General features: G+C 34.4%; 14 protein-coding genes, 1 non-coding gene and 2 pseudogenes across 20 annotated transcripts; 10 read left to right on the top strand and 7 right to left on the bottom strand.

Annotated features, from left to right (window-relative positions):
- Positions 1–24,793: 24,793 nt before the first annotated feature.
- Positions 24,794–26,837, top strand: LHCA2 (photosystem I light harvesting complex protein). Its single transcript, XM_089609058.1, has 5 exons — positions 24,794–24,955; positions 25,222–25,407; positions 25,518–25,555; positions 25,663–26,177; positions 26,553–26,837. The coding sequence occupies exons 1-5, from the start codon at positions 24,900–24,902 to the stop codon at positions 26,568–26,570; spliced, it is 813 nt and encodes a 270-aa protein (XP_089465184.1). The 5' UTR covers positions 24,794–24,899; the 3' UTR covers positions 26,571–26,837.
- A 1,644-nt stretch (positions 26,838–28,481) lies between these two features.
- Positions 28,482–32,349, bottom strand: LOC149403532 (proteasome subunit beta type-5-like). Its single transcript, XM_089609642.1, has 8 exons — positions 32,181–32,349; positions 31,697–31,821; positions 31,450–31,579; positions 30,425–30,531; positions 29,862–29,996; positions 29,659–29,762; positions 29,241–29,341; positions 28,482–29,092 (listed from the first exon to the last, which is right to left on the bottom strand). The coding sequence occupies exons 2-8, from the start codon at positions 31,808–31,810 to the stop codon at positions 28,959–28,961; spliced, it is 825 nt and encodes a 274-aa protein (XP_089465768.1). The 5' UTR covers positions 31,811–31,821; positions 32,181–32,349; the 3' UTR covers positions 28,482–28,958.
- Positions 32,350–42,698: 10,349 nt separating this feature from the next.
- Positions 42,699–47,485, top strand: LOC149403531 (U-box domain-containing protein 6-like). The gene is made up of 6 exons (XM_089609281.1): positions 42,699–42,956; positions 43,695–43,795; positions 44,019–44,204; positions 44,299–44,406; positions 44,693–45,840; positions 46,387–47,485. Exons 2-6 carry the CDS (start codon positions 43,745–43,747, stop codon positions 47,216–47,218), a joined length of 2,325 nt encoding a protein of 774 aa, XP_089465407.1. The 5' UTR covers positions 42,699–42,956; positions 43,695–43,744; the 3' UTR covers positions 47,219–47,485.
- A 471-nt stretch (positions 47,486–47,956) lies between these two features.
- On the bottom strand, positions 47,957–49,822 carry LOC149403530 (uncharacterized). Its single transcript, XM_089608713.1, has 2 exons — positions 49,673–49,822; positions 47,957–48,319 (listed from the first exon to the last, which is right to left on the bottom strand). The coding sequence occupies exons 1-2, from the start codon at positions 49,820–49,822 to the stop codon at positions 47,957–47,959; spliced, it is 513 nt and encodes a 170-aa protein (XP_089464839.1).
- A 6,400-nt stretch (positions 49,823–56,222) lies between these two features.
- On the top strand, positions 56,223–56,295 carry TRNAK-CUU (transfer RNA lysine (anticodon CUU)). The gene has a single exon. It is a non-coding gene; the product is annotated as a tRNA-Lys (tRNA).
- Positions 56,296–59,944: 3,649 nt separating this feature from the next.
- On the bottom strand, positions 59,945–60,974 carry LOC149403528 (uncharacterized). Its single transcript, XM_089608712.1, has 2 exons — positions 60,383–60,974; positions 59,945–60,291 (listed from the first exon to the last, which is right to left on the bottom strand). The coding sequence occupies exons 1-2, from the start codon at positions 60,972–60,974 to the stop codon at positions 59,945–59,947; spliced, it is 939 nt and encodes a 312-aa protein (XP_089464838.1).
- Positions 60,975–64,277: 3,303 nt separating this feature from the next.
- On the top strand, positions 64,278–67,735 carry LOC149403527 (geraniol 8-hydroxylase-like). The gene is made up of 3 exons (XM_089609249.1): positions 64,278–64,897; positions 64,975–65,365; positions 66,898–67,735. The coding sequence occupies exons 1-3, from the start codon at positions 64,359–64,361 to the stop codon at positions 67,507–67,509; spliced, it is 1,542 nt and encodes a 513-aa protein (XP_089465375.1). The 5' UTR covers positions 64,278–64,358; the 3' UTR covers positions 67,510–67,735.
- Positions 67,736–71,618: 3,883 nt separating this feature from the next.
- Positions 71,619–74,030, top strand: LOC149403526 (tyrosine--tRNA ligase 1, cytoplasmic-like; annotated as a pseudogene). Its single transcript, XR_016296013.1, has 9 exons — positions 71,619–71,666; positions 71,759–71,762; positions 71,845–71,915; positions 72,087–72,192; positions 72,263–72,378; positions 72,939–73,083; positions 73,428–73,533; positions 73,639–73,698; positions 73,786–74,030. The product of XR_016296013.1 is annotated as a tyrosine--tRNA ligase 1, cytoplasmic-like (transcript).
- Positions 74,031–75,273: 1,243 nt separating this feature from the next.
- Positions 75,274–77,403, top strand: LOC149403525 (OVARIAN TUMOR DOMAIN-containing deubiquitinating enzyme 4-like). 3 transcript variants are annotated; one of them, XM_089608991.1, is made up of 6 exons: positions 75,274–75,399; positions 75,835–75,956; positions 76,165–76,205; positions 76,351–76,449; positions 77,053–77,220; positions 77,314–77,403. In XM_089608991.1, exons 1-6 carry the CDS (start codon positions 75,363–75,365, stop codon positions 77,327–77,329), a joined length of 483 nt encoding a protein of 160 aa, XP_089465117.1. In that variant the 5' UTR covers positions 75,274–75,362; the 3' UTR covers positions 77,330–77,403. The 3 variants fall into 3 exon arrangements, with proteins under 3 accessions (XP_089465117.1, XP_089465118.1, XP_089465116.1); XM_089608992.1 differs by lacking the exon at positions 75,274–75,399 and adding an exon at positions 75,650–75,686; XM_089608990.1 differs by lacking the exon at positions 75,274–75,399 and having other exon boundaries at positions 75,750–75,956.
- LOC149403524 (uncharacterized) lies at positions 77,351–83,886 on the bottom strand. 2 transcript variants are annotated; one of them, XM_089608988.1, is made up of 9 exons: positions 83,692–83,886; positions 82,165–82,886; positions 80,370–81,472; positions 80,070–80,292; positions 79,689–79,895; positions 78,961–79,134; positions 78,684–78,878; positions 78,477–78,590; positions 77,351–77,918 (listed from the first exon to the last, which is right to left on the bottom strand). In XM_089608988.1, the coding sequence occupies exons 2-9, from the start codon at positions 82,810–82,812 to the stop codon at positions 77,616–77,618; spliced, it is 2,967 nt and encodes a 988-aa protein (XP_089465114.1). In that variant the 5' UTR covers positions 82,813–82,886; positions 83,692–83,886; the 3' UTR covers positions 77,351–77,615. The 2 variants fall into 2 exon arrangements, with proteins under 2 accessions (XP_089465114.1, XP_089465115.1); XM_089608989.1 differs by lacking the exon at positions 83,692–83,886 and having other exon boundaries at positions 82,165–83,392.
- Positions 83,887–88,741: 4,855 nt separating this feature from the next.
- On the top strand, positions 88,742–94,016 carry LOC149403523 (RNA helicase family protein). The gene is made up of 16 exons (XM_089610011.1): positions 88,742–89,041; positions 89,142–89,234; positions 89,325–89,429; positions 89,528–89,745; positions 89,867–89,919; positions 90,012–90,128; positions 90,233–90,324; positions 90,442–90,528; positions 90,982–91,196; positions 91,306–91,398; positions 92,122–92,245; positions 92,386–92,548; positions 92,717–92,786; positions 92,996–93,156; positions 93,273–93,448; positions 93,543–94,016. Exons 1-16 carry the CDS (start codon positions 88,839–88,841, stop codon positions 93,685–93,687), a joined length of 2,115 nt encoding a protein of 704 aa, XP_089466137.1. The 5' UTR covers positions 88,742–88,838; the 3' UTR covers positions 93,688–94,016.
- Positions 94,017–96,704: 2,688 nt separating this feature from the next.
- LOC149403522 (lipoxygenase 6, chloroplastic-like) lies at positions 96,705–103,493 on the top strand. Its single transcript, XM_089608999.1, has 9 exons — positions 96,705–97,257; positions 97,964–98,244; positions 98,606–98,840; positions 99,378–99,713; positions 99,795–99,880; positions 99,967–100,074; positions 100,496–100,803; positions 101,580–101,846; positions 102,506–103,493. The coding sequence occupies exons 1-9, from the start codon at positions 96,846–96,848 to the stop codon at positions 103,263–103,265; spliced, it is 2,793 nt and encodes a 930-aa protein (XP_089465125.1). The 5' UTR covers positions 96,705–96,845; the 3' UTR covers positions 103,266–103,493.
- Positions 103,494–105,242: 1,749 nt separating this feature from the next.
- Positions 105,243–106,515, bottom strand: LOC149403521 (4-coumarate--CoA ligase-like 5; annotated as a pseudogene). Its single transcript, XR_016296200.1, has 5 exons — positions 106,327–106,515; positions 106,087–106,231; positions 105,843–105,910; positions 105,658–105,760; positions 105,243–105,566 (listed from the first exon to the last, which is right to left on the bottom strand). The product of XR_016296200.1 is annotated as a 4-coumarate--CoA ligase-like 5 (transcript).
- LOC149403520 (lipoxygenase 6, chloroplastic-like) lies at positions 106,332–113,518 on the top strand. Its single transcript, XM_089608711.1, has 11 exons — positions 106,332–106,341; positions 106,447–106,513; positions 106,630–107,189; positions 108,159–108,439; positions 108,824–109,058; positions 109,584–109,919; positions 110,004–110,089; positions 110,176–110,283; positions 110,701–111,008; positions 111,600–111,866; positions 112,526–113,518. Exons 1-11 carry the CDS (start codon positions 106,332–106,334, stop codon positions 113,283–113,285), a joined length of 3,018 nt encoding a protein of 1,005 aa, XP_089464837.1. The 3' UTR covers positions 113,286–113,518.
- A 459-nt stretch (positions 113,519–113,977) lies between these two features.
- Positions 113,978–118,621, bottom strand: LOC149403519 (4-coumarate--CoA ligase-like 9). Its single transcript, XM_089610044.1, has 7 exons — positions 118,108–118,621; positions 117,071–117,420; positions 115,060–115,252; positions 114,819–114,964; positions 114,565–114,632; positions 114,374–114,476; positions 113,978–114,282 (listed from the first exon to the last, which is right to left on the bottom strand). The coding sequence occupies exons 1-7, from the start codon at positions 118,277–118,279 to the stop codon at positions 114,157–114,159; spliced, it is 1,158 nt and encodes a 385-aa protein (XP_089466170.1). The 5' UTR covers positions 118,280–118,621; the 3' UTR covers positions 113,978–114,156.
- LOC149403518 (4-coumarate--CoA ligase-like 6) lies at positions 118,309–118,837 on the bottom strand. The gene is made up of 2 exons (XM_089608710.1): positions 118,455–118,837; positions 118,309–118,411 (listed from the first exon to the last, which is right to left on the bottom strand). Exons 1-2 carry the CDS (start codon positions 118,835–118,837, stop codon positions 118,309–118,311), a joined length of 486 nt encoding a protein of 161 aa, XP_089464836.1.
- Positions 118,838–133,909: 15,072 nt separating this feature from the next.
- Positions 133,910–136,878, top strand: LOC149403517 (zinc finger CONSTANS-like protein (DUF3537)). Its single transcript, XM_089609951.1, has 4 exons — positions 133,910–134,450; positions 135,153–135,584; positions 135,987–136,290; positions 136,381–136,878. Exons 1-4 carry the CDS (start codon positions 133,959–133,961, stop codon positions 136,521–136,523), a joined length of 1,371 nt encoding a protein of 456 aa, XP_089466077.1. The 5' UTR covers positions 133,910–133,958; the 3' UTR covers positions 136,524–136,878.
- The last annotated feature ends 377 nt before the right edge of the window (positions 136,879–137,255 follow it).

Raw genomic sequence — 137,255 nt, 5'->3', positions numbered from 1 at the left:
GCGTATAGGTTGAGTAAATCTACAGTGTATATACTATACATTAGATCGCGATACAGATGTGAATAAAGGGAAATCTTTTATGTAACACGAAAGCAAAAAACTGCATAACTTTATACGAAATTCTACAGTGTTCACCAGGGAATAAAACAAGAATAACAAAACTTGGATCGATGATATTCTTACGAATTATAGGGCTCACCGTCGGTACAAGTTACAACACTTTTTCCGAGATTTTTAAGTGTACAATGGATAAATCGCTGTATTTGTATTACAGTCAATAATACTTATCTCTAATTAATATATATAATTTCTAATCACCGACGCTGGTAAGTAACCAATTAATGATATAGTTTGTCGGAAACAAACAAATAATTTCTGAATTCTCTCTCAACTCTCAAGTAGTCTCAATTATTTTGCAGCAACAAAAAAAAAAAGAAACAAATATATTGATGTTACGAATATGATATACGACCCCTTAAAAAAAATGATAATCCCGTGATTCGCACGTGACTTATATATACTAGGAAATTAAAATGTAGTAATACGTAGTACTCAGGTACTAGCTAGACTGACAGATCACACAGACCCTTTGACTCGTTCAACGCAAAGACTCTTATGCAGATATTATTATTGAGTGTATGCTATGCATATATATTTGATTTTTTATTATTATTATAATAATAAAGATATATAAAAATTGTATTCCAAGTTGATGTTCAGTTCAGGATCAAGTGGATAGACACGCCAACGTATCTCAGTCACGCTTCTCTGAGGTGGAACTCCTTTTACGTTGTCTTTTACCATTCTTGAGTGACAATTCATCACCAATATTATATTCATATATATTTGTGTATATGTGTAGTGTGTATCTTATTTTGACGTGTGACTTCATTTCGATCTCTTCTTCTTAAACCTATACGGAACATGCAAATAGCACGTGCATCTCATCTTAATAACACTTTTCATTAAAAAGCTAGAAATATAACTAACCTACGCTTTTTTTTTTAATGACCTAACATACGATTTTAAATTGTTATATCTATAATGGACATAATATGAATTGAAGAACCATGGTGTAATTACATGACTTTGCTTTTTTATAGACCGGTGCGTACAAATAGGTACCAAAAGTGTCACATAATTTATACTCAAATTTCTACGTAAAAAGTTATTGAATTTGAAAAAGCATGTTTTTATAGTTTTATTTTTTTGTACCATAATTTGAGATGAATAATCTTCGGTGGAACAAAATTATCATGGAATCACTATATCATCACGATAATTCAATTAAGTATTCATGATGATCACAAATTTTACTTTGAATTAAGTGGGGTTTAAAACGAGTTTTGAAAATGTTATATTTTTCCTTGTTCCAATAAACTATGGCAACACTTTCAGGGTTTTTTTTTTTTTTTTTCAAAGTGATTACATTAATTGAAAGATGATACTTGTACGTTATTATTTATTTTAATTTTCAGCGATTTTTTTTCCCTTCAAACTTCCTTGTTTTGACAAATTGACCGTAGGGTAAACCCATTTATTGAATAAAGTAAATATATATATCAAAGTAATATATATATATATATATATATATATATATATATATATATAAATATACGTATGTATGTATTTGTCGTAGGTCTAAGTAAAAATGGTTCGCCGTGCAAGCAAGAAGAGTTTGGGTTGCTTTATGCTTCCTAGTCATGGGACAAGCACAAGATATTACCTTTACGTGCATGGTAAGTGAACTTCTATATCACAAAAAAAAAAAAAAATTAATTAGAGAAGTACTCTAATAATAACCAAAACTCTAAGCATATATGCTGTAATAATGTTTCCCACCCAAGTTTTCTTAAGTAGCAAATAACTTCTGTCAAAAAATAAGTGAGTCAATCGGATGAGTCCACGTGTATGGGACTTTTCTAGTGAGATTTCACTCTTGTAGTTTTGTTACGGAAAGTGATAAGGTTATATTTCAAGATTTGGAGTGGTTGGAACACGGATGTTTTTATCATTTTCCTCAACCTAGCTATACCTATTAAATGGATATGATAGTATGGCTAGCTAAAAGTTGTCATCGCTGAAAATTAGACAACATCGAAGACTTCGGACAGTTCGACCCAAAGTCAGATCAAGTGATCGCATCCGAGCCGGATTTGTATAAATTCAAAAATCATGAGTTCCCTCTCCTAATATAAGAACGTTCTTAGTTCATCGAGGAGATCTGAGAGTAAGAATAAGAAGAAAACAAACTAGAAGAGCGCAGAGACAGTGACCCTGGCGTGCGCTCCAATACTCAACACTAATCTTATTGCTTTTAGTGAGGTGAGGCACCATTATTATTTGAGAATATTGAGAGAATCGAGATTGATCAGAGTGAAATCAAGTGCAGAGGGTCATCGGCAACGTTTCAAGACTCTGGAATCGAGTGATTTTGTTGAGAGAGAATTGTGTACATTTTTTCCCCTCTTAAGAGGGGTCTTTAAATGGTGTGTCGAATGCCAAGTTTGCAGTTGTGTTCGCCTCTCTTCGTGGGCTCGTATCATGTGGACTTTTCAGCTTTTGTGGGCTCAAATTGAGCCTCTTTGTGTGCTCAAATTGGGCATCTTTGTGGGACTCAGTTGAGCTTTGGCATGGAATTCCTTGTAAGTCACAATGAATTTTAATATTTCCGATAATGACCGACAACAATAGTTAAATGATTTAATTTTAAATATTTGTTAAAGTCATTTGGTGAAGTTGATTTTTTTTTATTACAATAAATTGAAATATTGAAGGAAATCAGGGAGATGAGAACAAAATCCCAAGACACCATGTATAGGGAAAATCACCATGCATGAAAGATATACAAAAAAAAAAAACAAAAGGAGTTCAACGTACAAATAAGTAAACATTTCTTTTCCTTAATCGATTTAGATTGATGGGAACTGAAATTCATGTAAAAAAATATTATATATATATATATACTATTATCTAATGAAATTAGAGGGCACATGAGTGAAGATTGTGCAGAAAGAAAGGCAATATTATTGTAATAACCAATAAATACGTACGGATGGAACAACGGCGAAGTAAGGTTAAAATATATTCATTCGCCTGATTTAATTTAAATATATATACATATGTGGTTTTTATATAGACACAAACTAGTAGTCTAGTAGCAGTAGTACTTATGTGATAGTTACTCTATGGTATATATTCTTGAGCTTTCACATTAAGAAATTGGGAACTACTTCAACAAAAAGTGAAAAATACTTGTAAACAGCAAAGACTATTATTCTCCAAGCCAACAAAAAAAAAAACCCTACTACTTTTGATGGCAAAGAATTAATCAAAATGTAGCATACTTGTTGCTTAATATTTCAAATATATAATTTTACAAATTAAACACCAAAAAAAAAAAAAAAAATCCTCACATCTAGATCTTCACACGGACAGACACATGTTATTTATATAGTTTTTAAATCAGTAAGTATCTATAGGATAGGATAATATATATGCTTCATGTGAATAATATATGGTTGCCTAACCCTAATAATTATGTGAAATAACCTAGTTGAATATATATATATATATATATATATATATATATATATATTGTGATAATAATGGCAAGGTCGGTGACTAACCCTAACTAAACATATACGATTAGAGAATAGTAAGCCTTAAATTAAGGCAAATGATATGACAACGTCCTAACTACTGCTGTCCGATTGTTCACGTTTTTATTCTCTTCACTCCCAAATACGTACATTTATAATTAAGAAACTATATCATTCATATATATGCATAGTCAAAGCGCTAAGATATATTGATCCATATATACTCCAAAAGCTTTAGTGTTATACAAAATACGTGCAAAAACTACTCAACCATATCACATGCTTCATTTAATATACATATTCTATAACTGTATTAATATTAAATTCCCGTAATTTTTCTTTTTTTCATTCGGGAATTAATTAATTGAATAGTAGTACCCAAGTCTTGAGTAGTGAAATAAGAAGGCAACGGATTTATGTTAGCAATATAATAGGGGCTATATGAATAGAGCCAAAGCTTTCAAGGGAATAATATGAAATAAGAAAGCCATAAAAAATTAATTGCTAGAAATGTCCTCAGTTTTTTATTAGTAGTCATAACGTCCTGAATTTTTGTTTTTGTGGAGATCATCTCTATTATTTTTACATGTTCTCAATCTCGTCCCTTAAGTTGGGACTTATAGGATACAAACAAAAGTTGATGATTTGGGACCTTTCTAACTATAAATAAGGATTAAAGACTGAATTGTTATTTGTCAAAAAAAAAAAAAAAAGGCTGAATTGCTACTCAACATATAGATTAATACTATTTCCGCCACAAACCTAAGATTATGGTCTGATTTTTATAAAAATTAAGGATTTTTCAAACAATTAAGTGGTTAAAAAAAGAAGGAAAAAGTTGAAGCATTGATTGTGCACATGGTCTAATTGATTTTATTTATGAAAAAAGTATATCTAACAAAATGGCAGCTGAAGGTAGCGTATCATCTATAATTCTTTGAGTTTCAGTCCTAAATGCTCTAAAAATATTACTTTATGTAATTGGGATTTGTGAGAATTTAGCGTAACGAACTATAAATGTGAATGGTAGTATTAGAGAGAATGAAGTAACCACGTTGCTTAACGCATTTGACATCTGTTTTTTTTTTTTTTTTTTGCTTCTTGACAGTCTCTGTGATAAGTTATATATATATATACCAAAATGTGTTGAGTTATTTTGAAGCAATTTAAACATTCCCTGTTCAATATATATATATAAAATATATGCAAACAAATTTTTTTTCTTCCTTCCGAGCAATCTCTTCATAGGTAATGTTTTAAAATATTCATTGATTCAATGACGTCCAAAGATTCCAACTCTATTACTTATAATTTTAATTGGAAATGAAAAATAAAAAAACATTAAACAGGTATCGCTTTACAATTTGCGCACATACTATTTTAATTGAAGCAGTTTAACACAATTGGATTCAATAAGTGGGTATTTGATCAACGGTCAAGCAGACAAAGCTATTTTGTGGGGTCTTTTTGGCACTAGCAAAAAAAAAAAAAATCAATAATGCTTATCCTTTTATAACCCCTTTTTTCCTTTAATTTTATTGCACGTTTAATACCTCGTATATATATATATATATATATATATATATATATATATATATATATATATATATATATATATCAAAATGGTCGTTATACTTCGAGGCCTTTAATTTTTATTGACTACGAGTCCCTAACTTCCTAGAATTGATGAGACATTTAGAATTTGGGAAAAGACAAAGTAAAATGCTTATTTGAATTTGGACTCTCTCACTCTCGCTTCTATATTTTAATGAAAAATTAGACCAATTATCCATGTCCAAATGTTTAGATTGCAAAATAGCCAACCTTTGAGAAACTTTTGTAGAATAGCCAATATGGGTGAGCTGGCAAATCAGACGTGTTTTTTCTACAAAAAATGCCCTTATTTTTTTTTAACGTTGGTTTTATATAAACGTAAAGAATCAAAATGAAAAAGTCAACCAATGATCCACTTTAAATGCTTGTTTAACAGAATTTCCACGTTTAAATATACACGTTCAGATTTGAAGAGACTTTTCCCTCACGCCCAGCCAAACGCTCGGTCTCGCGCGCCCCGTCTCGTGCGCATCACCGGCCTCGCTCGCCAACGCCCTGGGCAGGCTCGGTTGCCTGCAGAGCCTGGTCGGCCGCGCCGCCGGCCACGCCGGGTGAGGCCCAGTCGCCCGGAGGAGCATCGCCCGAGCCCACCACCTCGATGAGAAGGGAAGACTTATCTTGATCTCCGGAGATCGCATTCCCCCTGCCCCCGCCGTGGCCGTCGGCGCCACCGGTGCCACGCCGTCGTCCACCCATGTGTTTGAATCAGGTATTGAACGATTTATAGGTTTTTGTTATCTGTTTTTATGTTTGATATTTGTACAGGAATTAAAGATCTTGTTTTCAATCATGTTAATTTCTGTTAATTCTTGTTAATTGTTGTTGACAATCTGGTGTTAACGATTTCAATCCTGTTAATTGATGTTATTTAGAGTTTTGATTGAAGATTTTTCACTCATTGATTCATGTATGGAACGATTTCAATCATGTTAATTTCTGTTAATTTCAATCGCCGGTCTCGCTTCAAATTTTTTTGTTTGACTTTGTTTTTGAATTTTTTCTCGTGCGTTCTAGGTGTGGTTGCGTGTTGGTTGGCATTTTTCGCGGTAGATTTCTTAGATACGCAGCATTTATCACGGCGAATTTTTTTAGTTGACATTCATTGCTTCCAATTTTATTTGTTTCTTTTTTTGGACGCGGGAATTTGATTTGATATTACTTAAATGAAGGGCAAATTTGTATTTTTTAACTGTTCATGTGGTATATTGGCTACACATTAAAAATAAATCAAAACTTGGCTATTTTGACAATTACAACGTTTGACTTTGTTATTTAGCTCGGGCTCCCTATTTTAATTTTCTTTTCGTATAGTAAGTTGTATATTTGTATTCGCACGAAGCCGGTAGGTGTCCAAAGTGAGCTATAATTTCCCTTAAAAAAATTATTTGCATTTTTTTTTATCAATTTTCATTTTTTGTTAAATTTTTTACCCAAAAAATTCATAAATCAGCACTCGTTGAACTTTTTTTTTGCATTTAAGCCCCCTAGTTTAGATTTATAAAGTACGACAACAACTCATAAAAGCAAGTAACTATAAGATAAATATTACAAGTTAGGAGTGTAATTTATCCTCTTTATAGTTAAATTTAGAATCTGAAATTTTTCATAGTATGGGCTGTTTTTTTTTTTTTTTTTTTTTTTTACTTAATATATAGTTGTATTCTATTTTTATGCTTTATTTTTAAATTTTTATGTGATATATGATGCAAAAATAACTCATTATCAACATATTGTTTTAAGCGTGGACAAGACCACATGAATTTTAATTAAGTGCTCTCACGTATGACGGAATATAATCGTGGTCACATCTTTATTAAAAATAAATAGCAAACAAAAATAGCATGAGGTTTAGATTACACAAAAAAAAAACTTTATAATATCTAAATCCCTTGCTATCTTTTAAAATAAAATGGTTCAACTTGAAAATCTTTTATTTGTCTACCTCGTGATCAACATTAGGATTCTTAAACTAGTCTAGTTTCGAACGTATAAATGACATTTTTTCCCACTAATTTTATAATATATTTAATAAATTCATATTTGATTACATTACAATATATAGACTTATATATTTCAAATAATTAGCTACACACCTGTAATAAATTTTCAACAAAACAGTGGGACATATTTCAAGGGATAATTAATGGGATTATTCTTAAATTATGACCTCCGCACTAGTTTAGACCAAAATTCAATAGGTTTAAATTAATCCAAAAATATGACTTGTCATATTTTACAATTACGTTTTTATCATTTTATTATATTGTTCCCTTAAATCACCTTTTTTGTTTAGCTTTTCTCGTTCTTTAATATTTCATCACTATTCGTCCACAAGAGGAGTCACCAGATCTCAGATTAAGGATTCTTCAATGGCCCCAACAACATTCCAACATCAAATTTTGAAAAGGGATTGTCGAACTCGAGGACAACCGCGAGGAATAAGGGAAACAACAATAGAGCCAAAACAACAAAACCGGTTTGGAAAGATTCTCCGATCGTCGGATTGAAGATGGAGAGTGTCGTGACTCTGTTGTCTTCGGCGGTCGAAAAGATCGGTGTCGCTGCGAAGAGGCCGCCCGTCTCCGAAGACGCACAAGACGAGAGGAGATGACATCATTTGTTTACGTATTTGTGGGTTCATCGATTTATGAATCATTTATGTATTCTGATTTTATTGGAGTGTTTAATGGTTGTGATTTATGTTTGGAAAACAAGAAGACCGTCACTATTCACGACAAAGAAGCAAAAAAAAGCCTGCTTTCAAGACAACCATTTTTTTTATTGTTTTTTTTTTTTTTTTTTTTTTTTATTAAAATTCTGGAAACTTGATTGTGTTATAATCTTTGCAAAAGAATTCGTATAAGTAGTGGAAAAAGTCTGATCGTTACTTGATAGAGAGAATTGTGTGAAGTTACGGCGGTATTTGAGAGACATAAAATCATTTGATTAATTAAATTGATATTTTTTTCTTTCAATTTTTGGGCATTAATCTGTCTTGTTTATTGATATTATCTTAAATAATTTGTCTAATTTATTGATATTGTTTTCAATAAACTGTTTAGTTTATTTATATGGTCGTCAATAATCTATATGATCTTTTGACATTGCCGGTATTACGATTTTTTTAGAAATTTGAAAAGAAAAATAAAAAAATCTAGGAATTCGATTGAAGAATTATTGACATCTTTGCCTTTTGTTGACATTGATGTCAATATATCTTCAAAATATTTTTCCAGAATCGTTTGAAGATTATTGACATCTATGTCAATAAAAAGATAATGATGTCAATAAATCTTCAACTATTTTTCAGATTTTTCAAAATAAAATTACGAATCGTTCTTGAGCATGAAGCTACTGAAAAACGTAAAATCCTTCTTAGTTAAGCGCGCGAGAGAGAGAGAGAGGAAAATTAGGCTTAAGCAAATAATATGAATAATACAAAGTAGTCATAGATTTGGATTAAATTAGACTTATTGAATTTTGGTGCTAAACTAGTGTGGAGGTCATAGTTTATGAATAATCTCATATTTAATTGTTTAGACCTTACTAATACTTTGTTGGATTTAGTAATCGTAAAATTATAAAATTGGATTTTTGACACGTTTTTGGACGACAACACTCTAATATTTATATTGAAAGATATGATTTTTTTTTTTAATTTTATCGAAAATCCTCAAAATCCATCTTAACTTATCGGATCCAAACTTTTTAAAATATAATTTAAAGGCGCAACATCGACTCTTACAAGAAATATATTCTAAATATTTAAATAATTAAGTTATAACTGTAATTAAGAGTAGTAACTTTTTATAACTACATATATTTAATTTCCGAATTCAATTTAGAAAAACTACTAAAACGTGTGGGTGTGAGTATAATAGGTGCAAGGAATCTGTTTTAGCGTATATAAGAATAATTTGATCATATTATGTGTATGCGGCGTGACCTGAGGTTTATTTATTTATATATATATATTTTTTTATTGGAGCTAAATTTGAGGGTTTAATGTCAACCAAACCAATCTTTCTAGCTTTATAATTTATGTCCAAAGTTTGAAATTATGAGTACAATTCAAAAAAATTTAGAAAACAAAAGTTCGGCACTGAGATTGCTTATTGCTAGCCAGTCCAGAGACACCCTTTACTTACATGGTAAGTATGTATGTTAGTGACATTGACTTCTCTAAACTATAACTAATTTGTGTGTAATCTACCTATATATTGACATTTAAAGTCATCTATGCCTATAGATTGACATTTAATCATTCTACACCTTTTAGGTTAGAATCCACATGAATACTTGTTGTGTGTATATATATATATATTTGTGTGTGTATAGTAAATATTTATTACTTCTTTTGTAAATTTGTTTCCATTTTCACATTCTTTATTTTTTTAACAAATAATTAGCGGTTTAGCCATCTAAAATACTAGCAATTTGGTTTTAGCCAACCTTTCGTTAATTTTCCGTAAATAGTCATCTTGCTTACGTGACAACTTATTAATTGAATTAGTTTTACCTTTTTATCCTTACGCTATTTTAATTAGGCATTTTTTTTAAAAAATTTCGAATTAAATATTGAAACCGAATAGGGAAGTTTTCAAATTTGAAATTTGAATTTTGAGCAGATTTTGAAAGTTCTCAGCCATTAACTGTTATGTATTTGGAAATTTTCAGCGTTGACTTTAGGTAATTAGTTTCTATTTTCGTTGCAATTCATTAGGTAATTAATTTCGAATTAATTCTTCATTCATTGATATTATTTTGTCTTCCATATATTCATAATTTCTAGAATTTTCGTGCTCAAAATATTTCCAGAATTTTTTCAGTTTATTTACACGAGTATACTGAAATAGGCTTTGTATTTACAGTGAATATACTGTATATAAGCTTTGTATTTACACGAATATACTGTAAATATGATTTCTATTTACACGAACATACTGTAAATATGATATCTATTTACACGAACATACTGTATTAAAAAAAAACCCTAAGCTTCTCTCAGCAAGAAACCATAAACAAACCACGACATAATAAATAAAAATTAAAAAACATAAAAAAACGCTGAAATTCCTGAAATTCTCCGGTGTCTCTTCGTCGGCGGCGCGCTCGGCGGCTCGCGGCGGTCGCGCGCGGCGGCGCTCGGTCTCAGCGGGATGGCGCGCGCGTGGAAGAGAAGCTTGGGCTCGGGCTGGTGCTGGTGGCCGCGCGCAGAAGAGAAGAAGGAGAAGAAGACGGCGGCGCTCGGTCTCAGCGGGATGGCGCGCGCGAGGAAGAGAAGCTCGGGCTCGGGCTGGTGCTGGTGGCCTCGTGCAGAATAGAAGAAGGAGAAGAAGACGCCGGCGCTCGGTCTCAGCTTCTCGTTACAGATTTCTGGGTTTTCAAATTTGGGTTACGTGTTCTCCATTTTCTTATTCTGAGAGAAAGATTGTGTGTATCGGTGGTATTAATTACCAAGCTTAATGATGCTCCTTGATTAACGCGACAGTTATTATCTAATATTGTGTTTTAAATGCATTTTATTTTCAGTATTATAGTGGGCGGGAACAGGTAAGGTCTTTTTGGTATTTTGACAGTGTGTAAATAAATGAGGCTTACTATTAACACGAAATTAACTAAAAGGTGGCCAAATCCAAATCGGTCAAAATTGAGAGGCCATTTAGCTATATAACCCTTTTTTTAAGGGTAAAGCTGGTCTCGTTAAAGCCTCTCTGAATCGTTCTTTTTCTGGGAAGTTCAGTAGAGGAAAGAGTGCTCAAACATTGTATTAATCGGCATCTGCCACAATAAGGTTACAAAGGGTGTAACATTCCTTTCACTACAAAAACACAATTAGAATCATGAATTGCTCGTTTACATAAATCATGAGCAACACAATTCAACTATTTTGGAATCCAATAAAACGACACACTAAAAAAAACCTTGACTTACCTCAAGAATAGATTCAGAAAGGGATAATAGATGCAAAAACGGACAATAAGAAGCTTATTCTATTGTTCATTATGCTCTTATTGTCCCCTTCGAATAACACCTTATGAGCATTATTGAATTTTGCAACTAAGGCCGCAACACAAACATCTTGGAACTTGGCTTCAATGGCCGAACAAGCATAGACTCGCCTTCTCCAGAGCCAAACCGGTTTACCCTCCCTATTTCTTGCTATTATACACATCGCATGCGCAACTTAATTTTTCTTATAATATATCCTATTTGAAGGCATCGATCCCGATTGAAGGTTGAGCGCGAGGATATGCTCAGCGATCCTTTTTTGCATGCTCATCAAGAGCGAAAAAATATATGTATTTTTCCCTCGAAGCAACGTTGTACGGGTCTTCCAAATTGACTAAATAACATGTCAAGTCCTAATCAAGAAAACATTTTTTCCTAATTGAACCTCCTACTCTTCGTTGATGTCCATGAAAGACTTGGCAGCCCAATCCCATGTGCGACCCAGCCCCTCGATAAGCCAAAGCCGCCTAGCCAAATCGAACTGAAAAAATAGATAGGCACTCGACTCGATTTGTACCTAGCACAAGCGACACATCGAATGCATGGAAATTAGCTTGCTTACTAAACTTATGAGCGCATTTCCGAAATAAAAACTTTGGCTCTATACGTATATACCTTCACTTATTTGCATGGTGGTCAAAAAAATTTAATGAATTTTAAATGTTTGGCATCCCACAACTTGATCGAACCTTTTGACATCTTTAATGGTAGAATATATCATTTTTTACCATCCACAACCCATTGACTTATGTATAGTTGAAGTACAATTCTTATCGGGCGGCAGGTAAAATCCTTTGCAGACGACTTAAATATGCGACGGGATAATGTAAGTGGAGTGGCCTTGCTGCCATGATCTATTGAGAGATTCGTCCCAAAAAAATTACATACCCTAATAAATTATATATAAAATTACATAAATATATTATATTACCCTAAAAATAACCTTGCATGCACACTTGAGATTTGGTCTAACTATTGTTAGAAGCTATCTAGACCAAAGGGTCATTGGTGTCAAAATTTCAAAGTTCTGGGAGTCGCTGAAAAACACAAAAAGGACTAATCTGACATACTAAAACATTCTATGACCATAAGCGTAAGTTTGTTAATCATACAGAAAAATGAACGTTAACCTAAATCAAAATGGCATATTTATCTTAGGATATTGAAAATCATAAATTCTTTGGATGGTCGTGGTGGGGTCCTACTTAATTAGTGATTTACAAATCTAATTATTTTACTTTCCACTTTATCTTTTAGTTATTCCTTGATTTAGTGCCTTTTTTTTTCTTTAGATTTCAACCAACTACATAGTTACTATACATATGGTTCTTTGCTCTTTTCTAGAACATGTACGTATACATGTTAATATCTTTTCGTACTTCTTTAAACTTGGCTGAGTTCAGCAAAACTTCTCTGTTTGGAACTTATTAAAACAACACGTTATAAATTATTATATATAGCACTTTAAATTCTAAGATCTTATATATATATATATATATATATATATATAAAGTATCTAAATATGATAGTCTGAAAATTACTTGTCGGCTTATTCAGGAAGCAGAACAGATTATTTACACCGCTCTTTATTTGTCCCATTTGTAAAAGTTGGAGTTGTGTCATTTGAGTACACTTCAAAGAGAGTTTGCAATGTAATCTCTTCAATATTAGACAAAGAGATAAACAGCATGAGATAAGTAAGACCAAAATATATTTTATACATACATCTATTTATATTTGGCTCCTTGCATAATTTAAAAATAAATAAAACAAAATCTACGGCACGGTAGATAGCTAGAGATAATTATGAATATGGCTAGGACGTAATACATGCATGTATATGTACTAATCACGAAAACATTGTTTTTTTTAATATGTATTACTTTTGTAATGTAGTCGGAATTTTAAATTTCATATTGCTATACGGCTTCTAGAAATGAATGCGTTATTTCTTACCAACAGTCAACTAGTATATACTCTTACAATAACATATTAACGCAAGTAGGTTAAGAGATATTGTAATTAATTTTGAATATATAGAGCATATGTACAAAGTACAAACTCTTCGTCCTTTTCACGTTAAAAGAAATGCACTTTTCCACCCTAACTCAAAGTAACATTTTAAAAATATTTACAAATTACGTATGAGATTAGATATTATGTTATATTGACTATCACTTGGAAAATTTGTATATCTAGCTATTGTCGTGATGTGTAAATTATAATAGCAACCCTTCGGAAATACAAGGGCTTGTTTATACTCATCCATTTTACTAGGGGTTTTTTTTTCCCCGTATCAATATTAGTTTGTTTGTTTGAATAAATGTTACGATTAACGAGCTGGGCGTCATGATTGAGAGCTATATTTTATCTAACTTTAGCTCTCATTTTGACTTATTCGCAAATTAAAGTTTATTGCCATTAATGTTGTTATATGGATTGGCATATAGAAGCCTTAAAATAAGGCCCTTCATTTATCAGAACAATTATAATAATAACGAAATTTTTAGATATAATCATATAAGGTTGACTAAAATGAAATCACATACACAACCTGATCATTGTATATTTGGCCGTCCAAAAGACCGACAACTACGTAATTATATATATATTTTTTGTGTAGAGGTTGATTAATTTGTAGAGGAAGATTAGGTTTAAGTGGTATGAGATTACTATCAATAAGGTTCTATCAAATTATTTCACATCATAATACGTACAAAATCATGATGCTAGGTCGGCATCTAATTTTTATTAAAGATGGAAAAATTAAGGGTTTGTAATTTTGTTATTCCTAACTGTAATTTGTGATCATAATAACCATATGAAGTTTTATCTATTTCGTTGGTGTTTTCTGAGTCGTCACACTTGAGAATCTTGGGATGCAATGGATTGGTTGGTTTAATAATTAAACCACTTGGTAGGGAAAAAATAAATTAGGATTTTATGATAAAATTGAAAATTAAAAAAATAAAGTATTTTTCAAACGAGTACGTGTGTAGTACAAAAGAACAAAAATTGACCTTTTTTATATGCCAAGAAAAAGAAAACAAATTATGGAAAACTTGACGTGGGACATAAGAAAAAAATGAAAGCTCATTCCATCCATAAACTGCTAATTAGTCGACGAGATTCCCGTTGTTTGAGACAGACAGATTTGCCTTTCACAATAAAATTTCATATATATATTAGAGCAACGTTTGAAAAGTATATTATTCATGACCAAAATATTAAATTGTGGTAACTACACCGGAACTAATATGAATGCGAGGAATCTTAAAACTTGATGAACATGTATTGTATTTCCATGATATAAGGAAAACATTTTAAATCTTTATAAGGAAACCCTCTTTCTTTCTTTTTTTTCCTTCCTTTTTATATATGTGGGGCTTGAATCAAGTTGTTTTTTAGTTGCATGATTCTAACATAATTCATTGTCAGATAAGCAATCATGTTGTATTGATCAAATGTGTGACCGGCATGATCATACATATATATATACAATATACATGTAGAGAATATATATATATATATATATATATATATATATATATATATATATTTGAAAACTAGGCATGATAAATATCCAAATAGTTAAAATATTGGATTTATTAGTATCTATAAAGCCGTGAGTGACTACGAACTAGTATTCTATATAAAAACATTATTAACAGTCTTGCACGGATTATAAAGAACACTTTTCATTGACATTTTCCGAACCAAGCAAATATTATTGTTTCTCAAAGCATGCATGAATGTAGCCTGTTAATTAAGCATATTATATATATATATATATATATATATATATATATATATATATATATATGTATGTATATATGTTTCAGACATATCCTTATAGTATGAAAATCTGTGATTCTCTATATAATGATTTCTGTTTATCTAACCGATTGTCTAAAAGTTTGGACAAGACAAAATGAAAAAAAAAATAGGATGAAATTTAATACACTCGTATCTAAACATTCGGTTTGACATATTCAATTATATTAAAACATTCGAATAATTTTTAGGAGATTTACACAAATATTTCACTTGAAGATAGTAATTCAAAGACTATTTTTTTTTCTTCAAGAAATTATATCAACTAGACAAATAGTTACCCTTCATTAAAATTATTTAAATAATTAAAAAACGTACGTCTATGTTTTAATTATATGATGCATGCGTCATGTATTTGTTTTCATTTTAGTTACTTTTTTTTTTTAATTTTTTAAATAATTTAGCTATAATTTTAATGTAGAGAGTTTGAATTTGTTATCCGTCTAACTTCCTCTTTTTTTTTTACAGAAATGTTTTTTGTCCAGACTCACGACTTTTAACGACTCCAATGGTACATTATTTAATAATTTATTGTTTTGTTTTATATCCAAATGTCAATTGATGAATGAATCGTCAGTTTTTCACACACTTAAAAAGTCGTCATGAATAGCAAGGCTCTTTTTTTTTATCACACCTTCTACAAATGCCTAAATATTTCATTTTTAGACAATTTTAACCTCATTATAAATGAAAATTTAAATAGTAGGAAAAAAAAGAAGTTAAACGAAATTGTTAACAATGAAAATACCGTAAAATAGATAGGTAAAGAAATAAAAATAGTTAATTAGGTAATTGGAGAATTAAGTTTGATAAAAAAAAAGGGAGGTAATTGTTGTCGCAATTTATTTTTCATGTTTGTATATCAATGCTCTGTTGGGAGATATATATATATATATATATATATATATATATATATATATATATATATTAATTTTTAGACGTTTACATAAATCGCCATTATTTCAGTGAGTCTTAAGTAAGGAATGTCTTGTAATGCACTCACTAAGGGAGAAGAAAAACACAGACATTATGGGAGTTATTTTTGCCCCAACAAACAAACCACACTTTGAAGCTTAATTTTACGACCAAAATTATTGTTGTGAAAAAAAAGAAATTAAACCCTACAGGCATGTGAGGTTCATCATGGAAGGTGTGAACACAAACTGAGAAAACAAAATGATGACCCTTTTGTAGGCCCAAATTACCTGATGGTAAATCCGACACAATAATCCTTTTTTTTTTTTCCTTTCGAATTTGTATTTATTTATTTATTATATAATCCAAATGCAGCCTAAAAATTTAGTACTTTCAGAACTCGAGCTCTAATAGCTCAGATTCATTATTAAAAGGGAACTAAAAAATCTATTTTTTTTTTCAATTTCTCAAGGTCAATCATTAAATTTTCATGTCTGCGTCTTAGCTTATTGACTCCGCAACTTAGGAGTATATGTGTAAAATAGTAATAATTAGTAAAAAGAGCAATTAAGTTCATTTAAGGTAATCTATATTGACCCCACTGTTAATTATTATGATGAGACATGTATAATTAAGCGATCTGTTTGGTCACAGAGGCTGTAATAATTTTTTTTTCTTACATAATTGCGATCCTAATAGCTATCACATGCTTGCATGAAGAAAACCCATATAATAAGGAATCCAAAGCAAAAATAATTTAAAGTGAAACGCAATTATGTAAAACACGAATCATCTTAATCTGTTTCGCATTAAGGGATATATATATATATATATATATATATATATATATATATATATATATGTATGTGTATATATATGGTAATTCCTAACAAACAAGGTGTGATATTGTTGGTAGACCTCAAACAACATGGCTTATGAATATATGATTACATATACTTAGACACATCCATATATCTTAAGCCCTACTTATTTGATTCCTTAAACCCCTATTTTATCCAATCTAATTAAGATGTCTTGGTTGGTGTGTTACCTTTTACCATACCAATATAATTAAGTGAAGTTTTTTTTATTAGACATACAGAAAAATCATATGCTTGTTAATGATATCATATATAGCCTCAATTCATGTCCATGAAAATTGTAGCAATCTTGGACCCCATAAATTGGTGGCACATTATTATGCCATGTCCATTAACTACAAGTATTGAACTCACCATATCCCACATTAACTAAATAAATAGCTCATAAGTGTGAATTAAAAGTGGTCAGCCAGTAAGTCACAAGTTGGATCATATATACATATATATGAAGGTTATGTTCTACTTTCTGATTTCTTAAAATACAATGATACAATAGTTGTACGCAAGCATATATACAATGTGCGTTGTGCGTTGCTTGTTTTTGTTTTGGTGTGTTTTTTTCGTTTTTGTTTTTGTTTTTTGTTTTTTGTTTTTGTTTTTGTTTTTTTGTTTTTGTTTTTTTTTTTTAACTTCCCAATTAAGTATAGTAAAATGGTTTTGGTGAAATATGGAAATTGAGAAAAATGACACAGATTGGTATAATATTATATTTGTAGTCAAAACATTAGTTTTTGTGGGGTTGAAATATAATAAGGTTTTTGTGGGACTTGGATTGGTATAAAGAGTAACAAATTTGTTTGAAGTAACATAAGAGCCATGATTTTGTCCTTGTCAAGTGGGAAATTGGTGAGAAGATAAGAATGAAGTTGTGTATATGTGGTATGGCATGCCAATTAAGTCATATATTGATCTCATTTAAATCCTTTATAAACAAAAATTTAAAAAAAAAAAAAAAAAAAAAAAAAAAAAACACAACCATCTCTTTTGTGGGGTTTCTACTTTCTATACAAATGGGGTTTCTTATTTCCCTTCATGTGTACGTTTTTGGTCAATTGATCATTAACAACTATTTTATTATTATGATTTGTTTAATTTTTACTTTTCAGGTACCCCCTTTGAATCCATGATTCTATAGATAATGGCTAGCTTTTTTGAGGAGCACATATTTGAAGAAAACATGATTTTGATTTTATCAGCATTTTGACTTCCTTTTTTTTTCTTTCTTTCATTTATGTGATATGCTTCAGCAGCAAAATATGTAGAAGAATAATTTGAAAATGACGGGAATTTCTTTTTTATAGATAGGAATCCTAAGTATATTGGATGACTCTTGAAATTCTAAAAATACAGACTAAAATATTCAAAAAAATTCGCATTTAATAGTTTTCCAACTTAGAAACTATTTGACGCAAGTGATCGAGCTTTGGAGCAACTATTTCATCATAGGTGTTAACCGCGTTTTTGGGTTTACACTAAGAACCGTCCGTGGTTCGATCTAGGGCCGGACCCTATGACCGCACGTAGGTTGGGTTTGGTGAAGTTCTCATCTTCTTGTCGTATTCATGTTATTCGGACCTTCGGGTCTTCGAGTGTCCGGGTTTTCGGGTCTTCAAGTCTCCGGGTCTTCGAATCTTCTACGTTCTTCGAGTGTCCGGGTCTTCGGATCTTCAAGCGTTCTTCGCCGGGTCTTCGTATCCTTGCACCTTCACCTAACCACAAATGAAACGTGAATCTAGAGGGACGCGGAGGGTTTTCCCTCGGTGCGTTCTCCGACGCTCAACATTAGTCGTGTTGTATTGTGTTTTTTGTAAACGATTTATACTTGTCTCTATGTTTTCTAGAGAGAGAAAGTGGTGGTGTGATTTTTGTAGAGTTTTGGCAAGTTGAGAAAAACTTACATTGTGTTGTGAATGAATGAGGTATTTATAGGGACCAAGGATTTTGGTGAAAAGTACTTGATTAGGTGGTGGAGATGGCCGGGTGGTTTTGGCCGAGTGAAGACGGTCGGGTGGTCTTGGCCGAGTGAAGATGACCGGGTGATCTTGACCGGGTGAAGACAACCGGGTGATTTTGGTCGGGTGAAGATGACCGGGTGATTTTGGCCGAGTGAAGATGGTCGGGTGGTCTTGGCCGGGTGAAGACAACCGGGTGGTCTTGGCCGGGTGAAGACAACCGGGTGATTTTGGCCGGGTGAAGACAACCGGGTGATTTTGGCCGAGTGAAGATGACCGGGTGGTCTTGGCCGGGTGAAGATGACCGGGTGGTCTTGACCGGGTGAAGATGGCCGGATGGTCTTCTTTTTTGGCCGACCGGGTGGTCTTGGCCGGGTGAAAAATGACCGGGTGGTCTTCTTTTTTGCTCTCGGGGTGTTATTTACACCATGTGAAAATAATGGCTTAACATTAACCCCCCAGTTTCTTGAGCGACTTGTCGTGCGAGAAATTTAATTTGAATTCCCCAAGAGCTTCGTCGTTGATATTTTTGGACTGTTTGGTCTTATGAATTAGATACGTATCTTGTAGCGGTACGTCTCATGGGACGTGACTTTGCAAAATTTAAGTCCCGTGAGACATGGACGATAAGACTAATCCTGTAGGATTGAGTCTCGTGGGACGTGGACTCATAAGGCTAACCCCGTGGGATTGATCTCGTAGGATTAAGTCTCGTGGGACGTGGCCTCTAAGGCTAATCCCATGGGATTGGGTCTCGTGGGACGTGGCCTCGTAAGGCTTGATCCCGTAGGATTGAGTCTCGTGGGACGTGGACTCATAAGGCTAACCCCGTGGGATTGATCCGTAGGATTAAGTCTCGTGGGACGTGGCCTCTAAGGCTAATCTCATGGGATTGGGTCTCGTGGGACGTGGCCTCGTAAGGCTTGATCCCGTAGGATTGAGTCTCGTGGGACGTGGCCTCGTAAGGCTTGATCCCGTAGGATTGAGTCCCGTGGGACGTGGCCTCGTAAGGCTTGATCCCGTAGGATTGGGTCCCGTGGGACGTGGCCTCGTAAGGCTTGATCCCGTAGGATTGGGTCCCGTGGGACGTGGCCTCGTAAGGCCTTGATCCCGTAGGATTGGGTCCCGTGGGACGTGGCCTCGTAAGGCTTGATCCCGTAGGATTGGGTCTCGTGGGACGTGGCCTCGTAAGGCTTGATCTCGTAGGATTGGGTCCCGTGGGACGTGGCCTCGTAAGGCTTGATCCCGTAGGATTGGGTCCCGTGGGACGTGGCCTCGTAAGGCCTTGATCCCGTAGGATTGGGTCCCGTGGGACGTGGCCTCGTAAGGCCTTGATCCCGTAGGATTGGGTCCCGTGGGACGTGGCCTCGTAAGGCTTGATCCCGTAGGATTGGGTCCCGTGGGACGTGGCCTCGTAAGGCTTGATCCCGTAGGATTGGGTCCCGTGGGACGTGACCTCGTAAGGATGACCCCGTGGGGCTGTGTCTCGTAAGACGCGACCTCGTAAGGCTGATTATTTCTTAACTCTTTTATTTCTCTGAATGCGTAAGTTTTGAAAATTATTCAAATGCAACAATGTGAGGGGAAAAATATTATTCCATTGCAAAAGAGGCGTTCGCGATGCGAATTACAAAAGTCGGGCCCTCTTAAGGGTTTACAAAAGTAAAGACATAAAGAAAAATAAAAACATTTCCCAGTGGGGGTTGCGAATTCAAATTTCAAAATAGGTGATCTAGGCCATGGGATCCATATATGGCACGGATCTCTAATTTGATAGACGGCTCTTCAGTTGACTATGTTGAGAGGAGTCGGCGCTCGGTTGTTACGGCCATGTGTTTCTTCATTGGTGGTCGCAATTTGTTGGCTTGTAGAGGCTCTGGCGTTGTTGATCATGTCAAGGACGAACTCTTTCAGTTCTCCTTGCTGGATGAGGGCCTCAATTTGCCTCTTCAGATGGAAGCACTCGGAGGTTAAGTGTCCGTGATCCTTGTGGAACTCGCAATACTTTGACCTGTCTCTCTTACTCGACTCCATCCTCAAAGGTTCGGGGGATCTGAATTTCTCACGAGCTAGTACTAAGATTCTTTCAGGCCTCGTGTTTAGCGGAGTGAAATTGGCCTGATCTTGGAATTTGTGTACTAGGCCACGCCTTGGGTCAGTCGGGTGGCGACCATTGGCATCAGTTCTCGCCTTCTTCCTTCGTTGGTCCTCAGATTCATCTTCTTCCCTCCTACGGCTTCCGTGGTCGTTAACTCTCCGGCCATGAACGAACTCCTCAAGAGTAATGTACTTTCCGGCTCGGGCAGTGAGTTCAGTCATTGTTTTCGGCTCCTTCTTGATCATAGAGTCGAGGAAGCCTCCAAGTTGGAGTCCATCTACGATCGCCGAAATAGCGTCGTTGTCTTCAAACCTATCGACCTTGTTTGATTCCTCAGTAAATCGCGAGAGGTATTCGCGCAGAGGCTCATTCCTTCTCTGCTTGATGGTGCGGAGATGGTTCTTTCCAAGCTTTCGTTCTCTAGAGCCGCTGAAACGAGCAAGGAAGCTTTTTTGTAGCTCTTCAAAAGATTGGATGGCCCCAGGCCTCAGTTTGAGAAACCATTGATAGGCGGGGCCACTCAGGGTGAGGCAGAATGCCTGACACATGATTGCCGACGAGTGTCTCCCCACTTTCATCCACATCTGGTAATGCTGGATATGAGGAAGAGGATCGGTCTTCCCGTCATAGGTTGACATGATCGGGAGGCGAAAGTCACGCGCAAATTCCTCTGCCAGGATTTCCGCGGTGAAAGGTGAGGTGACGTCCTCCATCATTCCGCGGATGTCGGGTGTCAAGGTTTGAGCAGCTCGTAGAACTCGCACTTCGTCCCTCAACTCTTGGAAGAGGGTCATCATGTCCGTGTTGTCGAGGGGAGTCGTTGTGGGGTCAATTCTTGTCGTGCGTCCTCTCTCATTTGACGCTTGGTCGAGATGTGCAATGTGTAGTGAAGTCGGGTTGGCCGGGATTGGTGTCGTTCCCGCTCGAAGATTTGTTGGTTCGGGAGGGGGGAGATTTCGTGGAATCTCCCACCGAGCATTTAGTCGTTGTCTTAGGTCCTCGTCATGGCAGGGCACGGGCCTTGGGTCGTGGACACGTCTTGGTGGCGTGAATCTCCGAGCGTCGGTGCTATCTGCCATGTCTTCTCTGTGGCTTATGCGATCGAAAGCGGATTGACGCGAATGTCTTGTTCTTGACCCGGAGAAGGAGTGAAAGCTTCGCGAGGTGGCTTGGTGGTTTCGTGACCTTGGATCAACTGCCGTTCGGCGAGCCTCATGCATCTCGTGATTTTGGTGACGTTCACGATTCTCTCTCGTCTCCGTGAGGACGATGCGCCTAATGTCACGAATACTCGGGTCAGGGGCTTCGTCGCTAACCTCTTGGCGGGGCTCGAGGTCTTCTTCTTCAGGGTTGTGGTCGTTGTTGGGACCTTGGTCCGAGTCTTGCATCTCGGGTCCCAATGGGATATACTCCGGCGCATCTCGCTCGTCTTGATCGTTGAAGGTGTCTTCAACGACAGTGTCGCGGCCTCCAATCCTTCCAACAATGTCGGCAAGTTGGAAGAGACTTGTCTCAATTCGCTCCATTCGTGCGTCTCGGTCGTCACGAACGGGCACGGGGTGAGCCTCGTCTCGATTGGCGTTGTTCTCTTGAGCTTGGCGGGCTCGAGCCCGAGTGTTGAGTGCAACGCCTCCCATTGGAGGGGCACCGCCCTCGGAGATGGCTAAGTGGCTAGCCATTTGTTGTCAGTGAATTTCTTGGTTTCCGCGGAGGAAGTGAATTTGCTGGTGGAGAGCCCGTGGTTGTTCTCGGGAACCCCTCCTTCTAGCGCCAAAATGTTAACCGCGTTTTTGGGTTTACACTAAGAACCGTCCGTGGTTCGATCTAGGGCCGGACCCTATGACCGCACGTAGGTTGGGTTTGGTGAAGTTCTCATCTTCTTGTCGTATTCATGTTATTCGGACCTTCGGGTCTTCGAGTGTCCGGGTTTTCGGGTCTTCAAGTCTCCGGGTCTTCGAATCTTCTACGTTCTTCGAGTGTCCGGGTCTTCGGATCTTCAAGCGTTCTTCGCCGGGTCTTCGTATCCTTGCACCTTCACCTAACCACAAATGAAACGTGAATCTAGAGGGACGCGGAGGGTTTTCCCTCGGTGCGTTCTCCGACGCTCAACATTAGTCGTGTTGTATTGTGTTTTTTGTAAACGATTTATACTTGTCTCTATGTTTTCTAGAGAGAGAAAGTGGTGGTGTGATTTTTGTAGAGTTTTGGCAAGTTGAGAAAAACTTACATTGTGTTGTGAATGAATGAGGTATTTATAGGGACCAAGGATTTTGGTGAAAAGTACTTGATTAGGTGGTGGAGATGGCCGGGTGGTTTTGGCCGAGTGAAGACGGTCGGGTGGTCTTGGCCGAGTGAAGATGACCGGGTGATCTTGACCGGGTGAAGACAACCGGGTGATTTTGGTCGGGTGAAGATGACCGGGTGATTTTGGCCGAGTGAAGATGGTCGGGTGGTCTTGGCCGGGTGAAGACAACCGGGTGGTCTTGGCCGGGTGAAGACAACCGGGTGATTTTGGCCGGGTGAAGACAACCGGGTGATTTTGGCCGAGTGAAGATGACCGGGTGGTCTTGGCCGGGTGAAGATGACCGGGTGGTCTTGACCGGGTGAAGATGGCCGGATGGTCTTCTTTTTTGGCCGACCGGGTGGTCTTGGCCGGGTGAAAAATGACCGGGTGGTCTTCTTTTTTGCTCTCGGGGTGTTATTTACACCATGTGAAAATAATGGCTTAACAATAGGCAACTCTTAAGAACATACTTAACGAAGCTTGAAATTGAAGTTCTGATGAGAGTTTAGATTGAAGAAACACTTGTGCTAATAATATGGATGAAATGCTAAATAAATTATATGAAAGCCGCATTCTTTATTTCTAGAATTAATGTTCAAGATTCTAGTGTGCAACATAATTAGTTGAATTTCCTGAAGAAGAAAATAAACATAATTATTTGAATTGGACACAAATATATCCTTTTTGAAATTTTTTTATTTTTTTACACAACTATTAACTATTAACAAACTTATCACAAAATGTTAGATGAGATCCGACGAGAGTTTAGATTAATTGAAAAAAACTCGTGCTCATTGTATGAGTAAAATAGTAAGTGAATTATATGAAAGCCACATTCTTTATTTATAGAATTAATGTTCAAGATTATCGTGTGCAACATAATTTTTTGAATTTCAAACGAATATATCTATTTTAAATTTCTTCACCAAAATAAAGTAAATAATCTATTTTTTGACACAATTATTACCAAACTTGTCACAAAATGTTGGATTTTGTAACAAGTTTGTCGTTAAAAAAAAATTTTGTGACAACTCTACGATATGTTAAAAACATATTCGGTAATACATATGAAAATAAAAACAATTTTTGTAAAAAAGGAAGAAAAAAAATGTAAGTAATAATCATGTAAAAATTCCCTTTTCCGCCCATTTGATCAGATATTTCTGGGCCAAACAAAGAACATTTTGGGTTGGGCCTATATTACGGTCCAAACCAAGAGCATAGTAAAAAGCCCAATTCTGCTATTTATTTACTATACTGAGCTAAGCCAAAGCCGTGTGTTAGCAACGGGAATAAGAAGAAGAAAAGAAAAAAGAGATAAACCGATAAAGTGGACCACGTAAAGACAGCTTATGGGCCTAATTGCTGACATGTCCATATCTGATTGGAAAATGGATTCTTCAAATGGAAAGAAAAAAAATCTTCGAGTCACCACCAATACACTGGCCTCGAATGTGAACCACATGGTCCTGATTTATTAGTGGCAATAGCAAAGTATTCCTGGATTCTGGGTGCCACGTGGCGAGCCACGAGCCAATCCAACATCCACACTCCTATCCATTGGGATAAGCCTTCCCATACATTAACTGAGATCTACATGTGTTTCTATCGATCGAATGTCACAAAGACATACACAGACACACACAAAAATAATTTAACGAACATAAATTTTTTTTTTTGTGACTTCTAAAAAAAAAAAAAAAAAAAATGGCATCGGCTTGTGCTTCTTCTGCCATTGCCTCTGCGGCCATATCATCTCCAAGGCAAGTCATTTAAATACAAAATTTGTTATTATGTTACTAATATTCTCCAAAGATACTTAGGCTTAGCTTACTATGATCATGTAAATGTTACGGAAACACACACTAAATCTCATTTAGGAATGTGATGGTCTAGTTAGATAGTGAGAGATAACATTAAGTACTTTTATCGTAATAGACTATACTAGAGGAGGAAGAATATTTTTTTAATGAAACTATACTAGAGGAAGAATATTTTTTTAATGAAACGACGTGTCGTTTTAGCGCAGCTCGCAAAAGAGCGTTGCGAGTTTGGGAGCGGTCAAGGGTTCATTCCTCGGAGGCAAAAGATTGAGAGTGAGGAACCAATCCGCGTCGGTTAGAGCTTTGTCTTCACCGACTGTTTGTACTGTCGCCGATCCCGACCGACCCTTGTGGTTCCCCGGAAGCACCCCTCCCGAGTGGCTCGACGGAAGGTAATTTTCTTCGAATAAATACTCAAAATTATTTATATATGTAACATTTTTCTAAAATTTAAATTTAAATTTTAAATTTCAACTAATTGAGTTTTGTTTTCCAAATGTAGCCTTCCCGGAGATTTTGGTTTCGATCCTCTCGGCCTATGTGAGTCCCGAATTCATCGAATTAAAAAACCAATCAGAAATGAGAAGAGCAAATTCGTGATATTATAAAATTAACGTGGTAACGAAAAATTATTACTATTATTTCAGCGTCTGACCCAGAGAGCTTGAGATGGAACGTCCAGGCGGAGCTCGTGCACTGCAGATGGGCGATGCTGGGAGCAGCCGGGATCTTCATCCCGGAGCTCCTAACGAAGCTCGGGATCCTCAACACTCCGTCGTGGTACACTGCGGGAGAGCAAGAGTACTTCACGGACACAACGACCCTATTCGTGGTCGAGCTTTTCTTCATCGGGTGGGCCGAGGGAAGGCGTTGGGCCGATATCCTCAAGCCCGGCTCAGTTAACACTGACCCGATATTCCCCAACAACAAGCTCACCGGGACGGACGTGGGCTACCCGGGCGGGTTGTGGTTCGACCCGTTGGGTTGGGGATCCGGGTCGCCCCAGAAGCTCAAGGAGTTGAGGACTAAGGAGATCAAGAACGGGCGTTTGGCTATGTTGGCCGTTATGGGCGCTTGGTTCCAACACATCTACACCGGGACCGGCCCGATTGACAACCTTTTCGCTCACCTTGCCGATCCTGGACACGCCACCGTTTTCGCTGTGAGTGTAACGCTTTATTATAATAATGTCAATACATTTTTTTTTTCCAAAAAAATTAAGTAACTAGCTAACTAAAATGTTTTTGGATCGCTATATATCCAACGTTTCGTAAATTTTAGGTAAATAGTTATAAAGATGGCGTAACATTTATGTGAAATAAACGGACGGGGTATTTACGTCAATTTATACGTGTAAATACATTGACATGAATATTTATCTAAGATTTACGAAACGTTAACTATATAGCAATATGAATATGTAAATATGGCTATATACCTGAAGGACTATTTTTAATTTATATTTTAGACCTAAGGTCACATTTTCTTTTTTAACTCAAGATATTAATTTTTTTTTTGTTTGAATTTTTTTTTTCAGGCTTTCACACCCAAGTGAAACAAGGTTTAGGAGAAAAAGAATGCTAATTAAGGAATGTGTTGTGATTGTATTAAAGGGAATTTGTGGTGGGGAGATTTGTGTGTTGTTCAACTTGTTCTAAAGAGACTTGAACTTCTTCGTGTATTTTGTTCTATGTGGAATGTTATTACGACATGTACAAATGATTTTCTTTGGAAATTTTAAATTAAGATCCCGTGGACATAAAAGTGATCAGTTAGTGATGAAATTTGTTTGTGAATGGTAATTACTAAGTTGATCGTAACATTTTCATTCATTTATTTAATAGTTTGTCATCGATAGATCACGAATTGACGATTTTATATGATCTTCTTTTAATTATTTCATCTTAATTTTTATGAGAAGTTCATCCTCACATCATTGTAGACCAAGCTTGATCAACTTATAATTTGTTGCATGTTTGCGATGAAACATACTGTTTTTCTGTTTTCTTGGAGAGAATCATGATTAACATTTACTAGGCAACTGTATTCAATCGTTGTCTACGCAGATTTTTTTAAAAAAAAAAGACAGAAAAGAAAGAAGGATAATAAGACTCTAGTAGAAAAACGACAAGTTTAGTTCTTTAGAAATGACAGTAAACTACAAACGACAATAAACCAGATGAAATAATATCCCCAGATGAAATAATTAAATTATTTCATCTTTTTCGTAGTGTTGCGGGATTAGAGGTCCTGACAATGGTAGTAAAATGTGGTAATTCCTCTTTATTTATAGGAGGAATAAGAATTTTAATTCACCTCTACAAAGATTTTAGTGGAATATTTGCATGTTAATTTACCACCATGAGTATAGTAAAAGTTTTTTTTTTTTTTTTTTCGTACTATAGTCAATAGTGTATATTAGAGATTGAGATCCAAGCTGATTAAGAATTTTCTAAATCAATATACTAACATCTATATTTATTATAGTCATTTTGGTAAGTTAAGTAGTTAAATTCAGTACAAAAATGATGAATAACTTAATATATACTTTTATTATGCTAATTTCAATAAGTTAACATAAAAAAAAACTCAGTCGAAATACTGATTAAAAGATAATATGTAAGAATTATTAAAACATATAGTCAAATAATATATTGACAAAGTGATTATGATCGATTTGATTAAAACACATAGTATAAAGACAATATTGGACTAAAACTAAATGGTACCTTTCTTAAAAGTTGTAGCAATAGTTAGTTCCCCTAAATTGAATTCTCGGATTCGACTGGTATTTAAAATATGTGGTAGAGGCACAAGAAGACAATCTATTCAGCAAAACTTTGACTTGCAAGCATGAACTACTAATATTACTTGCAAAATACAAATTTTCTCGCTTAGCAAACAAAATTTATGTGATAGCAACTCCTAATAAAAACAAGTGTATGGACCAATGTATAAAATAAATTTAACATGTGTTTCAAATTCAATACACCATAAAAACTTTCAAACATGAGCGTAGTTGAAGTTACTATGAAACAAAATAAATAAAATAAAATAAAATCATTGTATTTATATTTCCTTGTTATTTTTTTATTTGTGTGCATTATTTATTACCAATTTATATTGTTTGAATTTTCTAATATATCAATCCACACCATGTGAAATTAGCACGAAAATTGCGATCGAAGTACCCCACCAATATATCTCCTAGTCACCGACCACAAATTGTAACCATGTATTTTCTTCTTCTTCGAGCGAGAGCTAAAGCGTGAAAAAATAAAAATAATAATAAAAAAAATGCATTTCAGCCATATCAGCCTCCGTACTTTTTCTCTCATTCTCAATGTTTTATGTATATTTTTTTTTAAGAAATCTCATTCTCATTTGCTTCGACCTACTTTTAAGGAAAAAAATGCGTGCATAGAAAATCAATAGAAAAAACTTAAAAAAGAGAATGTAAATGATATTGAATATTATACGATGATATGCAATTATATTTTCTCCGATTAAAAAAAATACAAAATGTAGTTTATTTGGAAGCCTACAATCTATCATATATAAATCGGCGTACTATATCACTAACTTCATCTAAAAAGTAATCAACCCGATGGTTCGGATACAGGTTTCGCATTCAGTCGCAACGTACAACGAGTCACATCGAGAAAAACTTCTAGCCTGTTAAAGTCTTCAATCTTTTTCACAAAACCATGCTCAACGGACACTATTATAAGCCAGATGAAATAATATTCCCGGGAAAATAAGACATAACAAACCAGGAAGAGATTCATCAACATCTTTTTCATAGTTGGTTACCAATTCATTGTAAATGGTAAGATCTTTACGGTGTAAAATAAAGAAAAAATAAATTCTGCCGTTCTACAAGAGCACAAACAAGGGTCGAGAAATAAGCACCGGCTTTGGAGATTCTTTGACTCGGATTTGATCAAGCGGTGGCGGTGACTTCGGCCATTTCTTGCTCTACAGTCCCTCCTCCGGTGACAGGGTAGTAATGGTAATGAAGCTCTCCCACATCATCTCCGGATAGCTTCTTCCATCCACTTGGCCCCACGTAATACACTATTCACCATAACCCAATAATAACCTCTCATCACTTCACCCATTTTCACACACACACACACTGATATATATATATATATATATACACACACACACACACATATATATATATATATATAGAGAGAGAGAGAAGAGAGTGAGATATTACCGCTAGCAACTCCACCACTAGCTCCGTCACGGAAAGTGGCGTGATAGATAGCTCTTCTAGCCAACTCAGAAGCTTCCGCGACTGACATGTCATAACGATATCTAAATGCAGTGTATATTATATATATATATATATATATATATATATATGTGAGAACTCTCGACAAAATTTTGAAATAACAATAAAAATAAATAAAAAATTGTGGAGGTGGTGTATTCCATTACATAGCATTGGTGCAGTATTGCAACATACTTAGCACGTTTCATTTTATCAGAAGAATGCCGGGCTATTGGTTGTTGGTTAGTATTTGATTATCATCTATCATAACACGTTGTTTCATAAGGCGAATTTAAAGTTAATACTAAAAAAAAAAGAAAATGACGACCAACAAACTTTTGTGAACAAAAACGACACATACCCATCGTCAAGCACACCATAAGCATAAGGTGATCCCGATCCAACCGAAAACCGTGACCCTTTTAGCCTTCCTCCCTCACTGTCCACATAGTACAGTCCCGGACCCTGCATTTCATCATAAAATATAAAAAAAATATATAAAAATTGCGTTTTTTTTAGTGACGATAGAACCATCAATGCCATAAAGGTTTCACGTTAGGCTACCGTCTCATCCCATCCAGCTATCATTGTTCCAACAGAGAGACCCATCCCGCGGTACGAGTACAGAATGTTTGCCAACAGCTTCGACGCCCCTGTCACTGAAATTCTGCGCTTGTTCGCCAATTCATGTAGACGGCACTATATACACAAACACAATTCTCTATCAGCAATTATAATCTAAAATAGAGAGAGAGAGCATGTTAACAAATGTTGTAGTGCGTCTCACTTGAGAAGAAGTTACCGGACATAGTTAGACAGAAAACATACTTAAGCTTCCCACACTAGAAAATGAAGTTGCTTGAATTCTGCTAATTGAGGAAATAACCTTCCGGATAAAGAACTTTAATTGTAAACGACCATTGTAGAGTTTCCTTTAGATTAATCATTCAAGACTCTTTTTTTTTTCCCCCGCTTATGCTTCCTTATGCCAAAAATCCATTACAACAGGATATAGAAAAAAAGCATAATATGTAAGCCAACGAGATGTCCCATTCATAGAACATAAACTATCGCCCACAAATTAGGGTACAACGAAAATCTATAAGCAAGCAAAATCTTAAAATTACCTTGCTCCCAAGATTTCTGTGCCAAAATTGGCAATCAGCAGCTCCTCCAGCCATTGTGCCAAGCATGTAAGGATTAATTTCAATGATTTTCTTCACAGATTGAGATGCTGAAAAAAATCAAGTTAGGAGGTTACATCTGATCTCATCTTTACATTAAATAAGATTGGTTTACGTTCGATACCAAGAAGAGCATACCCATAAAACCAAGCAATATCAGAACACGTGTAAAAACACACAACAGTTCCATCACCAATCAATTTCTATCGTCAAACTCCGAAAATGTAGAAAAAATATAATGAACTAGATGCATGGGTGATGCACATATAACACGAAACAGCTATCGTTGACCAGCATTATACGATTCAGTATAACACGCGGTCTTTTGTGTAATGTTTCATATCGAACATTACACTAACAAGGTACCGAACCACTTATAATAACTATCCGGAAAGGTTCTGATCAGAACCTGAATCTTTCATTCCTCACAAAATAGGAAAATACAAATTATTACAAGCTTTTGCAAGGCCTGTTCTCTCTCCCGGGAAACATCCCAATTTTTCACTCAATAATTCCCATTTATACTATGTAATTGCTTTAACTAACTATTAATTTCTAATTACGATACTACCCTTAAGGTCCTAACAGATTCATAGTACCTTAATTCAATGAATATTGTACCTATAATCTGATAGACAGCGAACACTAACTTAGGCAGTTCTCTAGGTAATAGCAAGACTAACATGCTAGATAGACAGCAAGACTAATTTCGGTAGCTCTCTCGGTAATAACCTATAATCAGATAGACAGCAAACACCAAGATAGATAATAAGCAACAAGTGCTTAGCTAACAAGCTATTCTAGGTAGTTATTACAAGACTAACTAATCGCCATTATATTAAGACTTTTTTCTATCAAGCCCTGAACCAAAACGTATACAAGAACAAAAAATAAAGACAAAAAAACTTGAAACAGACAACTAATAAGAACGCTACTAATTAACACCAATCCAATGCAAGAGAACTCACAAATATAGCCGCCCATGCTAGCCCTTGAATCGGCGGCGACCATAACACCCTCCTTGAAAATGAAGGCGAGAGTGGTCGTTCCCTTTGCCGGTTTCACCATCTGGACCGCGTCTTTCAGAAACACATCAAGCTGAAACAACCATAGTAAGAGAATTTTTAACACCCAATCAAAGCACAAACAAACAATCACATTGTCATCGAAAGACCCAGTTAGTGAATATCCGGCAGAGAGAATAAACAAACTCACGTTGACGTTACTCGGAAGATCGAACGACGGAGCGGCAGAGAGTTCGTCCTGGAACTCGTTGCTTGCTCCGAAGAACGAAGCAGGTGATTCGAGTCCACTAGTGTCAAACTTCATTACTTAAAAACCTGCGAACAAATCGTACAAAATATCTCAAATCAGCATAATTTTCACACTATAACTGTCTAAAATGACTCGCAGATTCACAGAAGTCCGAAATTTATGCAAATTAGTCGGACCTCGTTCAAAATCTCAGTTCGAAAGCGATTCAATCTTTTTTTCAAAAAATTCCAAAAATTAACGGTTTGCGATATTCACTAAATAATGAATTCGAGAAAACTACGTCGACCAAAAAAAAAAAATAAGATCAAACAGAAGTGTTGAATAGCTCGATTAAAATCTAAAGATGAGATTGGTACGAAACCCTAGAAATGGAAAAAAAATATATATATATGAATAACCATGAGATTCATTAGCATGAACATACCTTGTCGATGAGTGGAATCGATACGGAACAAGAGCGAAGATCAGCCCAGAGAGACAGAGATCGAACAAAGAAATTGAAAGATGAAACCGAGAAATCCGAAGCTTTTGCTTTCTGAGTATAAAGCAGATAAATGAAGTTTCTTGTTCTACAGGTCAGTGAGTAAATGGGCTCTGAACTTTTTTCAGTTTTTTATTGGGCCTTAAAAAATTGAAGGCCCAATACTGGGCTAGACTGTATGAGGGCTTAGTTAGGAATGAAATTCATGGATTAGGTCCAAAGCCCAGGGAATTTATTAATTTCAATGATTAGGGAAGAATTAAATGTTGACTTTTTACTTCTCCAAGTCTTTTTAGACATAATAGTACTAATACTCTTTATTCTCAAAGTGGTTTTTTCATGCAAAGAATGTGGACACTCTCAAATGTCACATGCTATCCATGACCCACCTGTACGACCTATTTATAAGTGTAGGTCCTAGTTATTTGAAAAATAAGTTAATTTAACCAAAAAACAATATATATATATATATATACAGTCCTTACTTCTTACTAAGCTAGAATCTTAACTAGGGAATCGTAAGTATTGCACAATAAATTTTTAAGATAAGGTCATTTACAGATTTGCTTTTAAAATATTATCTTGAGTGGATTATAGACTTCATTCTAATTTTTTATTTTTTTTTCAATTAAAACTTGATCAATTTTTAATTTTACCATGTTTTAAATATCACATTAAATATTTTTCAACAAAAAAATCGCATTAAAACGTATTTATGCATTAAAGGTCTAATGATTCTCCTAGTCCCCTACTACAATTCTTTTTTATTTTAAAATCTCATTTTTTTTAGCTAATTAGAATCACGTTACTCTTGTGGTCAATCATACCAACTTTATCAATTATGGACCAAGTGAATTATGAATTCCTAGCCATATTAATTCCTTTTGGCACAATTTAATCCTATATTAATTTATTGTCACTACCACATAAATGAAAAAAAAATGATTTATAATTTATATTTTTTTTTCTTTTGTCACTTGGCACTAGAGTCCATTTATACAGATAGAAGACAACCCATCGAAATTTAAATTTTTATCCTGTGGCTCTAAAGCAGTTATAAATTTAGTTGTCCGACAAAACTTGATTTTTTCACTGCTCATTTGGTGGCCATGCTTAGGTAAGATTTTTTATGTATTCTTTTGAAAACAAAGTGAATAATCATGACAGTCAACGCGAAGCTAAAATCTGTCTGTGTTTTTCATTATTTTTTATTAATAAATAAATAGAAACCACCGACGTCAACGTGTCAATTATAACGTTGTACTAAAAAAAATTAAGCGACGTAATTTTATATTTAAACCCTTTTTTTTTACATTGCCGTTTACTTTTCACCAATAAACATGGATTGCACATTTTGTTTCTATTCATTATTCATGGCCATCAATTTTTTTGTTTTGTTTTGTTGTTCTATTATTTTGAGTGAAGAGTTTTAGAATACCCACCTTGAGAAACACCCACCTATTGAAATGATTACGATAATGATGGTTTTTAATTCAAAAGATTAGATATTCGCAGGAATTTTTGTTGTTTTTAAAATAGTTAACCACGTTTTTATTTTAGTGACGTTTAATATAATTTGTGGCATAGGTTAAGAGAGACCCCTCCAATTTCTTTTCACCTAATTATTTGGTCCCTACTAAATAATTACCATCTCTCAACCAAAAAAAAAAACAGTGTGGTAAGATGACTTGTTTCAAAGACTGTTAAATGACATTAATTGTTTATATAAGGTTCAATAATTGAGCTAATAATTAGAGTTTTTAATTGGTTGGAGGATAAATTCTTTTGTTGCTGCAAAATCCAGCCGTATGTTGGATGCAAAATAAAAAATGAGATTTTGAAACCTAAAGATGTGACTCATTTTGTCGATATTGCTTTTTTTTTTTAAAACGAATTAATGTGTGATATTTCAAAATTTGATGTCTCGTTTCACACTTTAAATTAAGTAAGATATTTTAAATTTGATGTCTATATATCATAAAATATAATATAAAGATAAAAGGCTCACACCTATTTTACTAACGATTTATAAAATTGAGAACATGATTGTACAACACAATAAAAAGATAATTAAAAGTTTAATATACAATGATGTCCCAAATACAACGATCATTTACACGCGGTCATTATAAGTAAGACATCAATGCTCAAATAATAAACCACTTTACTCTTCACACACACACGCTGGCGAAAAAAAAAAAATTATATTCCGGATAATCATTTCATATATTACATGAACAATAAATCACATGTTTTCACGGATATTATATCACTGCATTTAAAATGGATGATGCTTAGTTTTAAGCCGTGAGCTGAAATTTTCATCATTTATATATATATATATATAACTTTGATCTAAAACTCGTTTGATTGTCCGATCAATCAGATTTTTATCGGTGAGACTTAACTACACTGTAAAATTTAATTTTCAAAAATAATTTTCACTCTCGAGGTAAAATCTACCTGTTAAATTTTGTTTAATCTCAGGCGATTATTTAAAAAACAAACTGTCACATAGTATGTCCAATTAAAATTATAGTTTAATTATACAAATATAAAAATTATAACCCAACATATAAAACTAAAAAAATTGGCATTCAATCACCTATGGCTTTCTTAAATAAATTCAATTAATCATTGTAGTAAATTAAAGTTCATCAAAATTAGTTTTGGTCTAACTTTTTTTATGAGTAATTTAAAAAGCTCATGATTGTAATGGATAGTCTTCTTGAGTAAATTAAGCAAATTGTCGTAGTGGGTTATAAACAAAATACTACAAAACATTACGTACATATAAGTTCCATCGACAATCATTTATTAACCTTTGTTAATTGGTTTTAATATGATAAGTAACTAAATTTACTTAAGAAATAGATTGATTGTTAATTGATTTGTGGGTGTATTTGTGCTCATTTATGCTATTCTTTAGTTTAACATATATATATATATATATATATATATATATATATATATATATATCTATCGGTAACCTTTATTTTAAGGATAAATTACATAAATGCCCCCTGAACTTTTGACCATTTAACAACGTGGTCCGTACTTTTATTTTTCTTACAGCGTCGCCCTTGAACTTTGACAATCTTACAAACTTAGTCATTCCGTCAAATTTTGGGAGTATATTCCGTCTATTTTAACTTGTGTAATAACTTGAATATTTAAAATTACCTATATATCCTTTATTTAATTATTTTATATTTAAAATTAATAAATTAAAATTAAAAAATTTCATTTTTCATTTTGTTTGTTGTCTTTTTTAATACTTTTTTTATACATTTTCATTATAATTTTTTTTCACGATAATAGAAAATTAATAATAAATAATAATTCATTTTTACAATTCATTTTTATTAAAAATTCATATTTTACATAATTATTTTATTTTTATTTATTTTTTTATATAATAAATAATAATTTTTAATAATATTAAATCATTTTTTTTAGGAATATAATATTAAATCATTATAAAATCAATATTTTTTGTTATTTTACAATTTTGTCCCTGTTTAAATAGTCACATGCCAATCACATGGGAAAAAATGGATGGATTGTTGAGAAAAATAGACGGAATGACTAAGTTTGTAAGATTGTCAAAGTTCAAGGACGATGCTGTAAGAAAAATAAAAGTAGGGACCACGCTGTTAAATGATCAAAAGTTCAGGGGCATTTATGTAATTTATCCTTATTTTAACTTGTATATATATACGCAAGTCATATTTTGTTTGGTTCATATGTAATTTTAGCTTTATTACGGAATGTGTTTTAAATGGTAATAACTACTTACTTTTTTTCTATAATTAAATGTAATAAATACTTCAGCAGTTTCCTCAAACGATCACTCAGTCCCCACCAAACGAAAATAGTGGAGGTTATTTTGCCAATAACTTCTCTAACGATTCAAAACCTAAATATTGTAATGGATAGAATACTTATTTATTGTGTTAGTTGGTTTAATGAGGAATGACATATTTGCTGAATCCAAAAAATAGTTGAGCTATAAATATTTTCAATAAGACAAATTACTAAAAGTTTTTTTTTTTGTTATGATCGTGCCATGATAAATAATCAAAAGTAATAAATAAATATAAAAAATCACGATAACATTTTCTCATTTTCCACCAAAAGAGTAATTTTTCCCAAAATGCCACCATCTATGTCAACAATATTGACATTTATTTTTGTCCTTCACTATGAGATGTCAACATTGTTGACATAGATATCAACAATGTTGACATCTCGGTGACATTTTGGGAAAAATTAGTCTTTTGGTGGAAAGTGGAAAAATGTTATGAAATTTGTTGTAAATGAACCAATTTCTCTTTATATTATACATATTTGTGATTGCTTTGTACAAAGTTTGGGTTAGTTAGGCTGTGGATATTGGCTTATACCGGCCATGGAGATTGAAATGTTCGGATTCATATTAGCAGAGAAATAAAATTATTGCATCTTAATTATTGTCATGCAATGAACGTAACTGAATTATTTTTTTATGTTTTTAAAATTCGGGCAATACACACATTAGTTATTCCCCGACAATTTATTCTAATGAAACAAGTGGAATGTCAAGCAAAAGAGCGTCCCACGTGCAATTCATAGACGTTGACGTGTACGGGTTTTATTATTATATTTTCGTTGTATATATTATTATCATAAACTAAGCATAAAAATGGATTTAACAAATTTGTTCAATAAGGGGAAAAAAATTATTATAAACTCTCAGTGCAATCGTTATTTTCAAAACGTTGAAGAACCAACCACCTTATGGGCTCATCGGTCAAACGGTGTTACATCATTTTCTTTTTTTGTTGAAATATCAAATTAGAGCGCCATAATTATTTTTATATATTATCATGAACGATAATACAATAGTTTCATATACAAGCGAACCTAGATCTTTTTATAATTGCTAAAAGTTGACTCGGATCTTTAAAAGTCTTGTGATGTGTTCCTCCGAACTTAGGAATGCTTATAAGTCAAGAATATCTACTTGTGTTCAATTATTCATTTTCATCCAATATGAAAGCGTGTATGGAAAATTCATTCAGTTGCTTTGATTTTTTTTTAGCAAATATTTGTTGTAACTTGTAACTAGTCAAAGTTTCTTTCTTTTTTTTAGATTTAGCCCAAATTTTATTTTATTAAAAAAATATCCCATCATATTTAAGTTAATGAATTAACTGTTCAATTATTTAATTAATTTAACCTTGATAAGCTATTTTCTTAATAAAATGAAACTTGGATTAATGAGATAATAGTCTAATTGCTCCGTTTTTTAAATCATATGTTTTTATTTTCAAAGTTACCTTGATTTTTTAAAACTATAATCCAACAATATTCCGAGTATATTCTCTTTTGCTATTTTATTTTTATTAGTTTTTTTAAAATATTTTTTTAACTCAATAACAAACATTTTTTTTTACATGTTTCTACAAATTTTCTTGAATGAAAAATATTTAATTTATTGTGCTAATTTGACGTTGTTGTACTTTTTAAAGAGGCATTTTGGCGGTTGCTTTCACTTGTGAAATTGAGTATATTCATTGAAAATGTATACATTTCATGAAACTGGTTACATTTAGTTTACATGTTACAACTTATTACTTTCAGTTATACAGATATTTACATTTTCTGTGATTTTTTTTTTTTTTTGCGATCTGACATAGTTTTCATTTTTTGAAATGTCTAAAAATGTAAAAAATAATAATAATAAATAATGTAAAGAAGTTCAGATAAATGAAAATTGGTAAAAGCGTAAAAATAGTAATTGAATACTTTTTTTTAATTTGCATTAGTTATCCTTTTATTTTCCATGCTTTGCTAATCGATAACTCTAATACAATAACGTTAACCATAAAAGTTAAGTAAATAATTCCGAAGTGAAAAATGAGCAAATTAAAAGTTAAAACAGTGAACGAGTTTTTTTTTTAAATAAGATCTTACATGGTTGAACGAGAGAAAACTCAGATCCATTCAAAACATGAAAATCACAATCATTAACATCAGTGAATAGATGTTGAACCTTTATAGTTTTAATAAATTAAAGCAAACGCACAATCACCAACCTTGCTTGAATCATAGTGGATAATCTGGATGGTGAATAAGATGCACAATAAATAAATACAATAAGGATAGAAAACGATATCATAAATGGACGACCAATTTAAACAAATGCATCAAATTAATTGATGATTAATTTCGAAAGTTATATTATTTAACAAGCCCATACATAGTTCACAAAATGAAAACAAAAAATAACCAATAAAATCGTTTGGTAGGTGTTATCTATCTCCTGTGACATAGTGATATGTTGTGCAAAATATTTGCGTTAGTCATAATACGAGTTTGCATTATAGATAAAACTATTGTGAACATTGTGCATTTTGGTAGTGTATTTCGTCGTAGTTTTATTATTTTTGTAGTGTATTTTGTCATACCTTTATACATTGTAACATTTTGTTTTTGCGCCGTAATTATCTAATCAATTTCAAATTTGATTTTTAAGAATTAGTTAACGTTTCGTTTATTTTGTAAATTGGCCATTTACCAAAATTCACCAAAATTAACATATAAAAATTGTGGGACAATCATATAAAATATTATATGATTAACGATGTCATGTCACTAAATATGACTAAATTTTAAAAATACTTAAAACATTGATCAGATTACAAATATAAAGTTTTAAGTGACTTAGTCCGTAAGATTTTTCTTTTTTAACGACTAAGATTCATTATAGAATACAACGAATTTGTAAGCGAAATTTCTCGATAGAAGAAAAAAAACCACATGTATTACAAAACATCGCCTCTAAAGACCGGCTAACCTATCTAGCAATAAAATGGCCAGGCCTCATTACCAAATCAAATGGATAAAATTAAAATTGAATACAATAATTTTTTACGTAACCCTAAACTATCAATGGTCGCTTTATTATCACCCTCAACACGACTTTCCGCGCAAACTTTTGTCATAAAGACACTGTAATAACTCCAATCACCTCAACTTCGATAGTCGCTTTTGTAGTAATCGTGCATCGCCAAATTTACAATATCGTTCCAGCTCTTTTACGCATCGCTATATCCATCGATGCTTCAAGGAAGAAAATGTAGCGTCAACATTGACTTAATTTTACCAATATTCATCCAATTGTTGCCACCAACGCTTAAGTACGTATCTTATAAGACCCTTCACAACCGTGATCGCGTTATTTGTGACAAAACAAACAACTTGGTGCCATACAAACACGTAGTTTATACTTTAAGGATTTTATAAACGTCACTATTATCAAATACAATTAAGTAGACAAAATTGTATTTACTTGGTAATCCACTGCATTATTAGTTATTGAATAGTATTTTAAAGTATTTTCAAATGATCATAATTAATAATAAAGCAGCTTTCTAATTCATCTTACAATGATTAAATTTAATGTCTTAATCAAGCTTTTACATTTAAAACTTACAAACATAACATTCAATATCAATTTAATTCTATATGCTTTAGAGAATAAGTAAGTGTTTGGATCTCATATGTTATGGACTCAATTGTATTTGAAAATTGAAATTTGAAGATTTAGCAAAACAATTTATTTTTTATTATATTTAGTTTTAAAATGTGAGGGAATTAGATTCAAAAGTACAACGCGCAAATTGACATACACTTTAAATAGAAAAATAGTTGTTTGTGATAATTTATTGTGGCGACCAGATAATAATATTTGTTGGTTCATTTTCATCTCCAATTGGGTAAAAACTACAGATAAATCCGGGAATTACGGATCCATTGTGGGCCCACGAGGTAATAGTAAATGAAGGGCCTGTCAAAATCAGTGATTAGAAACATTGCCACGTGGACGATTGATAAGCCCACGATCTCTTTCCCTATGGAGACAAAATTGCTGATTTCTGTTTCCGTACTCTTGCCTGGGGACATCAGCATCTGAAATAAAATCGATTTACAATATTAATTGACGAATTTGTCCTCGTCGATTAAATATCTCCACGTAACGCTCTTGTTTTGATGCCACGTGTCACGATCTGACTCTGACTGTATTCATAATGTTTTAAAACATATTTCATAAAAACGACGTGAATAGTAGTTCTCTAATTTAATCAACCAGAGAGAGAGAGAGAGAGAGAGAGAGAGGAAAGTGGAATCTGACTAAAGAGTCCACATTCACATACCTTATTATCATGCTTGAGGCACCAAACTTTATGATCTAAATAATTTATATATAAATGTTATCTTATTGTTTATGTTTTTCTACGTGTACTGCACAATCTATAAATATTTTAAAGTATGAACCTGAGATACTTTTTGTAAAATACTAATAATGCTTCTTGGAATTACAAAACTCAATCGAGGGAAATCAATAAAATATGTGTTTGTCTTGGTAAATGCATATTGAACTAATATACATTATTAGTCTTATCCTATTTGGTACTATATTTTTGTTTTTTTGTTTTCCTTAAAAAAAATTAAAAAAAAGTTTTTCTACATCTCATGGTTAACTATCTTGACGTCAATAACTTTTTGTATTATTCTACGTTTTATTTATTTTGTTTTTATGAGCTTTAACTATTCTTGAAAAACAGTGGCTCTTGATTGAGGAAATACATCGTCTCTTTATTTGACTTTTAAGTTTAAAAAACGATCCATCAGAATCAATTTGCGAAGTGAAAAGTCAATAACGACGTCAAACACGTAATAGGAATCTTTGGAAAATCAGTATAGAATAGATCATCATAGTGGGTTTCCAAACTAAGGAAAATATTAAAGGTAAAGTGAAATAAGAATGAAACGACAATTTAGGCAATTATAACTAAATTCCTAAGAGAGTGATGTGATAGTCTTTGGTGCTTATAGTCCACCTCATCTTTCATTACTTTTTGAAGATATTATATTAAGAAAGCAACTTTTGGAAGGTCAAAATGGGGATTATATTTTGTTAAATAACCCGGTATTGAGCGTGTAATTACAAGTTCAAGCTTTTGAGATTAATTAATACCGTAGGGATTTTTTAGAGACTAATTTATTTATTCATTTTAAATGTCTAATAATTGACGATGATCCTATACTAGTCCTTATAGTATTGCCAAAGATTATGTGTTGTCTCTCCCAAAATATAGGAAAACTTGCCATTTCTTTGATGTTTATTTCTTAAATATGGCAATTTTCTATAGGTGTCCAAGCATAATCATGGAACGTGTGTAATGAGACTAAAAATAACATTTTTATTTGGCAAACCATATCATGAAAAATCGTATTTGTCCATTTGCTATAATGTATAGTTAATGTCTATCATCATGTTCGTTTGGATGTAAACTAATTGCTTTTAAAAAGAGAGAAGGAAATTAGTAGAAGTGCTAATTTAACTTTTTAAAAACATATTGATAAATACAAATTCTTAGTGATTTTTTTTTAGTTTTCTAATATACGATTAAGGGATTAGACACCGATTTCTCTCTCGGTGATTTTTTTTTTTTTGAAAATCTCTCTCGATAATTTATGTATCTACAAATGTAACTTATTTTTCGCGAGGGTATAATTTTTCTCGCATGTCCATAATTTATTTTGTCTTAAATTTTTTACGTTAAATATGTTCGTTCTCGAATTCGTACTCATTTTTTTTCATTGTCATTTATTTATCATAATTCCCTAAAACAACTCAAAGTATTTATGTAAAGTCAAATTCAAAGAGTATTACAACATCATTTGAGTTTTGAAAACATACATAAACAATATGATAAATTGATACTCCTATCCAATACCCATCCAAAAAGATATTGAACTATTCAAATGTGAAAAATATTTGGATTTGTAATATTCAACTAAAAAGAGGACAAAAGATTGGGCAAATGCAAGCCAAGTCATGTACACAAATCAAGTGGAACAACTTTATTTTTTTTTCATAGTCGTTTGCACATCTTCTTATTGGTATGACATCATAAGATTATGCTCTAACCAAATCTTTGCTTTTACCTATAAAATGACTATGTTTCCAATACCTATATTTATTAATCTATGATACTAATTAGTGTAGAATAGCATAGACAATCACATAAACTCTCATGTGCAGCGGAATAGTGGAGAATTTCAAGTTGCCCATGAATTAAAAGTTTAAAAGTTAGAGCACACATTAAAAAAAAAAAAAATGCTCTAAAGGGTATTTTAGTAATTTTTGCTCATTTATGACAGATCTGCTAACCGACAAAGTTGGGGGTCGGCAAATGTCGGCCGGTGAACCGGGGAGACAATAGCGGCGAAATTATATATATATATATATATATATATTTTTTTTTTCTGACAAAAAATTATATTTTATTAATGTAAATCCAGTAATTAAATAGCTTTATTAACATTATAAATTTTTATTATTATTTAAAATTCTTTTGTCTCCTACAATAATAATAAACTCGATATTTTCACATATTCCTTGCCACATTTCACATTTTCACAGAAAAACATTTCACCAAAAGAAAATCCAATCTCACCTCTCTCTCTCTCTCTCTCTCTCTCTGCGGAATTCTCTCTTCGATTCGAATTCGAGCTCTGGAAATAAATCTTTTAGCTGTAATGAAACGAAGAGTCACAGATCAATGTAGAAACTTTTTCATTCCGTTCGTTTCTCGGAAAAATTTCGTCAATGTTATTGTTTTATGAATCAACCTTCGTTCTTCGTTCTTCTTATTCTCCGTTTCGGTAATTTTCTTTCTTTCTTCGTCGATTTAAACCCTAGATTACGCAGTCTCTGTCATGTATTTCTGTAATTAGCAAACCGAAATAATACAGTCTGTTTTTTCTTCTTCTTCTCCGTGTATAGTGCGATTCGATTCCGTGTCTGAATCGTATTAAAGCGCTTCGCGCGTTTTTGGTCGATTTGTGCTCTTGCGTTTCGAATTTCGTATGGAAGTGGTTGTAGTTTTTCGAGATGTGTGATTCAGAGACAAAAACAAAATGATTGATTTCTATCTTTGCTGTTAGAAATCTCGAGGTTTTGTGTTATTTTCGTTAGGTGTTTTGATTTTTTAATTGCCGCCATTGTTTTCTCAAACCTTGCTTGTTGGTCTACTCCGGATCAACAACCGAGTATATTATTTTATAATTATTAGTTTCCATTAAAAAAGGGGTTCAAATATTTCATTTGTTTTATTTATCCTCATCAACCACTCATTTAAAACATGAAATTTCTTATCGGTTTCAATAATCACCTATAGAAATGGGATCCTCATGACAAGTTTGAAACAGTAAATTGCACGGATTAGAGCTTCTTATTCACTAATGATTCAAGGCAAAGCCATGATTCATTGGCAAGGTCACTTGATTATTCACACATATATGAATAAAAACCATAATCTTTATCGTCGATTTTTTTTTCTTTTCTTCTTCTGTCAATATAATAATTATGTCCTGCTTTTTTTTTTTTTTTCCTGACCACAGAGAGTATAGGTATAAAGTTGCATGAGCCTTTCCCATTCTGAGCTCAAGTCATGGATGTTATTGATGTCGAAGAGAATATTTTTACAGCTAGTGATGCCAAGGTAAAGATCTACTAAATACTTAATTTTCTATTTTCAACAATCATTGAATGTCTTCAATGACTTATTTAATGTGTGAATACATGTTTGGGTTTGAAGTTTGAACTCAATCTCGAGTCTGCTACGCCTATGCCCTCAATTCCATCATAAATTCCAAAGCACACGCCATATACGTATACATATATATATAATATTATAATTGACCTGATTTTTGTTTATTTTGTAGTTACATGGAGAGATGTGCAAGACACTTTCTGCAATATATTGCAGAATCATGTCGATTTTTCCTTCATTGGAAGCGGCTCGGCCGAGGAGCAAATCCGGGATTCAGGCTCTGTGCGCGTTGCACGTAGCGCTTGAGAAGTCAAAGACTGTTCTTCTACATTGCTCGGAGTGTAGTAAATTATACTTGGTAGGTTATTATTCGATCGGTGTGTTTTCGGCTTTTTATTTTTTCTTTCCTTAACCAGTATTGTATGAATCAACTGAACCCTTTTCTTTCGCAGGCCATCACAGGAGATTCGGTGCTGTCGAAATTCGATAAAACGAGATCCGCTCTCGAAGATAGTCTTAGGCGTGTGGAAGATATTGTTCCTCAATCTATTGGCTGTCAGGTTGGATTCATTTTCTCATCGTATACTTCAGTACGAATAAATAAATTCCTTCCTTTTTTAAGAATACTTCGTTGGTGCGTAATTAAATTCGTATCGAGATGGAAATACTCTCCAAGAACCAAAGTACTTGATTAATAAGATTTTATGGGTGGAGTAATGAATAGTAGATAGTTAAGGTGTTAATTTAGAAAAACTAGAGAATGAAAAAGAGTTTATATATTACCCGGAGCTCCGAAATTATCGAAATTCGCAATAATAACACCTCTGAAAACTAATCTTCTTTCAGATACAAGAAATCGTGGGTGATCTCGAGGGTACAGTTTTCTCGGTCGACCCATTGGAGAAGCAAGCCGGCGATGAAATAATTGCGCTTCTACAACAGGGCAGCAAGTTTGACAACTGCAACGACACGAACGAGCTCGAGTCGTTTCACCAAGCCGCCACGAAACTCGGAATCACCTCTTCCAGGGCAGCTCTATCGGAGAGACGGGCTCTCAAGAAACTGATCGAGAGAGCGCGGGCCGAGGAGGACAAGCGAAAAGAGTCCATCGTGGCCTATCTTCTTCATCTCATGAGAAAGTACTCGAAGCTTTTCAGGAGCGAATTCTCGGACGACACGGATTCTCAGGGCTCCGCGCCTTGCTCTCCCACCGTCCTCGGCTCCGCGGATATCGCCGGAGCCGGAGGGAACGGCCAAGCCTTCGATCGCCAGATGTCGAAGCTCAGCTCTTTCAATTTCAAGCCGAGCAACAAGAAGTCGGATCAGATGCCTCTTCCCCCGGAGGAGCTGAGGTGCCCGATATCTCTGCAGCTCATGTACGACCCGGTCATCATCGCCTCTGGTCAAACCTACGAGAGGATTTGCATCGAGAAGTGGTTCAACGACGGGCACGGAAATTGCCCCAAGACCCGGCAAAAGCTCTCGCACCTCTCTCTGACCCCGAATTACTGCGTCAAGGGTCTAGTCTCTAGTTGGTGCGAGCAAAACGGGGTCATGATTCCTTACGGTCCCCCGGAGTCTCTGGACCTCAATTACTGGAGGCTTGTTCTTTCCGAGTGCGAATCCTCGAACTCGAAGTCCGTTGGAAGCAACGGATCTTGCAACAAACTAAGTAACGGGGTCAAAGTTGTTCCTCTGGAAGAAAGCGGTGCCTTGAGAGAGAATGACGTGAATGGGCACGGAATTGACGAGTTTGAGACGTACGACGATCTCTTGACGGTGTTGAGCGAAGGAGATTTGCCGACGAAGTGCAAGGCTGTTGAGAAGATAAGATCGTTGCTCAAGGACGACGAAGAAGCTAGGATTTACATGGGCGCCAACGGGTTTGTCCAAGCACTTATGGAGTTTCTCGACTCGGCTGTTCGAGCCGAGAACGCCGCCGCTCAAGAAAGCGCTGCCATGGCTCTCTTCAATCTCGCAGTCAACAATAACAGGTACGCTTCTTTCGCCCCGAGTTGTAAAGACTCAGAATTCACTGTTTATAAAGCTAATTTTTAATTTACCATAGTTCTTAGGTTAGCTTAGTAACCCAAGTAGAGACCCAAAAGGGTAAAATTCTAATTGAATACAGCATTGAGAGATTAGACTCTAAGTGACAACAATTGTAATTATTAGTAGCGGAGCTGTACAATTTTTTTATTTTTATTTTATTTTTAATATTTATGTTATTTTTCGTTATTGAATCTAGATTCTGAAGGTTACAACTTTGGTTATATTGATAAGACCCTGAATCTTTCATTACTCACAATATAGGAAAATACAAGATATTTCAAGCTTTCGAGAGGCTTTTTCTCTTCCCCCCCGGGAAACATCTCAATTCGCCACTAAACAATTGCCTCAATTTCCCTTCAACTCTCTTATTACTATACTACTACGTACTGCCCTTAATGTCCAAACAAATATCTACTAAGCCCATGAAGCGTATAATAATAATAATTTTTTTTACTATAATTGGTTTTGAAATATTGTATACATTGCAGAAACAAGGAAACGATGATGTCATCGGGGATAATTCCACTACTCGAGGAAATGACCTCGTCGACGCACTCCCACGGATTCGCCACAGCCCTTTACCTAAACCTCTCTTGCCTCGAAGAAGCCAAGCCCGTCATCGGATCATCATCGCACGCCGTCGCTTTCCTCTCGGGACTCCTCCGAAAAGAATCGAGCACGGAAACCGAGACCCAGTGCAAACTCGACGCCCTCCACGCCCTCTACAACCTCTCTTCGGTCCCCTCGAACGCCCCGCACTTGCTCTCCTCGGGGATCGTCGCGGCTCTCCAAGCCCTCCTCGGCTCTCTCGACCGCTCGTGGACCGAGAAATGCCTCGCGGTCCTCCTCAACCTGGCCTCGACCCAGACGGGAAAAGACGAAATGGTGTCTTGTTCCTCTTCGCCGGGCCTGATCGGGGCTCTGGCGACGGTGCTGGACTCGGGCGAGCCGGCCGAGCAAGAACAGGCCGTTTCGTGTCTGTTGGTTCTGTGCAGAGGCAGCGATAAGTGTAGCCTTATGGTTTTGCAGGAAGGGGTTATTCCGGGGCTGGTCTCGATATCGGTGAACGGGACTTCGAGAGGGAAAGAGAAGGCTCAGAAGCTTCTCATGCTGTTTCGGGAGCAGAGGCAGAGAGACCACAAATCGTCTTCTTCTTCCCTGGAAGACGAGGAAATGGGTTCTCGAGGCTCGGCCTCCGAGGCGGTTGTCTCGGCGGACGGGCCCGAATCGAAGCCCTTTTGTAAATCGGTTTCGAGGAGAAAGATGGGCAAAGCTTTCAGCTTTCTTTGGAAGAGGTCATACTCTGTTTCTCAGTGTTGAAATGAAACCAGCCTCTGTTTTTTTTTTTTGGTTCCTGCTATAAAATGTAAAGTCTTAGTCTTTTTTTTTTTTTTTTTGGGGGTTCACTTTCTTCTATGCTCTTGTCTCATGGGCAATTTTTTTTTTTTTTTTTTGGTTATTAAGAGAGGAATGTACAGGCCCTTCTTGTAAGTTATTAATTTTTCTCTTCTTTTTGTGTCTTTTGTTTTTCAGTTAGGAAATACGTGTATTATGAAATCATAATTAAGGCTATAGATTTTTGCGTTATATATATCTCTCTCTCTCTCTCTCTCTCTCGCATTTATTTGGTGACAGCTTTTTCTCTTCAGCAAGCGATCAAATATTCTTTGCGTACATTGTTTTGTTATATATTTGTATTCTCCAATATCTATAGATATAAAATTGTTCGCTGCTTCTACTGAAAAAGCTCTTTAACAAAGTTGAGACACTTTTATGGAACAACTTTGATATATTTTATATCTGCGTAGGGTCAAATTCGTCAATCTCTTCTCTTCCAGAAAAGAAGTGGCTCTTTCACTTTTCTTCGCACTAAATTGTCCAGTCATTTCAATTTTCAACTAGGTTGGTAAATAGCCACGGTAGAATAAGATACATAGAATAAGATTTCTCACAAACATAGTAAATAACATAGCCATAGATTGCGGAAAATTATATTGAAAGATAGGCCAAGATTATTTCTCACAAGCATAGGAATAAATTAAATTTTGTTTTTTTTAATTAAGTTGGTCCCGGACCTCCAAATTCCACGAGGCGGTTTATATTCCCCACGGAACCGTAGTCAACAGCCTTATAGAATTGGACATTATCATTAATAGCCACGGTGTTTTGGGGATCATGAAATTTGTAGTCAGCGTTGAGAGTCTCGGGATTAATGTGATAAGAGTTCTCGAGTCTTCCGTTCGGGAAAAATCCGGTCCCCATTTGTGGACCTTTCTCGCCCGAAGCGCCCTTGGCTTTGCCACCCCATTCCACATATGTGGCAAAGTCAACCAAGTCCGAAAATACCACTCGTGGCCAATACCCGATTAACATGTCATCGGGCCCAAATGTTAACCACCAACATTCTCCGAAAAATTCCACCTAAACAATATTACACATAGTGGTATTAAGAATATAAGCATGAAAAAATGTCCATTAGGTATATAGTCAATTTAAATGTTTGCTTTTCCAAAGTAGTCAACATTTCGTAAATCTTAGGTAAATAGTCACTGCATCTTATTTACGCTTATTTACATGCGTATATTTACAAAAATACCCATAAATACCAAAAAAAAAAAAATTGAACTTATTTATAGATATTTTTGTAAAAATACACTTGTAAATAAAATGCAGTAGCTATTTACCTAAGATTTACGAAACGTTGGCTATTTTGCTAAATCCAAACGTAAGTTCGCTATTTTGCTAATTTTTTGTAAAAAAAAAACTAGCTTTTTTTTTTTTTTTTTTGCTAATATTAATCAATGAATATAAAAAGCTTCTCAAATTATTCTATTATATTTCCCTTTTCTTTTTATCTGCATATCTTAATGTACGTTATAAATTCGCCACCATCACAATGAGCTTTTAGGAAAAGAAATCTTCTAAAATTGCTAACTGTTTTGCAAAAAATTGGTTGTATATAACTACTTAGTTATTTTTTTTCCTTCATATTTTTGTTGTATATCTAATTAGTTGATTTAGTATATTCATTGAGTAAGCACAGATTAAAAATAGCTAGAGCACAAATAATATATTACCCATTGAATTTTTAAGTTTATTTCTTTAAGATCCACACCGGGTATAGAAACATAGTTGAAAGCGAAACCTAGAGGAATATTTTTGTCGACTTGAACAAATTGGCCGCAACTTAAATCATAACAAGATTTAGATTTGACCTGCAAAGGAGAGATAAACAAAGAGTGTCAGAGTGATTTTTTTTTTTTTTTTTTTTTTTTTTGTGATATTACCTAAATTGATAGAAAAAAATGTTGCAAACTCATATGAGATCTTACCTCAGTATATACATATAAACGCGGCCGGGGATCTTTATACGTACTAGGATTCACCTGAGACGACGACGAGAATAGTAACACGATCACATTATGTACTTCTTGAACCTTAAATCTAAGATTTAAATAAAAAAAATAACATTAAAAATATCTATTTCTTGTTCAATTGTATAGATGATAGAGATAATGACGGATTAAAAAGATCACACAATTTTAGACTAACAATATAAAAACGATAAAAAAATGGGGCAAAATTACAATTTTCAAAAGTTCAGGGGTCATTTGCCTCCGCCAATGCCAATGTATAGAGACAAATAGTAATGTATTAAAAAAAAGTACACTTTTTTGTATTATTTTAAAAGCTAGGATTATATTATCTAAATATCATGTATATATAGTATATTTCATATAATTATATTTATATATAGTATAGATATAAAAGTACCATCCATCCAGCTTCGATTCTTTCGGGACCGTTTCCCACGGCCATTAGTCCGAAGCTTTGTTGACGAGGAGAGACATTCGGGCCATAAATGCTCAGATTCGTACGAGCTCCGACATACTTATTTCCACCGAAATTTGCCGTCCCTACCATGGCTCTATATGATAGATTATCACTAACATACTCTCCTTCTAAATTATCTTCCTTTTTAGTCCTTCGAATCGGAACTGTTCCTATTGGACATCCTCCGTCTGGTAGCCCTACCGAAGTATTACTCCGTCGTAAGTGAGACTTCTTAATAAAATCTTTATGATACTGCCCACATTTCAAAATAAATAAATAAATAAATCATACGCGGAAACCGATTTTGTACTTATGTGTCAAGTATATTTATGTTCAGGGCCGGAGCCAGAAACAAAAATCAAGGGGAAAATTTAAATGATGGTAATTTTTGCATAATCCCTTAAAATAACAAAATTATATAGTACACTTTTGAAGAGCGTGGTTATTTATACCACACATATTTTGGTTGAACCTTTGGCATATTTATAGCCAATAGTAATATTTATAGCCAAAAAATTTAATTTTACTTTTTTTTTTTCTAGTGACAAGAAAAATTATTGACTAAAGCAATGATAAATAAAATATTGGGAAGGTAATAATTTATTTTGATACATTAATTACTTATTTATAGGGTCTAAAGTACCTAAAAAAATGAATTATATTGAAGTGAAGAAATGTATTGAAATGAAAACTATAGATGATTAACAAACCTGATATTGAAATGTGTGGTTTTGCAATAGGGGATTATTGAAAGCCGGTTGTTTGAAGAACTCCACGCAATCGTACAGATCTCCAAAGTACTATAACATATATATCCATATTATAATTATTAGTAGAAGATGAACAGCTTTGAAATACCGTTTAAAAGTATATTTAATTTGTCATATCACTCTATGTAATTATTTAAAAAAAAAAAAAAAAAAGACACAACATACTTGTATCGTCTTGAGCTTCTTTTCAATATCCGACTTTTGTTTCAATTTCAGACTTTTCCTGGGAAGTCCTTCACACTTGACACAATTGAACAAATAAAGCTTGAAAATAAAAAATAGCATAATCATCTTCACTCCCATGATTTTGACCTAATAAGAAAACGATTTTAATAAAACATGATATGAAAACAAGAAGTTTTATGATATTCATGTACATATGTGGAAATATAGTTAAAAAAATTGATAAAATAAATCTTACTTGGAATCGAAAATTTTCAAGGCGTGTTGGACCGTTCAATTTGATGAGGCAGAAAACGCTCCTAAACTTGAAAAAAAAAAGTGCAAATGAATAAAAGATAAAGCTTCGTTTTTTTATAGGCTTGAAAAACGTAATAGGACATGTTATTTTTTATAGATATGAAATGATTCATTACTTTCCTATGTGATATCAGTTTAAAAATATGTTCGAGAGTGAATCTTTGAATTTTGTTTTTGAGATTATAAATTAACTCACTATTTAAAGTTGCAGCAAATTTGCACCATATTTGCTGCCTAATAAATGTAAAATTCAAAATCACTTTCCTTTTTTAATAATCCCAAACTCTTTGCATTTTTTTTTTTTTTTGGTCATTAAAACCAAATTTGATAGTCATAATCCGTAATTATAAATTAAACGTAACGGAAAAAGAATCATGGTTTTTTCTTCAAATATCACGAGAAGAAAGAAATTAATGTATAAACTTATTCAGGAAAACAATCAGTGTATAGCTATCTTACACATGCATGAATAAGATTTCCATTTTCATCATGAATTTGTTAACAAAAAAAATAGTAAATAATAATAATAATAATTATTATTATTATATATATATATATATATATATATATATATATTTTATCGAATCCAGTTGATAAAGGTTTATTATATGCATTAGCTAAGTTTTTCATGTATGAGGAATAGTATGTATTCATATCATTTTGGCAGATTGCGTTCTCATGTGTTTGGATTTTCGTATACTAATGTGAAAATTATGATTGATGGTTCTTTTTGTTTTGTGTTGTTGTTGTTGTTTTTTTTGTTTTTTTTTTCCTGTTTATTATTTATTTATAAGAATTATTACAGTATATGATTACTAAAACTAAAAATAAATCATGAAATGATGATTATCAAGTTATATCTATATGAAGAGCGAACTTTAAAAATGAATATTTAATGTGGATATAGGAGATTTCATTACTTGCCTCATCAACAGTAATCCAAAAGATCTTCTGTTAAATATTTTCTCATTGAGGCCACAGAAAAAAGAACATCTAATTATTTGAAAAGTAGCTAATTTCAGTCTCCGGATATTATGGCAAAGACATTAATATAGATATTCAAATTTTATATTTATATGCAACATATTAGTTATAAAGGTGTTAGTATATATAGATATTTTATCAAGCATTTACTTTTCAAGAGTTTTTTTTGCAATGGTTTGCGATGAAAATCAAGAAGTTAAAGGTTTTAAATGGTGTTCGTCAACAATGACTACAAAAAGAGTCGATGTTGCTATTAACTTCAATGACTTCCAATTATTTGTAATTATCTGCTATAATTTTCAATTGTTTGCGAGCATTTACGATAAATATCACGGTTTTAAATGCTTCTAGGGTTTAGGGTTTAGGGTCTAGGGTCATTTTTGTCCAAAAAATGATTAAAATTCTAATTTCGTATATTATTAAAATAACGAGTTCAATTACGATATTGTACTACTTATAAGGTCTATAATATGAAGTCTCTCTCTATCTATACATACGAGAGAGAGCATGTAAATAGGAAATAATTGATGACATAATGTTAGAAATGAGATTTCAAAGATAGACCATGATTATCTTTTACAAACATATATATAGGAAATAAATTATTACAAATAAAAAAGATGAAGTAAATTAAGTTTTTGGTCCCGGACCTCCGAATCCCACAAGGCGATTGTGCAAGAGACCATAGTAGTACTCCGCCTTGTAATATTGAGCGTTATCATTAATAGCAATGGTATCCTTAGGATACTCTAATTGACCGGCGGCGTTAACAGTTATGGGACTTCCATGGTACGCGCTCCACAGTGGATCCTCTTTCGGAAATAATCCCGAACCCATCTCTGGACAGCTCTGAACCGACATGCACTTAACTTTGCCACCCCATTCGACGTGCGTTGCAAAGTTAGCCAAGTCTGTAAATACCTCTCGTGGCCAATACCCAATTATTACATTTTTTGGTCCCATTGATAGCCACCATTGATCGAAAAATTCCGACTACAATAATATAGGTCGCAATTAGATTATAAGTAAAGGAATTAAGTAAATAAAAAAAAAAAAAAGTAGCGAAAGATACATATTGGTGGTAATATTAATTGGGAAAATTTAAAAAGCTTCTAAGTTATGAAATTATATTTCTCTCTTTTACCACTCTATCAAAAACAGGTCTTATAACTTTCTAAAATCCCTAAATTCTACCTAAGTTACTAACCTTAGCAAAATTTGGCCATATAGTTATTTAATTCTGTTTAAAGGAATAGATACAAGATAAAGCTTTGTATTTTTGTTAAAAAAATTCATTCACGAATTAATTAAAAAATATAATTCAAATTAGCTAGAGCACAATATAACGATAAGCGAAGTGTAGTACCCGATGAATATAAACGCTAAGAGGATGAATTTCTACGCCAGGTACAGAAACAGGGCTGAGAATAACACCAAGAGGAATACTAGGGTTGACCTGAACAAATTGGTTGCAAGTTGAATCATAACAAGACTTATTTTTGCCCTGCACGGATGGTATAAAAATGTGGGAGTGATTAAATATTACCATAATTTAAAAAAAAATTAAAAATAAAGAAGTTCATCAACTCGTATAAGACTTACATCGGTATACACATATAAACGCGGCCGAGGATCATTAGGATACATCATAGGGTTCACCTGATGAGCACGGGAGTATATTGGTGAGATCATAATATATCTACATGAATTTTAAGGCATCTACTTATTTATTTTATTATGAAAAAAATATATATTAGATTTACTTATTGTGGTATTAGGAAAGATGATAGAGAAGGACATAGTAAAGGATACTATATAGAAATGAATTAATTTGATTTAAAGATAAATTCAATGTGTTTATAATTTTTAAAAGCTACGAATTTTTTTTCTTCATATGATCTATGATTTATGTATGGGAGGACTTTTTCCCAGGAATGTTTTATTCTATTTTTATTACTATGATTTTATATTTAAAAACAAGTTTTTTTTAATGACATACTTGTCATTAAATGCAATTTTTCATGAAATTTGTTATCATAAAAGTGTAGTAAAGCATTAAACTTTTGGAATAATTTCTTGTTTTAAAAATATAAATAATATTTTATATACAATATAAATATAAGTATATATAACACACCATCCATCCAACTTCCATTCTTTCACGACCATTTCCCAAAGCTAGTAGTCCAAAACTTTGTTGATGGCTAGAGACCTTCGGGTCATAAATACTCACGTCGGTCATACCTCCATAGTACTTGTTTGGAGAATTTTGCGTTCGAACAATAGCTCTCTGTATTATCACTTCACATAAATATTTGCATACATTGGATAATTTACTTTAATGAAATGTAGTCAACAATGTAGACTCATGATTTGACATCAAGGTCAAGTGGTATGTATGATGAAAATATAAATTTTTTAAATATTTAAGAGTGCAAAATAATTTTTTTAGGAGGGGCGAGATGAGAAAAATTAACCATAAAAGTTTGGACTAAAAAAAATATATATAAAAAAACTTAAAAAGAAGTATTAAAAAGATCGACGGGGGTACATGATACAAATACATTTTAAGGTTGGTGGTGGAACTAAAATTTCAACTTAGAGGGAAATATAGGATAAAAATATAAAGTTGTTTAAAACTTCAAGGGAGTAATTTTTTTTTTTTTTTTTTATTGGAGGGGCAAACTATTTTTTTTTTTTTTTTACTAACAATGTTAACAAAACTAAAAATAAAAAAAATTAGGGGTAAAAATGCTATGAATTTAGTAACGTATAAATGCCCTTGTTAACAAAAACGTATAAATGCTATGAATTTAGTTACGTACATACTCAATTTCACCGTTTATCGAGCGATTGTATTTTTCTACGCGACCTTCATTTTTAATCCGTCGAACTGGAACGGTCCCATTTGGACATCCTCCATCTGGTAACCCTATGACCCCAATCGAGTCATACACTTCATTATCGGTGCGAAAAGACTTTAAACTCGTCTGTCAAACATATTTATATCAATTAAGTAACTAGTGTAATTAATGTATGTTGAAATGAAACTATTTAGTAACTAGCAATTAACCTTGTTTTCAAATGTGTGATTTTTCAATAAGGGATTATTGAAAGCTGGTTGTTCGAAGAACTCCACGCAATCGTGTAGATCTCCAAAGTACTGAGATAGATCAACACTGTAATTATTAGTAAAAGAAAATGTGTTTCTAGCTATTTTTTATTATTATTTTAATGTGATAAATACAAAATAGCTACATAAAATGATAATAGAATCATAGACATACTTGTATTGTCTTGGCTGGTGAGTTTAAATCTCTTATGCACTTAACATGGTTGAAAAAACAAAGCTCCAAAGCAAAAACTAGCATAATCATCTTGATTCCCATTACTTAACGAGGCCTAATAAGAGAATGGTTCAATGATATTACAAATAACTGTGAGAATAAGACAAACTAGTAAAATAAAAATAAAAATGTATTCTAAATATTAATGTCATACACTTAAATATAGAAAATACAAATATGATAAAATACTCACTCGAACTGGTTGGACAAATTTCGTTGAATGAGTTTGACTAGGTCAAACTTTAGAACTATCTTCTGATTTTTGAACTTAAAAGACAGTTTAAGGTAAATAAGAGTTTATAGGTATAAAACGAAGATTTAAAAGCATTGTGTTATAGATGTGGGACTTTGGGTTTGATTGTTTTATATCTGATGCCATACTAACTCATTATTTAAGTTTACTATAATTATATTTTCTTTGCTGAAAGTTTGCTGTAAATATTTGCACTCTAACAATCGTAAAATTCAAGACTATACTATATAGTATATACCAAAAAGAAAAAAAAAACTCATCATATATACAAACAAACAATTACTTCGACTTCTCGGAATAGTTGCGACGAAGACTTTGACTTCAAAGCACCGGCTATAACTAAGTTTCAAAATAGAAGAAGAATTTAAAATAACAAATGACGTGTCTTGTAAAACTTCGATATATATTATGTCGGCCTTTAATAGAATTGCGCGGTAATTGGACAGTATAATCACCTTCATTTTCTCCCAAGTCTTCGTTAATATGTTTTTTTTTTTTTTTTTTTTTCCGCATTCGTTAATACGTTCTTATGATGATTAGAATTTAGTTCAGATTAACACTCAGTTCATTAACCATCAGTATTGGATTAAGAGCTTGTCCAGAAATAAGACATACAAAATGTTGATTTGACTCTTGCGTAATGAGAAATACAACAAGCCCGTCTAGCTCAGTTGGTAGAGCGCAAGGCTCTTAACCTTGTGGTCGTGGGTTCGAGCCCCACGGTGGGCGATTTTCTTTTTGTTTTAAAAGTTCAAGACAGCTTAATGTATATTTATTTATAAAAATTTATAACTAATTAAGTATTTATAAACTTAACGTTTAGAATATAACTAAAGCTTTAGAAATTTTAAGAAAAATAGCCAAGATGTGACACTTGAATTTTTCATTTTGTTATTCGTATAAAATAGGTGTGTGTGTGTTTTTTTTTATTTTTTTTATTTTTAATCAAAACTTCAAAAATCTATATCATCCTCATATGAATTCGAAATTTAGTGATTCTAAATCCTACGGATTTGTGGTAAGGAGAGCTTTAAAAATAGACTTGAGAAATCTAATTATCTTGTTCTTCGTTTAATGAGATGAACATTCCATTATATATCACTCTTTGTATTTTCTCTTTCAGCTAATTAAGGGAATGGAAGAGCACGACGAATAACACGACTCATGGCGAGTTCCCGAAAGTCTCCACCACAGTCGTAACGCCACATAATATTTCCAATTCGTTACGATCAATTCATAATCATAAGAGATTCGACGTGCGCAACCCAAAATCGATACACGTTGCAAGCTCACAATTCGACACGAGTTTGATAAATGTTAATAAAAAAAATGCATTAACAATTAATATTGTCTTTAAGCCTTGTGAGTCATCCCTTATCCTAATTTCGAATGCTGATGGAGTTTGTCACGTTATATTTTCTCCATGAAATAAATCAAGGATTTAAATGCTAGCGGTTTTCCCCGACAATCGTCGGCAAAGCCGTTTTCGGACAGCCAACGGCGGGAGAAAGACTTGATGTCGTTTTTCCACTTTTTTCGTTTGAATTTCGGCGAGTTTCGTTGCTAGTCGGCGACAATCGGACAAGCTTAAGGTGATTTTCACAAAATATCGCCGGCGATCGGAGAAAATCGGCGAGATCTATTTAAAAAAATCGAAGTTACAGAAAGAAGAAGTTACAAAAGGAGAAGAAGGAGAGAGAGAGAGAGAGAGATATGCTTATTATCCTTTTTTTAATTCAATGTTTACATGCCCCCGAGATAAGGTAAAAGTGCCCCCTAGTGCTTATGCCTCAATAGTTTATTTTTATTTTATATATATACGTTATAGAAGAATTTGTCTTTGTCGAACAGTGTTGGGAGCAAGGAAAAAAATGCCGATTTCGTTGCCGTTTCGAGCCTCCTGATTTACGGAAATTCGTCATGCCGATGGAATTTCGAACGGAAATAGTGTGGAAATGGGCAAGTAAAATGCCGTTTTAAAATGCCGATTTCCATGGAAATTCGACGTGCCGACGGAAAACCGAACGGAAATAATGTGGCGAAACAAACACATAAATATATATATTTTTAAATGTAGTTCAAATTTAAAACACTTCAAATCATACATATCTAGCATAAATGTTCTATTTGTTCATGAAATAAATATGTTTCACAACCATATAGTTACAATATAAAAAAAAAATGTATCAATAGAATCCCGATGGACGTCCCGGTTGGATAAAACTCGGTTGGTTTTCTTGAAGCTCGCAGTACTGAGACCAAGTGAAATTTCCTTGGTACGATTGTTGGAAGTTTTGAACATGTCTGTCGTAGTCGGCTTGATCGTACCCCACAGCTGTACTTATCAGTGGGCATCCCGGTGCACATGCTATGATGTGCTCGGCACCGAACCGATCTACGCGTACACCGTACATACGACGTCCACGTCCTTGCGAATTCACCTGTGGCTGTGGCACTCCTATCGGGTTAGGATAGTGGTAGGAAGGACAAGTATACGAACCGTCACTCTGTGTGTCTGACGTGGTGAATGACATTGTGTCGAACTGAGACATCAAGTGATCGACGCCGTATTCACTGCCAGATGACATGTACGCTCCATATCCTTGCTGGAAGTCACCGCCGTATTCACTACCAGAAGACATGTAATGCGTGGGCGCTCTCTGTGTTCCTCCACCGTAATAGGATCCGGTCTCAAAGTCAAAGTACTCTCCGGGTCTGTTAAGCATGTAATATATTACTTTCCATATTCATCATACGTACATTGTTTGTGAACTCCGACATGAATAAATGCGAATACACTAACCTGTCAGATCTTTGACGTCGTGACCCGTGATCAGAATCTTGCGTGGGTTGATAACCTTGCTCCATAGTCCACGGCTCGTAATGTTGGCTACCACCACCACCACCACTACCACCACCACCACCACCAACGTCTTGACTAGCTGGATAACGGCCACCGTCACCACCGTCTCCACTATCGTCACCGTCGTTAGGACCACGTCCATCGTCTGATGATCCATGCGAAGTATGACCGACGTCTTCGCTCAAGACGGTGTCGACATTAACACCTTCCGCCCGGGCCTGTGAGGCGACGTTTGGGTCGGGGTTCCGGTGTTCATCGTCGAGGTGAACTGGACGGATCCATTGTAGGAGTTCATCATCGTCGACATTGTCGCCCATTATCTCCATTGATCTTTGGATCATATCCAACGGATCCTTCCTCTCGACGGCGTCGTTTTGGATATCTCGTAATTGGAGCTTCATATTGTAGCTACAAAAGACGAGTTCCTCAAGTCGCTTATACGCCAGTCGGTTTCGCTGCTTAGTGTGGACAAGTGCAAACGTGCTCCAATTTCGCTCGCACGCCGATGATGATGCGGTCTGAGAAAGGATTCTCATCGCCAACTTTCTCAACGTGGGGGTTTGAATTCCAAACATCGCCCACCATTCTCCTAACAAAATGAAGAAACTCCGTAAATATGACACTATGATATGAACATCGGGAATTAGAAATAGTTCTTACCGGAAGCCATCTTCGTCCTTCCCGCTATTGCGGATTTATTACCGAACATGCCTTTCGCGTCGCGGAATTTTAAAAGCTCATTCCCGATGTCGCCGCAGTCATCGTTGGGGAATAGCCGCTCAAACACTTTTGTAACCGCCGTAAGATGTTCGGGTGCCTTGGCGATCTCCGGATTGTATTGGAATTTTGGGTTTAGGTAGTGAGCTACAAGATAAATAATCACATATAAAAATTAAAAATTATACAACGATGTTCACAAAGAATAAGTGAAATGAGTAATACCTGCTTGGTGCAACGGATGGTCAAGTTGTTTATTCCATCTCTGAACCGCAATGTCAACCACCCATTGCTTGTTTGGGATGCTTTCCAACTTCTTTTTCATTAAATCGAAGACGTGGTACAGCAAGCCCATCGTGGGAACAACTTCTGTATCAACGAGACGCAGAGCAGAGTACATAGGTTCGAACACCTTGCACACGCTATCAATATGGAGCCAAAAGTTACTGTCCAATACTTTTGACTCCACAAACTGCCCAGGTGCAGTTTGACGTAAGGAACATTGGTCCCACCAATCCGACGTGAACATCTTTTTCAACCTCGGTCGACTGCTCTTGAGACTCGTTAGGGCCAAGTAGTTCGTGGCGAATCTCGTCGGACCGGGACGGATTAGCTCTCCTTGTCCTTCTTCTCGCATCTTCGAGAGGACAATCCCGTGATTGTAGATGAACTTCGTGATGTCTCTACAATTCTTAACAACATCGGCGACAGTCGCTCGTTTTCCAACGTCCTCTAGCATCAAGTCAATACAATGTGCGGCGCACGGAGTCCAGTACAGATTATATCGACGAGAGAGTTTCAATCCGGCTTCTTGTAAGCCGAACCATTATCAGTGATAATCTGAACAACATTGTGTTCACCGACTTCTTTCACAATGGGCGACAGAATCTTATAGATGTACAAATAGTTCTTGATCTCATCTGACGCATCAACTGACTTCAAAAAAACAGTCTTACCCGCCGAGTACACCATAACATTTATGATGCTTAAACGCGTAGGTCCCGTCCATCCGTCCGACATTATGGTGCAACCATATTCCTTCCACACTTCCCGTTGCTGATCGATGTACTTCTTGACGTATGCAACCTCTGCTTTCAGGTACGTGTTATAAATCTCATACGGAGTCGGAAGCGGAATACCTGGACCTGTAAAGTTTGAAATGATAGTACAGTTAGACACCACAATACTTGTCAAATTAAAACCGGTAGTTCAAAAATTCAATTACACGAGACTTACCAACTGCCACAGCTTCATTGATCATGTGTCGAAAATGCGGCGACTTCACTTTGGCGGCTGGGATGTTCTCGTGGATGACGTAGCTGCTAACAGCTGTTCCTAGACGCTCTTTAAATTTAGGATTCGTGATTTCCGGGATCGTAGGTTGTCGTCCACTCTCTGGCCGAAAATGAGGTGGTGGTGAAATCCCTGAACCCCCACCTGGGCCGGATCTACAAGCATCCGGCTGTGTCTCTTGACGGCTTCTTTTAAGAGCTTGCATCATATCACGTTCGTATTGTTGGTCGGGGTCAAGCTCTACGTGAGTCGGACCGAAGCGTCCGGCCACGTGGTCGTCTACGGTTTCTTGAAGGACGCCCTTGTTTTTCTTCTTTTGGACCGTCGCCTCTTGTAACGCTAACATCTCCGTGCGTACTTGTGAAGGAACACTCGTACATGCCTTCACGTTTTTCTTCGGATCGTTTCCACTTAAGTGTAACTTCATCCGTGTGATTCCCCCTCCCCTGGTAGCGTGCCCACAATAATTGCACGTGAAGTGGAACGGGTTTGTTGCACCTGGGGTGCAATGCTTACGAACTCCTTCCTCGCTCATCTTCGATATACCTGCATATTGAATTCAACATTTCAATCCAATTTCAACTTGTCAAAAAATTCTAATCAAAGTATCAAACTACATTCATTTCAATATGTCAACAAATTTCTTTCACCATGTCAACAAATTTCTTTAAACGTGTCAACAAATTTATTTCAACATATCAACAACTTATATTCAAACTCATTTCAATTCAATTCAAAACGTAACAATTTCAATTCATAATCTAATTTAAACATGTCAACAAATTTATTTCAAGATATCAATAAATTCTATTCAAAGTTCAAACTAATTTAATTTCAATTCAAAACGTAACAATTTCAATTCATAATCTAATTTAAACATGCAACAAATATATTTCAACATGTCAAAAATTTCTATTCAAATTCAAACTAATTTCATTTCAATTCAAAACGTAACAATTTCAATATATCAATAAATTCATATTCAAAGTTCAAACTAATTTAATTTCAATTCAAAACGTAACAATTTCAATTCATAATCTAATTTAAACATGCAACAAATATATTTCAACATGTCAAAAATTTCTATTCAAATTCAAACTAATTTCATTTCAATTCAAAACGTAACAATTTCAATATATCAATAAATTCATACACTTAAGTCTTAAATAATTTCATTTATAGCATATACAAGATAAAAAGTAAACACAAAACCTTACTTACTTAAAAACAGAAATAAAACATCAAATTCGGTTTTTTCAGTCGCCGGAAAAACTCAAGGTTCGCCGGAAAAAATGGTGTTTCGCCGGAAAATTTCAAGGTTCGCCGGAATTTAACCAAAAAATCTGGAAAAAATATATATCATAGATCGTCACATTACAAACAACTTTCATGAAGAGGATTACATGAAAAAAAATCATATTACTCAAGAAATTGAAGGTTCAAGTTTCAGAATCTAGGTTTTGGAAATTCCTTGGAAATTCCTGGAAATTCGCCGACATATTGTTGAATTATACCTTCGCCGTGACGGAAATGATGGAAATTCGCCGATGGACGTGGAATTTCTCCGACAGCCGAGTAGCCTCCTTCCCAGCCCGTGTCGTTTTTTTTTTTCTTTTCCTTCGAGTTTCTTCGAAATTCCTGGAAATGAGGATGCTTTTATACACAAATTTGGACGACATGTAGCGGCATAAAACGACGTAAACGAAATGTCGTTTCCTCGAATTTCCAACGACATCTAACGTGGAAACGGCATTTTCTACTTCCGTCGGCCGCTGACCCGTGGAAATGGAATTTCCAGGCGAATTTCCGGGAATTTCCACGGCATTTTGTTCCTTGGTTGGGAGAGAATATTTTCTAGTAAATATAAAATGTCATCAGAAATAAATTATATTATACATGTACACAATTATATATAATGTTGATGGATCAATCCTATCTATTAACGTGTATCTTCAATTATTTTCTCATTTTTTATGTGCATTAGTATTATATACATAGCTATAAATAAAATATGTAAAGGAATATATACATTGTGTCAAAAAATAAATACATTAGACATACATATAATTAAAATCTTAAAAATATAATATACATTGTCATAAACTTTTAAAATAAATATCATACATATATTAATATATTAAGTACCATATATTTTACAAATTTAAAATGGAAGATATATATATATATATATATATATATATGTATATATGTATATTTTTAATATATTATGCCACATTTTTTTTTCCGTTCGATTTTCCGTTGGTTTGTCGGTTTTCCATCAAAAACGGCATATCAATTGCCTTTTTTCACATTTTTTCTGTTCGATTTTTGTCGGCGTATCAATTTTCTGTAAATCAAGAGACTCGAAACGGCATTTGAAACCTTTGAAATAAATGCCATGTCTCATACATTTTTTCTTTGAGATTGTCACGAAAATTCCAAATATATATAAAAAGTAAATAAAAAAAATATCAAATACATCATGATTATAATCTTGAGAATATCAAGCAATGAAATAATTGCTTATTTGTTATTACACGTTTTTTTTTTTCAATAGATCATAATGAGAAGCTAGGCTAGGTCCTTGAATATTGTGGTCTGTCATGTCAGAAAGGATGTTTTTTAATTTAGGGACAAACTTTGTAAGATTTGACATATTTATTAAACATTTTTTTTAATTGAGATCTTGATTGAGATAATAGCAACAAATATCATACTCAAATTTAGTGTAATACTTTGTAACTATGGATAATATTTTTAAATTGGTTAGCTTCCCAAAGCAATTTTTATTTTTAAAAAAGGCCTTATTTTATAGTTCTTAACTTATGATTTTGTAAATTTGAGTGGGGGAAATCTGTAGAAACGCAAAACAAAACATGAAAGTTGCTGATGTATAAAATATCTAACTCCCCATAGTGAAATATTTCATTTCAAAATAACGGGTTCAACAAAAACAGTCCATTAGTCAAAAGCAAGGAAAAAATGTCGTTTTCATTGCCGTTTCGAGTCTCTTGATTTACGAAAAATCGTCACGCTGATGAAAAATCGAACGGAAAAATTGTGGAAAAAGGAAAGTGAAATGCCGTTTTCAAATGCCGTTATCGATGGAAAACCGATGTGCCGACGAAAAACCGAACGAAAATAATGTGGCAAAATATACTAAAAATATAATACATAATTATATATATGTATCTTTTAAATTTTGAAACTTGAAAAATATATTCTATATAATATCTATAGATTTAGTACGTATTTATACGTATTGATAATTTATTTTTTTGTTGAACATAATATGTATAATAATGTTTTGGGTTTAGTATCCATATAATGTTTTTTATTATATATATGTTTTGCACGTAATATGTATAATATGTGGTCCCATGTGTATAATTACAGCCATGGACTTTGACTTCATATATATACAATGTATATATAATGTGAAATTCGGCCCCTCGGTGAAATTCTGGGTCCGCCACTGTATATATATAATAAATATATATATATATATATATATATATATATATATATATATCGTTTTTAAAACTTTTTTAGGAAGACTACACCAAAACCAAAACTAATAAAATTCTAGGGGGAAAGAAAAGATTAACAAAACTAAAAAAAAAAAGTCATACTGTTAGCTTCTTCTTTTTTTTATTATTATTATTTTTTTTAATAGATTTTCAAATCATACACGGAAACAGACATTCTTTTTAAATATATTGTGAGTGTGACTTAAAGTATGTGTTTAGCTTTAGCCATCCCTTCATGTATCTACATCACAACTTTATTTACCGACAAGTATATGATATATCACCTACATATATAATAAGTGCAATATAATATATCGTGCTTATAAGAAGGATATATCCATAGTATCCAAGAAAGATAGAAAAAAAAAAATCAGAAGAGATCGAAAAATATGACAGAGCTCTTATTCACAAATTTTCTTTACCCTCTTCTTCTTCTTCCGCTTTTCGTTTTTTTCTTCGTTAAAACCTTCACTGAAAAGACCAAAAATCTTCCGCCGGGACCGAAGCCATTACCGATAATCGGAAACCTGTTGGAGCTCGGCGATAAGCCACACAGATCTCTCGCCGAGCTCTCCAAAATCTACGGACCGATTCTGAGCCTGAGACTCGGCCGAGTCACGACGATCGTGGTCTCTTCTCCGGCCATGGCCAAAGAGATTCTCCAGACCCACGACCAGTCCTTGTCGAAACACCGAACGATCCCCGAGTCCGTTCGAGCCCACGATCACTCGCTGTACGGACCGGCCTGGATTCCGATCTCCGCCACGTGGCGGAATATCAGAAGGATCTGCAACTCGCGCTTGTTCTCCAAGACAGCCCTGGACTCCAACAGTGGCTTGCGCCGCAAGAAAGTGGAAGAGCTCTTGGACGAGGTTCGGTTTCACCAGAGCCGTTGCGAGGCCGTTGAGATTGGAAAAGCCGCTTTTAGGTATAAAGTTTTTTTTTTTTTTTTTCCAACTATTATAGTATTATGCAAAAATTTTAATTTTAATTTTATTTTTCTAGGGCTTCTCTGAGCTTGCTTTCCACGACTTTCTTCTCCGAGGATTTGGCGGGAAGTAATTCGAAATCCGGATCTAGTGATGATGACGTGGCGGCGGAGATTAAGGAGGTTGTTTGGAAGCTGATGGCGGTTGTGGGAGAGACGAACGTGGCGGACTATTTCCCGTTGCTGAGGTGGCTTGACCCGCAAGGCATCAAGAGAAGAGCCACTGGGCATTTCGGGAAGATCATTGACTTGTTTGACCGAATCATAACTCAGAGATTTAGGGTTAGAGAAGAGAACGGTAAAGATCATCATCAAGCCCAGGAAAATGACGTTTTGGACGTTCTCATTGGCATGATCGGCAAAGAAGATGGTCAACTTGACAGAAATTTGATTGATCACTTGTTAGTGGTATGGTATTTTTTTTTTTTTTTTATGACTAATAAAATATATCCACATGATATATATATATATATATATATATATATATATATATATGCAACTTTAGTGATTTTTATGTTAAATAATGTGCAATATTTTTATTATTATTAAATCTAGCTAATACATGCTAACTATATTAATTTGTTCACATTACATTACATATATATTTTTTTCGTTTCAGATAGTTATTTTAAGTAATTAATGACCATGTATTAATAATCTAGATATTGTTAAATTTATTTTTATTACATTTATTTCAAAAATCAGACAAGTCGTAGACAATGGCCCTGTTTGGTACAGATTATTAATAATTGTTTTTGTTTTAGAAAAAACTAAACTGTTTGTTTGTGTTTGGTAAAACAATTTTTAGAAAAAACTTCAAAAACGATTTGTACGTAAGTCCAAAAAGCTAAGAATGTTAGCTTTTGTTAAAATCGTTTTTGTATCTGATATAAAATTACTTGAATATCCTCACATGATTGTCCTTTGCTTCTTAATTCCTTGGAAATTTGACAGTACACACGTCCTTGTCCTTGTCCTTATCCATCATCTCACTTTCCAAAAACTCCACATTCACTACTTTGCCACTCCTTGACTTTTCTTTACTCACCCCTTTTATATTGTCATGTTTTTTATTTTTAATCAGCCTGCACAATTACATGTTCTCTCTTCTATGAGCAAAGCAAACAAAAATGTTATAATCTGTATACATGTCCCAAAGTTTGGTTAGCATAAAAGATGAACAATTATATTTACACATTGACATTATATTAGTTCTTCTTGTCTTTTATATTATTTAATTTTTAAAAACATGTCTATTTTAGTTTTTTTGCTATAATATATTTATTTTACCAAACGCAAAATCAGTTTTTGTTATCAGCAACAGCTGTTTTATAAACAGTTAACCAAACACATATCAATTTTTGAAAAAAAACAGTTTTTTTTTCTTTCAAAAACTGAATCTAAAAACGTATTTTTTTTTTTAAACAAAGTTATGTCAAACGATGCCAATGTTGTCAGAGTATTTATAATATTAGGTAAAATATTTGGATTTGGTAAGGTTTTAATATTAACTTTGTTCACATTACATTTATATTTTTACGTTTTTCAGATAATTCATTTCAATTATTGTAAAACTATTTTATTACACGTTTTTTTTTGTAATCAGACAACTCATAGACAATGTAGTCAGAGTATTTAACATATTAGGTAAATATTAAGTATTCTTCTGAACATAATAATTTAATAATTCGAAATATAAAAAGTCAAGGTTTCCCATTAAGTCTATGGCTGCTTATTTTTCTAGATTTATTTTTATTTTTACTCATTGACAATAGTGCCAATATAATTAATTTCCTACAGTACTTTTAGCATAATTTCGAAGAGTTATATCTATACATTGATTTCTTCATAAGTTACTTATATACGTGCCCCAACTAAATTTAGCATAAATTAAATCAACTTATTGAAATAAAAACACTGGGAAATTATTACAATTACAGGAACTGTTTTGCGCGGGAACAGAAACGACATCGTCGACATTAGAGTGGTCAATGGCCGAGCTTCTCCGAGCCCCTAAAGCGATGTCGAAAGTCAAAGAAGAAGTCAACCGAGTGATCGGAAAAGGAAACGAAGTCAACGAATCGGACATCGATCGCCTTCCTTACTTACAAGCCGTGGTCAAAGAGACCCTCCGATTACACCCCGCGGTCCCTCTGATGCTTCCCCGCCAAGCAAGCGTCGACGTGGAAATAAATAGCCGTTACACGATCCCGAAAGGGTCGCAGATCTTGGTCAACGCGTGGGCTATCTCGAGAGACCCGAGCGTGTGGGAAAACCCTAGCGAGTTCGTCCCCGAGAGGTTTCTGGGCTCGAGCGTTGACTTTCGGGGACCGGATTTCGAGCTCGTTCCGTTCGGCGGCGGTCGGAGAATCTGCCCCGGGTTACCGTTGGCGACGAGGATGCTTCACTTGATGTTGGGTTCGCTGATTCACGGCTTTGAATGGAAGCTTGAGAGCCACGTCACACCTGAGACGATGAACATGGACGAGAAGTTTGGGATTACATTGCAAATGGCCGAGCCTTTGCGACTCGTTCCCGTGCCTGTCCGGTGATTTCATTAGTTTGTCGTTTTTTTCGTCGTTTTTGTTGTTGTCGTTTTTCTAAAGTAACTATATTTTTCCATTTTCCCATCAATTTAGTCAGTTTGTCGTTATTCTGTTAAATGTCAGTTTGGGATTTCCTTGCAAATGGCGAGCCTTTGCGGCTCATTCCGCGCTTATCCGGTGATTTAATTAGTGTGTTGTTTTTGTCGTCGTTTTTAGGTTTTTTGTCGTTTTTTGTCGTTTTCTGTAGTATCTATGGTTTTTTGTTTTTTTGTTTTTTTTGTTTTTTTTTTTCCATCAAGTTAATCAGTTTGTCGATATTCTGTTAAATGTCAGTTTGGGATTACATAGCAAATGGCCGAGCCTTTGCGACTCATTCCCGTGCTTATCTTCCATTAGTTTGCATTTTTGTCGTCGTTTTTAAGTCTTTGTCGTTTTCCTAAAGTTCCCAATTTTTTCATTTTCTATCCATTTAATCAGTTTTTCATTATTCAGTTAAATGTAAGTTTGGGACTTCCTTGCAAATGGTGAGCCTTTGCGGCTCATTCCCGTGCCTATCCGGTGCTTTCATTAGTTTGTCGTCGTTTTTAGGCTTTTGTCGTTTTCAGGCTTTTGTCGTTTTCTGAAGTATCTATATTTTTCAATTTTCCATCAATGTAATCAGTTTATCGTCATTATATTAAATGTCAGTTTGAGATTACTTTGCAAATGGCCGAGCCTATGCGACTCATTCACGTGTTCATCCGGTGATTGCATGATTGTCGTTTTTCTTATCTTTTTTTGTCGTTTTGTAAAAGTGTTAATAATTTTCCATTTTACATCAGTTTTTGAATCAGTTTGTCCGTCGGTCTTGAAAATTTATGTAATATGGGACCATCGAAAAGACATCAAGCATTTCAAACCTTGGTTTGTTTATTGTACTACTTTAGACCGGTTTGTTTTCTTCCGATTATGTAAAGAAAAAAAAAATCTGGGTCCAATAAGTGTTTGTATGTGGTAAACTGAAAATTATCTTACTAATTGTGTCTTGCTTAATTTTTATTTATTTATAAATTGAGTGTCAAAAACGTGTTTCCCTCAAATAAGAAATTGTTGAATGAAGGCAAAAGACTATGTCCATTTTTATTTTTTATATGGAAAATCTTGGAACTTCAAGAAACTCGCTTGTTTTTCTTTGTTATTCTGATTTTCAGCTTTGTTCTGCTAATGTCGTTTAATAGCTTTTTGTTTGTTATTTACACAAACGGTATGTCGTTTATATCTTTTCAGTTTTACTCCTTTGTGTATCGTTTTGTTTAGTCTGATTCACAACTATATATATAGCTGAAATCTTGTACGATTTTCATTCAATGAAACGATTCAATACAATTCTTCCACTCTCATTCAGAGAACACAGCTTCATCTTCCCCAATTTGTTTTCATTCTCTAAAATTTAGAATTACAATATGATATCAGAGCATATTTTCTGCAATATTTTTTGAGATTAGGTTTTCGTTTCATCCCAATTTTAAGATTCGTTTCTCGTCTCTTCAATGACACAAAAAACCTCGACGAAAATTGGATCTACGACGCTGTTAAATCTCTAACTGATGCTAGATTTTTCTTTCTCTCATTTTTCGATTGCACGTTCTGATTCCTTTTCTGTACTTCCATGACAGAATCAGAAGATCTATCAACGGAGAACTCATTCTCTCGATCCAGCGAAGACTTGATACGACATTCCTCGAGATTTAGATATTTAGAGAGAAAATAGAGTCTGGATGATGATTCATGAAGAGGAAATACAATAATCTGGGTATATAACCCTAATACAATCAAATAAATAAAAGACTAAAATGATCCTACATAAATATAATAATGACAAATATACTATGCTAATATCCTCCTCAAACTTACGATACTACAACAGTAAGAAGCGAAAGCGCGAGACCGAGTGAGCCCTCATGAACAAATCAACAATTTGAAGCGATGAGGGAACATAAGACAGTGCGATCGTACCAAGCTGTAAATGATGGCGAGTGACATGACAATCAATCTCAATATGTTTGGTTCTCTCATGAAAAACAGAGTTACGAACAATATGAATGACACTTTTAATATCACAGTATAGAGGCGTAGGGTGATGAAGAGTAACACCTAAATCAGCAAGTAACCAATGTAACCAAACAATCTCACATGTGGTCGTGGCCATAGCACGATACTTAGATTCAACGGAAGAGCGAGAAGTGATATCCAGTTTCTTGCTCTTTCAAGAGATGAGTGAATCTCCGAGGAAAATGCAGAATTCAGTGGTGGACTTGCGATGCGTAGGGGTCACCAGCCCAATCGGCATAATAGTAGGCATGCATCTCTAACGAAGATGAGGAAGGAAAAACAGTAAACTCTGAAACTGAGTACCACGAAAATACCTGAGAATGCGAAGAACGACAACCCAATGAATTGTGATAGGAGCAGTGACAAACTGACCGACAACATGAACAAAATGCGCAATTTATTTAGTATAATATATATATATGTATAATATAATATAATCTTGTGGAGCACGAATAGAAACTATATTTATTTGGTATCTTAATATAGGATATACGTTTATTATACATATCAGTTAATAGATTTTAAAAATATGTATTATACATAGGGCCCATGACCATACACCCCCCTCAATTTATTTATTTATTACTAGTTTTTTAAAAATTTAGTTTTACCTTCCTTTTTTTTTTTCATACTCGCCCTCAATATATTTCTTGCGGAGCACGTTATAGAAACTAGTACATAGTACATAAATATAGGAGTCTGTGATTACAAAAGCACACGATTCCACGGATTTGAAAAGAAAAAAAAAACGAAATTATGAATCTTTCACGGGTTAGGGTTTTATTAAGTCGTACAGGCTACCATGGCCGAAGCTCTCAGACGATTGGGCTTGGCCGTCGTCTAATGGCGTCGGCTCCGACGCCGGAAACCTCAGACCACGTCCTTAGACCGTCGTAAGAAGTTTATTTCCCATTTCTTTTTTTTTTTCAGCTTTTTATGTTTTTTTTTTCCTTGGAGTTTCAGGATGAGCTTGGATTTGGAACAGCGGTTCCGATTAGTGAGAAGCGTCGGAGAAGAGTGTGTGGACGAAGCTGGATTAAGAGATGTTCTCCGTCAGAAACCCGAGCCAACTTGCTATTACCATATCTGTCCCTCTGTTCGAATGGACCTAGCTCAGGTCAATCGACTTTCCTTTACAAATTTCACGAAATAATATATATTTTTTTTCGTTTTCCCTTCACAGAGTTCACTAAAGTACACATTTTTTTTTTTTTTTTTTGGAACACCTTGCCTTTGTTGAGTCTAGAGATTCAATCGGTTTTCATTCCCATCATTTCACAAAAGAATAGATCTTTTTTTTCGTTTGAAACGCGCTGTGACACCGTGCCTTTGTTAGAGTCTAGAGATTCATCAATTGGCTTTCCTTCATATAATCTTTTTGTCGTTTGAAACACGCTACTACAAAAGAACAGAATTTTTTTTTTTTTTTTTTTTTTTTTTTTTTTTTTTTTTTTTTTTTTTTTGTGTTTGAAACACGCTATTTTACCATGTCCTTCACATAGTTCACTAAAGAAAAAAATCTTTTTCATTGGAAACACACAAGATTCATCAATTGGCTTTCCTTCATATAGTTTACGAGAGAATACATATTTTTCATTTGAAACACGCTATTATACCGTGCCCTTCACATAGCCCACAAAAAAATACATATTTTTTTCAGTTTGAAACACGCTATTATACGTTGCCCTTCACAAAAGAACGAATCTTTTTTGTCGGAAACACACGTAGCTCACGAAAGAAAAGATCTTTTTTTCGTTTGCGGCGCAGAGCGTCTATAAGATATTGGTTGTGCGCAATCTCAGCTGGGTGCAATGTCAAGCTTTGGTTCAACTATTTACTAAACGGCGTTAAAAAGGACTACGAGACTGTCGACAAGTACATGATTGAGGTTTGGAAAGCTCTTGGAATGGATCTCGAACGAGGCAAGGCTGAGTTGGTATGGGCAATGGAGGCTGGTTCGGTATCATCCTTGAGACTTTTGATGGAAATCAATGCTGTGACCACAGTCGGAGATCTTAACAAGTATGTGCTTCGTATCTTTGTCGATAGCGACTTCCGTTATATTTACAGACGTAAATCTTAGGTAAATAGTCACTTTCATATATTAGGTCACGTCATGTTATATGGCTATTTACCTGAGATTTATCAAACGTTGGCTATTTAGCAGTGTCAGACGTTTAAGTTGGCTATTTTACTAATTTTCTGGTTAATATAACTCCTAATTTCTTTGGTTTCAACACATTTTCAAAGTGGACAAGAACTGGACTTCTCCCCGAACAATTGCCGCAAGTTGGCACTGTGCGCGAATTTTATTCTTCGAGGTTTGTTCTTGAGTTTTGCTTTTCAAAACATCTTCACTGTTTTTCCCATCCGGAATATGCGTTTTCGCTTTTTTTTTTTCCCTACGGTCTTGATCCGTTTCATATATTCGTGTTTAAAATGAAAGAAAATTGTTCTTGTGGGTTTTTAATATATTTATTCTCCAAAAGCAGGCTGACATTGGTGTGGTAAAAATGGATGAGGGTTTGGTGAATCTATTTGCAAGGAACTACTACGAACACATCAAAAAGAAGAACACTCCAATTATTATGAGTCACCGTATGTCCTCATTTTCACCTCAGAGCTGTATTTATCTTTTTACCTTCGTTGATTAACTTTTTGTGTGCAGATATGCTTCCTAGATTGGGGCAAGAGCAAATTTCCAAAAGGGATATGAATCCTAGGTCAGAAGATCTTCAAAAGCAATTCCCAAGAAGGGATGTGATTTACGTGGACGATGAGGAGGTGAGTTTGATTTATATTGTCAAATCATCTTATTTAGCTAAGTGGCATATTAATCAAATTTTTAACTGCCATTCTTCTCTAGAAGAGATACAATACTATCTAATTAACGAGGTCACATCATCAAATGTGATTCGATTTTAAACATATTTAAAACGTTGGTTAGATTGCAAATCCAACGTTTCAAGTGGCCTAGTCCGTGAGATTTTTCTTTTATTTATAATGTCAAATAATCTTAGTTAGTGTAGTGGCATATTAATCAAAATTTTAACTGCCATTCTTCTCTAGATCGAGATACAATACTATCTAATTAACGAGGCCACATCATCAAATGTGATTAGATTTTAAACATATTTAAAATGTTGACTAGATTGCAAATCCAACGTTTCAAGTGGTCTAGTCCGTGAGATTTTTCTTTTATTTATACTGTCAGATCATCTTATTTAGCTTATTGGCGTATTAATCAAATTATTAAGTGCCATTGTTCTCTAGAAGAGATAGGCTTGGGATTTTCATGAAAATATGAAACTGAGGTTTGTTTTGTTCTTAATCTTCTATTCTAGGCTGAGGTGAATTTGAAGATAGAGGAAGCTTATTGTCCCACCAAGATTGTGGAAGGGAATCCTTGTCTACAATATATTAAGTATCTCGTTTTGCTTGGTTTAGTGAGTTCAATGTCGAGCGTAGCACAGAGAATGGTGGAAATAAGTAAAGTCTATTACTCTTTTTCTTTTCGTCTAAAAAATTAGAAAAATAACTAATTTAAACGTTTGACATTGCTAAATGGCTAACGTTTAATAATTCTTAGGTAATTAGCCACTTTTAGACGTAAATCTTAGGTAAGTAGCCAACGTTTGGTATATGAAAGTGACTATTTACTTAAGATTTACGTCAAAAAGTGACTATTTATCTAAGATTTAACAAACGTTAGCTATTTAGTAATATCAAAGTTTAAATTGACTATTTTTCTAATGGACGTTTTTTTTTCGGCCCTTTAATTTGAATGAGGAAATGTTATTTTTCACATTGGATATATATAAATTTAAATACAGGAAATACATAAGCTTTGAAGAGTTGGTCGTAGACTACGAAAACGGAGACCTTCACACAGCTGATCTTAAACAAGCTCTTTCAAAGGCCGTGAACAAAATGCTCGAGGTTTCATCTTTTTCTTATTATAAATTTATATCTATATATATATATATATATATATATATATATATATTTTGTTCAATCCTAAACTATGTCTTTCCACTGTTACAGCCTGTTCGCGAGCATTTCGAAAAAGACAGCAATGCGAAAGATCATTTGAAGAGGGTCAAGGTATATTCCCTAAAATAGACCATAAACAATAACTTAGTTCAATTTTTTGTTTTAATTAGTTTAGTTAAACTATCTTGTGCTTTGCAGGAAATCAGGCCCGTAAAGTGACGAGGTCGGAGCATTCATTTTGGGTATTTAAACTTAGTTGTTTTTGGTAATCATTTCTGATTTCATCCTTATAAGATATGGGCATTTAATTTTACATTATAATTTTAGTTAAAATTCATACTTGAGTTTCTATATTATGTCGGAACAATGATGTGAATTCTCTGGAATTAGTGGTGGTTTCAGAAAATAAACATACACAAGTTTAGTACTCACCTTATTTTATTGCTTGCCAAAGTCTCTTTTGTATGAAAGACAAAAGAGGTTTTAATGCCATCGTTTGAAGTTTAGAAAACATAATATACTAATTTTCAACGGCGTGTGTGTGGGTTTTGTTTAATCTTAAGTTTGATAAGAGCTTATAAGTAATAACCAGTGTAATGTTTGGGGGGAATATATGTGAAATTCCCTCTATTATATTACTTCATCCGCAAGAAACAAACGGAAAAAGGGTTTTGAAGATAAAATATGGATGGGATGGATAATATTTCAGTACTCAAGTGTATAACAAAACATGAAATTCTTAAACCACCACCAAGATTTCAGTTTCAGCTTCAATATCGTAATGGTAGACTTTAACAATGACACATGTGATGAGATTAAAAAAAAAAAAAAAAAAACCAACGTCTTGACTAGTTTTTGAAAAACTTCATACGTTGAAAATTTTTGGAAAAATTTCATAGCTAACTTAGCTTAATTTTCCAAATTTCAGTGATATTTTTAATACATTTCACTAGTAACCGTTTCTCTTTTTTCGAACAAAAATATCCTCATGTTTCAAAAATTTAGTCAACAATTATTGAAATCTGATCAACACTGTTATTGAAAATGGTTATTTATGAAATTAGAAGGTTCAGTGACTATTATTGAAAAAAGTTACGAAAAACGATTACTTTCGACTATTTTTCACAAAATCTTTTGTGGCTCGTTTTTTTTTTTTTTTTTTTTTTTTTTGTGTGGGATAATCTTGTGTGGCTTAATTACTTTAAAATCTCTTGAATTTGGAAAAGCTCATTTATGAATAAGCTATATAGGGCTTTCAATTACGACAATATATCATTTAGTCAGGGCCGGACATTGCCTAAAGCGACATAGGCAATCGCTTTATCCCTCACATTTAAGAGTCTTGTTTGCTTTATGTTTAGACCTCATTTTTCTAAAAAGTTAATATAAAAAGGCCTCAATTTAGTTCTTCGGAATTTAAATACCTCAACAAGTTAGGAAGAAGGACCGTTAACTGCGAAATAAAAATGGTCAAAGTTAAACATTTACCGTTCAAACGCGGTTAAAGTTAACCGCTGTTAACTATTGGCCCATGTTTACTCGCATAGCTGAAAAAGAAGCTAAAAAAGAAAGAAAGAATGGAATTAGATTCTCAGAAGCTCTCTTGCTGTCATTCTAACTCTCACACACCACACAAATAGAGCCCCAAAAAAAAAATTCCTTCGGAATATTTTTGTGTATTTCACACTAATATTTTGTCGTCCTTTTGAAATCAACATTTCGCGTACTATCGAGATTAAAATATTTCCGTTTTCAACATTACAAGATTAAAAATAATGCCAAAACCTGAAATCCTTCAATTACCAACCATTTGTATGTGACTAATCTTTTCAGTTTTACGTAAATTATCATTTATTTATTTTATTTGTCGCTTGGGAAATTAGGTTGCTGTACCTGTTGATCATGTATATTCTTTTCTTTTTTATGTCCATAAAGGTATGCATTTTATTCATCCATTCCTTGCAGCTTTTGCCATGCATTACTTTTTATTTTTATTTTCGTAGATCACACGTTTGCCTTTTGCATACAAGGTACAAATTTTTAACGTTACCTTTCATTTTTTTTTTCTTTTTCGCTCACCCACATGGATTATGAGTTTGGTATGCTTTGAAGTTCCTATTCTGAATTCTTATTCATCATAGAATTTTTGTCCTTTTTTTTAGATAATGAAGAGAATTCTCAAGCTCTTCGCGACTTGTTACGCGAACGGAGAGAGTGAAAATGATGATCTATGTTTGATTGGCTTAGGGATTTCGGGCGATGGAAGATGTTTATTCCGATCGGTGGTTCACGGGGCTTGCTTGAGATCAGGAAAACCGTCTCCGAGTGAGAGCCGTCAGAGAGAGCTCGCCGACGAGCTCAGGGATAAAGTCGGAATACATTATATAGCAAAAATAATCCTTGAATTCTTGATTTCATAGCATTTTAGTCTCCTCATAATGTCATTCTCGCGTAATATTTTATTCAAAGGATATTTTTGAAAATAATTAGTAATGTCTAAATGAAATTGACTATAAGTAAATTGTTCATCAATGAAGCTCCTAAAAAAACAGAAACTTCTTTACATGGTTTGGACAGGTTGTGGACGAGTTCATCAAGAGACGTAAAGATACTGAATGGTTAGTTTTATTTTCAAGAATCCGAAAAAACGGCTTTTTGATTTTCAAATAGCACTTTTTTTTTTTTTTTTTTTAATTATCGAAATTTCAAATATTTGTATATAAAATAAATAAATAAAATTTTAATTCCGCAATTCGTCTTCAGGTTTCTAGAAGATGATTTTGAGACGTATGTTGTTCAGATGAGACAGCCTCATATTTGGGGAGGCGAGCCCGAGTTGCTCATGGCGTCGCATGTTCTTCAGTATGTCTTGTTTCTCTTCTTCTCTCTTTAGTATTTTCCTTGTAGTTGTAGTTGTAACAAAAATTAGTTAAGGAATGATTTTTTTTAATATTAAGAATATTGTTCATTCATAAATAGAATTATAGAAGGGACATGAAAATTGTGAGAGATTCCTTTCCGGCGAGAACAAACCTCTCGATAATCCGGCGAGAAAAGACTCAATAGTTGAACTTGATCAAAATTTAAAACCATAATTTTTCCCTTCATTTAGACAAAATTACCCTCCACACGGAAAAAAAAACACATAAAGCGTCGTAGGGCGTTGTAGAGTGTCGAAGGGAAAGGGCAAAATGGTCCAAGAAGTCAAAGTTCAACTATTGAGTCTATTCATGAATTAAGACCTAAATTAGGTCTATTTTATGAAATTTTTTTTTTCTTATTCTCGATAAAATCAAGTGGTTGGTCATATTTATTTTGCTCTATATATTGCATGCCTATGATTCTTTTGTAATCAAATCCCGTGTCTAAACTTATAAGCCCGTAATTAGCATCGACGCTGCTTATAAAGTATCTCGATTCTATTTCAAATCATGTCTTGAAAACGATCCGTGAATTTTCTTTTAGGGTCCCAATAACGGTTTACTTGAGAGAGAAGGAATTCGGTACACTCAAGATCATAGCGGAATACGGCCAAGAAGAGTACGGCCAAGACAACCCGATTCGAGTTCTTTACAACGGTTATGGACACTATGACGCGTTGAAGAGTCCATCGAACTATTCGCAGCCCAATCCGTGAGATTTTACGATTTTACCCACTCATCTTATTTTCCTACAATCAAGTAGTCCTTCGCTTATTTCCGTTGGCTTGTCGCTTCGATTTTGCAGGTACAAGGAAAGATAGAGAAGAGTTAAAGGACTTTGATCACGGGTTCATTGTATATTATTGAAAGAATAACAATAATTACAATTATAATTATAATTATAATTGAATTATTTCCTCTATATTTAAAAGAAAATTACAATACACTCGATATTTTGGATAACTCTCGCTCTTGAACAAGAAGAAACCGAACTCGAAACCGGATATATACAACTCTGAATTATTTGGGTGTGGTAATTCTGTAAATATACGATTCTGGTGGAAACGGAACATACAAGATGATCGGTAGAGAAGATCAACGATGATCTCACTCGCTGTCCTTCCAAGCTTCACGGAGGAGTTGATATCGAACTACTTTCCGATCTCCATTTCGTTTTTCCCGGGAATTGTCGTTGATGATCGAAGCAATCGGCGAGTCCAACTCGTCGAGCTCGTCATCGCTCGTGTACGACTTTCTAAGAACCGACGATCCGCTCCTATGGAGAGTTTGGCTTCCCGAATCGCCTGCTATACACCCTCTTAGCGACGAAGCTGAAGGTGGTAAATAGACCGTTGGACTCGCATCGCACGGGAAATTTGTGATCGACTCTTCGCTCACCTCAGAATCATCCTGTGTTGATAAAAAAAAGTTTATAAATACAAAAAATTAGCTAAATAAGCCACTGAAAGTCTAAGAATTGCAAGATAGCCAACCTTTTGTAAATTTTTTGTAAATAGCCACCTCAACTTATTTACGGCATTCAAAAAGACAAAAATACCCAAAAAATTCCCGACTATTTTGGGTTTTTTTTTTGTCTTTTTGAGTGCCGTAAATAAGTTGAGGTGGGTATTTACAAAAAATTAGCTATTATACACACTATAAGTCAGATGGCTACATAGCTAAAAGACGCTTACGTATATTGTGTGAACTAATTCCTGGTTAAGTTCGAACAATATGTTGAATATATGCGTACTTTTTTAACAACAATAATGTTAAATGATATAATCAAATGTTTATAAATCCAAGAGAGAGATAAAAAAAAATATAAATAAAAAATAAAATGGGTCCTATAATTATGTAAAGAATGCCTTAGTAGTGACAATGTGATGAATCATAAAGAAAACAAGATCATTTTTGGTTTTTAAGTAAAAAGTAAAGTTATGCAAAGCCGAAAATTCAATCACTTACCACAGCCTCCAAAGCCTCGAAAACTTCATCCGGAATGGGAGTGGGGCAAAACTCGTCAGGGACAAAATTGTAAAGAACCATCTTGATCAATGTTGCACTCAACATGGGACAAACCTTCGAAGAGTCGATTCGAATTTTCAGTTGATTTTGATCTTAAGTGTGCATGATAAATAAATGATAAATGGAAACTAAAAAACTGGGAGTTACCTCTTTTCGGGTGGACTTGTCAGCGAGCATTTCAAACGGAACCATCATGAGGTCGCTTAGAGCATTTAGGAGACGAAAAGCCTTGAAGGGTTTTATTTGAGACTCTGATTTCTCTTCGTCATTAAGATGATCTTTATCGTCGAGACCATCATCGATGTCGAATATATCGGTCAAGCATCTGGACCAATTCCCAATCTGTGCAACATTCAAAGACAACCAAATAATTTATATTTATACAAAAATCACATATAAAAAGGCCTTCTAAGACATCACTCACGGCGTTCTTGAGCTGTACGCCGGCTCCGAAGCTCGACCTTCCGGCCGAAACGGGCAAAACCTTGGAATCGCTTATCGGGTCAGACACCGGATCGGTCGGCATTTCTTCTCCGTTTTCACGAAGAACGGCATTGAACATCGCTACGTCTAGTCTACTCACTAGCTGTTCCATTACCTTAAGAATCAAGAAAGATAAACACACAGAACTCATCAACACACATGCTTTCAGCTAATCTGATGTGTTAGATATCGGTGAATCAAGTCCGATCCGAACTTCTTTTAGGGCACATTGTATAAATATAGAAATTTAGAGAGAAACGATTATATAGAGTATCGAATGAGATAATTTTTCTAGTTGTAAATTTTGATGATTCCGTACTACACTGAGATCTGGAGTATTAAATGTAAGAGATGCATAGTAAAAAAATACATAGGAGCTAAGGAATAATAAATACAATAATACTAGTTCCAAAGGCAGTGAGTTGAGCTCCGAGCACAGATCGTTCGAGCTCGAACTGACTGTCTACAATTTTACTAAGGTTTCTCGGTTTAAGAATTTACCGCCAAACTTACTAAGTAGTGAATTTCTCTCCTTTCACCCGCGATTTTTACCCTTCAAGGGTTTTCCAAATCAGCGAGCTGTTTTTGCTCATATCTTTATATTACTATCGAGGGACGTGATTTCAGCGAGAAAAATAGGGTAAAAAGCGAAGATAAATATATATTTACCAGGCGAGCCGAAACTGGTAGACAGCCACATTCATGGCCACTAGCACGGGAAGGACAAAGCCTTTGATGGGAATCGTTGAAAGCTTTTTTCCACAGCTCGATAGACATAAAACCTTGATCTTCATCGCTCAAACCGCTCTTTTTTCCGGAACCTCTCTTGGAGACCGGAGCCTTTGCCGCTGCCGGTTGCATATGTGGAGTCATAGTCTGGAAATGCACAAACACAGAAGAAGATGATATCATTTTTTTTTAAACCATAATCTTTTTCTATTAATAGGGCTGTAAAAGCCTAAAACCGGGTTTTTTTTTATAGCATTTTAGTCTCTAATATATTGTTTTAGATTTGTAGCTAAGAAATGATGAAGGGTATATAATTATAACCTGCCACCACACAGACTCCACAATCCTTGAGAAAATCCAGGATTCAAAATTTTCCAACGCAGCCATGAACTTTTGCGGCGCATCCAAACTATCGAACTTCTCGACCGAAGACTTTCCATTACTAATATTTCCGATGCCCGGTCCACCAGAACCACGCGGATTCCCGATACTCTGGCCGACTATGGCTCTCAACATTATTGCATTTGACAACCAAAAAGTCAACCTGTATACAAATTTAAAAGAAAAGTCATGTAAATATTTGAGAAGTTAGAGCTAGAAATTAAATAAATAAATAAAAACCTTGGAACATCATTTCCACATGCTTTGGAGACCAAAATGAACCCGGATATCACGGCTTTAGCCGCGTTTGCCTTGCTGTTTTTGTCGCCGGATTTGCAAGCGTGAAAATAGAATCTCGAAAGCCGCCGAGCCGGGGCGTGGATTTTATTCGCGGAGCTTCCGTGCTCGGCGACGACGGAATAGAGCCCGAACTCGACCGCCGCGGCTTCTCTCAGCTCTTCCTTCAGTTTCTCGATCTGGGAATTAATCAACTCGCCTTTTCTATCCGGAGAGCTTGATGTTTTGGGACTTGTTCCTTTCGATTCGGTCCTATTTGGAATTTCAGGCACTCTGCTCTTGCTTGCGTTGGAAGTTATCTGCACGGACTTAGCGTGCTTCAACTTGATGTTCCTCACGATATCGCGGGGAATCACGAGATCGATGCTGCTATGCATCGAATCTTCCTCGATGATCACGTCCGCCGATAACCGACACTCTTCGACGTCGAAAGAATAATCTCTCGACTTCACGGGATTCTCTCTTTTACCGTTCTCTTGTCGGACCGTGCTTTTGTTGATCTCCGGCGGAGGGCTGAGAGATTCAGAGGGTTTAGCTTCCTCTTGGCCATCTTTTCTTGGTCTCGAAACTCGGCTATCGTCCTCTTCTTCGATGACTTGAAAAGCGGTAAAACCTTCGCTCGTGTCTCCGTGAATATACTTGACGACACTCGGAGCACTAGAAACGGAATCGGCTCTAGAAGATTCTGGAATAATTTGAGCCCCGCTTTCGACGACCCTTTTACCGATAACGGGCTTTATCGGCGGATTCTCTTGATGGCTCGGTGATTGCGAAGACGGGCGAGCGTTGTGGGTCACGGATTTCTTCAAGAGCGGGGTTGACTTTTGGGGAAGAACAAAGGGATTACCGGCTCTCTCTTGGAATTGGCTTCTCGGGTTGAAGGAACTCCCGATAGACAGAGAAGAAGGTGGACTTTCTCTGAAGAGCGTCGAAGATTTCGTCAGAGGACTCGTTCCTCTATTTCCGGGTTCGAATCTCGAAGACGAAGCTATGTTAGGCTCGCTGAAAACCCTCTCAACGCGACCCTTTGAGGTTTCCGTTTCAACCTGCAATCAATGGCATGAGGTTAATAGCTCTCCACCGTTTTTTTCTTTTTTTTTTTCACTTTTATACCCACAATTATACAATAATTTAACCGGTTTCTTACTTCGACCGGATACAAATACTAAGTAGCAGCCAAAAATTTGTATTCATTTTACAATCAGATAAAACCTTATTATACTACAAAATGCCTAGTTTATAATTGCTATTAAAGCATTATTGATGCGAAACTGTATATTCGTATCAAGGAAGATATAAACGAAAAATATCGGACATTCGAAAGCTTTGTGCTCTCCCCTAAGGAATTTCTTCCACCCTCTATCATCCACGGTTGCGGACATATAGTTTGAAAATAAGCCCTTTTTATGTTTATTTTCTCTATAGAATAAAATACAAAAAAAAAAAAAAAAAAAAAAAAAAGACAGCCCTTCTTACTTATTTTAGTAGTCTTTATTTTGTAATCTATTCAATAAAAGTTTAAAATTCATCCCTATAATTACCTTTCTAATCAAGAAAAAAAACTAAAACTTCTGAATAAGATAATACTTTTTAGCTGATTTTAAGTTCAATCTTTTGTCGACTCTTAAAAATTTCGTATTTGACTTTTTCCCTCCCCCAATATTTATTCTTACATTTAGCCCCCCCTAAATTCTGCTCATATCCAAATTCCCAACAATAATTTTTAATTTTTTTTTACCTGTGTCACCACTGTCATCGGACTCGTTCTGAACCGCGGAGGAAACGAAGGAACATCATCTTCGATCTCATCATCGGTAAAAGCCGCGATCTCATACTCTTCTTCTTCTCCTCCTTCGCCGGTCGCTTCAGAAACGGAATCGGCTCCATCGCTGCTACGAAAAGCCTGAATGCTCAAGAACAGAACCGGCTTCTCTTTCGAGCTCTTCTTGCAACTCACCGGAGCAGCCACGGAAACGGCCTCCCCGTGGTGGTACTCGGCGAGGTTGATCGCCACCTGTCCCAACACCTGTCCCTTCGCCGGCTTGTCCTTCCGAGGCTCGTACAGAAAAAACTCCAACGAGTTCTTCTGATAGTTCTCTTGATTATTATTAGCCGCCGAGGAAGAAGAGCTGTTCTTTTTCTTCGGTGGGTCTTCTTTGATGAGAGTGACCGAGAGTCGGAAAGACTCGGAGAATTCGATCTTTCCGTCGGAGATTTGGGATGTGATTGACCCGGAAGGTTGATCTCCGTTGTCCCATTGAAGAAAAACGACGGCTTGAGAAGATTTCTTCGACGAAGGCCATGGCTTTATCTCCTCAATGTGGATCAGATACTCGACCTGGACCGAGACGTTTTTTCGACTCTTCGATCTGATCCCGAGAACCATTGTTTTTTTTTTTTTTTTTTTAAAAACTCTATTGGGACTAATGAATTACACTGCCAAATTGAAGATCCATGAAACTGAAAGCAAAGAGAGTTTTGTTTAGTCCTTCAACAGTTAAAGGCGACTTATAAGATATGAAAAGAACAAAAAAGAGTGCAATTGGCAAAGCAAGCTAAGGAGAACTTGATTCTTTTCTTGGGTTGTTAATCTCTGCAATAAATGAAAGGCTAAAAAAACTAGCATTTAAAAAAAAAAAAAAAAAATGAACAGTCAAAGAGGAACGTGATGAGGTATGCCCAAAAAGTATATTATTATACCTCAAAAAAGAAAATTAGTATATTATTATTATCATCATCATCATCATTATATTAATAGACCCACCAAACTCATACAGGGTTTTGGAGATTTTTCACACTTAAGTTAGAATACATTGCACACACAATATGCTATGAAGGGAAGGGACACCATTATAAAATTTATTTAGTTTGACAATCATTTTCTAAACCATTATTAAATTCTAAACTAGTGAGAGAAACTTAATAGAGTCGAGTCAATCAAACTCAATTCAACATTGCCGACCTATAGACTATAAAAAGAACCAGTTACCAGCATTATATAACCAATTAAAAAACCTATTAAAATAACAGTCAGGTTTTATATTAGAATTTAGATCTATAATCACCGAAACAAGAGAGAAAAACGAGAATCGGCAAAATTGAAGAAGAGAATCCGAGAAAATTGAATTGGAAAGTAAATAATGGTCCACAAAAACAGAGGCATAAACCACAGCCAGATTAACAAATAAAAAAGGTGAAACTTTCTAAAAATCATGAAGAAAAAGAAAAAAGCAATGATGAAAGCTTTGAGAGACAGAGAATTGACCTCTTAACTTTACAATCGTCGGAGAGAGTTGCGCTTTGAGAATACGAAGAAGCTTTGTCAGCTTGGTGTAGAAAAAAAAAAAAAACTTGAAATTTTGCTCTCTCTTTCTAATTATTAAAAAAAAAAAATTAACGAAAGAGATGGATATGATATGGTATTAAATTTCTTCGTCGAGTCAAAATGCAGATATTATAAAAGAGAAAAGGTGAAGAAGAAAAAAAAAAAAAAAAAAAGCGTTTGACATTATTGATTGGAATGAAAGAAAGAGAAGGTCGTTGAAAAATGAAACGGAATGGACAAAAAAGCGCAATTCACGGGTCGTTTTCGAGATTCTAAGCCGAACGGGTCTGTATTTGGGCCTTCTTATTGGGCCTCTTATGGATTATTTTAGCCCATCATGAGTAAGGATAATAACATAAATACCGATTTTGAGAAAAGATTATTCAAGTATATCGCCTAAATCTTAAAAATTACAAACCCTTGAGTCAGCCATTAACAAACTCGCTCTATAGCAACTTGTCCGTCAAGAGAAAACCCCAAAGATTATTGGCTAACGAAAGAATCTTGAAATTAAAACCCCGACAAAAGTTTAGACGAAATAAAAAGATCTAACTCATGGTATTACTGTATTAGTAAGAGTAAATGAACAATGTAAAACATAACTTGATAATTAAATTGATCAAGGCAAGATTCTTGTTATTAAAAATTAAAAGTCGGTACTAAAGGTAGTTTTATTTATATATGATTAGGGGCATTGGTGTTACATTGGGGAATTAGACATGAATAAGAGTATTTTTCAAAAAGACATTTATTGGAGGCTTTTAATTTTTATATTTTTAGCGTCCACTGGGGCTAAAATTGCAGGGAAATTTATACGTGTGCAGTTTAATATAAATAAATAAATAAAAAATTAAAACCCCTGCATAATATTGAACAGGGAATGGAACTACTATTTTATAGCAAAAAAAATAGTACTATCTAACATGTGAGATGTATTAATGCATTTACCATTCTTTTAATTGTGTTGTTTTTTTTAGATCAGATATTCTTTGTTAATTCGTTTGTCTTTTTAAAGTACATCCATAAAGATTCCGTGCGCGTGACTTCAAATAAATTTAAGCATCCCAACCTAACTAATTAAATGACGGGTCATCAACCAAAATTAATTAATATAATTTATTATTCTTCTTCTGATGGAACATCGTGTTCAATTGCCTTACTGGGCAGATCATCTTGATTCAATTCAATTTTCTCGCAAACGGGTTGACCTCGATTTGATTTATACCTAATTGACATATGTCAACCTGATTTCAAGAAAATATGAGAAAATAAATAACAAAAACAATGATGAAGGGTAAAGAAAAAAAAAATCCGAGTACATGGTGGAACAAAATGTCTGTACACTATATTACTGAATACATTGCTTCGAACCCAAGAAAATAACCAATGAGAGCCAAGACTTTTGAGTGAAAAGGTCTTGGTTGAGGTCTGCGATGGCTTTTGTGACGAGTGAGTTTTCATTGTCGATTACTTAGAGCATCGTTAATGGTTCCTAACTTAACTAAGGACTTGCTTGCAATTAGGAAAAGTGTTAAGCTATTTGCTTAACCATTATTTGACATTTTAGCTATGTGATTGGCTAGAGAAATTAGCTCTATAGAGCTATTTGCTTAAGCAAACTACATGGGACCCAATACACTATTTTAGCAATTATTTTATTGTTTTGAATATGAGAATATTTTTTTTAACACTCTATGGAAGTGTTTGGTTTTCATTCCAAAAACTTTTTTCACTTTTTGAGTTGAAAAAATTGAAAACAAAAAGTGAAAATGTGTTTGTTCACAAAATTTTGAAGTTGTTTTGTAAAAAAGTAAAGAAAACTGAAAACAAATAAAATGTGTTTTTGGAAATTTTTTTCTTCTCTTCTCTTCTCCTTCTCCTCATCTTCTCTTTTCATTCTTTCAAAAACAAAAATGAAAACTATACCAAATATTTTTTCAGTTTTTTCACTTTCTCAAAAACAAAAATGAAAACTGTACCAAACAGCTTTTTGAAAACAACTGCAAAATAATTTTTCAGTACAACTACAAAAATTAGAAAATAGAAAACAAAATTTTTTTGAGTTAACTACCAAACACAACCTATATTTCTCCGGAAGAGTTCAAACAAGTTTGCAATATCATCAAGGCTAAGTACGGAATTGAGTAGTCTAAAGTAAAAGTTATTTTATCTGTAGGGATTTATTATGTAATGTCAAACTTTGTTAATGTTTATGCAATGTCATGATTTGTTTTTTTGAAGGAGTAATGACATAATTAATTAATCTACAACTCTGTGTATTAGTTTTTTTTTTTTTTTTTACATTATGTACTCATTAGTTTTTTTTTCTTTGACAATGTGTTTTGGGTAGTTTTGTGACATTGTGCATCAAGTTTTCTTAAACTGTGTATATTTCTTAATTTTATTCTTTTCTTAATATATTGTTACTATAATATGGTCGGATTGTTTTCTTAAAAAAATTACATGTTCTTCATTTGGCCTAATAAATTGAATTATACAACTTTTAATAAAAAAAAAAATTATAGTTTTTACAAGTGGAAATTGAATAAAAAAATAAACAAAAAAAGAAAATGACAAGTGGGATAAACTTAAGCAAGATGATAAATTAGCTTACCATTGTGGATGATTTAGCTTAAATTAATTGTATTTTGCTATGACTTATGTGGCATGATAAGCTAATTTGACATTAGCTTATCATTAAAGATGATCTAATATATCTTCTACATACACAAGTAGCTAAAGACACTTGAGATTGTGTTTGTAGATTAATAAAGAAGTATTAGATGTGGAATTGACATCTTCTTTTTTTACCAATAAAGAAGTAAAGAACGGCTAATATCCCTCGCTTGTGGTGATTCATTTTATATATGTCCAGTAACTAACGTCTAGTTTATATTTGTTGAAAATTGAAATAGTCGAAAGTAGCCATTTTTTTTGTAATTATTTTCAATATTAATTGTTAAACTTTTAAATTTTTATAAATAATCGTTTTCAATAACAGTTAATCAGATTTCAATAATAATTAATCTAATTATAATAGTTGTTGACCAGATTTCAATAATAATTAATAAGATTTTTATAGTTGTTGATCATATTTCAATAATTATTGACCAGATTTCAATAACAGGTAATTAGACTTCAATAAGAATTAACCGGATTTCAATAGTTGTCGAGCAGATTTCAATAATTAGTTATCAGATGTCAATAATTATTGACTACATTTTTGAAACATGAGTGTATTTTTGTCCAAAAAAAAAACGGTTATTGGTGAAATGTTTTGAAAATATGAGTGAAATATCAAAAGTGACGCATGTTTTTTTAGAATAATATCAAAATTATGTTCATGTAAAAACTTTTAGACTAAAATCCATTAGTTGAATTTTATTCCAAAATTATGAGAGAAATTGCCACAACTAAGAATTTTATTTTATTTTATCATATTTATTATTGTCTATAAAAATAAAGGATTAATTATACAAAATCCCTCTGAACTTTTGCATCATTGACAATTTGCCCCCGCAATTTTGATTTGTGTCAAACGTTTATCTTAAAATTTCAAAACATAACAAAAGTTCTCAATCTGTCTAATATTTAACGGCATTAGAATGAAAACATGGATAAATTGGTCAAAACTCATATTTCTTCATAATCTTTCTTATTATCATAAAAAATATATATATACAAACACGCAACCTAAAACCAAACAACTAGCCTGCTCACCAAAAGAAAAAAAATCAAAACAAGTTCTACACTGTTCTGTGATCGAAAAACCAGAACACCTGCTTGAAGTTCATGTCCAGCTACGACATAAAAATCCTCCCTCATCCACACGACAACTTTTTTGCTTCAATTACCAAATATTCACATGATCTATTTTGTTCATATAGTTTTTTTTTTTTTTTTTTTTTTTTGCAAGACAACAACAACCTCTGCGACATAAGCGAGAAGATTGGTTATGCAAGCAGTGTTGACGTCGTGCTCGGAGAGTCCTATGGCAGCTCGCCAACCAGCACTGCCAGTGGAAGTGAGACAGAACACTATTGTCACAACGCCCGGGAAGTGAGACAAAATACCGTTTCACATTTTCACGGAACGACGGCGAATTGAGAGAGAGACGAGGGACGACATCGAAGTTAGAGAGAGACGAGGGACGGTCGTGAAGTGGAGAGAGACGAGGGGCGGCGGCCAAGTGAGAGAGAGACGAGTATGGGAATCAATGGACCAAGAAACGAATAAATAGTAAGAAGGAGAGAGAGTATGCATGATTTTTTAGTTTTTCTTTATAAAAAGTAATTAAAAAATCAATAAAGGTATAATGGTAATTACATAAATCAAATCAAATTAAGAGACCCTATTGCTGATATTTTTAAAAAAGTCCAAAAAAGTCTACTGACTTTTTTACACCTAGTTTCATCAAAATCCCTAAATTTATCAATTCGAATCGAACCTCACGCATTTAAAGAACATAAATTGAGCACAAATCGATTCGAAGCTCACGCATTTAAAGAACATAAATTGAGCACAAATTAAAACGTAATAGACCTCACGCATTTAAAGTATATAAATTGAGCACAAATTAAACGTAATATACCTCCTATCCATCTTTAATTATCTTAACATTTACATTGGCCTAAGCTAAAATCAATCTTAGTTTGTTTTAGATTTCCTTTACCCTTATATAACCACTTTTCCCGGTTAAACTTAATCTTGTACCCCATGTGGGACAATATACCATAAGTTGATATCATTAGAAAAAATAATATAAAATAGATTTTGAAACTAATTAATTAATAAAATAGTTAAAATTTCAAATTTTCAATAGAATAGTTAAAATTATATATTTTTTTTAACATTGTGATTAATTTTTTTTGACAATTTATATAAACAATATATCACTTAAAAAAAAATTGTATGCTATTTTTCTGATTTAAAACCTGCTTACACATTTTTAACTTTTAATTCACTATTCAGCTAAAACACCCGTACTAACCTTAGTTTTGTCAATATTTGTCCGTGAAAAGTCCCAAGCTTCGATTCAGTCTCATTGGCGCTAAAGTTCAAGCTAGGAGTTTCGTACGGTCTCATCAATGGCGGCAAATCTTCCGATTGTCCAATTCGAAGATAAAATTATCGACACAGTCGAGCGAAACCAAGTTGTTGTGGTTATCGGAGAGACAGGGTCTGGAAAAAGCACTCAGCTCTCTCAGATGCTTCACAGAAGAGGCTACACCAAGACCGGAATCGTCGCTGTGACTCAACCCCGCCGAGTCGCCGCCGTCTCAGTATCGAGGTCAAGATCGGAAAGAAACTCAGAATTGAGTATATTTTAAGCCGCTAGGGTTTTATTCTTCAATTCCTTTCGTTTTTTTATTCAATTTCACTGTCCACAGGCGTGTTTCTCAGGAGCTCAATGTTCGTCTCGGAGAAGAAGTTGGATATGCAATAAGATTCGAAGATAGAACTTCGGAGAAAACCAGTATAAAGTAAATCGCTGGATTTTGAATTCGATTCTGTAGTTTATTCATGTTAGCTTAGTTTTCCATTAATGCTTTATTCAAATTAAAATTTCTCAGATATTTAACTGACGGAGTTCTTCTTCGGGAGAGTTTGGCTAATCCAGAGCTTTCTCAGTATTCCGTGATAATACTCGACGAAGCTCACGAGAGAAGTCTAAACACGTAAGGCCTTTTTGAATTTTAAATCAGTCCATTCTCAGTATTCATTTATTGTAGAGCATTTCTTGTATTAGAAGCTTAGAAAGCCTTGATTGTTTTAGAGACATATTGTTGGGGCTAATGAAACGTCTGATCACGAGACGCAAATCGGATTTGAAAGTTCTCATCACTTCTGCAACTCTCGACGGTGATAAAGTATCGAGTTTTTTCTCGAACTGTCCGGTGCTTTCAGTACCAGGGAAGCTCTACCCCGTGGAGATAATTTACAGCATCGAACGACCGAAAAGCTATGTTGATTCGTCTATGAAAAAAGCTCTTGGTAAGACCGGGGTTTGTTGTGTACAACACTAATTTTGATTCGGTTGCGAATTTGAGAGAAAATTTGGGCACTTTGTAGATGAGGCATGTATATCGAGCTCTAACAGTTAATCCCTTGATAGATATACATGTTCGGGAACCAGAAGGAGATATTTTGATATTTATGACTGGCCAGGTACGATATCCCTCTTTGAAATCCTGGTTTAGTTTTATGATTCAATGCTTGCACTTAAGGATAAGTTTTTTTTTTTTTTTTTTTGCTCATAGGATGATATAGATAAGTTGGTATTGAAATTAGAAGATAAGATAAGGAGTCTTGAAGAAGGATCATGCCTCGATGCTGTAATTCTTCCTCTTCATGGATCTTTACCTCCAGAAATGCAGGCAAGTGGTTATTTTTTCTATTTTTTTTTTTCTGTGGTGTTGATGTCTTGATATTTCGGACCAATTTTTATTTCCCTAGAGGCTAATATTTGCTGAACCTATAGGTACGCGTATTTAGTCCTCCTCCTCCCAACTGTAGGCGAATAATTGTAGCCACAAACATTGCTGAGACTTCATTGACTGTTGACGGTGTTGTGTAAGAGTTAGCTGCTCATGTACTTCCGATTTTTTTTTTTCTTTTTGTGCTTTTTGTATTCTTTATTTATGTCAGATATATAGTCTGTTTTGTTGACAATGTTATCACAAATGATAGATACGTCATAGATTCTGGTTATGTGAAGCAACGGCAATACAATCCATCAACTGGGATGTATTCCCTTGACGTTGTCCAAATCAGCAAGTAAGAAACTCTGTCTTGATAGTTCAATCCACTTGTTATCGATTACGTCCATATATAAACTTCAGGGGGGATTATTGTAAAATATATATATATATATATATATATATATATAAATTCGGACTAAAGTGGAAAAGAGTATTAGAAAAGTAGACACAAAAATGTAAATCTTTTAAAATTTCGGGGACGGGGCATATGCCCTTCCTCGTTCTTACTGTCTCCTCCAGTGCTTGCACGCATGGTTCATTTATTTTTATTTTTTTTATTTTTCGGAAGATTTTGTAGTGTGAATGTGATGAAATGTAAAATTGGGTACAATACAGTCTAGTTGCCTATCGGGGATTTATTCTTCCAGAATCTTGTTTTCAGTAGTTATTTGGTAATCAGTTGTTTCAATTGGATAAAGAATATCATATATACACAAAATCTAAATGGATTTGGGGGTTTCAATTGCAGAGTACAAGCGAATCAACGTTCAGGGAGAGCTGGAAGAACGCGTCCTGGGAAATGCTATCGATTATATCCTTCTGAGATGTACAATGAAGAGTTTCTTGATGTGACAGTTCCGGAGATACAGAGATCTTCTCTGGCCGGAACTGTTCTTTATTTGAAATCCTTGGACCTTTCGGATCTTGATATTCTTAAATTTGATTTTCTCGATCCCCCTTCACGTGAGCATTAATTCTTGTGATATTTATTTTCACGTTCATAATCTTACTCGTAACGGATGCAATTGCAAGTTCTGTATTTTTTATATGAATTTTCTTGTTGCCGTGGCAGCTGAAAGTTTAAAAGATGCTCTAAAGCAGCTATATCTTATTGATGCTATTGACGAAAATGGATTGATCACGCCGATTGGACGAACAATGGCCGGTAACAATCTGATCCACATTTCGAATAGTAGCTCTAAATCATACTGAGTGCATTTTTCCTTAAGCTGAAGAGCATATAAAATTTTCAGCAAAATTTGGTAACCCTTAATAAGTACTAAGATTTTTCTTACAGAGGATTCCTCAACATTTCATTGTCAAGTCTTATGTATTGAAAATTCAAGTACGCCTCTGACAGTGTTTCGAAACTTAGATATGACTCACGCTGGCATTGACTTTAATATCCCTTCTACACCTTGTGGGGTGAAAAAAATGACAATTTTTTTCATCATGTACAATATTATATTAGTATATATTCCTCTTAAAAAAATGACACTGATATATTTTTTTTTTACCCCTCTGTGCCGGGTCAAATGTTTAAATTTGTCATAAAGAAATCGAAATTTGGTATGGGTGGACATAACTTCTTGTTACTGATCTGTTTTGAGAATTTAAAATCACAGGCTTTCCTCAGACTTGAAAGTTTTAGTTTTAACATTTGTATTTCTGAAATACTAAAGTTTGTATATAAATATTTTTAATTTTGCATTTCTAACAGGGTAATTTTTTTTTGCTTGGGCATTTTTAATGGATTTTATATGTCTAGCTATGTGCACACACGATATATATGTATATGTGCTTTGTGTTGGAAGAATTGAATGTAATATCAACTCTTATATATAGAAATAATGATTGCAATGATGATGCTTATGTTGATGTGATGCAGAGCTTCCTCTAGAACCTTCACTCTCTAGAACCTTGATGGAGGCGAATGAATACAATTGCTTGTCCCAAGCTTTGACTGTTGCCGCTATGTTATCTGCTGAAACTTCATTGCTTCCTGGCCGTAGGTACATTCAAGATTTTCCAATCACATTCACTAAGAATGATGCTCGCATAGTTTTTTTTATTTTTTTTATAATGTTCCTAGATTGTGCTGATAACCGCTACGTGGTTTAAAAAAAATGCTCTATTTTACCTATATTCCCAGCAAACATACAGATAAGAACGATAGTGAGAAGAAGAGGAAACATGATCAGTTGGACCTTCCCGATGGTTCCGGTTGGGGTGATCATATCCAGTTGCTACAAATCTTTGAGTCATGGCACCAAAACAACTATGATATCGAGTGGTGCAAGGAAAATGGCTTGCAGGTACTTTTTTTTTAATTTTTTTTTTTTTAATATGTTGGTGTGCCCACCTACGCATTTTTTTTCTACCAATTATACCGATCATATTGTTACAGCAAAGAGCATATATTGTTTTTGTTTGATGGATTTACCTATGTTTGTGTTGTAATATAACATGTTTTACTTCCTCAGGTGAGAGGAATGGTGTTTGTCAAGGATGTTCGGAAACAGCTGTGTCAAATTATGCAGAAAGTTGCAAAGGGTAATTAAGCAAGCTACATCTCCGCGAGCTCCAAAAATAGAGATTACATTGACACACATTTCATACCACGATGCCCTTGTGAACAAAACATCACTCCGTACACAAATAAAGAAATAGAAATTGAATAAGCCTTTTTATATGTATAATTTTTTTTCTTTGAAACGAGCTATTCTTTCTGACTAGTATATCATTTCGGTTCTGGAAAGCAGGACCGTTAGATGTACATACAAACAGGCGTCGTAGAGAGAGCGAACAAGATTACTATAAGCTGAGGAAAGCTTTATGCGTCGGCTACGCAAACCAGCTTGCCGAGAGAATGGTATATCACAACGGATATCGAACACTAGGCTTCAAGCCTCAAGTAGTTCAGGTACGTCCTTGAATTAGATGTTTAATGGTCCCTATAATCAAACGAAATCGTGGTTCATGTCGCTTGATAACAATCAAAATCATCGATTGTAAATAAAAACCCGCTTTCTATTGTAGGTCCATCCTTCTACTGCGCTGAAACAGGACGAAGATGGGAAGTACCCGGACTACATTCTGTACCACGAGCTTATTGCGACTACTCGCCCGTACTTGCGTACCGTTTGCTGTGTCGATGTCAAGTGGGTTATGCCGGTCATAGACAAGGTTAATAAACTTAATATCAACAAGCTAAGGTAAGCTATTCAATAAAGATTTTTTTTTTTTTTTTGTGTAGTCAAGATATTGTGGGATTGACATAGACGGGTTCGATATTCATCTTGTCTGTAGTGGTGGGATCGAGCGCGTTGAAGAGACAGCCGATGAAAAAGAGCCAGGCTTGGCGGAGAAAGAGGCTTCGCTAGCTATAGATGATCGTGAAGACAGAATACAGGCTGCCCGGGAACGGTTTCTTGCTCGGAAAGGAAAAAAGTAAGCTCTAAAGGGTATAATCTATTTTTGAAGATTTTATTTATTTATTTATTAATCCATCTCTTAACAAAAATTGTAAAATGACTAGAAAGAGGAGATTTGAGATGTCTATGTTTCTGTATTAACTAACGGAAATCGAGCTCTTAAGATTAAAGAAAATTTTACTTCAAGATAGCTAGCTTTTTCTTTTCACTATTCATACTAAATCATCTATTTGTATTTGTGTTGTCAACTATATACATTATACTTTTGAGAAGATATATGACCTGTTGAATGGGCACGTAGAAATATTTGTTTGTATGATTGTATCTAAGGCAAACACTTGTGTTTGTAAAGAATATGAATTTTGTGTTCTGTATTGAAAGTGACCACAGAAATGGCGTTGCTTTAGTTGTCTGAAATCATAAGCACAAAAGGTCCTCTCTCTCTCCACCCACACACGTTTTTTTTTCATTTTTTTTTTTTTTTTTTTTTTATCGTATTGGAATTGAATACTAGGATTACTCTATGTTACGTCGTGTGTTCTATGAAAGATGTGGAATTATTTTTTTTTTATTATTTTTTTTATTTTATTTTATTTTTTATGTGTGGTCTTTTCAAGAATAGTTTTTGGGCATGATGATATTGGTTCACAATCAGTTTGGAAGCTTTTAGTATTGGATGTCATTTCATTCCACTTTGGCGGCCATTGTTGAGGCCATTTATTTAGTGTCAAATGGACAGGGAAGGACCAGCATGTGGATTGGGATTGCTGGATAATCGAGTCATTTTTATTTTTATTTTATTTTTGGCAGTAAGATAATTTATTTTGAGTCGGATTTTTTTTTCAGTCCCGTACCTAGACAGTTTATTTTTACTAGCTATTTATATAATATGATATGTCAGATACACGTGAAAGAAATTATATACGTAGCCTGCCTCTGGACGTAGAATAATATTACGGATATCTTAGCTATATAGTCAAACCAGCATTTTGTATAATAGTTTATTTTTTTTGTTAATTTTCTATAAATAGTTATTTTAATTTATTTACGGCACTAAAAAAAATAAAAAAACCCAAAATAGACGGAAATATTTTTGAATATTTTTGTCTTTTTGAGTACCGTAAATAAACTGAGGTGGTTATTTATAAAAAATTTACAAAAGTTTGACTATTTAGCAATTTTTAGACTTTCGTTTGTTTATTTGGCTTAATTTTTTGTTATATCGCGTCTATTCAAGTTGATATATAATTTTAGTTCTTAAATTCGTCAATTTGCATCAACTTAAAAATCTCTATGCAATTACTACGTGAAAATTTAGATTACTCTTATCTTTTTATTTATTGATGATAATAAGCTTTGCATAATTGTACTAGTTCGACTCACAATTCACAACCACACACAGAAAATGTATGTTTTTTCTTCTTCTTCCTTTAGATTGCAAAATATCATGGTGGGACAAATAATGCGGACTATGTTTATATTGAAGGTGACATAAAGTAGTAATGCAATTTTCCTCTTTTTATTTCGTTTTTCAACACAGTTATATATATATATATATATATATATATATATATATATATATATATATATAATATCGACGACGAATATTTGACCCCATGTTCAAAATTAGTGATTTGTTTGATCAAAGCCATGGATTAGAGTCAATTGGTGAATGAATTATTCAAACTCTACGGTTTTGATTTTAATATAAAATGTTACAAATACATTGCATCATGGCGACAAAATCTCTCGGTATGACATATAATTTAAATAATAAAAGAGCAAGTCAATTGATGCATTTTATAGAATTAGGTAAAAAAATAAATTACTTTATATGTCTTTGGCTTGCAGTTGAAATAAAAATGGTAACGTTCATATATATAATTATAAACAAGTTGGTTAGCTGTCATTATTCCCTATGAGCTCTATATAATCTTATCTTTATATATCTATGGCATTGGAACTCAATTCGTATATATAATAAATTAAATAGCGTGTTCTACTTCTAAACAACATATTTATTTAAACTTAAACGTCTTGATAAGGAAAAAGCACTAAGATCCAAGTCACCAAGGTCATGGGACTCGGATACATATCTGTGTTAACACGTGCTTTGCATACGTGGCGACTTTTCACTAGTTGTTTCGTAAATTATTAGCATTGGTGAATTATTATTATATATACTAGGCTACTAGCTAGTGATCAAATATCTTATTAGGATTTAGGCAAGTGTATCTACAGTTATATTATTATATGGTACATATTTGGAGAAACACTTACTATTCACGAAATTCAGAAATATAATAATTTAAAAGAAATGTTATTATTATTTGATAATACACGAATCATGTATTTTAAAAACAATTACGAAATTTTCATACTTCAATATATTATAATTAATAGTTTATTTAACATTATGACGCGTTACTGGCAATGAAAACGAGCTCTGTACGATATTTATAATAAGTTAATAAATGTGAGAGATATTCATTATTAGCCATGCTCTTTTATCATCTACATATCATGCATGTATAATGTCAGTCCCTTTTACCTTTTTATTTATGATTTTTTTTCTATAGGGTAACTCGAATTCATTTTCATAATTGGATTGGTTAACATTGAGCTAAAAAGTTTAATTATTTAACCACGTATTCTCACATGCTTCAAAAGTAAAATAAGTCATCAAATTCAAGATGCACGGTTATCAGAGAAAACATGACCAAAATGATTATAATAATAATATAAAAAAACAATATCAAATTCTTTTCCCTCTTATATAATTAATTACCAGGTTAACTTTTTCTTTTAATTACCAGTTTAACTTTAATCAAGCATTTCACGGTTTCACCCAGATTTGGGTTCAACTTCAAGAGTTCAAGTCATTAATAATAAATAAAAAAAGTCATAAATAACTTTTTTCATCATGTTTTAAAAAAAAAATTAATACTTCTCTCCGCATTGGATAGTTCGTGTCACACACGCGCTTCTCTCACTCTCCAACTTAGAAGAAAAAAAAAAACAGTAAAATATAGTCCAACAGCCGAACTAGAACAAGGACTCTCTACACAGAGACTGAATCCTCTCTCTCTCTCTCTCTCCTTCTCTCTTTCTTTCTCTAAGCTCTCATACAAATCCATTTCCAACGAATCAGCCTAAACTAACACAGAAACAGATAGAGATGTTCTCGGTCAACACCACGTCGCCGACGTCACTGATGTCCCGGTCAACGCCGCGGACCGGAGAGTCCCTCCCCATCCACGTGTCGCCTTCCAATTGGAGAGCCAGCAGAGGCAGCTTGTTACGGTCACGATCGGTGATCACGGCTGCGATCAGGAGCGGAGACAAAACGGTGGAGAGCTCTGTTCCCGCGCCGAGAAAAGACGTAAACGGGTCTGTGGGGATGACGTCATCGTCGTCGTCGTCCTCTGAGTCCGACGCGGGAAAGAAGACGGAGGCGAGGGTAGTTTTGACAATTCGGAAGAAGATGAAGGAGAAGCTGAGCGACAAGGTTGAAGATCAGTGGGAGTATTTCATGAATGGGATTGGTCAAGGGATTCGGATCAAACTCATTAGTGATCACCTTGATCCTGGTAATTACTATTATTATTATTATTATTTTTTTATTTCTTTTAACTTTATTCAATTTCTTTCAGTGTCGCCGTTTATCAGTCTTTATTACAAACACACTTTCTCATTATAGCGCAACATAAAGGACCACTTTTTCTTTGGACTATATTGCAATATTTTTATTTAATATATTTTGGCAATTAAGCATAAAATTTTATGGTTAGCCATCAATTAATTGTTCTAAATGGAGTTCATTATATTTATATTCAGCATATGGTTCTTAACTGAAAAAAATGCTACTTTTCTTCGGATAATTAGATGTAAAACAAGGTGTGTGTGTGTGTTTTTTTTTTTTTTTTTTTTAAATGAATAAGTAAAACCAGTTGAAGAAATGAACTTTACCATATTGCAACTCACATGGTTCTTAACTGAAAAATTGTAACTTTTCTTCGGATATTTAGAAGTAAAACCAGTTTTTTTTTCATTTTTAATTTTTTTTTAATGAAGAAATAAAACCAGTTGAAGAAATGAACTTTACCATATTGCAACTCAGAAGAAGTGGCCTCTAAAACTTATATCACACGTGAAAATTCTGTATCAGCATTGTCTAACACAGACCAAAGATTTCAGACTCTCTTAACAACCTCAAACCAAAGTATTTGTTAAGATAGCTCTCTGTTAAAACGAACCTCACTCATATGTGTTTGGTTGGAATTTGGTGCTGTGAAGTGACCGAATCAGGAAAAAGCGTGGAAACGTGTGTCCGAGGATGGCTTCCGAAGAAGACTTCTTCTTCGTCGAACGTGGTCGAATTCGCCGCTGATGTCAGCGTCCGAGGAGATTTCGGGTCCCCGGGAGCGATCCTCGTCACCAATCTCCACGGGAAAGAGTTTTATCTACTCAGCGTTGTGGTCCACGGATTCGAACGAGGCCCCGTGTTTTTTCCCGCCAATACTTGGGTTCACTCGAGCAAGAACAGCCCCGAAAGCCGAGTCATCTTCAAGAATCAAGTGAGAAAAATTAAAAAAACTGTTTTTTTTGTTGTTGTTGTTATTTTGTGTGCATTTTTCTTTTCTTTTCTTTTCTTAAACTAAACAAATAACCATTTAAAACTAATTGATTAACAAAATAGCCAAAGTTACATTGTCAATATATATTTTTTGCACTAATATTGACTCTACATATAAGCAATTTACCATCGTCAAAAAATTTATTGACAAGTTCATATTTTTGTAAACTTTGACTATTTCACTTATTTTAGACAAGCTTAGCTATTTTACAAATCTAGTAGTTTCAATTAACTATTTAGTTATACCATTTTTTTAATTATTCCGGAAATTTTGATTTTTTTTTATTCGAGTATTGTTATAGGCCTATTTGCCTTGTAAAACGCCGCAAGGTCTTCGAGAACTAAGAAAGAAAGAGTTGGTGAGTGTCCGAGGGGATGGGATGGGAGAGAGAAAGGCACACGAGAGGATATACGACTATGATGTGTATAACGATCTCGGAAATCCCGAGAAGGAAGAGATTGCTAGACCGGTCGTCGGGGGCGAGAAAAGGCCATATCCTAGGCGATGCAGAACCGGCCGAGCTCCGAATAGTATAGGTATTTATACACATTATATACAATCTTTTCAATTAAAGAAAATATATAAGTGATAGACAATGTTTCATTTTTTAGAGAGCATCTAAAAAAAAAAAACATGTAAGGGGTATATAAGAAAACATCATATAATTTTGGGCCTCATGTGGCTCGGCCGAGGGAAGGAGCTAGATGAAATTTCCGTTTCTTAGGGGGGCTAATATGAATTTTTTTAATGTAAAATGGAAAAAAGAATTTAAATAACTATTGGTACTTGAATGAGGGGCTTAAGCTAAGTCTGAAATATGAAAAATAGTTTTACTAGGGGTGGCCTTTCTAAAAATTTTCCTTTTGCATATAAAAAAATATAATCATTTAAAAAAAAAATAACATTTATGAAAAAGAAAAATTTAATAAAAGCACCTCGGAAATTATACATTTCGCATTACTCCCGGTTACCAAAGTTTTCCCGCTACATCCGGCATATGGGGCAATTTCTCTATATTATACTCTTCGTATTTGAGGAGTGAACATTAATTTTATTTTATTTTTCTCGAGTAGACCCTCGTTCGGAGAGCAGAATCGAGAAGCCTTACCCGGTTTACGTCCCGAGAGACGAGGCATTCGATGAGATAAAGCAAAGCACTTTCTCGGCCGGGAGGCTCAAAGCCCTTCTTCACAATCTCATACCTTCCATCGCCGCAACTCTGTCGAGCTCTGACATCCCTTTCACGTGCTTCACCGACATTGACAAGCTCTACAACGATGGTTTCCTCTTGAGAAACGACGACGACAACAACGAGATCACTCGGTTTCCAATCGCCGACGATATCGTGAAGCAAATTCTCACCGTCAAAGAGAGGCTCTTCAAGTACGAAATCCCCGCCGTTATAAGAAGTACGTACATACTTGTTTGCTAATCCATTTTTTTTTCTTAAGTTTTTCTTGGGCTTGAGTTTCGTCGGTGTTTGTTTTCAGAGGATCGGTTTGCTTGGTTGAGAGACCACGAGTTTGCACGGCAGTGTTTGGCCGGTGTTAATCCGGTGAACATCGAGCTCTTGAGGGTATAAATTGGATGAAAATTTTAGCCAATTATTAAAATATTTGTTTTAAAAAAAATGCTAATTTGTGAAAAGTCGGGATTTTGCAGGAGTTTCCGATTCTGAGCAAACTAGACCCTGCAATCTATGGCTCGCCGGAGTCTAATCTGACAAAGGAACTGATCGAGCGAGAGATCAACGGAATGAGCATAGAAAAGGTTTGTCAAAGGAATCTCTGAACTTTTATATTATATTTAGTGTCATTTCGGTCTAGCCACCGAAAGTCTAAGAATTGCTAGATAGCCAATAAATTTTTTTGTAAATAGCCACCTCAACTTATTTACGGTTCTCAAAAAGACAAAAATACCGAAAAACATTCACGTCTATTTTGGTTTTTTTATTTTTTTTATTTTTTTTTCTTTTTGAGTGTCGTAAATTAGTTGAGGTGGCTATTTACAGAAAATTTACAAAAAAGTTGGCTATTCTACAAAACGTTATAAGTTAAATGGCTATATAGTTAAAAGACCCTTAAAATAATTATCAAGAGTAAAATGGTCATCAAACCACTTATTCATTAAAAAAAAAGTTGAATAATTTATGAAAATGACAAATACTTGATTATATTTGTCGGCGATTCAGGCGATGGAAGAGAAGAGGCTGTTCATACTTGACTACCACGACATGCTTTTACCGTTCTTGGAGAGAATGAACTCGCTTCCGGGGAGAAAATGCTACGCTTCGAGAACAATCCTCTTCAAACCCGATATCCACACGGACTCTCTGAGGCCGATAGCCATAGAGCTCTCGCTCCCTCCAACGCCTTCGTCGCTAAGAAACAAAGTCGTTCACACTCACGGCCACGACGCCACAACTCACTGGATTTGGAAACTCGCCAAAGCCCATGTCTGCAATAACGACGCCGGAGTCCACCAACTAGTCAATCATTGGTAATATTAAAAAAAAAAAGTCAATCATTGTTTATTACGGTAGTTGCATAATTTCGCTTCGCGATTTATACAGAAAAAAAGGGTAATTTTTTATTTTTTTATTTTACAAAATAGTCTGCAATAACGACGCCGGAGTCCACCAACTAGTCAATCATTGGTAATATTAAAAAAAAAAAAAAAGTGAATCATTGTTTATTACGGTAGTTGCATAATTTCGCTTCGCGATTTATACAGAAAAAAGGGTAATTTTTTATTTTTTTTTTATTTTACAAAATAGCCATTTGAAACTAGTTGATTAACAAAACAGTCATAGTCAAAGTCGTAAGTTTTAATAACCTTAGGTTGTCCAAAAATACTTTTGACACTGTCCAGAAAAATATTGACAATGTATTATGAATAGGGTCACAAAAGAAATTGACAACTAGTATGGGGAATTCTTGTAAATTTTTGTTATCTCACTAACATTAGAAAAATCTTGGCTATTTTGTAAATCCGTTAGTTTCAATTGGCTATGTAACTACTACCACCCTAAAAAAAATGACATTTTACTAGTTGTGAATTGTATCAGCTTAGTCAAGTCATTCTGCGAAATTTTTATCCGAAAAAAAATTGCCTGAATTACTTGATTTCCAAGGAAACTTTTCAAATCCGACAGTTGATGGGAATTTGATTTATAACTAATAGAGGCCGTTTAAAGACACAAGTACTATAGTTTTAGGGGCTAATACTAATTACCTTGAGAATTAGAGTGAAGTTAATTGTGGGGGTTTTTTTAGGCTGAGAACTCACGCGTGCGTGGAAGCGTATATCATAGCGACCAACAGACAGTTGAGCTCGATGCACCCGATATACCAACTTTTGCGGCCCCACATGCGATACACTTTGGAGATCAACGCGCTCGCTCGCCAGAGCTTGATCAACGGTGGAGGAATCATCGAGGCGAGCTTTAGCCCCGGGAAGTATTCTATGGAGCTCAGCTCCGCCGCTTACGACGCTCACTGGCGCTTCGACTTGGAGGCACTTCCAAAAGATCTCATCCGCCGGTAAAAAAAAAATCGTTTTTACGTTGTCTTTTATAGCTATTGATTCGAAAGAAAAAATGTCTCTTCTTCCTGTACCTATGAATTTCATTGGACCTAGAAATGATCAAAATAGGTTGATAATTATCTAAGAAAAAGTTGCAAAAAAAAAAAAAAAAAAGTTGTTGAAAATAGTACGCTATAATACGGATCAATTACATCTGCCCCGGTTTCTCATCCGCCGGTAAGAAGAAATAAACCTTTTATAAGTATAAACCGTCTCGTTTACCTTTTCTTTTTATAGCAATCAAAAGATGTTCCAAAAAGAAAAATCTCTATTTGACATGACTTTTAGACCCGGAAATGATACATTAGAAGAATCTTTCTTGTTGAAAATCACTCTATAATATCTCCCTGGTTTGTGTAAAATTGGTATTAAAAAAAATGAAACAAGATACTCTTTTATCTCCTATTAATTTAGAAAGATAATTTTTTTTTTTTGGGTACAATCTCGACTCTTAACAATTTCTGTTTCGATACAGAATCGAAAGGAAGAATCATATAAACTTGTCTAAAACATAAGAAAAATAATATGTGTGTGTATAAATAATATATATACATATAAGAAATTGTGCATTTTATTTTCCTTGATCTTATTTTTTTTTTATTTTGTTTTTTTTAAGGGGTATGGCTATGGAAGACCCGACAAAGCCCGGGGGAGTCAAGCTCGTGATAGAGGACTACCCGTACGCCTCAGACGGGCTTCTGATATGGGCCGCGATCGAAGATTGGGTAAAATCTTACGTATCCCATTTCTACTCCGATCCCGACTCAGTCAAAACCGACGAAGAGCTCCAATCTTGGTGGGCCGAGATAAAGGAAAAAGGTCACGCCGACAAGCGAAACGAGCCATGGTGGCCAAAACTCGAGACCGAAAAAGACCTCTCGGAGATTCTCGCCGTAATTATATGGACCGCCTCGGGTCAGCACGCCGCCATAAACTTCGGGCAATACCCTTTCGGAGGGTACGTCCCGAACCGCCCGACCCTGATGAGGAAACTTGTGCCGCAAGAAAACAGCCCCGAGTACGAGAGGTTCGTTTCGAATCCGCAGCGGACTTTCCTCTCGTCTCTCCCGACCCAGCTTCAGGCCACGAAGATCATGGCGGTTCAGGACACGCTGTCGACCCACTCGCCGGACGAGGAGTACTTGGGTCAGGCGACCCGGGTCAAGGCCCACTGGACCGGCGACCGCGAAATTCTCGATATGTTCGAGAGATTCTCGAACAGGCTGAGAGAGATAGATGAGACCATCCATGGAAGGAACAGAGACGCTCGTCTCAAGAACAGGAACGGGGCCGGAGTTCCGCCTTATGAGTTGCTTCTTCCGACTTCCGGGCCGGGCGTGACCGGCCGCGGGATTCCGAACAGCGTTTCGATTTGATCTCTTATCTCATTTAGATTTAGATGCTCTGATTAAAAAAAAGAATTCATAGATACGAAGGTTTCGTAAATAACGCGCTGTGTATGGAGAATAAAGATGGTTTTTGTTTGTTTTAGGGTCTTTTAGCTATATAACCATTTGACTTAGCGTTTTGTATAATAGTCAATTTTTTGTTAATTTTATGTAAATAGCCAACTCAATTTACTTACGGCACCCAAAAAGAAAAAAGAAAAAAAAAAAAAAAAAAAAAAAAAAAAACTCAAAATAGGCGGGAATGTTTTTGGGTATTTTTGTATTTTTTGAGTGCCGTAAATAAGTTGAAGTGGTTATTTACAAAAAATTTACAAAAGGTTGATTATTTAGCAATTCTTAGACTTTTGGTGGTTTATTTGGCTATTTTTTTTTTTTGTTTTTTTATCATTTTGTTTTTTACAATTTTACCCTTTTTTTTAAGTGTTAAAGCTATGCGGGAAAATCGGTTTTCTTATCCAATGAGTTGAGTTTTTATTACTAAGATTAAAAGTTAAAAATTAAAAAAAGAACCGTTGAACACTTTAAGAAAAAATAACTAACCGGGAAAATTAGCCATTTTGATCGGTAGAGGAAGTAAAGTAAAATATATCACTCATTTTGTTTCTCTCTAGCATAGATTAGTTCAAAACTACTGTCAAAATGTATTAATACTATAATTATTCCCTTCTAAACACCTTACCCCGTGTTCTTCGGTATCGGGTCGATGAACCTCAACTTTCTAATCCTCTGGAAAGGCGCGACCTAACAAGTTCTATTTTTTTTTTTTTTTTGTAAACCAACTTAAACAAAATACAAAAAGGCATGTTCATAGTCTTGGTTCCATGGATAAAAGGCTCGAGAGAGAAAGGGTCGTTAATAGATCAAATCAACATGTTACATAGCTAAGCTCTTAAATATATGTAAGTAAAATAAAGTGAAGTATAAAGAGCACGGTACAACAGCTGCGTCGGCTAAATCTGGATCAGAATATTGAAGCAAATGCTCGAGTATTGCCGGAGCAACCTGTCGCGTGTTTATTCAAAAATGAAACAAAAATTTAGCGATATAAGCCACATAAACATAAGCGTTTACGTTTTAGCCAACGTTTTATAAATTTTTCGTAAATAGCAAAAAATTATTGTAAATATTTCGTAAATAGTCATATTTATTAGAAATTTACTCCGCGTTTTTTATTATTTTGATAGCGTAAATAGATTTATGTGGCTATTTACAAAAAATTAATAAAACGTTGGCTATTTCAAAATTTCTAAAGTTTCATATGTCTAGATAGCCACTGGACCCAAAATGAAAACGTGATAGAGAGAGAGAGATTTGATTTATTTGTGTGTAACTGATTTTCACTAACTACTCAATGAATGAGTGCTTGGTTTGGTACATATACAATCGTTACACTTGATGATAAGCTAGTTAGGTCTAGCTACCTCTAGCAAGCGCGGAACTAGTACTTAGAAAATTTTGTAAACTTTGACTATCCGACTAATTTTAGACAAATTTTGAAATTTTGTTTGTGAATCCATTAGTTTCAATTAATTGCTTAACTACAACACCCTGACATTTTACTATTTGTAAATGTAGAGCATCTCCGATTGGGAATGCTCATGTTTAAGTGGAACTAAGCATTTTGAGTTGTTATTGCATTGTAAACACTGCGATAATCATTAAGGCAATGGTACTAATATATTATCTATAAATATATGTAAAATGAAGATAAAATTAAGGAAAAAGAAATCAAATATATATTTTTAAATATTTAAGTGGACAACATTTAGAGATTCTCACATAAATATATATTTTATTTTTTACAATGTGTTATAAATAAAAATCTCCTAGCATTTGAATTGCTCTTAATTCAAAATTTATTTAAAATAATTACCAAAATTACTTGATTTCCAAGTAAACTTTTTAAATCCGACGGTTGATGGGAATTTTAGTATAGATAAAATCAGAAGAAAGACTAAAAATGGTATGGTTTATAAACTAATAACGGCGGTTTTGGACCACGGGGCGAAAAGACCCAAGTATCATAGTCGCCACTTTAAACGGCCAAAGCTATCGACATTTTGATCGGTAGAGGAATAAATCACTCCTTTTATTTCTCTCGCGCATAAATTAGTTTCAAATTACCGCCAAAATGAATATACACTATAATTTCGAAGTCGGATTCGGAGCCGCGAGTTTGACCAATTCCCTTCTCAACACTTTACCCTGAGCGTTCTTCGGTATAGCATCGATGAACTGTAACTTTCTGATCCTCTTGTAAGGCGCGACCTAGAAAGTTTTATTTTGATGTACATATATTTTATTTCCAAACCAAATTAAACAAAATGAAAGGCTCGAGAGAGAAAGCGAAAGACCATACTTGTTTGGCTACAAAATCCTTGATTTGCGATTCGCTGACGACACTTCCGTCGCACTTCACCACGAAAGCCATCGGTACTTGACCCGCTTCCTCATCCGGGTACCTTTATAAATAATTAATAGATTAAATCAACATGTTACATAACTAAGCTCTTAAATAATAAAAAAAAAAAAAAAAAAACGCACGGTACAACAGCTGCGTCGGCTATATCCGGATGGGATTGAAGCAAATGCTCGAGTTCTGCCGGAGCAACCTGTTTATGCGAATATATATTAAGTTTCTTAGTTTACTAATTATCTTATTAACAAACGGAACTCAAAAACCGAAAGCAGAAACTTGTCACGCAAGCAATCTGCAACAGTAGATAAAAACGCATAAATTATTTCATCCTTGGTTCAGATCAAGCAATAATAATAATATCACAGAAACCTGATAGCCTTTATACTTGATCAACTCTTTTAGGCGATCAACCACGAACAAAAAGCCATCGTTATCGATGTAACAGAGATCGCCGGTCTTTAACCACCGTCCGAGTCGAGACTCGAAGCAGTCGCTTTATCGTCACCAACGTAACCTTTTCGCAGACAAATATCAGTTACAATATTAGTGATCATTAATATGAGATTATAAACAGCAACTAATTAATTGATTAACATTCAAGATTAATACATTTCATGACAAACGGTCCTTTGAGACAAAGCTCTCCGAGCTGATTTGGAGGCAAGTTGAGAGACGGGTTTCGAGGGTCAACGATCTTTGCTTCGAAATTCGATACCAGCTTTCCCACAGCTTCTTCTACTTTGTTCTCTTCCGAACCCACTGTTCCGAATACTCTTCTCGTTGACTCCGTTAGTCCGTACGCCTAATTAAATATGTTTTTATTAACTCTTACATTAATTTAATTCGATGAATAAAATAACATGTGATTAGACAATGACTGATAATCAACTTCTGAATTTTAACATATATTAGATGCTTGAAATGCTTCGAGAAGTGGACGGGTCAGGGGAAGCGCAGCTGCGCAAACTGCCGGAGCGCCATCCCTGCGAAGGTGGCGACCAACCCGCGCATCAACTCGGCTCTGGTGTTTGCGCTCCGGGCGGCTCGGGCGGCCAAGTTGAGCTCCCACTCGGGGCAGCCCAAGGCGTACCACTTTGTGCACAACCAGAACCGCCCCGACACGTGCTTCACCACGGAGCGCGCCAAGAAGAGCGGCAAGGCCAACGCCTGCAGCGGCAAGATCTTCGTCACCATCCCGTCGGACCACTTCGGGCCCATCGCGGGGGACTACGACCCCACGCGCGGCCAGGGCGTCCTCGTGGGGGAGTCCTGGGCGGACCGCCCGAATTCGTACGGTAATGCGGTCACCAACAAAACTTTGTCTTCGTTGTCGTTGTCGTATTTGTATCTACACTTGGCTCATGATTACGACTACGTGGACAAGCTTTTCTTTTGCGACGACCATGGACAAGGAGAGTCGATCCGGACCGTCCCTTGGTTGATTGTGAAATCCGACAATTATTTTGCTCCAGGTTTGTTTCTGATGCCATGTTTTCGGGCCGAGCTCGGGAGTAAAATGTATGAGTTTACACTCTAATATGATTATACACCTAATGGACTCTTTTTTTTTTTTAGCATTAGCGCTCCTAATTTATAATATAATCTCAGAACTGTAAAAAAAAAATTAGGATTAATCTCAAACAATCATGTTTCTCATGTTCTGGATGGCCACCTTCATGGCTCGCAACTCAAATATTTTGAATACTTGTATATTTCATGACCAACCATTGCCAAATAACTTCGAATTACATATTTTATTTCATAACATCATAGGACAGAAGTACCAAGTACAATCTGGATGCAATTGCTTCCGGAAACTTCGAAAGATTTTTTTATATTTGGCATAAATTAATTGTTCTAAATGGAGTTCATTATATTTATATTCAGCATATGGTTCTTAACTGGAAAAATTGCAACTTTAATTCTTCGGATAATTGGATGTAAAACAAGTTTTTTTTTTTTTTTTTTTTTAAATGAATAAGTAAAACCAGTTGAAGAAATGAACTTTACCATATTGCAACTCACATGGTTTTTAACTGAGAAATTGTAACTTTTCTTCGGATATACCATTTTTTTTTTAATTTAAAATGAAGAAATAAAACCAGTTGAAGAAATGAACTTTACCATATTGCAACTCACATGGTTTTTAACTTAGAAATTGTAACTTTTCGTCGGATATTTAGAAGTAAACCATTTTTTTTTTAATTTAAAATGAAGAAATAAAACCAGTTGAAGAAATGAACTTTACCATATTGCAACTCGGAAGAAGTGGCCTCTAAAACTTATATCACACGTGAAAATTCTGTATCAGCATTGTCTAATACAGACCAAAGATTTCAGACTCTCTTAACACCTCAAATCAAAGTATTTGTTAAGATAGGCTCTCTCTGTTAAAAAGAACCTCACTCATATGTGTTTGGTTGGAATTTGGTGCTGTGAAGTGACCGAATCAGGAAAAAGCGTGGAAACGTGTGTCCGAGGATGGCTTCCGAAGAAGACTTCTTCTTCGTCGAACGTGGTCGAATTCGCCGCTGATGTCAGCGTCCGGGGAGATTTCGGGTCCCCGGGAGCGATCCTCGTCACCAATCTCCACGGGAAAGAGTTTTATCTACTCAGCGTTGTGGTCCACGGATTCGAACGAGGCCCCGTGTTTTTTCCCGCCAATACTTGGGTTCACTTGAGCAAGAACAGCCCCGAAAGCCGAGTCATCTTCAAGAATCAAGTGAGAAAAATTAAAAAACCTATTTCTTTTGTCCAAAAAATCTGTTTTTTTTTTTTTGTTATTTTGTGTGCGTTTTTCTTTTCTTTTCTTTTATTTTCTTAAACTAAACAAATAGCCATTTAAAACTAATTGATTAACAAAATAGCCAAAGTTACATTGTCAATATATTTTTTTTGCACTAATATTGACTCTACATATAAGCAATTTACCATCGTCAAAAAATTTATTGACAAGTTCATATTTTTGTAAACTTTGACTATTTCACTTATTTTAGACAAGCTTAGCTATTTTGCAAATCTAGTAGTTTCAATTAACTATTTAGTTATACCATTTTTTTAATTATTCCGGAAATTTTGATTTTTTTTTATTCGAGTATTGTTATAGGCCTATTTGCCTTGTAAAACGCCGCAAGGTCTTCGAGAACTAAGAAAGAAAGAGTTGGTGAGTGTCCGAGGGGACGGGATGGGAGAGAGAAAGGCACACGAGAGGATATACGACTATGATGTGTATAACGATCTCGGAAATCCCGAGAAGGAAGAGATTGCTAGACCGGTCGTCGGGGGCGAGAAAAGACCATATCCTAGGCGATGCAGAACCGGCCGAGCTCCGAATAGTATAGGTATTTATACACATTATATACAATCTTTTCAATTAAAGAAAATATATAAGTGATAGACAATGTTTCATTTTTTAGAGAGCATCTAAAAAAAAAAAACATGTAAGGGGTATATAAGAAAACATCATATAATTTTGGGCCTCAAATGGCTCGGCCGAGGGAAGGAACTAGATGAAATTTCCTTTTCTTAGGGGGACTGATATGAATTTGTTCAATGTAAAATGGAAAAAAGAATTTAAATAACTATTAGTACTTGAATGAGGGGCTTAAGCTAAGTCTGAAATATGAAAAATAGTTTTACTAGGGGTGGCCTTTCTAAAATTTTACCTTTTGCATATAAAAAAATATAATCATTAAAAAAAAAAAAAATTAACATTTATGAAAAAGAAAAATTTAATAAAAGCACCTCGGAAATTATACGTTTCGCATTACTCCCGGTTAACAAAGTTTTCCCGCTACATCCGGCATATATTATACTATTCGTATTCGAGGAGTGAACATTAATTTTATTTTATTTTTCTCGAGAAGACCCTCGTTCGGAGAGCAGAATCGAGAAGCCTTACCCGGTTTACGTCCCGAGAGATGAGGCATTCGATGAGATAAAGCAAAGCACTTTCTCGGCCGGGAGACTCAAAGCCCTTCTTCACAATCTCATACCTTCCATCGCCGCAACTCTGTCGAGCTCCGACATCCCTTTCACGTGCTTCACCGACATCGACAAGCTCTACAACGACGGTTTCCTCTTGAGAAACGACGACGACAACAACGAGATCACTCGGTTTCCAATCGCCGACGATATCGTGAAGCAAATTCTCACCGTCAAAGAGAGGCTCTTCAAGTACGAAATCCCCGCCGTTATAAGAAGTACGTACATACTTGTTTGCTAATCCATTTTTTTTTCTTTCTTAAGTTTTTCTTGGGCTTGAGTTTCGCGGTGTTTGTTTTCAGAGGATCGGTTTGCTTGGTTGAGAGATCACGAGTTTGCACGGCAGTGTTTGGCCGGTGTTAATCCGGTGAACATCGAGCTCTTGAGGGTATAAATTGGATGAAAATTTTAGCCAATTATTAAAATATTTGTTTTTAAAAAAATGCTAATTAGTGAAAAGTCGGGATTTTGCAGGAGTTTCCGATTCTGAGCAAACTAGACCCTGCAATCTATGGCTCGCCGGAGTCTAATCTGACAAAGGAACTGATCGAGCGAGAGATCAACGGAATGAGCATAGAAAAGGTTTGTCAAAGGAATCTCTGAACTTTTATATTATATTTAGTGTCATTTCGGTCTAGCCACCGAAAGTCTAAGAATTGCTAGATAGCCAATAAATTTTTTTGTAAATAGCCACCTCAACTTATTTACGGTTCTCAAAAAGACAAAAATACCAAAAAACATTCACGTCTATTTTGGTTTTTTATTTTTTTTATTTTTCTTTTTGAGTGTCGTAAATTAGTTGAGGTGGCTATTTACAAAAAAATTTACAAAAAAGTTGGCTATTCTACAAAACGTTATAAGTTAAATGGCTATATAGCTAAAAGACCCTTAAAATAATTATCAAGAGTAAAATGGTCATCAAACCACTTATTCATTAAAAAAAAAGTTGAATAATTTATGAAAATGACGAATACTTGATTATATTTTTCGGCGATTCAGGCGATGGAAGAGAAGAGGCTGTTCATACTTGACTACCACGACATGCTTTTACCGTTCTTGGAGAGAATGAACTCGCTTCCGGGGAGAAAATGCTACGCTTCGAGAACAATCCTCTTCAAACCCGATATCCACACGGACTCTCTGAGGCCGATAGCCATAGAGCTCTCGCTCCCTCCAACGCCTTCGTCGCTAAGAAACAAAGTCGTTCACACTCACGGCCACGACGCCACAACTCACTGGATTTGGAAACTCGCCAAAGCCCATGTCTGCAATAACGACGCCGGAATCCACCAACTAGTCAATCATTGGTAATATTAAAAAAAAAAAAAAAGTGAATCATTGTTTATTACGGTAGTTGCATAATTTCGCTTCGCGATTTATACAGAAAAAAAGGGTAATTTTTTATTTTTTTTTATTTTACAAAATAGCCATTTGAAACTAGTTGATTAACAAAACAGTCATAGTCAAAGTTGTAAGTTTTAATAACCTTAGGTTGTCCAAAAATACTTTTGACACTGTCCAGAAAAATATTGACAATGTATTATCAATAGGGTCACAAAAGAAATTGACAACTAGTATGGGGAATTCTTGTAAATTTTGGTTCTCTCACTAACATTAGAAAAATCTTGGGCTATTTTGTAAATCCGCTAGTTAAAAAAAATGACATTTTACTAGTTGTGAATTGTATCAGCTTAGTCAAGTCATTCTGCGAAATTTTTATCCGAAAAAAAATTGCCTGAATTACTTGATTTCCAAGGAAACTTTTCAAATCCGACAGTTGATGGGAATTTGATTTATAACTAATAGAGGCCGTTTAAAGACACAAGTACTATAGTTTTAGGGGCTAATATTAATTACCTTGAGAATTAGAGTGAAGTTAATTGTGGGGGTTTTTTTAGGCTGAGAACTCACGCGTGCGTGGAAGCGTATATCATAGCGACCAACAGACAGTTGAGCTCGATGCACCCGATATACCAACTTTTGCGGCCCCACATGCGATACACTTTGGAGATCAACGCGCTCGCTCGCCAGAGCTTGATCAACGGTGGAGGAATCATCGAGGCGAGCTTTAGCCCCGGGAAGTATTCTATGGAGCTCAGCTCCGCCGCTTACGACGCTCACTGGCGCTTCGACTTGGAGGCACTTCCAAAAGATCTCATCCGCCGGTAAAAAAAAAATCGTTTTTACGTTGTCTTTTATAGCTATTGATTCGAAAGAAAAAATGTCTCTTCTTCCTGTACCTATGAATTTCATTGGACCTAGAAATAATCAAAATAGGTTGATAATTATCTAAGAAAAAGTTACAAAAAAAAAAAGTTGTTGAAAATAGTACGCTATAATACGGATCAATTACATCTGCCCCGGTTTCTCATCCGCCGGTAAGAAGAAATAAACCTTTTATAACTATAAACCGTCTCGTTTACCTTTTCTTTTATAGCAATCGAAAGATGTTCCAAAAAGAAAAATCTCTATTTGACATGACTCTTAGACCCAGAAATGATACATTAGAAGAATCTTCTTGTTGAAAATCACTCTATAATATCTCCCTGGTTTGTGTAAAATTGGTATTATAAAAAATGAAATAAGATACTCTTTTATCTCCTATTAATTTAGAAAGATGTTTTTTTTTTTTTCGGGTACAATCTCGACTCCTTAACAGTTTCTGTTTCGACACAGAATCGAAAGGAAGAATCATATAAATTTGTCAAAAACATAAGAAAAATAATATGCGTCTGTATAAATAATATATATACATATAAGAAATTGTGCATTTTATTTTCCTTGATCTTTTTTTTTTTTAATTTTATTTTGTTTTTTTTTAAAGGGGTATGGCTATGGAAGACCCGACAAAGCCCGGGGGAGTCAAGCTCGTGATAGAGGACTACCCGTACGCCTCAGACGGGCTTCTGATATGGGCCGCGATCGAAGATTGGGTAAAATCTTACGTATCCCATTTCTACTCCGATCCCGACTCAGTCAAATCCGACGAAGAGCTCCAATCTTGGTGGGCCGAGATAAAGGAAAAAGGACACGCCGATAAACAAAACGAGCCATGGTGGCCGAAACTCGAGACCGAAAAAGACCTCTCGGAGATTCTCACCATCATTATATGGACCGCCTCGGGTCAGCACGCCGCCATAAACTTCGGGCAATACCCTTTCGGAGGGTACGTCCCGAACCGCCCGACCCTGATGAGGAAACTTGTGCCGCAAGAAAACAGCCCCGAGTACGAGAGGTTCGTTTCGAATCCGCAGCGGACTTTCCTCTCGTCTCTCCCGACCCAGCTTCAGGCCACGAAGATCATGGCGGTTCAGGACACGCTGTCGACCCACTCGCCGGACGAGGAGTACTTGGGTCAGGCGACCCGGGTCAAGGCCCACTGGACCGGCGACCGCGAGATTCTCGATATGTTCGAGAGGTTCTCGAACAGGCTGAGAGAGATAGATGAGACCATCCATGGAAGGAACAGAGACGCTCGTCTCAAGAACAGAAACGGGGCCGGAGTTCCGCCTTATGAGTTGCTTCTTCCGACTTCCGGGCCGGGCGTGACCGGCCGCGGGATTCCGAACAGCGTTTCGATTTGATCTCTTATCTCATTTAGATTTAGATGCTCTGATTAAAAAAAAGAATTCATAGATACAAAGGTTTCGTAAATAAAGCTGTGTATGGAGAATAAAGATGGTTTTTTTTAGGGTCTTTTAGCTATATAGTCATTTGACTTATAGCGTTTTGTATAATAGCCAACATTTTTGTTAATTTTATGTAAATAGTCAACTCAATTTATTTACGGAACTCAAAAAAACAAAAAAACTCAAAATAGGTGGGAACGTTTTTGGGTATTTTTGTATTTTTTAGTACCGTAAATAAGTTGAGTTGACTATTTACAAAAAAATTATAAAAGGTTGGCTATTTTTTTACAATTTTACCGATTTTTTTAAGTGTTAAAGCTATGCGGGAAAATCAGTTTTCTTATCCCATGAGTTGAGTTTTTATTACTAAAATTAAAAATTAAAAATATATTTTTAAATATTTAAGTGGACAACATTTAGAGATTCTCACATTGGAGCATTTTGTAAAAATATAAAGTAATTTTTAATAAAATATTTTATTTTTTACAATGTGTTATAAATAAAAATCTCCTAGCATTTGAATTGCTCTTAAATAAAAATTTATTTAAAATAATTACCAAAATGACTTGATTTCCAAGTAAACTTCTTAAATCCGACGGTTGATGGGAATTTTAGTATAGATAATATCAGAAGTAAGACTAAAAATGGTATGGTTTATAAACTAATAACGGTGGTTTTGGACCACGGGGCGAAAAGACCCAAGTATCATAGTCGCCACTTTAAGCGGCCAAAGCTATCGACATTTTGATCGGTAGAGGAATAAATCACTCCTTTTATTTCTCTCGCGCATAAATTAGTTCCAAACTACCACCAAAATGAATATACACTACAATTTCGAAGTCGGATTCGGAGCCGCGAGTTTGACCAATTCCCTTTTCAACACTTTACCCTGCGCGTTCTTCGGTATAGCATCGATGAACTGTAACTTCCTGATCCTCTTGTAAGGCGCGACCTAGAAAGTTTTATTTTTATGTACATATATTTTATTTCCAAACCAAATTGAACAAAATGAAAGGCTCGAGAGAGAAAGCGAAAGACGATACTTGTTTGGCTACAAAATCCTTGATTTGCGATTCGCTGACGACACTTCCGTCGCACTTCACCACGAAAGCCATCGGTACTTGACCCGCTTCCTCATCCGGGTACCTTTATAAATAATTAATAGATTAAATCAACATGTTACATAACTAATCTCTTAAATAAATAAATAAATAAATAAATAAAAAAAACGCACGGTACAACAGCTGCGTCGGCTATATCCGGATGGGATTGAAGCAAATGCTCGAGTTCTGCCGGAGCAACCTGTTTATGCGAATATATATCAAGTTTCTTAGTTTACTAATTATCTTATTATTATTAACAACCGGAACTCAAAAACCGAAAGCAGAAACTTGTCACGCAAGCAATCTGCAACGGTAGAAAAAAAAACACATAATTATCTCATCCTTGGTTCAAATCAAGCAATAATAATAATAATATCACAGAAACCTGATAGCCTTTATACTTGATCAACTCTTTTAGGCGATCAACCACGAACAAAAAGCCATCGTTATCGATGTAACAGAGATCGCCGGTCTTTAACCACCCGTCCGAGTCGAGACTCGAAGCAGTCGCTTTATCGTCACCAACGTAACCTTTTCGCAGACAAATATCAGTTACAATATTAGTGATCATTAATATGAGATTATAAACAGCAACTAATTAATTGATTAACATTCAAGATTAATACATTTCATGACAAACGGTCCTTTGAGACAAAGCTCTCCGAGCTGATTTGGAGGCAAGTTGAGAGACGGGTTTCGAGGGTCAACGATCTTTGCTTCGAAATTCGATACCAGCTTTCCCACAGCTTCTTCTACTTTGTTCTCTTCCGAACCCACTGTTCCGAATACTCTCCCCGTTGACTCCGTTAGTCCGTACGCCTAATTAAATATGTTTTATTAACTCTTACATTAATTTAATTCGATGAATAAAATAACATGTGATTAGACAATGACTGATAATCAACTTCTGAATTTTAACATATATTAGATGCTTGACTCTTTACACGGAAACTTAATTTAAGTTCATATTTTTTTTTTAATTCTTTTAGATTTATTGAAGTTCAGCTCGTCTTTCACTGAGCGAGATCTGGTTTCTCTCTCCTTCCCCTGCTTCTCCAAAAACGCAGAAACCTTTTCCTTTTTTTTTTCTCCGCCGCTCCCCTCCTGGGAGGACGCCGGCGCTTTGGTCGACTCCGACTTGGGGGGGAGGCTGTTCTGTCTTCTCTCTTTGGCCTCGGAAAAAGCTTTTACTCATCCCGCCTCTATGGGTCTCCTTCGCAGACCCCGTGCCTCGCCGGACATCCTTGTCCTCGCCGGAGTTTCCTGCAACAGCCATGCTCTTCATCTTTCCCCGCTGCAGATGGCAGTCTCTGTCTTTTGCAGGGCCATGCGGTTTGATTCCCAAATCTGGAGCTTTCGGTCCCCGAATCCAGCTCCTCTTTTTGGCCTTCCTTCCGGAGATGCCGTCCAGGTCGCCGCCGGCCCCGTCGGCCCGCTGTTTCAGATCCTTCTCGGCGAGGATGACCCCGTTGCGGATCTTGTAGGGTGGGATTTCGTGGGCTTTTTCTTTGGACATGTTGAAGACATTTTTAGTTTAGATTCAAGTTTTTCTTTGTATCTTTTGGGGTCCTTGCTCCGACTTTTTTATTTTTCTGCTTGGTTTTGGTTTGTTTTGGACTCGGATTAGCCGTAGTCTCTTATCCCGTAGTGGATTTCCTGTTAGGTTTTGATCTATGCAGGTTGAATAGCCATCTTATTCGTGGCCATCGGACCGAGGTTGGTTGAATTTCTCCATCGCCAATCTTTGGGTTTTTGAACGAGCCTCTCGTGTGCTCTATTTGTGCTTGTAATTCTTTCCGTTGTCGGAAGTTTGCACATAACGTACTTTTACCGGAACTTAGTGTTAGATTCACTTGACTTAGGTCTTGGTGACTCATGTACTGAGGTGTATTTCTCCTGTATTGATGGGTTTTTTACCCAATTTTAATGGAAAATCCGTTCTATTCAAAAAAAAGTTCAGCTCGTCTTTCTCGCCTGTCAGTACAGACTGACTCGACCTCAAAATCACCACCAACATTGGAACTTTATTATCGAAAATTGTGTATATTTATTCTCTTTTTTTTTCAATGTAATTAGTTGAGAATGTCCTCATTTATTCCTCTCTTTTTCTCTGTAACTTTATATATACTTGTATATTCAATTCAATAATAATAAATAGAATATTCACAAAATCGAAACTATGTCTCTCCTTTTGAATTCTCTCTCTTAAATTCTACAAGATCATTACTATTCATAGCAATTTAGGTCTCTAGTCAATTAACCGGATCCAGTTTATGAAGTCGGTTTGGTTATCGGTAATCGGTTTTAGATATTAAAAAAAATTGGTCTTTAATTGGTTGTCTAATTACCGATTTTCAAAACCAGTTTTCAAACTGAATATTGGATTTTAAGATATGGTTAACCAAAAATCTGGATAAATTAGGTTCGGTTATTGATCCAATAAATTGAAAATCAAAAGTTAGGTTTCACTTCGGACCAAAACTCAAACTGAATCACTTTTTAGCCTTATTACTTAATTCTAACCTACCTTTTTTTATGTTTAAATAATAGAGAAATAAAAGTTGATAAGGTTAGGTGTTGTAACGTAACTACCTAAAAATAATTAAATTAAGTAAAAAAAAAAAAAATTAATTTCACCTGTGCGATCTGCACGCGGGGAAGGCGTTGCCGGAGAAGCCGGATGACACTCCTCCGCAGCGGAGCGCCGCCGCAGCCGATGACGTGGAGGCAGCTGAGATCGCGTCCCTCCGTCAGGGCGGCGTTTTTCGCCATCGAAACCACCACCGGCGGCGCAACCGCCACGTGGCTGATCCTGAGCTCGTCGACGAGCCTCAGCATCTTCGCGACGTCGAATTTCCTGATTCCCCGACCCATCGTCACCAGCGTCTGTCCCTGCGCCACCGTCCTCAGCGCCAGACCGAACCCGTACACGTGGAAGTACGGCACCGAGCACAGCCACGTCGGTCTGGGTGACGTGTCACCCTTCACTGCGTGCCACGTGGCGGATATAGTGTTTAGAGAGGAATAAATATTATTTTTAGTGTAGGAAGGGCATATGTGTAAGCAAATATGTAATTTTTTTACCAAACTAGCAACAAAGAACTATACTACGTTTCAGTTTAAAAAAAACAAAAAAACTATACTACATTTTACATACCAAAGACAAAAAAATATGCACTTTTTCACCTTTTTTTTTTTTTTTTTAATCTCCACGTATTTTAAAGGTTTTTTTTTTCACTTTTAAGACTTTAAGTGCATGGGGTTTTTTTTAGTTATATAGTCAAACTGAAGTTAAAAGTTTGCAGAAAACAAAAGACAAAATATGTTTGTATAAAACTAAAAAAAAAATAGTCAAAATATATAATAACTAAGTTTTAATAACTCTTTTGACCTTATAATCAGAGTTTTAAAAAGTGATGAATTATTTAAAAATCGTCAAAAAATAATAATTAACATCAACAAAATTAACAAAATAAATTTAACTATTTTATTATTTGATCAGAAGATAAATGTTCTTCAAATGTAAGGTTCATATTAATGTGCACGTTGAAAACATCATATTTGTCTTCTTTTTTTTTCTTTCCCTTTCTTCAAACTCACGATCAATTCTGTCGTTTTAATTAGGTAGTGTCACTATTGTAATTTATCGGGGTCAAGGGGTTTATGTTCTTTACCTGAAGTTGCTAGAGCACCGCCGATTACAGATATCCAATTACGGTGAGTCAACGCGACTCCTTTGACCGCCCCGGTCGTACCGGAGGAGTATAGAATCGCCGCCGTATCCGATTGCCTCACCGTCGCAACTCGCTTCCTAGACTCAGCTGAGTCGCGGCGAGTCATCATCATCGACTCGAACTCGGGAGAGTCGATCAGAATCACGCCGCGGCGGAGTGAGGAAGAAGAAGAAGAAAACGGACGTGCGATTTTCTCCGCCGCGTCGGAGGTCGCGAACGCGACGATCGGCCGGCAAAGCCGAATCTGACGGGATATTTCTCCGGCGGTGTTCGCCGGATTGGAAGGCGAGACGGAGACGCCGAGGGAGAGGAGCACGAGGTAGAGGATCGGAATCTCGACGGAGTTCGGCGAGAGGACGAAGGCTGTTTCGCCGGCGGAATTTCCGAGCCCTAGCTCGGCGACGAGCGATTCGGCTAGGGCTTCGACTCGGCGGCGGAGCTCCGGGAAGAGGACTCGGCGGCGGAGCTCCGGGAAGAGGACTCGGCGACCGGTTTGGGCGTCGACGAGCGCGGCGGCCGAGGGCGACGGAGGATTGGCGGCGAGGCTGGAGAAGATGAAGTCGGCGACGGAGATCGGAGAGGTCTCCGGTGGGAGAGGGAATCGAGGCCTGAGGCTGTGGAATGTTCTCGTGTCGGAGCAAAATCCGCTCTTTGGATCTATTGGCGCCATTGGAGCGGAAGAGAACGAGGAAAATAATACGACGCTTTCTCAGTGGAAATGAAACTGTGTTAATGCCACGTAAGTATATTGGATATGTACTATTATATATGTGAATTGTTATACACAAAAAAAAAAAATGGACGACAGGGTTTAAGTACAAAGGTATACCGAAAAAATCCATATCTTTGATAAAAAAAAAAATAATAATAATAATAATAATAAATGGATTATGATTTTAACTTAATTTATAAAAAAAATCGATGGTATACTAATTTTTGAAAAAAAAAATGGATTCTATAATAGAAAATTACTCTATCCAACTAATATACCAATTTTACTTTTTTAATAAAAAATATATCAGTTTAAAAAAAATATATATATATTTTTTATATTTAATGATATTTAGTATTAATATGTTACATTAAGTCCAGAAAGGACATATGTCCTGTCAATTAAAAATAAATCTTTTATATGTTGGTCCAAAAAATTGCAATTCTTTATTTCTTGCCTATCTAAATAATTGTTTTCCCTCCATGCCTAGTGTCTGAGAGTAGTAGCAGCAGAATTTCATTTCCTTAATCACGTGTCTCGTCTTATTGGGATTTTTTAAGTACAGTCATAGAGACCTATTTCACACAATTGTCATCAAATATATTTTTATTTTATTTTATTTATTTTTAGTTTTTTCCTTATTTATTTTCTTTTTCTAAATTTATTATCTAGCCCTTATACTCTACCCTACAAAGCCTATAGCATGGAATATGGTAGAAAATACAACCTTTAACGGTAACACTAACGAGACTAACATTATTTATTTTCTGATAAAAAAAATATTATTATTATCTGATAAAAAAAATATTATTTGTTTTCTATCCATCTCTTAACTTTTGTTATAAACAACTTCTGCTTTAAGGAGATTTCCATGTATTTTAACAAATTCTTTCTTTTCAGAATGTACTATTGAGATTCCAATACCTCTCTCTCTCATGGAAAATAAAATAGAGAAATTGTCTCATTTGCCACAAATTTCATAATATTTTCCCACTTTCAACCAAAAGACTAATTTTTCCCAAAATGCCACCGAGATGTCAACAATGCTGACATAGATGGTGGCATTTTGGGAAAAATTAGTCTTTTTGAGGAAAGTGAGAAAATATTATAAAATTTGTGGCAAATGAGACAATTTCTCAATAAAATATCGTCTCTCTCTCATGGAAAATAAAACATCGTCTCTCTCTCTCTCTCTCTCTCTCTCTCTCTCTCTCTCTATCTCTCGAAGAATAAAATATCGTATATGTAATGTACCTGTGTCATTAATAGATGAAGCAATAATAGAGTAAGCAGGGTGAATTTCACCACAATCTACCTGTGGCTGTGTCTTCAAAAATATTTTTTTTATTTTATTTTAGTTTTACTGTTTTCCTTTCTTTCTTTTTCAGAATGTACTATTGAGATTCCAATACAATTATCTCTCTCTCTCTCATGGAGAATAGAATATCTTATATACCTGTGTCATTAAAGAGGAAGCCGGGTGTGAGTGAATTCCACACAATCTACCTGTGTCATCAAATATATTTTTATTTTATCTTATTTATTTTTAATCTTTTCCTTATTTGTTTTCTATTCTAAATTTATTATCTAGCCCTTATACTCTACCCTACAAAGCTTATAGCATGGAATATGGTAGAAAATACAACCTTTAACAGTAACGCTAACAACAAAGACTAATATTATTTGTTTTCTGATAAAAAAAATATTATTATTTTCTGATAAAAAAAAATATTATTTGTTTTCTGTCCATCTCTTAACTTTTGTTACAAACAACTTCTGCTTTTAAGAGACATCCGTGTATTTTAACATGTTCTTTCTTTTCAGAATGTACTATTGAGATTCCAATACCTCTCTCTCTCTCATGGAAAATAAAATATCGTCTCTCTCTCTCACATGGAAAATAAAATATCGGCTCTCTCTCTCTCTCTCTCTCTCTCTCTCTCTCGGAGAATAAAATATCGTATATGTAATGTACATGTGTCATTAATAGATGAAGCAATAATAGAGTAAGCATGGTGAATTTCACCACAATCTACATGTGGCTGTGTCTTCAAAAATATTTTTATTTATTTTATTTTAGTTTTACTGTTTTCCTTTCTTTCTTTTTCAGAATGTACTATTGAGATTCCAATACAATTATCTCTCTCTCTCTCATGGAGAATAAAATATCTTATGTACCTGTGTCATTAAAGAGGAAGCCGGATGTGAGTGAATTTCACAAAATCTACATGTGTCATCAAATATATTTTTATTTTATTTTATTTATTTTTAGTCTTTTCCTTATTTGTTTTCTTTTTCTAAATTTATTATCTAGCCCTTATACTCTACCCTACAAAGCCTATAGCATGAAATATGGTAGAAAATACAACCTTTAACAGTAACCCTAACAACAAAGACTAATATTATTTTTTTTTTGATAAAAAATATATTATTATTTTCTGATAAAAAAAATATTATTTGTTTTCTGTCCATCTCTTAACTTTTGTTACAAACAACTTCTGCTTTAAGGAGACTTCCGTGTATTTTAACAAGTTCTTTCTTTTCAGAATGTACTATTGATACCTCTCTCTCTCATGAAAAATAAAATATCGTCTCTCTCTCTCTCATGGAAAATAAAATATCATCTCTCTCTCTCTCTCTCTCTCTCTCTCTCTCTCTCGGAGAATAAAATATCGTATATGTAATGTACCTGTGTCATTAATAGATGAAGCAATAATAGAGTAAGCAGGGTGAATTTCACCACAATCTACATGTGGCTGTGTCTTCAAAAATATTTTTATTTATTTTATTTTAGTTTTACTGTTTTCCTTTCTTTCTTTTTCAGAATGTACTATTGAGATTCCAATACAATTATCTCTCTCTCTCTCATGGAGAATAAAATATCTTATGTACCTGTGTCATTAAAGAGGAAGCCGGATGTGAGTGAATTTCACAAAATCTACATGTGTCATCAAATATATTTTTATTTTATTTTATTTATTTTTAGTCTTTTCCTTATTTGTTTTCTTTTTCTAAATTTATTATCTAGCCCTTATACTCTACCCTACAAAGCCTATAGCATGAAATATGGTAGAAAATACAACCTTTAACAGTAACCCTAACAACAAAGACTAATATTATTTTTTTTTTGATAAAAAATATATTATTATTTTCTGATAAAAAAATATTATTTGTTTTCTGTCCATCTCTTAACTTTTGTTACAAACAACTTCTGCTTTAAGGAGACTTCCGTGTATTTTAACAAGTTCTTTCTTTTCAGAATGTACTATTGATACCTCTCTCTCTCATGAAAAATAAAATATCGTCTCTCTCTCTCTCATGGAAAATAAAATATCATCTCTCTCTCTCTCTCTCTCTCTCTCTCTCGGAGAATAAAATATCGTATATGTAATGTACCTGTGTCATTAATAGATGAAGCAATAATAGAGTAAGCAGGGTGAATTTCACCACAATCTACATGTGGCTGTGTCTTCAAAAATATTTTTATTTATTTTATTTTAGTTTTACTGTTTTCCTTTCTTTCTTTTTCAGAATGTACTATTGAGATTCCAATACAATTATCTCTCTCTCTCTCATGGAGAATAAAATATCTTATGTACCTGTGTCATTAAAGAGGAAGCCGGATGTGAGTGAATTTCACAAAATCTACATGTGTCATCAAATATATTTTTATTTTATTTTATTTATTTTTAGTCTTTTCCTTATTTGTTTTCTTTTTCTAAATTTATTATCTAGCCCTTATACTCTACCCTACAAAGCCTATAGCTTGAAATATGGTAGAAAATACAACCTTTAACAGTAACCCTAACAACAAAGACTAATATTATTTTTTTTTTGATAAAAAATATATTATTATTTTCTGATAAAAAAATATTATTTGTTTTCTGTCCATCTCTTAACTTTTGTTACAAACAACTTCTGCTTTAAGGAGACTTCCGTGTATTTTAACAAGTTCTTTCTTTTCAGAATGTACTATTGATACCTCTCTCTCTCATGAAAAATAAAATATCGTCTCTCTCTCTCTCATGGAAAATAAAATATCATCTCTCTCTCTCTCTCTCTCTCTCTCTCTCTCTCTCGGAGAATAAAATATCGTATATGTAATGTACCTGTGTCATTAATAGATGAAGCAATAATAGAGTAAGCAGGGTGAATTTCACCACAATCTACATGTGGCTGTGTCTTCAAAAATATTTTTATTTATTTTATTTTAGTTTTACTGTTTTCCTTTCTTTCTTTTTCAGAATGTACTATTGAGATTCCAATACAATTATCTCTCTCTCTCTCATGGAGAATAAAATATCTTATGTACCTGTGTCATTAAAGAGGAAGCCGGATGTGAGTGAATTTCACAAAATCTACATGTGTCATCAAATATATTTTTATTTTATTTTATTTATTTTTAGTCTTTTCCTTATTTGTTTTCTTTTTCTAAATTTATTATCTAGCCCTTATACTCTACCCTACAAAGCCTATAGCATGAAATATGGTAGAAAATACAACCTTTAACAGTAACCCTAACAACAAAGACTAATATTATTTTTTTTTTGATAAAAAATATATTATTATTTTCTGATAAAAAAATATTATTTGTTTTCTGTCCATCTCTTAACTTTTGTTACAAACAACTTCTGCTTTAAGGAGACTTCCGTGTATTTTAACAAGTTCTTTCTTTTCAGAATGTACTATTGATACCTCTCTCTCTCATGAAAAATAAAATATCGTCTCTCTCTCTCTCATGGAAAATAAAATATCATCTCTCTCTCTCTCTCTCTCTCTCTCTCTCGGAGAATAAAATATCGTATATGTAATGTACCTGTGTCATTAATAGATGAAGCAATAATAGAGTAAGCAGGGTGAATTTCACCACAATCTACATGTGGCTGTGTCTTCAAAAATATTTTTATTTATTTTATTTTAGTTTTACTGTTTTCCTTTCTTTCTTTTTCAGAATGTACTATTGAGATTCCAATACAATTATCTCTCTCTCTCTCATGGAGAATAAAATATCTTATGTACCTGTGTCATTAAAGAGGAAGCCGGATGTGAGTGAATTTCACAAAATCTACATGTGTCATCAAATATATTTTTATTTTATTTTATTTATTTTTAGTCTTTTCCTTATTTGTTTTCTTTTTCTAAATTTATTATCTAGCCCTTATACTCTACCCTACAAAGCCTATAGCATGAAATATGGTAGAAAATACAACCTTTAACAGTAACCCTAACAACAAAGACTAATATTATTTTTTTTTTGATAAAAAATATATTATTATTTTCTGATAAAAAAATATTATTTGTTTTCTGTCCATCTCTTAACTTTTGTTACAAACAACTTCTGCTTTAAGGAGACTTCCGTGTATTTTAACAAGTTCTTTCTTTTCAGAATGTACTATTGATACCTCTCTCTCTCATGAAAAATAAAATATCGTCTCTCTCTCTCTCATGGAAAATAAAATATCATCTCTCTCTCTCTCTCTCTCTCGGAGAATAAAATATCGTATATGTAATGTACCTGTGTCATTAATAGATGAAGCAATAATAGAGTAAGCAGGGTGAATTTCACCACAATCTACATGTGGCTGTGTCTTCAAAAATATTTTTATTTATTTTATTTTAGTTTTACTGTTTTCCTTTCTTTCTTTTTCAGAATGTACTATTGAGATTCCAATACAATTATCTCTCTCTCTCTCATGGAGAATAAAATATCTTATGTACCTGTGTCATTAAAGAGGAAGCCGGATGTGAGTGAATTTCACAAAATCTACATGTGTCATCAAATATATTTTTATTTTATTTTATTTATTTTTAGTCTTTTCCTTATTTGTTTTCTTTTTCTAAATTTATTATCTAGCCCTTATACTCTACCCTACAAAGCCTATAGCATGAAATATGGTAGAAAATACAACCTTTAACAGTAACCCTAACAACAAAGACTAATATTATTTTTTTTTTGATAAAAAATATATTATTATTTTCTGATAAAAAAAATATTATTTGTTTTCTGTCCATCTCTTAACTTTTGTTACAAACAACTTCTGCTTTAAGGAGACTTCCGTGTATTTTAACAAGTTCTTTCTTTTCAGAATGTACTATTGATACCTCTCTCTCTCATGAAAAATAAAATATCGTCTCTCTCTCTCTCATGGAAAATAAAATATCATCTCTCTCTCTCTCTCTCTCGGAGAATAAAATATCGTATATGTAATGTACCTGTGTCATTAATAGATGAAGCAATAATAGAGTAAGCAGGGTGAATTTCACCACAATCTACATGTGGCTGTGTCTTCAAAAATATTTTTATTTATTTTATTTTAGTTTTACTGTTTTCCTTTCTTTCTTTTTCAGAATGTACTATTGAGATTCCAATACAATTATCTCTCTCTCTCTCATGGAGAATAAAATATCTTATGTACCTGTGTCATTAAAGAGGAAGCCGGATGTGAGTGAATTTCACAAAATCTACATGTGTCATCAAATATATTTTTATTTTATTTTATTTATTTTTAGTCTTTTCCTTATTTGTTTTCTTTTTCTAAATTTATTATCTAGCCCTTATACTCTACCCTACAAAGCCTATAGCATGAAATATGGTAGAAAATACAACCTTTAACAGTAACCCTAACAACAAAGACTAATATTATTTTTTTTTTGATAAAAAATATATTATTATTTTCTGATAAAAAAAATATTATTTGTTTTCTGTCCATCTCTTAACTTTTGTTACAAACAACTTCTGCTTTAAGGAGACTTCCGTGTATTTTAACAAGTTCTTTCTTTTCAGAATGTACTATTGATACCTCTCTCTCTCATGAAAAATAAAATATCGTCTCTCTCTCTCTCATGGAAAATAAAATATCATCTCTCTCTCTCTCTCTCTCTCTCTCTCTCTCTCTCTCTCGGAGAATAAAATATCGTATATGTAATGTACCTGTGTCATTAATAGATGAAGCAATAATAGAGTAAGCAGGGTGAATTTCACCACAATCTACCTGTGGTTGTGTCTTCAAAAATATTTTTTTTATTTTATTTTAGTTTTACTGTTTTCCTTTCTTTCTTTTTCAGAATGTACTATTGAGATTCCAATACAATTATCTCTCTCTCTCATGGAGAATAAAATATCTTATGTATCTGTGTCATTAAAGAGGAAGCCGGGTGTGAGTGAATTTCACACAATCGACCTGTGTCATCAAATATATTTTTATTTTATTTTATTTATTTTTAGTCTTTTCCTTATTTGTTTTCTTTTTCTAAATATATTATCTAGCCCTTATACTCTACTCTACAAAGCCTATAGCATGGAATATGGTAGAAAATACAACCTTTAACAGTAACGCTAACAACAAAGACTAATATTATTTGTTTTCTGATAAAAAAAAAATATTATTTGTTTTCTGTCCATCTCTTAACTTTTGTTACAAACAACTTCTGCTTTAAGGAGACTTCCGTGTATTTTAACAAGTTCTTTCTTTTCAGAATGTACTATTGAGATTTCAATACCTCTCTCTCTCATGGAAAATAAAATATCGTCTCTCTCTCTCTCTCGGAGAATAAAATATCGTATATGTAATGTACCTGTGTCATTAATAGATGAAGCAATAATAGAGTAAGCAGGGTGAATTTCACCACAATCTACCTGTGGCTGTGTCTTCAAAAATATTTTTTTTATTTTATTTAGTTTTACTGTTTTCCTTTTTTTTTTTTCAGAATGTACTATTGAGATTCCAATACAATTATCTCTCTCTCTCATGGAGAATAAAATATTTTATGTACCTGTGTCATTAAAGAGGAAGCCGAGTGTGAGTGAATTTCACACAATCTACCTGTGTCATCAAATATATTTTTATTTTATTTTATTTATTTTTAGTCTTTTCCTTATTTGTTTTCTTTTTCTAAATTTATTATCTAGCCCTTATACTCTACCCTACAAATCCTATAGCATGGAATATGGTAGAAAATACAACATTTAACAGTAACACTAACAACAAAGACTAATATTATTTGTTTTCTGATAAAAAAAATATTATTATTTTCTGATAAAAAAAGATATTTCTAAGTAACTAGTCTCTTACGAGGGGAGCATTAAAATATTAGCCTAACTATCAACTTATTTAAGAGAATAGTCAATTTTATTATAGATTCCAAAATTACCCTTATTTCCTCATCTATCGCAAACCCAAACCACACCAGAGATTGAAAGTCGTCATCCTAGACAGAGATCCAGACGATTGAGCCAACAAACCCTAACCCTAAGTCCCAACCGAAGCGCTCCGACGAACCATAGAGCTGGCGATCTTCCCATCCCCGTCCCGGCGGGCTACGTCTCGTTCCGCCTGCTCTGCTACTCGTCGCGCATCGGCGGCGTGATCGGAAAATCCGGCTCCGTCATCAACGCCCTCCGGATCGACACCGCCGCCGGCACGGAGGTCTCTGACTGCGTCATCACCGTCGTTGCGCCCGCCGGATCTACAAATTAAGATCCACTCGGAGAACTCGTTCCTCTCTAGCTACGAGCCTCTGGTTCTGGTCGTCGCGCTCCTCTGCTCGGCCTCGCCGTCGCTTCGGCGATCCACTCGTTCCTCGGCGGCGTTCAAAAGCGAGGTCTCAGAGCTAGCTTCGTCGTCTTTTTTCATGGCTGCGATTAAGTGAGTCAAGCAATCGAACCGTTTGTTCTCGAATGTGTTGTTTCTCAATGTCAATGATATGTATATATTTTTGTGGTTTGAATTTTCGTGTGTTCTAAACAGAATGATATTATTTTTTTTCATTTTTATGTGGGAGACTGATTAAAAGTCTTCTATTATTAGGTACTGATTGGAATTTTTTTTTTTTTTGGTTGTTAAATTTGGGTGATGGCCGATTTAAATATACAAAATATAATACATGATATGAATTTTTCATAGGTGGCAATCAATTAAGCTGACGAACAACGAAATATTAATAGTTAATATTATTTACATTGACTTAATATTATTAACTGTCAATGTAAATAATATTTACAACGAAAAAAATACTATTAACTTGCAAATGAAAGTCAAAGAATTTGAAACACTTAATACTATTAACTGTCAATGGTTAATATGATTTATTGTCGGATTTACTGTCCTCGATTGTTCACGGAAATAATTAGTAAATCGTATTTACTGTTAGATTAACTAATCCTCATCTCTAATACATTTACTGTTATATTTATTGTCCTCGATTGTTCACGGAAATAATTAGTAAATCGTATTTACAGTTAGATTAACTAATTCTCATCTCTGATACTTTCCCTGTTACGGTAAATAAGATTTACTTTTGTTCTTGTTACGGTAAATAAGATTTACTGTCGTTCTTGTTACGGCAAATAAGATTTACTGTAGTTTTTGTTATTGTTAATTAGATTTACTAATTTTTTTGTTATGGACGATATTATTTACTATGATAGTTAATAATATTAACCTAAGGGTAGTATTGGAATATTGGAATGTTCTCATGATAAATTGGCTATTTTCCTAAATATGTTAATAGTTTGGCTATAATTTTAAAGTAGGGGTGTTGTTTTGGCTAGTTGTTTAGCCGGCCATAAAAAAAAAATATTATTTGTTTTTTGTCCATCTCTTAACTTTTGTTACAAACAACTTATGCTTTAAGGAGACTTCCGTGTATTTTAACAAGTTCTTTCTTTTCAGAATGTACTATTGAGATTCCAATACCTCTCTCTCTCATGGAAAATAAAATATCGTCTCTCTTTCTCTCTTATGGAAAATAAAATATCGTATCTTTCTCTCTCTCTCTCTCTCTCTCTCTCCTCTCTCTCGGAGAATAAAATATCGTATATGTAATGTACCTATGTATTTAATAGATGAAGCAATAATAGCTAGAGTAAGCAGGGTGAATTTCACCACAATCTACCTGTAGCTGTGTCTTCATAAATATTTTTTTATTTTATTTTAGTTTTACTGTTTTCCTTTCTTTCGTTTTCAGAATGTACTATTGAGATTCCAATACAATTATCTCTCTCTCTCATGGAGAATAAAATATCTTATGTACCTATGTCATTAAAGAGGAAGCCGGGTGTGAGTGAATTTCACACAATCTACCTGTGTCATCAAATATATATTTTTTATTTTATTTATTTTTAGTCTTTTCCTTGTTTGTTTTCTTTTTCTAAATATTTTATCTAGCCCTTATACTCTACTCTACAAAGCCTATAGCATGGAATATGGTAGAGAATACAACCTTTAACAGTAACACTAACAACAAAGACTAATATTATTTGTTTTCTAATAAAAAAATATTATTATTTTCTGATAAAAAAAATATTATTTTTTTTTCTGTCCATCTCTTAACTTTTGTTACAAACAACTGCTGCTTTAAGGAGACTTCCGTGTATTTTTTCAAGTTCTTTCTTTTCAGAATGTACTATTGAGATTCCAATACCTCTCTCTCTCTCATGGAAAATAAAATATCGTCTCTCTCTCTCTCTCTCTCTCTCTCTCTCTCTCTCGGAGAATAAAATATCGTATATGTAATGTACCTGTGTCGTTAATAGATGAAGCAATAATAGAGTAAGCAGGGTTAATTTCATCACAATCTACCTGTGGCTGTGTCTTCAAAAATATTTTTTTTATTTTATTTTAGTTTTACTGTTTTCCTTTCTTTCTTTTTCAGAATGTACTATTGAGATTCCAATACAATTATCTCTCTCTCTCTCTCATGGAGAATAAAATATCTTATGTACCTGTGTCATTAAAGAGGAAGCCGGATGTGAGTGAATTTCACAAAATCTACATGTGTCATCAAATATATTTTTATTTTATTTTATTTATTTTTAGTCTTTTCCTTATTTGTTTTCTTTTTCTAAATTTATTATCTAGCCCTTATACTCTACCCTACAAAGCCTATAGCATGGAATATGGTAGAAAATACAACCTTTAACAGTAACACTAACAACAAAGACTAATATTATTTGTTTTCTGATAAAAGAAAATTATTATTTTCTGATAAAAAAAATATTATTTGTTTTCTGTCCATTTCTTAACTTTTGTTACAAGCAACTTTAACTTTAAGGAGACTTCCGTGTATTTTAACAAGTTCTTTCTTTTCAGAATGTACTATTGAGATTCCAATACCTCTCTCTCTCATGGAAAATTAAATATCGTCTCACTCTCTCATGGAAAATAAAATATCGTCTCTCTCTCAGAGAATAAAATATCGTATATGTAATGTACCTTTGTGGCTGTGTCATTAAAAGATGAAGCAATAATAGAGTAAGCAGGGTGAATTTCACCACAATCTACCTGTGGCTGTGTCTTCAAAAATATTTTTTTTTATTTTAGTTTTACTGTTTTCCTTATTTGTTTTCTTTTTCTAAATTTATTATCTATCCCATCCTTATACTCCTACAATATGGAATATGGTAATCATATAGGACAAGAGATGCTTAAAGACCTTTTTATAAAAAAAAAAGCTTAAAAATAAAAATAAATAATTAGGTATGTAGCTATATTTACACTCTTACATTATTATATAGAGCTATCTTTTCGTATATACTAAATAAATTATCACAAACATGACGTGATATTTTTGGTTCGTTCTTTTAGTGAAATAAAAAGGTGAAATATTTACGTCAATTTACTCGTGTAAATATATGGACGTTGTCATTTACTTAGTATTTATGAAAGATTGACTATATAATACAACAATGTGAAAATATAAATATGCCAATATACTTAAGTGACTCAAATAAAAAGAATTTCTGTAAAATACAAAAATTCTAACCCCCACCTCCACCTCCACCTCCTCGATGGATTAATGGAAACACTTTTTGAAGATTCAAACTCAACCCAAAAATTAAAACCTTCCTTTGAAATCATGGATGATTCTCTACAAACAACGCATTTGCAAGGAGAGACGTTATTGCTAACTTCGTGTGCTAATTTTTCAGATCCGGACCAAGAACACCAATATTGGAGAATCAGTATCTGTACATGATTTCTTATGCTTGACAAGTAAAAAGGAGATCATTCAGTTATGGAAGGATTAACTAATTAGACCACGTGGGTTAACATTATAGAAAATTATAAAAAAAAATATATATATATATATATATATATATATATACACACTTGAAAGTACATTAAACTAATTCAAACAAAGTAGTACTAGTAAGGATAAAAAAATTGGTTAAGTTTTCCATTCCTGTTTTCTGTTTTCTGATTCTAAATTCTAGAAAACAGTTTTAGAAAAACTGTTTGATTATAAATTCAGAAAACATATTTAGAATCATATTTCTGTTTTCTTTGAAATTTGTTTAAAAAACAGAAAACAAAAACTGATATTAAAATCTATATCTTTGTAACAGGTGCTTTCTTATCAGAATGTACTATATATTGTCTTCAACAACCTTTATAGCTGGCTTCCTAATTCTAAATTTCCAATAAAACTCTCTCTCTGAGAATAAAATATCTTAGTTTAAGAAAATTGAAGAAAAAAAAATCAAGTCATCCAATTTTGAGTGTGTTTTCAAGCCTGGGAGCTATTAGTCAATGTCCTGTCCCGTTCTCCTTCTACATGATTTACATTTTCTCTAAAATCAATATGTAGAGTTAGAGCCTGAAATCCCCTCACCTTTATTTTTCTTCAATGTAACATCTGCTAGCAAAACCAACAATTTATTATCACATACAAAATCAATTCATTTTCTTTTTCACATATTTGTCATCAAGAATACAGATAAGTTTAAAATAATTTTTGTCAATTATTTTACAAATTGATCCACAACTACAAACAAAAAAATTCAAATATTTTTTTTTTAATATCACATTTAAAATATATTTTTCTTAAATACGAAAACATGAATTTTCAGCTCCATCTAATATCCATAAAAGTTTGGAATGAAATTTTTCATCCCATAATTTACACTTTATAGAACATGGATCCAATCGCTTAGGGTGTCCATAAAATAAAGATACAACTTTAAATTCAATTTTTGACACTTAATTTCATGTGCTTTATTACATATTAAAGTAGATTTTTCTTTTCGATATTTAAGTGTTGAAATATGATATATCTTTTCCAAATGCAAGTGTTGAAATATGATATATCTTTTCTTGACCTGAACCAATCGACTAAGACATGCACGTAAGGACCATAATGGACAACTATGCACATTAGTTCGTGCAACACATACATTTCAAGCGTCTTGCCTTATTCGAAAAAAAAAACTATTTTATGTTTGGACTAAATTCTTGTTGGACTAAAGATGTTTAAAAATCGCTTTTACCCTTTGTATTTTTTTTTTTGCCTAAAATCATAAACTTTTTCATATTTGCTCCACGCCAAGAAGAAGAAAAAATTACACCCTTAAACGTCTAATGAAATCATATATATATATATATATATATATACACATATGTCTCATAAGTTCGAATTCAATTCGCGTCGCTTGGTATACAACATTGTAGAGTTCACTAATTTTAATATACTATTTTATTGTTTTTATTGTGTTATACCTAACCGTGAGTTGGATACTTCATTATGTTTTGACCGAAATTCTAGAAAAAAAAAATGGAGCGGAAAGTCTAGGTCTATGAATCAAATCTTGAGATATGGCTACGAGTCCAAGTTAATGAAGTTTATGTTTATGAAAAAATGGAACGGAAAGGTATCTGATTAAAATTCCACATTAATTTTTTTTCTTTCGGGATAGAAAAAATTTGTTTCGTTCGTAAGCATAGCTTTACTCATGACTAAAGATTGAATCTGTTTTATACTTTTGCTACGGGGACTATATGGTATAAATTAACCATTCAAAACAGACGGAACAAAAAAATTGTTTCTTCCATAGCAAAATTTTTTTGTCCAACCGGAATAGAGTGTTCCATTTTGAAAGTGACCGAAATTATAGAACAATACCAAAAATTATGTACTGAATTGAAAGTAGAGGAATCACTTTCATAAACAGTATAAGAACATAACTCTAGTTCTGAAAGTGAACCGTAATTCAAGCCAAACCAAAACGGAACTATCTATATATTCTTGTTAATATTAATAAATAAATAAAATTAAAAAATACTATAAATTTCGATGAAAAAGAAAATTCTGAAACAGTATTGAAATTTTATGCTGATAATTTAAACGGAAGTGGATGAATTACTATCCTTAAACAATATCTGTACAGAATTTCAACAATACCATTCTTTTTTTATTAAGGAACACAATTTCGGTACGTTTATAGGCCTTTCCTATTATGGTATGTGTTTGTTTTTGTTAAACCCAAATAAACAGAGCACGCGAAAACTAGGCTTTACTTGATCCAAATATATATGTCGCTCTTATTACTCTAACGTGAAGATCATGTATTTTCTGAGGAAAAACACAGCTGTCAATTAAAATTTTCAGACCACGTTGTTCTCGTCATCTCGTCCAGTCTAAAGTCTAAACCAATCACAGCTTCACTCATTATATAAATGATATATTATAATAATAAGAATAATAATAAACAAATAAATAAATAGGACAGTGAAGAAAATTGAATGGCCGTGTTTACTTCTAAACAACTTGTTTATTAATAGGCAAAAAATTAGCTAGAACAAACATAATTAAGACTATTAAGGTAGTGCTTACACTTACCAAAAGACAAAATTAAATATTAAAAAAATATATAAGAAATAACATTTTTTTTTGTTTGTCTGTTTGTTATATTACTTTGTGTCCATAGAGAGTAAAGAATATATAAACAAAGCAGGAAGATGATTGATTCCATTTCCAAGTCTCAAGTTGAAGAAAAGCAACACAGTCCTAAAAAAAAATGCATGTCAACAAAAAGAAAAATAATAATTATTTTTAAAAGCAACTCCAAAAAAAATAATTGAGCGGAAAAAAAATAAAAACTCCAAATAAAATATAAAACTTAACGTAATAACTGTATCTTCTTGTCAGCTAAAAAGATGAGACTGTTTCTAGAAATGTGTTGTTGACAAAAGCTCCAATCTTTTTTTACCTTTAAAAATTCAATTGGACAGTTTTCATAAATTAATTTTAAAAAAAAATCTAAACCAATAATCTCTCCACTGTCAAAAATAACTTAATTTCCATGGCCGATCCGAATCCTGGCGCCAGATCAGACAACAATGGCGATCCAATTCCGATTCCAACGGAACAAACGCCTCTTCTTCTCAACCACCAAAATCACCAACAGCCATCTGAACAAGAACAAGAAGAAGAAGAAGAATCTCGGAAAGACGAATTGAGCGAAACCCTAGAGAGACTAGAGAGGTTTTTGACCTTCCTAGGGTTCAAGCAGAGCTGCTTTTCGAGCTTCGCGTTGTCGTGGACGGCTTTCTTCGTCGTCGGAGTTTTGCCGCCGATTCTGGCTCTGGAATCGTCGGAGTGTCTGAGGTGTTCGACGTTTCAGATAAAGGATTTCGAGATCGAGATCGTGGCTTCTCAGGCGTGCCTCGCCGCGGTGTCTCTGCTCTGTCTTTCGCATAATCTGAGGAAGTACGGCGTTCGGAGATTTCTCTTCGTCGATCGCCACAACGGTCATGAGTTCCGTTTGAGAGACGATTACGTTAAGCAGATTTCGGTGAGTAATGGAAATGTTAATTTGGCTCCGTGAATTATTATTATTATTATTATTATTTTTTTTTTTATGATAGAATGGAAGAACAAAAGAAATAGTGGGACGAGAATTTTATCTTTATCTTATAATATTTTCTTCTGTGAATTTCTATGTTTGCTAAACTTAAATGAGATGAATTTCTAATATACACTCTTCTTTTGGTTTCAAAGCTTAGACCTTTTTTTAGGTATCAACGAGGTTTTTTCTTTATATATTTAGTTTTTTTTAAAGGAGATGAGGCGTTAAAAAAACTAAAAAAAAAAAAAAAATCTGCGCCAAAGCTTAGACCTTTATTCTCATTGGAAGATAGAAAAAGAAATAGCGACCTATTTTCAGTTAATTTCTGGATTTGTAAAATGAGATGAATTTAGTTTAGAAGCCAATGGCACAGATTTAGTTTTTGTACCAAAGCTTGGACCTTTTTTCTTAATAGGTGATAGAAGCGGAAGAAAAAAAAAAAAAAAGAGAGAAGGTAATGCCAATGAAATTCAAATTTTCTGTGAACTTATATTTTATTTTTGTACCAAAGCTTGGACCTTTTTTCTTAATGGTCAATAGAAGGGTAAAAATAAAAAGGTAATCCCAATAAAATTCAAAAAATCTCTGAATTTTATGCTTGTACTTTTTTAGGCAACAAAGCTTAGAATTTTTTTTTTTTTTTTTCAGAATTCATTTCGGCTGCTGATTTTGTGGGCGCTCCCGATATTCGTCCTAAAAACCGGGAGAGAGATATTGCGGGTATTGTACTCGGAGCGAGAGGCGGGTTGGTCTTCGGTGGCGATTCTGTTGGCGTTGGTGATTTCGTGGAGCTATGTGAGTACAATCTCTCTAACAGCCAGCATTATGTTTCATTTGGTCTGCAATTTGCAAGTTATCCACTTTGATGAATATGGCAAGATGTTGGGGAGAGAGACTGATGTTTTGGTGTTTATAGAGGACCACATTCGGCTGCGATACCACCTCTCTAAGATTAGCCACCGCTTTCGAATCTTTCTAGTTCTTCAGTTCTTGACTGTCACCGCCAGCCAATTCGTCACTCTCCTCCAAATCACGGGTTACAGCGGACTCATCACCGTCATCAACGGTGGAGATTTCGCCGTGAGTAAAAAACTATCCTATCCTCAAAAAACTTGAATTTTTTTTTTTTTTTTTTTTTTTTTTTTTTTTTTTTTTTTTTTTTACTTATTTTCATGAGAAATTGCCTAATTTGCCACCAATTTCATAACATTTTCCCACTTTCTACCAAAATGCTAATTTTTCCCAAAATGCCACCATCTATGTCAACAATGTTGACATCTATGTTTGCCCTTTCACTATAAGATGTCAACATTGTTGACATAGATGGTGGCATTTTGAGAAAAATTAGCATTTTGATGGTGCAAACAAAGATATGGATCAATATGTCAAAACCATTCGGATCGAGGACCACATATGAAAATAAACATACGTTATTCTATTTCCAATGCATTTTTAACTTATTAAAGATGTTTTTTTTTCTAGGTCTCGTCGCTTGTTCAGGTCGTTGGGATTATAATTTGTCTACACGCGGCGACGAGGATTTCCCACCGAGCTCAAAACCTAGCGTCGATGGCGAGCCGATGGCACGCTTTGGTCACGTGCGGGTCCAACGACCAACACAGAGGATCGCAACAAAGCGTGCTGACTTTGGAGGGTGCCCGGGTTTTAAACTCGTTGGTCCCGAATTACTCGGAGAGCGATTTGGAGTCGTTTGACTATGCCTCGGTGCCAACACACACACAGTTGGCTTCTTATATGTCCTCCTATCATAGGAGACAAGCCTTTGGTAAGAGCACTAGATTTTAAGCCTATTTAGTAAATAGTTCATGCATCGTTGGAATGGTTAGACTTGAACGCATTTCGGCTCATTTCGCAGTGTTGTATTTGCAAACCAATCCGGGAGGGATCACGATATTCGGGTGGACGGTGGATCGAGGGCTCATAAACACCATCTTCTTCATCGAGCTAACCCTTATCACATTCTTGCTTGGGAAAACCATAGTCTTCACTTCAGCATAAAACGCTTCGCTTTCTAGTCGAACTCGAAAACATGTCAATACGCGACAGACGAACAAATTACACAGCCAATACAACCAAAAGGTCAATACTTCACCACTACCCATTGGCCCTATCACGAGGGCATAGGGTTCATATGCTTGTATACTGGCCACTCTATACAAAATAAGCACTATTCTTTAATCCTTTTTTGTTTGTTTGTTTGAGCTTTTGGGGGATCGATGTCAAGGGTCATTATTCATGTATAAAAGGGTCATTATTTATGTATAATTTTTTGTTTAATTCTTTTGCCGGCTATAGTAATGGTTACGTCTCTCAACCCCAATGTACAATTCGGATATTACTCTATAATAATTAAAATAAAATAAAAAAGAACAAAATAATGGGTAAAATTGATATTCTATGCCTAACTTTGCATTTTAGGCCACTTTGCCAAATACAAAAGCGGTTAGATTAGCACCGGTGACTCTTGACTTGACTAGTGCGAAATAAACCTAACTACACACAGAAACTACTCTTTGGACACATTTAGTTTCGAACAAAAGCTCTCGGACCCAGTGAGGACCGGCGACTAAAGTTTTAAGGTCATTAGGCAGAAACTCTGGACAAAACAGAAGAGGCACATAACAACGAATACCAAGAAAATCTATTAAACTTTAAAAGGACATATTAAGCCTATAATATATAGTATGCAAATGCAAAGCCAAGAAAAAGGATAGGTCTCACATGCTAAGC

Source organism: Urtica dioica, chromosome 3 (assembly GCF_054948205.1).
Source record: "Urtica dioica subsp. dioica isolate 48M chromosome 3, U.dioica_male_clone48M_v1_H2, whole genome shotgun sequence".
In the NCBI taxonomy this organism is placed as follows: Eukaryota; Viridiplantae; Streptophyta; class Magnoliopsida; order Rosales; family Urticaceae; genus Urtica; species Urtica dioica.
Note: the sequence above shows the minus strand (reverse complement) of the source record. Positions and strands in the feature narration are given on the sequence as shown.

Excerpts from the sequence above, each read along its gene's own strand:
- LHCA2 (XM_089609058.1), top strand. The coding sequence starts at position 24,900 with ATGGCATCGGCTTGTGCTTCTTCTGCCATTGCCTCTGCGGCCATATCA. Across the intron at positions 24,956-25,221 it reads GCGGCCATATCATCTCCAAG|CTCGCAAAAGAGCGTTGCGA; the intron begins GCAAGTCATTTA and ends GTTTTAGCGCAG. Across the intron at positions 25,556-25,662 it reads TTTCGATCCTCTCGGCCTAT|CGTCTGACCCAGAGAGCTTG; the intron begins GTGAGTCCCGAA and ends CTATTATTTCAG.
- LOC149403532 (XM_089609642.1), bottom strand. The coding sequence starts at position 31,810 with ATGAAGTTTGACACTAGTGGACTCGAATCACCTGCTTCGTTCTTCGGA. Across the intron at positions 30,532-31,449 it reads TAGCATGGGCGGCTATATTT|CATCTCAATCTGTGAAGAAA; the intron begins GTGAGTTCTCTT and ends GATTTTTTTCAG. Across the intron at positions 29,763-29,861 it reads TAGCTGGATGGGATGAGACG|GGTCCGGGACTGTACTATGT; the intron begins GTAGCCTAACGT and ends GATGAAATGCAG.
- LOC149403531 (XM_089609281.1), top strand. The coding sequence starts at position 43,745 with ATGGATGTTATTGATGTCGAAGAGAATATTTTTACAGCTAGTGATGCC. Across the intron at positions 43,796-44,018 it reads TTACAGCTAGTGATGCCAAG|TTACATGGAGAGATGTGCAA; the intron begins GTAAAGATCTAC and ends TTTATTTTGTAG. Across the intron at positions 45,841-46,386 it reads CTCGCAGTCAACAATAACAG|AAACAAGGAAACGATGATGT; the intron begins GTACGCTTCTTT and ends TATACATTGCAG.
- LOC149403530 (XM_089608713.1), bottom strand. The coding sequence starts at position 49,822 with ATGGTAGGGACGGCAAATTTCGGTGGAAATAAGTATGTCGGAGCTCGT. Across the intron at positions 48,320-49,672 it reads GAATCGAAGCTGGATGGATG|GTGGAATTTTTCGGAGAATG; the intron begins GTACTTTTATAT and ends AATATTGTTTAG.
- LOC149403528 (XM_089608712.1), bottom strand. The coding sequence starts at position 60,974 with ATGAGCGAGGAAGGAGTTCGTAAGCATTGCACCCCAGGTGCAACAAAC. Across the intron at positions 60,292-60,382 it reads CAATGAAGCTGTGGCAGTTG|GTCCAGGTATTCCGCTTCCG; the intron begins GTAAGTCTCGTG and ends CAAACTTTACAG.
- LOC149403527 (XM_089609249.1), top strand. The coding sequence starts at position 64,359 with ATGACAGAGCTCTTATTCACAAATTTTCTTTACCCTCTTCTTCTTCTT. Across the intron at positions 64,898-64,974 it reads ATTGGAAAAGCCGCTTTTAG|GGCTTCTCTGAGCTTGCTTT; the intron begins GTATAAAGTTTT and ends TTATTTTTCTAG. Across the intron at positions 65,366-66,897 it reads TGATTGATCACTTGTTAGTG|GAACTGTTTTGCGCGGGAAC; the intron begins GTATGGTATTTT and ends TTACAATTACAG.
- LOC149403525 (XM_089608990.1), top strand. The coding sequence starts at position 75,753 with ATGAAGAGAATTCTCAAGCTCTTCGCGACTTGTTACGCGAACGGAGAG. Across the intron at positions 75,957-76,164 it reads CCGACGAGCTCAGGGATAAA|GTTGTGGACGAGTTCATCAA; the intron begins GTCGGAATACAT and ends TGGTTTGGACAG. Across the intron at positions 76,450-77,052 it reads ATGGCGTCGCATGTTCTTCA|GGTCCCAATAACGGTTTACT; the intron begins GTATGTCTTGTT and ends ATTTTCTTTTAG.
- LOC149403524 (XM_089608988.1), bottom strand. The coding sequence starts at position 82,812 with ATGGTTCTCGGGATCAGATCGAAGAGTCGAAAAAACGTCTCGGTCCAG. Across the intron at positions 79,896-80,069 it reads TGGAGTCTGTGTGGTGGCAG|ACTATGACTCCACATATGCA; the intron begins GTTATAATTATA and ends GTGCATTTCCAG. Across the intron at positions 79,135-79,688 it reads TACCAGTTTCGGCTCGCCTG|GTAATGGAACAGCTAGTGAG; the intron begins GTAAATATATAT and ends TTGATTCTTAAG.
- LOC149403523 (XM_089610011.1), top strand. The coding sequence starts at position 88,839 with ATGGCGGCAAATCTTCCGATTGTCCAATTCGAAGATAAAATTATCGAC. Across the intron at positions 89,430-89,527 it reads CACGAGAGAAGTCTAAACAC|AGACATATTGTTGGGGCTAA; the intron begins GTAAGGCCTTTT and ends TGATTGTTTTAG. Across the intron at positions 91,399-92,121 it reads GATTGGACGAACAATGGCCG|AGCTTCCTCTAGAACCTTCA; the intron begins GTAACAATCTGA and ends GATGTGATGCAG.
- LOC149403522 (XM_089608999.1), top strand. The coding sequence starts at position 96,846 with ATGTTCTCGGTCAACACCACGTCGCCGACGTCACTGATGTCCCGGTCA. Across the intron at positions 99,714-99,794 it reads AATCCCCGCCGTTATAAGAA|AGGATCGGTTTGCTTGGTTG; the intron begins GTACGTACATAC and ends GTTTGTTTTCAG. Across the intron at positions 99,881-99,966 it reads TGAACATCGAGCTCTTGAGG|GAGTTTCCGATTCTGAGCAA; the intron begins GTATAAATTGGA and ends GGGATTTTGCAG.
- LOC149403520 (XM_089608711.1), top strand. Across the intron at positions 106,514-106,629 it reads CTCGTTGACTCCGTTAGTCC|ATGCTTGAAATGCTTCGAGA; the intron begins GTACGCCTAATT and ends AACATATATTAG. Across the intron at positions 110,284-110,700 it reads ACGGAATGAGCATAGAAAAG|GCGATGGAAGAGAAGAGGCT; the intron begins GTTTGTCAAAGG and ends TCGGCGATTCAG.
- LOC149403519 (XM_089610044.1), bottom strand. The coding sequence starts at position 118,279 with ATGATGATGACTCGCCGCGACTCAGCTGAGTCTAGGAAGCGAGTTGCG. Across the intron at positions 115,253-117,070 it reads CCCGCGTGCAGATCGCACAG|GCGTACGGACTAACGGAGTC; the intron begins GTGAAATTAATT and ends ATATTTAATTAG. Across the intron at positions 114,633-114,818 it reads TCAAGTATAAAGGCTATCAG|GTTGCTCCGGCAGAACTCGA; the intron begins GTTTCTGTGATA and ends TCGCATAAACAG.
- LOC149403518 (XM_089608710.1), bottom strand. The coding sequence starts at position 118,837 with ATGGCGCCAATAGATCCAAAGAGCGGATTTTGCTCCGACACGAGAACA. Across the intron at positions 118,412-118,454 it reads TCCCTCGGCGTCTCCGTCTC|ATTCGGCTTTGCCGGCCGAT; the intron begins GCCTTCCAATCC and ends ATATCCCGTCAG.
- LOC149403517 (XM_089609951.1), top strand. The coding sequence starts at position 133,959 with ATGGCCGATCCGAATCCTGGCGCCAGATCAGACAACAATGGCGATCCA. Across the intron at positions 135,585-135,986 it reads TCAACGGTGGAGATTTCGCC|GTCTCGTCGCTTGTTCAGGT; the intron begins GTGAGTAAAAAA and ends TTTTTTTTCTAG. Across the intron at positions 136,291-136,380 it reads TCATAGGAGACAAGCCTTTG|TGTTGTATTTGCAAACCAAT; the intron begins GTAAGAGCACTA and ends CTCATTTCGCAG.